Here is a 144,179-nt window from a genome sequence, read left to right on the forward strand (position 1 = left end):
AATTATTAATACTGAGACAGAGAGAGAGGCAGGTGGAGTAATAATACTGCCAAAAATAAGAAAAAGAGACTGGATTGTGTAATTATTAATACTGTGAGAGAGAGAGGCAGCTGCTGTATTAATACTGCCAGAAATAACAAAAAGAGACTGGGTTGTGGGATTATTAATACTTTGACAGGGAGAGAGAGAGAGAGGCAGGTGGGGTAATAATACTGCCAGAAATATGAAAAAGAGACTGAGCTTGCTGTGGGATTATTAATACAGAGGCAGGTGGAGTAATAATACTGCCAGAAATAACAAAAAGAGACTGCACTGTGGGATTATTAATACTGTGAGATAGAGACGCAGGTGGGGTAATAATACTGCCAGAAATAACAAAAAGAGACTGCACAGTGGGATTATTAGTACTTTGACAGGGAGACAGAGAGGCAGGTGGGGTAATAATACTGCCAGAAATAACAAAAAGAGACTGCACTGTGGGATTATTAATACTGTGAGAGAGAGACGCAGGTGGGGTAATAATACTGCCAGAAATAAGAAAAAGAGACAGGGCAGTGGGATTATTAATACTGTGGCAGGTGGGGTAATAATACTGCCAGAAATATGAAAAAGAGACTGAGCTTGCTGTGGGATTATTAATACAGAGGCAGGTGGAGTAATAATACTGCCAGAAATAACAAAAAGAGACTGCACTGTGGGATTATTAATACTGTGAGAGAGAGACGCAGGTGGGGTAATAATACTGCCAGAAATAAGAAAAAGAGACAGGGCAGTGGGATTATTAATACTGTGGCAGGTGGGGTAATAATACTGCCAGAAATAACAAAAAGAGACTGCACAGTGGGATTATTAGTACTTTGACAGGGAGACAGAGAGGCAGGTGGGGTAATAATACTGCCAGAAATAACAAAAAGAGACTGCACTGTGGGATTATTAATACTGTGACAGAGAGAGGCAGGTGGGGTAATAATACTGCCAGAAATAAGAAAAAGAGACTGGGTTGTGGAATTATTAATACTGTGACAGAGAGAGAGGCAGGTGGAGTAATAATACTGCCAGAAATAACCAAAAGAGACTGCACTGTGGGATTATTAGTACTTTGACAGGGAGAGAGAGAGGCAAGTGGAGTAATAATACTGCCAGAAATATGAAAAACAGACTGCACTGTGGGATTATTAATACTGTGAGAGAGAGACGCAGGTGGGGTAATAATATTGCCAGAAATAAGAAAAAGAGACAGGGCAGTGGGATTATTAATACTGTGGCAGGTGGGGTAATAATACTGCCAGGAATAAGAAAAAGAGACTGGGTTGTGGAATTATTAATACTGTGACAGAGAGAGAGGCAGGTGGAATAATAATACTGCCAGAAATAACAAAAAGAGACTGCACTGTGGGATTATTAATACTGTGACAGGAAGAGAGAGAGAGGCAGGTGGGACGATAAGAAAAAGAGACTGGGTTGTGGAATTATTAATACTGTGAGAGAGAGAGGCAGGTGGAGTAATATTACTGCCAGAAATATGAAAAAGAGACTGCACTGTGGGATTATTAGTACTTTGACAGGGAGAGAGAGGCAGGTGGAGTAATAATACTGCCAGAAATAAGAAAAAAGAGACTGGGTTGTGGAATTATTAATACTGTGACAGAGAGAGAGGCAGGTGGAATAATAATACTGCCAGAAAGAACAAAAAGAGACTGCACTGTGGGATTATTAATACTGTGACAGGAAGAGAGAGAGGCAGGTGGGACGATAAGAAAAAGAGACTGGGTTGTGGAATTATTAATACTGTGAGAGAGAGAGGCAGGTGGAGTAATATTACTGCCAGAAATATGAAAAAGAGACTGCACTGTGGGATTATTAGTACTTTGACAGGGAGAGAGAGGCAGGTGGAGTAATAATACTGCCAGAAATAAGAAAAAGAGACTGGATTGTGGAATTATTAATACTTTGACACGGAGAGAGAGGGTCAGGTGGGGTAATAATACTGCCAGAAATATGAAAAAGAGACTGAGCTCGCTGTGGGATTATTAATACAGAGGCAGGTGGGGTATTAGTACCGCCAGAAATAAGAAGAAGACAGGACTGTGGGATTATTAATACTTGGACAGGGAGAGAGAGAGGCAGGTGGGGCAATACTGCCAGAAATATGAAAAAGAGACTGCACTGTGGGATTATTTTTTTATTTTATTTATTTATCATTTTACTTAATTACATTCACATTTATCACATAAATATAAGGAAATACAGAAATTAATAGAAAAAGGAAAACATTTTCTCTTAACAATATATCTACTATAATAAAACTCACCCTCAATGTTCTGAGGACACTGACGTCAGTGAAGCCAAGCCCTGACTTCCTTCAAAAAGGTTCGAAGGTTCGAGGTGGTGAAGCCACCAAAATCGCTCCGGGCCCCGCCCTCAAGGGCGGAGCAATGGCAGAACAACTAAGGGGTTGGCAGGGAGGGAGGTAGGGAAGCGGGGGGGGGAATCGCTCCGGGGCCCGCCCGCGCGTCAAACGTCATGATGTTGGGGGCGGAGCAATGGCAGAACAACGAAGGGGTTGGCCAGGGAGGGAGGGGGGTGTTGGCGACGAAAACCTTGCTAGCGCCCGTTTCATTTGCTCTGAAACGGGCCTCTTTTACTAGTATTTACATAATTGTCCACAATTGGAAGATCCAAGATCAGGAAAACAATCTTAAAGAAAATAAGAAAAACTCAAAATGGTTAATCTTACACTTCACATTTTCTGAGGGAGGAAGGTTAATCGGCTATTGCAGCCGGTACAGTGGTAACTAAAGGAAGTTGCTGCAGAGGATTCTTCATCTGTTTCCACAAACTCTTATAATTTCTTAGGTTCAAACAAATAAGTAATAAGGAAATAAAACACTTACAAGGGAAGCGCGCTAGGAAGGTCCCACCTAGGGCAATGATTCCTGGCTTAAAAGCCAAGATCTCACACCTCCCAGTCTGTGATTCCCTTGATGTGTCAGGAAATATATGCATCTTTGAACCCAAAAAACTATCAACCATGTATCAGAAATACAATTTCAAAATATTGTTCCTATCTAAATCAAAGACGAAAGTCACTAATAATAACTCTTATCTATAACTTCTGAATTTTCCGAAATGTCAGTTAAACTTACATCTCTTTTCTCTGTTAAAGAAGATTTTAAAGGAAATAAAATTTTAGTCACCAAAAGGTGGCTATCAGAAGGTATTAGCAAAGTATCAGAGAAATATTTCTTCAAGAATTCAGTAGCTGATATATAGGATATTATAGGTAAATTTATCATTCTCAAGTTATTTTCCCTTAATTGGTTCTCCAGAAATCCCAATTTTTACAAGAAAGATAACTATTCTTCACTACCAAGTTATCTGATTTTCATAGAGAAGCCATTTCCGTAATCAAAGTCTCTATTTTTATATCTTGGATTTCCACTTTGTTAGATAAGTATTAAATAAAGTATTCACATAGTGAAAAATTTTAAACATCTGAAGAAGAGAGTTATTCACATTCTGCTGCAGTTCCTATAGTACGTCCATTATGACATTATTGGCTTCACCAAGTCCAATTTCTCCACAGAAACCGCTCCAGATATCTTCGGGGGGAAGAGCTCACTCTCCAATCCCCCAGTTGGTTTATTATCCGAGTCGATGCTGCGCCAGGACCTCCTCGGGTCACATGAAAATCCTAACCCACTTCAGGCATTTCCATTATTGACCTCCATAGCGAAGCATTACTATTTCCGGGTCTTGGAGGGGTCATGCCAACAGGGGGACTCAAAGTCACTCCCTCCACTGAGATTTGGCAATAAAGCCTTGCTGTTCCCCGAAGCAAGAACCGATATCCCCAACGTTATGACCCCGAATCTCTCCAAAATAGACTGAGAAGTGGTGGGAACCCCAGCCGTGTTCGAGGAGGACAGCACCACGGCTTTGCCTTTTCTCTTCCCCATTCTCTGGGGAGCGCGCCCTCTTCTTCAGGCATTCTGGTGTAAAACGGGAACTCAACTAGCGTACGTCCTCCCTCAACGCCATCTTGGATCCTCCAGGTTGGGACACTTTGTCTGGTTTCTCCTCAGAGGCCTGTCTGATGTGGGTAACCCTACAGCATAGCCCTCTGAGTCATTGAAACACGGAAGCCCCTCCACCACTTACAAGGTGGTGTCCGTTCGGAGGGGTGCACTGTGGGATTATTAATACTATGACAGGGAGAGAGAAAGGTAGGAGAGGCAGGTGGGGTAATAAGAAAAAGAGATTGGATCGTGGAATTATTAATACTTTGACAGGGAGAGAGAGAGGCAGGTGGGGTAATAATACTGCCATAAATAAGAAAAAGAGACTGCACTGTGGCATTATTAATACTTTTATTAATTATAAACATTAGGAAACTGGCATCTCTGCAAACTATTATATATATATTGTAAACGGGCCCGCTGCTCCAGTATGGGGGAGGAAGCTGCCTCCCATGAATAGCCAGAACTTCACAAAACTGCCACCAGGAAATACTTCAAAACATTCCTTTATTTTCCAGATTCATAAACAAAACTTCACTCCAGTCCAGAGTAGAGACTTGCTTCTCAGGCAGGGCTATTCTGCCTTGCTTAGTACATCAGCCACTTACACAAAGACTTTGCCCCCTTCCCTGAGGGGAAGGCAATAGTCCTTTGGAAATCCCTGCTTTTTTGTCCCAGTCAGTAGCAAACAAATAGTACTTGTCCCACAAGCAGGATTTCCCCTCAAGACAAACCCTTAATCACCCAGCAGCCTTTACTTTCAGGAGGTTCAATACTTTTGGGTCTTCCTCCCACCCAAGGTATTTCAGCCTGCTTCAGTACTTTAGGGACCTGTCTTGCCCAAGGATTTTCAGCCTGCACTGCTCCTCTCCTCTCCTCCTGAACCCCTCTTCCCACCAGGCAGCCCTCCTTCATAAACAAGCCTTCCAATTGCAGAGGTTCTCAAAATAATCAGGTTTCAAAACAGGTTAGTAATTCCCCCACCATTCATGGTTTCCCCAAAACAAACATGTCTCCCAAAAGAAAAACAGGCTTTAAACCAAAATAAATTCCAAAACCATGTAGGTTTCCAAACCTTCAGGGGCTGCCTTCCTCAGCTCTCAAGCTCCCATTCCGTTCTGCTTTTTCCCCTGCTCAGGCTGATTAATTCCCTCTTCCATCCAATCCTCCTCCTGCTTCTCAGCCCACCCCTCCCTATTACAGGTGGGCAGCATGATACTGATTGCGGGTCCAGGGGAACTGGCTCCTTCAGTCACCCTCCCTCTTGTGGTCAGAGACGGTATATGGCCAGCTTGCCTATCCCCTGGGATCTCACTGCTAGGACTGGAAATGCATTCTGGGATATGTAGTTAATGGTTTTGCTGCATCACTCTATACATCGGGGATGTAGCCTTGTCACAATATGTGTGTGTAAATAGGAGGAAAAACCTCAAGAAGCACCTTTCTTCACTTAATCTAGCGAAAGAAAGGGCTAGGGCTTCTTCATCATTGGAAAAAACCTCCTAAATTTCAAAAAGATAATTTCACCTTATTTCTAGAATTATGAATGTTTTGACAAATATATATCTCTTAAAAACTCGAGAAGAAACTTAACTTCTCTCGGGCTCCTCCGTAATTAGAACCGTGGTTGACGTGAGCCTCCGTTTCACCAGAGCTGCTTCAAAACATCCTAATATTATTCCGTTCAGACTGCCGACGGACACATGACGGGCACGGTTCTAATTACGGAGGAGCCCGAGAGAAGTTAAGTTTCTTCTCGAGTTTTTAAGAGATATATATTTGTCAAAACATTCATAATTCTAGAAATAAGGTGAAATTATCTTTTTGAAATTTAGGAGGTTTTTTCCAATGATGAAGAAGCCCTAGCCCTTTCTTTCGCTAGATTAAGTGAAGAAAGGTGCTTCTTGAGGTTTTTCCTCCTATTTACACACACACACATATATATATATATATATATAATAGCTTGCAGAGATGCCAGTTTCCTAATGTTTATAATTAATAGATGTCTCTATGTTTTGGAAACGGCCCCTGATTTCCAATTTAGTTTGTATCTATAAATTATTAATACTTTGACAGGGAGAGAGAGAGGCAGGTGGGGTAATAATACTGCCAGAAATATGAAAAAGAGACTGAGCTCGCTGTGGGATTATTAATATAGAGGCAGATGGGGTAATAATATTGCCAGAAATAAGAAAAAGAGACTTGACTGTGGGATTATTAATGCTGTGACAGGGAGAAAAAGAGGCAGTTGGGTAATAATACTGCCAGAAATAAGAAAAAGAGACTGGACTGTGGGATTATTAATGCTTTGACAGGGAGAGAGAGAGGGGCAGGTGGGGTAATAATACTGCCAGAAATAAGAAAAATAGACTGGATTGTGGGATTATTAATACTTTGACAGGGAGAGAGAGAGGCAGGTGGAGTAATAATACTGCCAGAAATAAGAAAAAGAGACTGGATTGTGGAATTATTAATACTTTGACAGGGAGAGAGAGAGGCAAGTGGAGTAATAATACTGCCAGAAATAAGAAAAAGAGACTGAGCTCACTGTGGGATTATTAATATAGAGGCAGATGGGGTAATAATATTGCCAGAAATAAGAAAAAGAGACTTGACTGTGGGATTATTAATGCTGTGACAGGGAGAAAAAGAGGCAGTTGGGTAATAATACTGCCAGAAATAAGAAAAAGAGACTGGACTGTGGGATTATTAATGCTTTGACAGGGAGAGAGAGAGGGGCAGGTGGGGTAATAATACTGCCAGAAATAAGAAAAATAGACTGGATTGTGGGATTATTAATACTTTGACAGGGAGAGAGAGAGGCAGGTGGAGTAATAATACTGCCAGAAATAAGAAAAAGAGACTGGATTGTGGAATTATTAATACTTTGACAGGGAGAGAGAGAGGCAAGTGGAGTAATAATACTGCCAGAAATAAGAAAAAGAGACTGAGCTCACTGTGGGATTATTAATACAGAGGCAGGTGGGGTAATAATACTGCCAGAAATAAGAAAAAGAGACTTGACTGTGGGATTATTAATGCTGTGACAGGGAGAAAAAGAGGCAGTTGGGTAATAATACTGGCAGAAATAAGAAAAAGAGACTGGACTGTGGGATTATTAATGCTTTGACAGGGAGAGAGAGAGGGGCAGGTGGGGTAATAATACTGCCAGAAATAAGAAAAATAGACTGGATTGTGGGATTATTAATACTTTGGCAGGAAGAGAGAGAGGCAGGTGGGGTAATAATATTTCCTGAAAGAAGAAAAAGAGACTGGAGTAGGATTATTAATACTGTGACTGGGAGAAAAAAGAAGCAGGTGGGGTAATAATGCTGCCAGAAATTTGAAAAAAGGAGACTTGGCAGTGGGATTATTAATACAGAGGCAGGTGGGGTAATAATACTTATAGTTTACTATAAACTTGGATACTCACTTTATCTATCTTTTTTACTTATACCTTTCCATCTCCTATCCTGAGAGTTCCCCCTGGTAGCCTCTTCAGGGAAGGGCAGGTCCTATACCAAGAGCACCCCCTAGCTGTCCCTTCCAGTCACTACACTGGTGTACCCCCTTTGGCTCCCTCTAGTGACCAGATCAGGGCATTTTCCAGACTTTTCGTAGGACGGCGCCCTCTGGCGGCCTTCTCAGAGTAGGGCAGTCCTGTGTTTATCACAACATTAACACATAAGAATCAAAATAAGACTTACTAAATCCTTCCAAATCTCTATCACGAGCTGTCTTCCAGTAGAGACATGTGCTCAAGTGTTGCCATGTTCCACCTTCCCCCTAATGGGAAATGCATCATGGAAGCTCCCCTTCCCTCTGGGGTCCAGCATCTTATTCCTTCCCCAGTCTCTTGGCCAGCATCTTATTCTCCCTTGTGGCCGCTGTCACCCTACTTCTCTTGGTGTGGTATGCCCCAGTGTAGGGCCTTCCAGTAGAAGCTTGCACTCAAGTGCTGCTGCATTCTGCCCTCCTGACAGGAAAGGCATCATGGGAGCTGCTCTGAGGAGGATTTAGAACAACTGGTAAGAGACTTAGAACAACTGGTAAGAGACTGGAAGTTAGGCTGCAGAGGCAACTTGAGGACAAGGAAAGGCTCACTATAGGGACTAGGATTGCTTCCAGTCCAGCAAGCAGGCCTCTGACTACTTGGGTTATGGCGTTAGTTGTTTTAAGAAGTCATAGCCCTTTCATGGGACCCACAAACCGATGGAAGGGGGAGGGTCCACAAGTGTGGGGGCTAGAGACCCGTGGAGGGGCATAATTGAACAGGGACGACCATCTCTAAGGGCACCCATCTCTAAGGACGTCCCGGCGAAGGTGCAGGGAAACCCGTATTATCAAAACAAGATGGGCGTCCATCTTTCGTTTCGATAATACGGTCAGGGACGCCCAAATCTCAACATTTAGGTTGACCTTAGAGATGGTCGACCTGAATGTTGAGATGGTCGTCCCCAGTTTTCAGCCATAATGGAAACCGAAGACGCCCATCTCAAAAATGACCAAATCCAAGCCCTTTGGTCATAGGAGGAGCCAGAATTCATAGTGCACTAGTCCCCCTGACATGCCAGGACACCAACTGGGCACCCTAGGGGGCACTGCAGTGGACTTCACAAATTGCTCCCAGGTGCATAGCTCCCGTACCTTGGGTGCTGAGCCCCCCCCCCCCCCCAAAACCCCACAACTGTACACAACTACCATAGCCCTAAGGGGTGAAGGGGGGCACCTAAATGTGGGTACAGTGGGTTTGTGGTGGGTTTTGAAGGGCTCACATTTACCAGCACAAGTGTAACAGGTAGGGGTGGGATGGGCCTGGGTCCGCATGCCTGAAGTGCACTGCACCCACTAAAATTGCTCCAGGGACCTGCATACTGCTGTCATGGAGCTGGGTATGACATTTGAGGCTGGCATAGAGGCTGGCAAAAAAAAAAAAAAATTTTAGGGTGGGAAGGGGTTGGTGACCACTGGGGGAGTAAGGGGAGGTCATCCCCGATTCCCTCTGGTGGTTAGTTTGGGCACCTTTTTGAGGCTTGGTTGTGACAAAAAAATGGACCAGGTAAAGTCGACCAAATGCTCGTCAGGGACGCCCTTCTTTTTTCCATTATCGGCCGAGGACACCCATCTCTTCAGCACGCCCCAGTCCTGCCTTCGCTACGCCTCCAACACGCCCCTGTGAACTTTGGTTGTCCCCGCGATGGACTGTAGTTGAGGGTGCCCAAAATCAGCTTTCGATTATGCCGATTTGGGCAACCTTGAGAGAAGGACACCCATCTCCCAATTTGTGTCGGAAGATGGGCGCCCTTCTCTTTCGAAAATAAGCCTGATAGAGCCAGTGGACCTGGTCTGAGGAGCCACAGCTGGTCCAGGTGTGCAGTTGCCCAGTGTGGTTTGTCTTAGAATGGCCCAGAGACAAGTGGATTCTTGAGGTAGTGCAGCACAGGTATGCAGTGGAGTTCACAGAGCTCCTTTCAGACACCTTTATGTTTGTTCCCTGTGGCATGGAAATCAAACGGAAGGCTGTGGCCAACATTTTGGCTGGACTACGCAGCTTGGGCATGGTCATGCTGGTTACTGTACTACTACTACTACTACTTATCATTTCTAGAGCGCTACTAGGGTTATGCAGCGCTGTACAAAATAAACAAAGAAGAACGGTCCCTGCTCAAATGAGCTTACAATCTAAAGAACGAAATGTCAAGTTGGGCAAAATGAGCTCTCCCAGTGACCAGAAACTCCCTTATATGGTCAGGAAGCCCCACCCAGTGTATCCCAAGATGCACTAGGCAGGCCTGTAGGCAGCGCTGAAGAGGAGGGAGTGTGATACTCCCTCCTCCAACAAGGAGATACAGGGGGAGGGGTTACTTCACCACCAGGATGGGTGGGAGGTAGAGGAGAAGCCCACTTCAGCCACCAGGGATTTCTTTTGCATTAGGAGTGCTGGAGATCTACCAGACCTCCAGCCCCCTGTGTTCTCATGTCGGGGAGGGCTGTAGATCCACCAGACCTGCAGCCCCCTGTGTTGCTATTTCAGAGGGAGGTTGGGAGGGCACTAGGCCATCAGGGCCTTACTTTTTTGGAGGGGGTTCCGGAGGTCCCACAGACCTCCAGCCCGTTTGATACGTTGGGCTGACAGCCCAGACCTGTCAAACGTGTGCGCTCAGGCACAATCCTCCTGCATTTCCTCCTATGATCAGAGATAATAGCGTGCTTAAATTTGCATGCTATTATCTCATCATAGGGGCGGTACAGCCCCGCACTGTTCCTGCGCTGTTTGTAGAGCACTGTTTGGCACAGCGCAGGGCTTTTGATCATCTGCCTGTCAATGTGTAATTAAACTCTGGAATTCGCTGCCAGAGAATGTAGTGAAAGCAATTAGCTTATCAGGGTTTAAAAAGGTTTTGAATAGTTTCCTAAAAAAAAAAAGTCTATAAGCCATTCCCAAATATGGATTTGGGAAAATCCACTTATTGTTTCTGGGATGAGCAACATGGAATCTGTTTTACCCTTTTAGGATCTTGCCAGGTACTTGGACCTGGATTGGCCACTGTTGAAGACCAGGTACTGGGCTTGATGGACCTTCAGTCTATCCCAGTATAGCAATGCTTATGTTTGTTTATTTATTGGGATTTATTAACCACCTTTATGAAGAGAGTCACCCCCAGGCGGTGTACAGCAGTGTTTATATTACATTGTACCTACAGTGTATGGTAAAATTATGTATAATCATACCTGATAATTTTCTTTCCATTAATCATAGCTGATCAATCCATAGACTGGTGGGTTGTGTCCATCTACCAGCAGGTGGAGATAGAGAGCAAACTTTTGCCTCCCTATATGTGGTCATGTGCTGCCGGAAACTCCTCAGTATGTCGATATCAAAGCTCCATCCGCAGGACTCAGCACTTAGAGAATTACACCCACGAAGGGACACTCTGCCCAGCTCACCACCGCCGAAACGGGGGAGGGGAATTAACTCAGCTCATCCCCACACAAGTGGGGGAGGGGAATCCGTCCAGCTCATCCCCGCGGAGCGGGGGAGGGACACCACACCCGCCGATGCGGGGGGATCTGGCTTATCCTGCAACCGCAACCGCGGGAGGAGCTGACTGACCCTAACACCGCCGAAGCGGGAGGGGTACAAAGCTGCCCTACAGCCGCACGAAGCGGGAGGGAGTGCCGGCAGAATTTTAAGTCTCAATCCAGCCCCGTAAAACGGAGGGGAGAGGAATGCAGCAGCTCACTGTAACACAAACTCGTCTTAACTCTTGAAGAATCCAAGTGAAAAAACTTGAACACGAAGTCTTTCTGAAGTAACTGAAGACTAAACTTGAACCTGAAATGCAACCAGAATAAAAACAGTACAGATATCTGGGAGGGGCTATGGATTGATCAGCTATGATTAATGGAAAGAAAATTATCAGGTATGATTATACATAATTTTACCTTCCATATCATCAAGCTGATCAATCCATAGACTGGTGGGATGTACCGAAGCAGTACTCACCCAGGGCGGGACATTGAAATCCCTGACCTCAACACTGAAGCTCCAAACCGGGCCTCCGCCCGTGCAGCCACAGTCAAACGGTAATGCTTGGAGAATGTATGAGCCGAAGCCCAAGTTGCCGCCTTGCATATCTCTTCCAAGGAGACGGATCCGGCCTCTGCCATCGAGGCCGCCTGAGCTCTCGTGGAGTGAGCCTTCAGCTGGATAGGCGGCACCTTCCCCGCGGCCACATAAGCCGCTGCAATGGCTTCCTTGACCCATCTTGCCACTGTAGGCTTAGCAGCCTGCAGACCCTTACGAGGACCTGCAAACAGGACAAACAGATGATCCGATTTCTGGAAATCATTGGTCACTTCCAAGTATCTGATGATGACTCGTCTCACATCCAGATATTTAAGAGCAGAGTACTCCTCTGGGTAGTCCTCCCTACGAAAGGAAGGGAGACAGAGCTGCTGATTCACATGGAAGCGAGAAACAATCTTGGGCAGGAAGGAAGGCACTGTGCGAATAGTCACTCCTGCCTCAGTGAACTGCAGAAAAGGCTCTCGACATGAGAGCGCCTGGAGCTCGGAAACTCTTCTGGCTGAAGTGATAGCCACCAAAAAGACTGCTTTCAACGTCAGGTCTTTCAGAGATGCCCTCGACAAGGGTTCAAAAGGCGGCTTCTGCAATACTCTTAGTACCAGGTTGAGATTCCACGCAGGCACCACTGAGTGCAGAGGAGGGCGCAGGTGATTAACTCCCTTGAGAAAGCGCACCACATCTGGCTGCGAAGCCAGGGAAGCACCCTTCAGGCGGCCCCTGAAGCAAGCCAGAGCCGCTACCTGGACTTTAAGGGAACTGAGCGACAGGCCTTTCTCCAGACCTTCTTGCAGGAACGCCAACACTGAAGACATTGGAGCAGTGAAGGGAGAAAGTGAGCCTGCTTCACACCACGCTGCAAAGATACGCCAAACCCTGGCGTAAGCAGTAGAAGTAGAGCGCTTCCTCGCTCTCAGCATAGTGGCGATGACCTTGTCTGAGAAGCCCTTCTTCCTCAGACGCTGCCGCTCAATAGCCAGGCCGTAAGACCAAAGGGGGAGGGATCCTCCATCACCACGGGACCCTGATGTAACAGGCCCTGCTCCACTGGCAGCCGCAGAGGATCGTCGACTGAGAGCCTGATCAAGTCCGCATACCAGGGACGCCTGGGCCAATCCGGACCCACCAGGATTACCCTGCCGGGATGCTTTGCCACCCGGTCTAGCACCCTGCCCAACATGGGCCAGGGCGGGAACACATAGAGAAGCTCTTGTGTCGGCCACTGTTGGAGAAGAGCATCTACTCCCAGGGATCGAGGGTCCCGTCCTCTGCTGAAAAAGCACGGCACTTGGCAATTGGCCGATGACGCCATCAGATCTAGGCTCGGCTGGCCCCAGCGCTTCGTGATGTCCAAGAACGCCTGAGCAGATAGCTGCCACTCTCCGGGCTCCAAGGTATGGCGACTGAGAAAGTCCGCCTTGACATTCATGACTCCGGCAATGTGGGCCGCTGAAAGCTGCTCCAGGTTCGCTTCCACCCACTGGCAAAGATTCATAGCCTCCTTGGCTAGAGGGGCGCTCTTGGTACCTCCCTGGCGGTTGACATAGGCCACAGCCGTGGCATTGTCCGACAGGACCCGTACAGGCTTCAACACCAGTACCGGGATGAACTCCAAAAGCGCCAACCGAATGGCTCTGAGTTCCAGGAGGTTGATAGACCACTTTGCCTCTGCAGGAGACCAGAGCCCCTGCGCTGTCCTTCCCAAGCAGTGGGCTCCCCAGCCCGACAACGAGGCGTCCGTCGTGACGACAATCCACTCTGGGGTCACCAGAGGCATTCCCGCAGACAACTTGTCTGTCTGCATCCACCAGCTCAGCGCCTTGCGCACTGCTGGGTCCAAGGGAAGGCGCACAGCATAATCCTCCGACATCGGAGTCCAGCGCTGCAGCAAAGAGTGTTGAAGTGGTCTTATATGAGCCCTGGCCCAGGGCACAACTTCCATCGTGGCCGTCATAGAGCCCAACAGCTGCACATAGTCCCAAGCCCGAAGGGGAGAGGCTACTAGGAACTGGTCCACCTGAGCCTGAAGTTTGACAATCCGATTGTCTGGCAGGAACACTCTGCCCACTTGGGTGTCGAATCGAACTCCCAGGTACTCCAGGGACTGAGTCGGGCGCAGCTGGCTTTTCTCCCAGTTGATGATCCATCCCAGGGAGCTCAAAAGAGCAACTACCCGGTCCACAGCTTTGCCGCACTCTGCATAAGAGGGGGCTCGGATCAACCAGTCGTCCAGATAAGGATGGACTTGTACCCCTTCCTTTCGTAGGAAGGCCGCGATGACCACCATTACTTTGGAAAAGGTCCGCGGAGCAGTAGCCAACCCGAAAGGGAGGGCTCTGAACTGGAAGTGTCGTCCCAGGACTGCAAAACGCAGAAAGCGTTGATGAGGAGGCCAGATGGGAATATGCAGGTACGCTTCCTTGATGTCCAAGGATGCCAGGAACTCTCCTGCCTTCACTGCCGCTATAACAGAGCGGAGAGTCTCCATGCGAAAGTGCCGCACTTTCAAGGCCCGATTGACCCCTTTGAGATCGAGGATAGGCCGGACAGAACCTCCTTTCTTTGGTACCACAAAGTAAATGGAGTAACGTCCCTTGCCAAGCTGACTTTCTGGCACCGGAACGACCGCGCCCAGGCGGATCAGATTGTCCAAGGTCTGCTGCACTGCCACAGCTTTGACCGGAGACTTGCAGGGAGAGAGTACAAACCCGTCTTTTAAGGGTCGGCAGAACTCTAGTTTGTAGCCGTCTCTGATGACTTCCAGCACCCACGCGTCTGAAGTTATTGTGGTCCACTCGCCCAGAAACGAGGACAGCCGTCCTCCAATCTGCACTGGGGCGTGGACCAAGACCCCGTCATTGGGTACGAGACCCTGGGGGAGGACCGGAGGGAGCACCTCCGGGACGGCGGTCTCTGCGAAAGGAATGCTGCTTGGGGGAGAAAATCCTCTTGAAGGAAGAGGGGGCAGAGGAACCCGACTTGCCCGGGCGGTACCGACGGGCTTCCTGCAACCGTCCTCTGGAGGTACCGGGACGAGTACTAGCCCGAGCCCTGACCTCTGGTAATTTCTTGCCCTTAGACGTGCCGAGATCGGTCACGATTTTGTCCAGCTCGACCCCAAAGAGCAGCTTGCCTTTAAAAGGCAACCTAGCCAGGCGGGATTTAGAGGCGTGGTCAGCAGACCAATGTTTCAGCCAAAGCCACCGCCGCGCAGAGATTGTCTGAGCCATGCCTTTCGCTGAGGCCCTCAAGACATCATACAGCAAGTCTGCCAAATAGGCTAAGCCCGATTCCAGGGCCGGCCAATCAGCCCTCAAGGAATGATCCGAGGGGGAAGCCCGCTGCACCATAGTCAGGCACGCCCTGGCCACATAGGAGCCGCAAACTGAGGCCTGCAAACTTAAAGCAGCCGTCTCAAAGGACGACCTTAAGGCCGCCTCCAATCTTCTGTCTTGGGCGTCCTTTAGGGCCGTGCCACCTTCCACCGGCAACGCCGTTTTCTTAGTCACCGCAGTGATTAAAGAATCCACGGTAGGCCACAGATAGGCCTCACGTTCACTCACAGCCAAAGGATAGAGGCGGGACATAGCCCTAGCCACTTTAAGGCTCGCTTCTGGGACATCCCATTGAGCCGAAATTAAGGTGTGCATGGCATCATGCACGTGGAAGGTTCTAGGCGGGCGCTTCGTCCCCAGCATAATGGCAGAGCCAACAGGGGCTGAGGGAGAGACGTCCTCCGGAGAGGAAATCTTCAAAGTGTCCATGGCCTGTAACAACAGGTTGGGCAAATCCTCTGGGCTAAAGAGCCGCGCTGCAGAGGGGTCATCCGCTCCATCCGAGCGGGGATCCATCTCCTCCAAGGAATCCGCAAAGGACCGTTGGGAGACCTCAGACACGCTGCCCTCATCTACATCGGAGGAGACAAATTCCTCCAAGGCCTGGGAATCAACCCGAGGACGTTTACCTCTGGGAACCTCAACCTCTTTACCAGACGAGGGAGCAGGGGCAGCGTTGTGCATGAGGAAGGCCTGATGCAGCAGCAAAACAAACTCGGGGGAGAAACCCCTCAGACTGTGCACTTCCGCAGCCTGGGCAACAGCCCTAGACGCACCCTCAACCGGCGCTCGCAATAGCGGGGGAGAGACATGCTGCGCATCCAAAATGGCGTCCGGCGCGAAACTCCGCGAAGGAGCCGCGCGGGAAGAACGGCTCTTAACTTTAGCCGCTTCTGTGCCGTCGCCCAAATTAAGGGCGTTCATGGCATTAATGTCTCCAACCTCAAGGGCGGCCCAAGAAGAAGCCGTCCGAGCCGCGTGGCCGGCCAAGATGGCGGAGGCGAGGAGCGGGGGATGGGCGTTTATGGCGGGAAAAACCGCCACGCCGGAGGAAGGACCGGGACATTCATCGGTCACGAAACTGTCACCCAACAAGGGCGAATCAGGCTTTAAGACCCCCGCATCCCCTCTAGAAGCGCTCAAGCGACCCGGGGAGCGACCCTTTGCGCCCTCGCCCTCCGACGCCATATGCCACGAGGAGAAGAATCGGGGAACCCTCTGCCCGCTATAAAAAGGTAAAAATTACCTGCTGTCCGCTCCGAGTTGTAACGACCTGGTGTCCCAGTGAGTAGCTGCAATAGACGCTTAAATAAACGTCGAAATAAACGCCTTTAAGGACATTCAAAAATTTTTTTTTTTTTTTTTAACGGAGCCAGCGGGAGGGGGGAGAAAAGGAGGGACCTGGCACCACCAGGTTTGCACTTGCTCAAAAGAGCCCTCAACCCCAGGCACTCAACAAAACCTAAAAATTAGGCTTGGAGGCCTAGCCAGAGCTGCTGCTGTGTGTGACCACCACCTGCTGAGATAGAGAACATACTGGGGTGTTTCCGGCAGCACATGACCACATATAGGGAGGCAAAAGTTTGCTCTCTATCTCCACCTGCTGGTAGATGGACACAACCCACCAGTCTATGGATTGATCAGCTTGATGATATGGAATATAAAATTTACAATTTTATCAGCATAACAATAGTAAAATGATCAAATATACACATAAATACCATAAATGAGGTAAACATGGAAATGGCAAATTTAAACCTAATAAGACTAACATGAAACAGTATCAAAAATATACATATTTAAGAGCACTGCAGAACAATCATATAACAGAAATATTAGATTGTAAGCTCTTTGAGCAGGGACTGTCTTCTATGTTTGTGCAGCGCTGCGTACGCCTTGTAGTGCTATAGAAATGCTAAATAGTAGTAGTACAATACAAACAATACCATCTTTCTTGAGCTATCTGGTGCTTTTGACTCTGTTGGTCACCACCTGATCCTTGATAAACTGTCCTTACATAGATTTCAGGGCTGTGCTCGAATAGCACTTTTAAAGGGAAGGGAAATGGGACTTGATATACTGCCTTTCTGTGGTATTTTGCAACTACATTCAAAGCGGTTTACATATATTCAGGTACTTATTTTATACCAGGGGCAATGGAGGGTTAAGTGACTTGCCCAGAGTCACAAGGAGCTGCAGTGGGAATTGAACCCAGTTCCCCAGGATCAAAGTCCGCTGCACTAGCCACTAGGCTACTGAGGCAAGAGGAGCCGATGGATATTGCTGCTCTGGTGTCATTGTCAACAATTCTGGCTTTCTTGCGTAAGCTGGTTTCAACCCCATTTCATGATAACCAGCAAGTGGGTCTTCTGGCTTTTACTAAAATAGAGAAGGTTGCAGGATACCTTCATGTACCGGATTTGCACAGATGTCTGTTCCATTATCTAGAGGTGACCAACACTTTATGGAAGTTGAGTCAGACTATTTGTCCTACACAGTGGACCAAGGAGATGATTAGTGGCTTCTAAGTCTTCTATAGCTTGTTAGCTTAAGAGGACGTGATTAGTTCAGTGTATCTGTGCAGGAGAAGGTGGTGCTGGCAGTATTGCAGGCCCATTCAACTAGAGTACAAGTGATCTTATGGGCTCAAGCCCAGGCTGTGGCATGGGTGGAAATCTGCAGAGCGGTGACATGGTCATCACTACACTCATTTGTGAAACATTACGGGTGGAATGTACAAACCAAAGGGACAGTGTATAAAGGCAGGAGGTCCTGGAGATGCATTGGCTTACCACTCAGGACAGTAAAGCTTGGGTACATCCTATTGGTCTAGGACAGAGGGTCTCAACACAGTCAGATTTTCAGGAATATGCTTGAGATAAATTTGCATACCATGGAGGTAGGGCATGCAAATCTATCTCATGCATATTCATTGTGGGTATACTGAAAAGCTGATTGGGACGGTGTGTCCCAAAGACTGGGTTGAGAACCCCTGCTCTAGGAGGAAGATGAAATTTGTTTGTACGTTATAATTTCCTTTCCTTGAGTTCTGGTAGACCAGTTATAGCAAGGTTTTCATATTCCTAGATTCAGGTTCCTCATCCAGAGATGTGGACCTCTTGGGCAAAAAAGAAAAAGAGCGAGCGAACAATCAATCATGGCTAACCTGAGGTAGAACTCACTGCATGTCAAATGTTTAGTTAGGCGGTTCTTACTTTCAGTTTCTACGTTCTAGCCATATCTGCCTCGGTAAAAGTATACTGAAGACACACAGGGTTGCACTTGTGGTGGTGGTGTCACTGAACTTCAGTGTACTCTGCCTCCATCTACTGTTTGGGGACTTGTCTAGCAGGACATAGGAAATTATCAGGCACAAACAAATTTCACCTTAAGGATGAAGTAGTGTGGCAGACATGTTATGCCACTTTAAAGGTTAATACAGTTTTCTGAATACATTGTAAACCATTGTGAATGGCATCAGCTAGGAAAATGGTATAAATGCTCTTTTAAATAACTACCATTATACTATCTTGACTTTAGGAAGTAAATTTTGGCCCCTGAAAGCTAGTAAAAAAAATGTATTAAGCCAATCCAATAAATATGTAGACAGTAGCAAATTGTTTCAGATTAAGAGAGCTTGGAAGGAAATGAGTTTTCCAAAATGTGCTTAAATACCTTTACAAACTGGAAAATTCAATAAAACCCAATCCTTTATTCTAAAAGTCTTTTTGGTGAAAGGAAAATGAAGTAGGTAGGGGACAAAAAAAAAAAAGATAAAAGACACCAATTTAAATGTTATCCTTGAGTGGACGCCAGTGTAGCCTTATCAGCAACAGAGTAACTCTATTGAACATTTTTGGATCGTAGTTACCGTTCCACTTAAGTATTAATCTGTGGGGGACAGTAGTTCAAATTAAATATTAAGATCTACAATACTATACTTGGTGAGGTCTCATCTCTGTTCTGCATGTGTGAAAGAGGCTAGGTATTCTGTTACCATTTAATGCTTGTGTCGGATCAATCCGTACTAATCTAGCTTTAGTGCCACTGCAATGTTGTGTAACTCCTCAGAATTAGTGCTGCTATGGTATGATAGAATTGCTGTATAGATCCTGTGTGACTTTTGGAGGGCTCTTTATTCCTTCACAATATGCCTGGCATTAGATTTTGGAATTAGCTCACACTGTTCTCCGTAGTAGCTCAAGACAAGTTATTATTCAGGTAAGGGAGGTATAATTCCTGTCCCTCACAATCTAAGTTTGCACCTGAGGCAATGGATGGTCAAGTGACTGACCAAAATCTCAAGGAATAGCAGTGGGGAATTGAACCCTGCCTTCCCTGGTTCTGAGCCTGCTACTCTAAGCATTAGGCTAATATAGATAAAACATTTATTTTATTTATTTAGAATTTGCTTACACTTTTTCAGTAGTAGCTCAAGGTGATACATTCAGGTACACTGGATATTTCTGTCCCAGGAGGGCTCACAATTTGTACCTGAGGCAAAACATATTTGGTAACTGAACAATAAACTAAAGGACAGCAGATCTAAAGCCTAGTGGCTGTTAGGCAAGCTACAAAAAAAAAAAAAATTATGGTTGCCACTGATCTAATCTCAGGATTTCTACTACTGTGCTGTTGAACACTGCTGTTCACATGACCACATGCTGGACTGAGGACAGACTGGGAGCACAGTGTTAAAAGTACCTGCACATATTTCCAGAATACTTCAAATACTGTTTGGTTAATATATAGAATTATTTTCATAATGATGTTTTGGCACATAGTTCCCCTGAGTATAATCAGGGTGCATATTACTATTAGTAACAAAGGATGGAAGAAATCTAAGAGTTGGAGGTAAGGGTTGGGGGAGTGTGGGCATTACGCTTTTTGAAATTGTACACTGCTTTGATCATTTTGGCAAGTTGTGGTGGTGGTATACACAAATTAATATTGGGGGGCAGTGGAAGTTGCACCAGAGTCACACACTGAATGAAGTGGTCCTTCCCTATGTTACTTTACTGCTGACACAGATGCTGCCCCCTATATCCCAACAATTTTAACTTATTCCACCCCACTTCGGCTTTCACAAACAGCTGAGTCAGCGACAGCTCTTTCTGAGATGATGGCACATGAGTGTCACTGAAGAACCAACACCCTACTTCTTTCCTACTTCTTTAAAATGAAGCTTCCAAACTTTATGCTTAGGAAGCAAGGTTGCAGATGTAATTTATAGAACAAGGTCAGTGTGTGCACAGCTTAATTTAATGACTGGCTGTTAATTAGCATTAACAGCCAATTATTGGCTTAAATTATATTAATTGGCAATTGTGCCTGCAACTGCCCTTCGTCACTATTCGAGAAGCTGCATGCACAATTTCTAGGGGGTGTGGCTATAGGAGGGGCATGCCTATGAGTTACACATCTAATGCCAACAGGCGTGAGCACTTGTGGCTCAGGTGCTCTTGCCTAGGTATAGGGTGCAAAACTGTGGACTTAAGCTGCTATTCTATAACAGCAGTTCCACATAGAACTGCCATTATAGAATTCACGCTTAGTGTGCCTCATCCTGTCACCTGGAGTTTGGTGACCTTTTGAGAATTGACTCCCCCCCCCCCAATAATCTTTATTTAGATTCAGTAATTGGTTAGACTCAATCTCTACTTCATACAGGAAGGGAGAAACATCAAGGGATCTATTCAGCATTTTGCAAAGCCAAGTTTCACATTCTGTAGTTACGTTCCTTCAAGTCCTCTATCCACAAAGCCTAAGCATTTCCCCAAAGAAGAAAGTTATAAAATATCAGATAGACAAGTACATTCTAATCAAAGTTAAGCTCCTAAGTGCACAATAGTAGATGTATTTTGAGACTTGTATGACCAAAGCACACAAACACACAACTTTTTTAAAATCAGCTTTATTCAGCATACTAAAAGATATGTAAACTCTCCTGTAAACACAGGAGCAACTGTTTCATAATTTAATGTAAACCAAATCCTTCCAAAATCGGATCAATATTGCAATCAAAGGCTGTTGTTATCCATACAGTGGAATCAAAGTTGACTTCAATTCATTGCAAAGGTAGTAGATGGTCCATGCCAAAACACTAACAATTAACAAATGATACACCAACTGCAATAACTCAATACACAATTCATTCCAGTACAATGCCTGGCATAATTTCAAGTAGTGTTACAGCACATCAGAACATTTTTTGCTCGGGAAGGAACGAGAACACTAACGTCAAGGTAACTAGAGGGCAAGTTCTCAAATCAGAGCCAGTGTTAATTTTTGCCGTCTTATTTTAACATAGCTTCACATTTGTGGTGTCTGATGTGCCATATTAAAAGGCAGAAACACACTTTGGCCTGAAGAGTTTAAACAGTTTTCAGGATATCCACAATGACTATATGTGAAATAAAGCTGCATAGGTTAGAGACCCCGTGTATGCACATTTATCTCATGCATATTCAGTGTAGATACCCTGAAAACACAACTGTCACCAGACCAGAACAGCTCTGAAATGCCCTGGGAACTGGTGCAGTACAAACAGGCATATGAAGCTTTGGTACCTAGTCACTTCTAGAACTGTGTATTTGTATAAACCCCATCTCTAAGTATCAGCTCCTGTCTTATTTGTAATTAATTATATGCAAATTAATATTTGTACTTTTAAGCACTTAAACTTTGAAATGTCACTGATAAGTAACCCTTTTGAAAGCTTTTTCTGAGTGGTTAACATTATCACCATCATATCAGTCTTAATTTCAAGAGGGATATTCTTGGAACCTATGCAATTTTGATATGTGTTTTACAAAAGTATATGTATCATATATACACACTTATTACATTCCATTTTAAGCATATTAGTACAAAAATCCAAAAGAAACCCCTCCCTCACTCTCCAAAAAATAGGTCAAATTGCTGCTGCTGTCTTCACAAGGGTATTTTTTAATGCACCACCAGGATGTAATTAACATACCCAGGGACTGGGCTGGCAGTATTACACAATGGATAAGGCACAGGGCTCTAACCCTGGAGAACCCAGTTTCATTCCCTTGTTCACTAATCACCATTTAAAGTCACTGACCCTATTACTATATAGCTCAGAGAAATAAACAACCATTCTTAATCCTAAACACCACCCCAAAATAATCTCGGATATGCCCAAGAGTTTAAAATGTTATAATTAGATGTTTAAAGTTCCCTGCCCCAATCTCTCAGAAGTATAATCCTGTTTAGTAGAATCACAACATGGTCTTAGAAATGTTCTCCACAAAACACACGATTTAGTGCTGTTATTAAAAATAAAATAAAAAACCCAACACACATTTTAATAGATGTTTCTACCAAAAGTGTATGATGTGAATACAGGGCCAGTTATACATTAGCTCAGACAACTGAGGAGGTCAGGCTGATATCCCAAAATAATTTTCATTACAAAAACATTTAGTAGCAATTAAAAAAGAAACATACATCAAAACAATTACTCTGCAAAAATAAGTTACTTAAAAAGATAAACAGATTAAAAAGGGCAGTATTAATGCAATTTTATTAAATATATTAGAAAGCAAGGAATAAAATGAAGATTTTTATCCTGTTAGTTTAGTTAGAATTAACTTCATGTATTAAAATGGAAAGGCTGCCCCCACTTGCGATTTGATAAATTTCAGCAGAGGGTAGGAAAATTGATTTGGGGCTTAGTTAGGCGAAACTCTTTACAATGTAACTCCATGGAAAGAATAATACAGATAATGGGATCTGCTAAAAAGTGCCACTTATTAATTCAAAGCAGAGTGGATGGAATGTTTCTCTTACAGAGGAGAAGCCCTGAGCTCCTCTCTGTTGCAAGATTCCCAAGCTGTGTCCAAAAAGGACCCAAGAACTATAATTACAAGCAAATGATGGGGGGAAATAGCTTTTCAGCCTTCCAGAGCCAGCAGCATGTACATAAAATTCAATCTTGCTAAAGTCTGCTATAATCCATTCCATTGGGAAGTAGAGCCTGAACATGAGGGGTAAACATTGTTCCAGAGGCAAAACTTAATTTTAGCAAAGCCTTCTTTCTGTTCCTTCTCACTGCTGATTGTTCCATTTACAGCCTTTAATATATCTACATGCGCTTGACTTGCAGGGTCTCAGACAAATGCAGACATTGTCTTCAGAAAACAAAGGAAGGATGGCACGTGTTGGGCTGATATGAGGAACAGAACAAGCAGAATGGGTGCTGACAGCCAAATTTAGGAGGCGTCAGCAGTTACTGTTGCTGGCAAAGAACTGTTAAGACTGCCAGGCCCAACTGAAGATGTAATTTTAGCCTTTGCACACTGCTGCTGCTATGGCTAGCACCTTGATAAATTTTCTAGTCCAGCTAGTGCTGTTTACACCCTTCCATCGATTTCCACACCATCAGATGGTGTGAAAATAGGAAAAAAAAAAAGTTCTGCCTGTGCTTTGTAAGTCACTAATATGTTTGTTAGTAGCATTTCATTTTTGTTAAAGCTTTCAAAATTTTCAGTATATTAGTAGAAGAACTGTCATCCAGATCAGCACAAATATAACGTAGACCACTAAAAAGCTGATTACTCCCACAGGGATTATGTGGACACCAGCAGGATCCTCCATTGCTGTAGGTGGAGGTGGCCCTGGAAAACAGTTGGGGAAAACACCAGGTGCCCCTGGATTACTCACAAAAAAAAATTATCACGTTAGGAGTGATGTGTGGATGTCTGAAGCTGTTTAGTACTTTGCGCCATCTCTGTACTACAGTACAAACTCACCCTTTGATATTTATCTCATCTCTTATGGCTTTAAAGCAGTATTTCACATCTGCTGTTATTTGCTAAGTCTTTTTTCCATCATTACACTATTTTTAAACATGAATATATTTGGAGACTGTTTCACCTAATACAATTATGTGATGGAAAAATACCTAGTATGTTATAGCTATCAAAAAAATAATACAAAAACAAGGCATTGGTAATTAACACAAAATTCTGCTGCATCTGAGAACTGAACCCAAAATCAATCACCAAATCCCTGCATCACAGATGAAAGTGAGAGAGAAAGAAGTGTGAAGATCTCTAGGGAGATTGATGCTCATAAACAGCATCAGCCCTTGGTCTACTGCTGGTGTTAAACACTTGTTAGGAACAGACCTACTTCTCTCTTTTCAAATGGCTATCGCAGGGAAGTGGCTTGGGTTCGCATTAAAGGTGGTCTGTTTTAAAAGGCCATTAAAATATTAAGAGTAGAAAAAGAGGGATGGATGCATTCTTCTTCATTTGCTGGTAGCCGTAGAAGGCATAATAATGGCAGTAGTGGGTATGCTGGAGCTCCCAATTTCTTCATATTGGGGAGGGGGATCCAGATGGTGTTCTGTTGTTTCACTGTGTCTGAGGCCCATCTCTCCTGTTGCTTCTTCATAGGATGGGGGTGGGTCACAACTGGATAAACGCGTAGACACCGAGTCTGAACGTGTATCCCCATAACTGGCAAATCCTGTCGGCATCCCGCTACTGTCATACAGTTCCTCCATAGGGGAGTGGAGTGTGCTAGACTGCTGGTGGGGATAAGCACTGCTTTCAGATACAGCACCTGCCTCACCCATGGCTGCCTGGGGTCCACTGTGCATGTACACAGACTGGCTGCGGGCTTTCTTCCTGTACACGCACTTACAGATCACTAATATAACCACAAGGATGACAAAGAGGCCCACGATTAATGGGAAGGCAAGGTAAAATGGATACCAGCTGCTTCCGGTGGAATTGTCTCCCTGGAGTCCTTTAGTATATTCTTTCCAGAACTCCCTCTAATGGAAAAAGAAATGAAAAAAACAAAAAGCCTGTTACACAATGAGTTCAATATTCAGCAACACAGCCACAATACAACTTCTTATGTTTAAAGTTCTCTGTATTTTCAAAAGCACCGGCAAATCCAATTCTAACTTTACACAAATCATGATATATTGAGACAGACCTGTTATTTTTAACCATTGTCACTCAAAGTAAAATTTTTTCCCTACCCTGACTCCACCCAAATTCACACCCCTTTTCTCTACATAACACTTTGGACACTATTCACAAAACAGCCAAAGTTATACGTAGAACTGTCAAAGATTTTTAAAGCCATTGTAGTTTGCATCAATGCTTTTTAAATAGCAGTTTCGCCATGTAACTATGAAAAGGACTATACAGTACAATGTTTCATGAGTATTAAAGCAAAATATCCCTCCCCTATCCACTCTTCCTATTCATTCAGGTGTGCAAGAACAGCACACTACACACCAGTTTTGAGTCTTCTGGTACCAAACAGCCTGGATCTCCCACCTTAAATACAGGCAATTATAGTATAAAAGTCATAACTTTTGACCATAAAGCATCCTTTAAAGTGTGTAAAAAAAAAAAAAAAAAAAAAGGACAACTTCAGGTCTGAACAGTTCCATATTTCCCTGTGGACGCCACCCAAGATCAGATCAAAACACGTGTCTTCAGAGGGCTATACCTCCATATTCTTGGAGAGTCCACACCTTCCAGAGTTGAGAGTGCATGCTAGAAGTTGGTGGGGGTGGAGGAGTCTGAGTGGGTCCATCAGAAATATTTGCATTCCCTCCCACACCTCTCCTGAAACACACTGCGCCGTTACCAGCCCTGAGGAGCCCTATAAATCAGAAGTGAATCTCAATTCCATCAAAGCAGCTCAGGCTGCAGTAAATATGACTGTACAACCCAAGATTATGAACAAGGACTCAGTTGTATCTCACCCAGGCAATGATGGGTAAAGCAGGTGGTGAGTTGTTTATAGAGCTTTAGACACAGTTCCTTAGAATCCTGCAGGGATAATTTTAGAACAGCGTTTCCCAAATCGGTCCTGAAGTATCCCCTTGCCAGTCACGTTTTCAGGATCTCCTCAATAAATATGCATGAGATTCCTTTACATATACTGCCTCCATTGTTTGAAAATCTCTTTCATGTATATTCATTGTGGAGATCCTGAAAACCTGACTAGCAAGGGGGTACTCCAGGACCTACTTGGGAAACACAGTTCTAGAATACTTGTTTTGTTTACTTTTTAATTGGCGGCTATGATTTTTAACACCACAATTGGTCCGATTCACTAGTACATGGTGTAATGGGTCTCATACTAAGCTGAAGCAATTATACTACTATGTTCAAGTTTTGCAAGTGCAGAGTGTTGAGTTCTTGGTCCCTGTAAGTCTTGGGTATGATGCACCACTACAAGTACAATAATGGCTGAGAAATATCTGCTTCTGCTAACCTTCTCCAAAGACTGGAGTCAAACTCTTTTTTGATTCTCATACTCTTGGTTTTCAGCTCAATTAAAGTCAGCCACTCTTGTGTTATGCTGCCACAAATCTTCAGTCACAACTCTCTTGGGTTCTCCTCCTGATTTTTAAACACTACTTCCATGTAACCCAGTCATTGCAGGCAACAGTTCTCAGCCAGGGTCTGGAACCTGGTATGAGTGCACCATGGACCTGGCCACTAAGTGATGCTGTTGTGCAATGGCTCACATTCCTTCCTAGCCAGGACTGTGACAGTGAACTTGCTTACCTGTAACCAAGGAGGTTAGATTGAGAACAGGAGACGGTACGAGGCTATCTAGCCCATTATATTGGTTGAAGCCAGAAGGCGGAGCTTACCACCATGCTTGTTCACCCAAAACAGCAAACGTTATTGAAAACAATAGTAAAAAGATTATTAGAAATAACGCACTGCCTATGTGTGATCTGTGAAAAGTCAAAAGCTGTTCGAGTTGGCTTTTGACTTAAAAAGGTGGAAAACAAAAGGGTTTTTTTTAAACTTATTTACAACTTTTTAATTTACTTGAAAGCTTCCCATATGTAGTAGGGAAGGGCTCTTTCTGTGGAGTTCGTGCATCTGGGTCTTAGTCTGTTAGTGTAGTCTCTCTCTCTTGCAGTATATCTAAGCTTAGGGTTTATGATTGAACCCTGTATTTTAATTTGAATGTCCTGGTCACGATTGACTCCTCTCTGTGTTATGTTTGAGCTTTGTCCTTTATATTGTTGCAGTTCCTTTCTGTTTCTGATTAATCCTTTTGGAAATGTGTACACTGCTTAGCTCTGTGCATCAGTTTAGACGGTATTGTCTTTTTCATAGAGAGAAGCATCCTCAGTATTACATTACGATATACTTCTGTACCGCTGATACCTTCAGGTTCTTAGCGGTTTACAATATTTAAAAAACCAAGTCAGTCTCTTGGGGAAACAAAAACAGAGAATTTTATTCCCCAGGTACAAATAAGTACCTGTATAATATGTAAGCCGCACTGAGCCTGCCATGAGTGGGAAAGCGCGGGGTACAAATGTAACAAAAATAAAAAATATAAATATGAAATAAAAACTCAGTATCACTAAAACAGCTTCAAAAATTATTGTAGCTGGTGGAAACAGCACTAATAAAAGCTATATTTTATGCTCATTTTTCTATACTATTCTATACAATATACTAATAGTCAAATTTCAGTGAGGATATCCTGTTTACTGATGAGTTCATCTTAACTGTTGTTGTAATCTGCCTTTGGAAAACTGGTGTCAGAAAGATGGAATATACTGAAATTAAATGGAAGCAAAATTAAATTTAATTGGGGCACATGGAATCACATCTTCACCTCATCTCTTTTGTACAAATGGATTATTCTGTTTTCAGCATTTTTCAGGGAAAAGTGGCTTTCATAAGTCAAAATAATAAAAACAAGTATTTTCTTTCATGCAGATCTATCATTTGTTTAAACGTAACTAAATGGGCTATAAGCCCTAATGCAGTCCATTGGTTTTCTTATATTTTGTCCTTGTGATGACTTAATATTGTGCCAAAACTGGAAATACAGTGAGACAGAATAACAGAATTCAATAGCATCCAGACATGATCTAGAGATGGAATAACTAGCGAGATAATTAAATTTGCTGATGACACAAAGTTATTCAAAGTTGTTAAATCACAAGATGATTGTGAAAAATTACAAGAGGACCTTATGAGACTGGGAGACTAGGCATCCAAATGGCAGATGACTTTTAATATGAGCAAGTGCAAGTGATGAATGTGGGAAAGAAGAACTCAAACTATAGCTACGTGGATGCAAGGTTCCACATTAGGAGTCGCCGACCAGGAAAGGGATCTAGGTGTCATCGATGATATGTTGAAGCCCTCTGCTCAGTGTGCACTGGCGGCGGCTAAGAAAGCGCATAGAATGTTAGGTATTAATAGGAAAGGAATGGAAAAAACAGTGTGCAATTCTGGTCACTGCATCTAAAAAAAAAAAATATATAGTACGGAGCAGAAACAGTGACTAACCTAATTGGTTTCAACTTTTTGACATTATGCCGTCTACTCAATCAAACCTCCTTGCCTGTAACTGGGGTCCTGGTCAAGTGCGGGAAGAAGGGTCCAGACTTCTAAGTAAAGCCATCTGGTAGTTGTGCTGAGCAGCCAAATAGGAACCAAATGCCCCTGGCTCTGCTGTGCTCTACTGGGAATGACAGCTAATCGACTGACAAATTACAGGTACAGAAATATGTACTTTGATAAGGCCTGTATATTTCATATGTTAGAGCATTTAGAAATCAATTTTCATCACTTACTACTGTCTTCCAACCAGATTTAGATTTACATGTACTTCTGTGCATTATTTCTTCAGTATAATGGCTTGACATCTTCTGTGCCATTTACGTATTTGCATTTCTGCTGTGTGAGCATGCGTGTGTCTTCCCACCACTTTCAGGCATTTTTAAGCACAACATTATGCCATTATCAGTTTTCCATTGAAGCGGCCCGTTTTAGACCAGCGAAGTGTGCATCGCAGTGAGTTATTGGTATGTGATTTTTAATTTTAGCAGTGCTGTGCCATTTCAGAAAAGTTAATCGGTAAATACTGCCGAGTTCTGAAGGCACGCTGTATTTATTTTACATTGTCTGGGTCTAGTTAAATCATGGTCTGGGGGGTCTAAAGGAAGTTTCAACAAGTGACTTATCTGCTCTCAGTAATCTGTGACCTCCAGGACCTCAGGAACACTGGATCAAGGCAGGGCAGAAACAAGCAAGTAGGAACACAGAAGTCAGCAAGACACCAGGAAGCCTGTTGCTGAGTGGTTGACCTTAAATATCTAGACAGGATGTGATGCCTGGAAGGGTTATAAAAAGGAAGTGCTTAATTCCAGGAAGCAAAAAAGATTTCTCAGACATAGCAGGCTGCTGGACCATAGGAGACTTCAGAAAACAGGTGAGGGGTATGACAGCACCTCCTCATCTGACTGCCCTCCCACACCTCCTAGGTTTAGGTTTTAGGGGGTAGAAGTGATGAAAGCATCTGATAATTGCAGTGGAATGAACATTATCAGCAGGTTCCCAAGTATTATCTTCATGGCCAAAGCCCATCCAAGCAAGAAGATAATGTAGTTTCCCCTAATCCTCTTAGCGTCCATTATGGAATTCGTTGCCAGAGAATGTGGTAAAGGACATTAGCTTAGCGGGGTTTAAAAAAGGTCTGGATGGCTTCCTAAAGGAAAAGTCCATAGGCCACTATTAAATTGACTTGGGGAAAATCCACTGCTTATTTCTGGAATAAGCAGCATAAAATGTATTGAACTTTTTCGGGATCTTGTCAGGTATTCGTGACCTGGATTGGCCACTGTTGGAAACAGGATGCTAGGCTTGATGGACCTTTGGTCTGTCCCAGTGTGGAAATACTTATGTTCTTATGTACCATTCAGTTTATATCGTTATGCTTGTTTTACTTCTAGTAGGCCGGTAACAGTAGTACTCTGTCAGTTTTTTTTTAATATAGTTGGGCAGTTCTCAATATGTTTTACCATAATTCTTTGTGTGGACTCCTGACCCTCACCCAAAACTTTTACAGATACATTAGGCTCGTGCAGTCACATTTTGGTGGTGGTGTTATTATTCATTATATACCGTGGCTCCCATGTTTTGTAACATTATAGTATATTTATCTGTTTTTTGGTCACACTGCAAACAGCGTTTTCAATAGAGAACTACTATTCGGTATATATATACCAGTTATAATAGCTCACATTTAAACAGTCATCAAAACTCTTGAATATATTGGTAACTATTTTCTAAAGAATAGTGCTCACTGTGTTTCTGTCATTACTTTATAATGCGTGTGCAGTTTACCGATGTCGCACAGTTGGCCCTAATGCCCTCTACATTCGACTGAAACAGCGCTCACTAAAGTCTGTAATGATCTATTCCTCGCCAAATCCAAAGGCCATTACTCCATCCTTATCCTCCTAGATCTATCCGCTGCTTTTGACACAGTCAATCATAGTCTTCTTGCCACACTGTCCTCATTTGGATTTCATGGCTCTGTTCTTTCCTGGTTCTCCTCTTATCTCTCCCACCGTACCTGCAGTGGGAGTACCTCAGGGATCTGTCCTTGGACCTCTCTTTTTTCCATTTACACTTCTTCCCTGGGTTCTCTGATCTCATCTCACGGTTTCCAATACCATCTTTATGCTGACGACACCCAGCTCTACCTCTCCACACCTGACATTACTGCTGAAACACAAGCCAAAGTTTCAGCCTGCTTGACTGACATAGCTGCCTGGATGTCACACCGCCACCTGAAACTGAACATGGCCAAAACTGAGCTTATTGTCTTTCCCTCCAAACCCACCTCGCCTCTCCCCCCATTCTCTATTTCAGTAGATGGCACCCTCATCCTCCCTGTCTCATCTGCTCGCAACCTAGGAGTCCTCTTTGATTCTTCTCCTTCTCCGCTCATATCCAGCAGACAGCCAAAACCTGTCGCTTCTCTCTCTTTAACATCAACAAAATTCGCCCTTTCCTCTTTGAGCACACCACACGCACCCTCATCCACACTCTTATTATCTCTCGCCTAGATTACTGCAACCTGCTCCTCACTGGCCTCCTACTTAGCCATCTATCCCCCCTTCAATCTGTTCAGAATTCCGCGGCACGTCTTATTTTCCGCCAGAGCCAATATGTTCACTTCAGCCCTCTCCTGAACTCACTTCACTGGCTTCCGATCCGTTACCGCATACAATTCAAGCTTCTTCTACTAACCTACAAATGTTCTCACTCTGCTGCCCCTCCTTACCTCTCCACCCTCATCTCCCCCTACATTCCTACCTGGAACCTCCACTCACTGGACAAATCCCTCCTTTCTGGTCCCTTCTCCACCTCCGCTAACTCCAGACTCCGCCCTTTCTGCCTCGCTTCACCCTTTGCCTGGAATAGACTTCCTGAACTGATACGTCAGGCCCCATCCCTACCCATCTTCAAATCCTTGCTCAAAGCCCATCTTTTCGACTCTGCTTTTGGCACTTAACCTACCCATTACTCCTCTATTCAATACCACTACCAATCTGTCTGTATTATGCATTTACATACCTTAATTGTCTTTAGCTGTTTAGATCTATTAGTCTGTCTCTATGAACTATTGTGTAATCAGATGTACTATGCTGCCCTAATTTGATTGTCTCTGTTATGTCCTTCAGATTGTAAGCTCTTTTGAGCAGGGACTGTCTCTCTTCATGTTTGACTGTACAGCGCTGCGTAAGTCTGGTAGCGCTTTAGAAATGTTGCGTAGTAGTAGTAATGCATCCTATTCCTATATTACAGAGCATTATATCAGCTTTATGGTTTTTAACTCACTTTTATAAAAGATCTGTCATTAAAGGTCTTTTTAAAGGTATGTTACTCCAGTAGTAGATTCGTAGTACTCCTTTATCACAGTCCATGTCCACAGCTGCATATCACTTTCCCTATCCCTGTTTGTACATACGTCTTCTCATATAAAATACTTAGATTAAATGTAAAACAGTATCACATAAATAAATTAAACAAATAAAAACATATAAAAACAGATTTTGACTCGGGTTTTCACAATACCGTATTTTATTTTTAAATTCAAATATTTTGCCTGTTTTTTATGTGTTACTTCTGACGTTAAGTGTTATTTAAACGTTTAGTCTGGTTCATGTGCCATATCTGCCTGTTGTAATTTATATATTTAGTCTAGCTTAGTCCTACTGTGGTTGCTCTAGGATCCCACTGTCCTGTCTCTTATGCTATTTTATTAACAGCCAGGTCAGCCCCTCTGTTCTTAGTCTGCCGTCTTTTAGTTTTGACATTTTTCCGGTTTTGCCAGTATTATAATTTTCACAACACTTTATATTTAAAGTGCTCCCTTTACCAGTCTTTTTTACACATTCGGCGTCCGGTTTTACCTTTTGTCTATAGTACGAATCTCATTGAATTATTTGACTGGGTGACAGGAGAATTAAATCAAGGACGTGCTATGGACGTCATCTACTTAGATTTCAGCAAGGCTTTTGACACGGTTCCCCACAGGAGGCTCTTGAATAAACTAGACGGCCTGAAGATAGGACCCGAAGTGGTGAACTGGATTAGGAACTGGTTGACGGACAGACGCCAGAGGGTGGTGGTGAATGGAGTTCGCTCGGAGGAGGGAAAGGTGCCTCAGGGATCGGTGCTGGGGCCGATTCTGTTCAATATATTTGAGTGACATTGCCGAAGGGTTACAAGGTAAAGTTTGCCTTTTTGCGGATGACACCAAGATTTCCAACAGAGTGGACACCCCGGAGGGAGTGGAAAACATGAAAAAAGATCTGAAGAAGCTAGAAGAATGGTCTAAAGTTTGGCAATTAAAATTCAATGCGAAGAAATGCAAAGTGATGCACTTAGGGAGTAGAAATCCAAGGGAGACGCATGTGTTAGGCGGGGAGAGTCTGATAGGCACTGACGGGGAGAGGGATCTTGGGGTGATAGTATCTGAGGACCTGAAGGCGACGACAGTGCGACAAGGCGGTGGCCGTAGCTAGAAGATTGCTAGGCTGTATAGAGAGAGGAGTGACCAGCAGAAGAAAGGCGGTTTTAATGCCCCTGTATAAGACGTTGGTGAGGCCCCACCTGGAGTATTGTGTTCAGTTTTGGAGGCCGTACCTTGCGAAGGATGTTTAAAAAATGGAAGCGGTGCAAAGAAAAGCTACGAGGATGGTATGGGATTTACGTTCCAAGACATATGAAGAGAGGCTTGCTGACCTGAACATGTACACCCTGGAGGAAAGGAGGAACAGGGGTGATATGATACAGACGTTCAAATATTTGAAAGGTATTAATCCGCAAACAAATCTTTTCCAGAGATGGGAAGGCGGTAGAACGATAGGACATGAAATGAGATTGAAGGGGGGCAGACTCAGGAAAGATGTCAGGAAGTATTTTTTCACGGAGAGGGTGGTGGACGCTTGGAATGCCCTCCCGCGGGAGGTGGTGGAGATGAAAACGGTAACGGAGTTCAAACATGCGTGGGATATGCATAGAGGAATCCTGTGCAGAAGGAATGGATCCTCAGAAGCTTAGCTGAAATTGGGTGGCGGAGCAGGTGGGGGGAAGAGGGGGTGGTGATTGGGAGGCGAGGATAGGGGAGGGCAGACTTGTACAGTCTGTACCAGAGCCGGTGATGGGAGGCGGGACTGGTGGTTGGGAGGCAGGAAATACTGCTGGGCAGACTTATATGGTCTGTGCCCTGAAAAGGACAGGTACAAATTCAAGGTAAGGTATACACATATGAGTTTGTCTTGGGCAGACTGGATGGACCATGCAGGTCTTTTTCTGCCGTCATCTACTATGTTACTATGTTTACTATGTTACTGAGATTCTGACTCGGGTTTCACTACGCCGAGACTGTCTCTTTTTTTCTATTTTTCCTTTTTGCTCTCTTTTATAGTTATTTTATTTCCTCTCTTTTATAGTTATTTTATTTCCTCAAGATTACCTATACTATTTTGTTTTTCAATCTGGGCTTTTCTCTTTTGTGTTTCCTTTTTTTTCCCCCACAGTTCTTTATTTGTCTTTCAGTTCTTTGACTCCCTTTCTGTTTGTTCCCTTAGGTACACTGCTCACAGATGCTCTAGTACTTTCAGAAATTGCAATATTTACAAATTACAGGTACAGAAATATGTACTTTTCATAGATTTTCTTCATGAAGGGTACCCTTCCTATCTAGACCACATTTTTGGATTGCAGTTAATCATTTACTCTATGTTAACAATGTGTCCCTCTAGTCTGCTCATTTCATGAGCATGTTCAAATTTGAGTTTTGTTTTTTTAAACTGTACTATATAGATTACCACAAACTATTTGGCTATTACCTTTCTTTTTATACTCAGTTTGGGCTTTATAGTTTGTTTTACAGTAATCCAGTACAAATCCAGTGTCATTCTTGTTTTCATTATGATGCCTTTATTACTATTGTTTTTTTTAAATATATTTTGAGTAAGGTTATTTATATAAGTTGTTATTTATATAATCTGTTTTTATACATTTTTGTTTCATTTATTTATGTGATACTGTTTTACATTTAAGCCAAGTATTTTATGATTGTGTGTCTATTCATTTTGTTTTTATGATAGATAGTTATTTATTTATATATCTTGTATTGTTTAGGGACTCCTGAAGCAGGCATCTGTGGCCGAAACACGATTCGGGTCGTCCAGTATTTTTTGTGAAATAAACTTCTGATGTGAACTCTGAGTCTGTTAGACGTTTTGTCATCATCTTCTTTGTCTCCGCTGTGCTTGCTTGCCTGATTTTACCTGTGCATAGGTTCCTTGTTCTTCTGTGCTTGTCGCTATTACAATTTGGTCACATATAAGCATGTTTTCTTATGTTCACAATTTTTATACGAGTTTATAAGCCCAGATAATTGTCAAATTATTTTGTCAAATCTTTATGTCTCTTTCTCAGTTTCTTTTCCTGTTCTTTTTCCACTCAGACCTCTTGTTTACATTTTTTGGTAGCTGTCAAATGTTCATGTTTGAACCACTTATTGTAAGGTATCACAGACTTTGTTTTTCACACTATGATGTATTATTGACATATTACTTTTATATCTTGTTTTAATCCTTTTAGAAAGCGAAGATACTTACCTGTAGCAGGTATTCTCCAAGGACAGCAGACTGATTTTTCTCACAGATGGGTCGACGTCCGCATCGGCCCAGGAAATGGCAATTTTGCAAGCAAAAATAAAAACAGTTTTTGCCCAGTGAATCACGCACACCGCGCATGCGCTGACGACTTCCTGCTCATCGTGTGAGCATGTCCGTTAGTTAAGTCAAAAAGCAAAAGGAAACCAGTAACAACTCCAAAGGGGAGGTGAGCGGGTTGGTGAGAACAATCAGCCTGCTATCCTCTGAGAATACCTGCTACAGGTAAGTATCTTCGCTTTCTCCGAGGACAAGCAGGCTGCTTGTTCTCACAGATGGGATTTCCCTAGCATCCAGGCTCACTCAAAACTATAAGCATTGGTTAATTGGGCCTCGCAACAGCGAGGATGTAACATAGATTGACCTCAAACAATAAACAGCTGAGAGTGCAGCCTGGAACAGAAGAAAAAAGGGCCTAGGGGGGTGGAGTTGGATTCTAAACCCCGAAGAGATCCTGCAGCACTGACTGCCCAAACCGACTGCCGCGTCGGGAATCCTACTGAAGGCAGTAATGAGAAGTGAATGTGTGGACTGATGACCACGTTGCAACCTTGCAAATCTCTTCAATAGAGGCTGACTTTAAGTGAGCCACTGACGCAGCCACGGCTCTAACATTGTGAGCTGTGACATGGTCCTCTAAAGACAGCCCAGCTTGGGCATAAGTGAAGGAAATGCAGTCTGCTAGCCAACTAGAGATTGTGCGTTTTCCGATGGCAACTCCCCTCCTGTTGGGATCAAAAGAGACAAACAACTGGGCAGACTGTCTGAACGGCTTCGTCCGCTCCACATAAAAGGCCAATGCTCTCTTGCAGTCCAAGGTATGCAAACTGCTTTCGCCAGGGCGGGTATGAGGACAGGGAAAGAATGCTGGCAAGACAATTGACTGGTTCAGATGGAATAGATCACCTTGACCAGCTGTGGGCTTGGACTAGGGGACTGGGTAGGGTAGGAGGGTTTGGTGGGTTGGATGGGTAATTTGAGGGCGAAAAGTCATGAGTCCAGCCTTTTCACAATTTGCCGTGCTTATATTATATATGGGGGTGTAATTTAGTTTCTATTATTATATTTTGGATGGGTTTTAGGCTGGGGGGGGGGGGGGGACATCAAAAATTAATGAGTATGTATCTTTGTAATTTCTCCTTGTTGATGCTTGTGTGGTTGCTTTGTTCAATAAAGAGATATTCTAAATAAAATAACTGGGAGTTTTCTGGGACAAGTCAGGCAAAATAGCTGAGGGAAAATCAAATGGCTCAATGATAAAAAAAAAATCCCAGAAAAAAAACTGACTGGAGAGCGCAAGGCCTAAGGGGGCCCAATGAGCTACAGAAATAAATTAAACTTAAAAATATTGAAACCTAAAAGGAAGGGGAAGAACTGGTCCCATGCAGCACTTACACATGAGAAAACAAATAAGTGGCGGCAAAGGCAACAAAACGCCAAAGTCAGACATGAGCTGAGGGGAGACAAACAAAATCACATCCCCTCTGCTCTGTGGATGGAAAAATGGCCCTGGTCCTACGTGACAGCGGCAGAAAGGAAGACATGCACACAGCTTCCAAAAGCTTCTTGAGAAAGAATGCTGGGGGAATATTTCTGCATCAAGCTCCATCGGAAAACAACATCCATATGTGAAACTGTGATGTCCCACTTGTTTTCGGAGAAACCAAAGGTAATCTGACAAAGTCTAAACCACCTCCACAAAGATAGCTGCTGGTACAAAAAGAACGTTCAGGGTGCAGTTATCATGTCCATGCTCCGTGTTCAAAGTGCACTGTGGTAGGAGCAGGTGATGCTTCACATGGTCCAGTGCTGCCTGTCAGTGACAATTTTAAGCACCACCATTGACCATGCAAGATATATCAACAAACAAAAAGGAACTATTAAAAGTTGAATAGTTAAATGCTTTTAATGACTTTTCTCTCTAATTACAGACCAGTAGCATCCATACCACTAATAACCAAGTTAACCGAAGGGATGGTAACCAAACAACTCACAAACTATCTAAACAAACACTCAATACTGCATGATGCCCAATCCGGATTCCGGTCGAACCATAGCACAGAAACAGTACTAGTCACCCTTATGTCCAAATTTAAACAAATAATAGCAACCGGGAACAATATACTCCTCCTACAATTTGACATGTCAAGCGCCTTCGACATGGTCGACCACGAAATCCTACTACACATACTTGAATACTTCGGCATTGGAGGAAATGTCCTAAGCTGGTTCAAGGGGTTCCTAACCCTGCGCTCGTATCAAGTCACATCACACTCAACCACGTCCAAGGCATGGATACCTGAATGTGGAGTTCCACAAGGATCACCCCTCTCACCAACTATTTTCAACCTAATGATGATCCCTCTAGCAAAACTCCTATCAAACCATAACCTCAATCCACATATATACGCTGATGATGTAACAATATATATCCCTTTCAAACAAGACATCAAAGAAATCTCCAACGAAATCAATCAAAGCCTACACATCATGAACACATGGGCAGACACATTCCGTCTGAAATTAAATGCAGAAAAAACTCAATGCCTGGTACTCACCTCCCAATACAACACCAACGAATTCAACGCGATAAATACACCAAACCTAAACCTTCCAATCTCAGAAACGCTAAACATCCTTGGAGTCACTATCGACCGCCACATAACACTTGAAACCCACGCAAACAACACAACTAAGAAGATGTTCTACTGCATGTGGAAACTGAAAAGGATAAGACCACTCTTCCCAAGATTCGTCTTTCGTAACCTAGTGCAATCCCTCGTCCTCAGCCATCTGGATTACTGCAACTCATTATACGCAGGCTGCAAAGAGCAAACACTGAGGAAACTTCAAACAGCCCAGAACACAGCAGCCAGACTCATCTTCGGAAAACCAAAATATGAAAGGGCAACACCACTACGAGAGAAACTACACTGGCTTTCACTGAAGGAACGCATCACCTTTAAGGTATGCACACTAGTCCACAAGATCATTCACGGCGAAGCCCCAGCCTACATGTCCGAATTGATTGACCTACCACCCAGAAATGCTAGGAGATCTTCCCGAACATACCTCAACCTCCATTTCCCTACTTTCAAGGGCGTGAAATACAAGATGCTACATGCGTCAACCTTTTCTCACACGAGCACGCAGCTTTGGAACTCACTGCCATGCAACTTAAGAGCGATCCACGAACAAGCATCCTTCCGCAGATTACTGAAGACCCATCTGTTTGAGACAATTTACGGAAAAAACCAAAACACAGAGTCCACACTCACTTACATCAATGCATCACACATCCACTTATGATATCTCATCCCCCCTAATTCCACATTACTCATACATATACTTACAGGAATATGTACACCATGTGCCTCTGTGTCTTAACACTGCCCATAAGCTTCCCATTGTCTCCTCCCGAAGTCTCCCTGTTGATGTCCCATTGTGATATTCCTAATGATAATTCGATTATCTCGCATAACTTGTACAATGTAACCTATAACCAATTTGTAACAACTGTATTCTCATTATTCATATCTTATTGTAAGCCACACTGAGCCCACAAAGAGGTGGGAAAATGTGGGATACAAACAATAAATAAATAAATTAGCCCTATCTGAGCTTTCCATAGATTTTATTTCTAAGTAGACCCACATCCAGAATATGGATATTTCCAGCTCTAGTTTTTGTCTGCCTTATGCCACTTGTGAGTAAACCACTTCAAAGTTCTAAGACTCTGGGTTCCAGTTACCTCTGCACTCATGTGTCTCAGCTTAGCAAAGCAACCATGGGTAATATTTATACCCAGTAGCCAAGAGTACAAGAATCATTTTCCATTAAATATCATTGGAGTTTACGTCCCTTAACAAGGAAAGTCAGCACCATTATTTGCCACCAGGGGGCACTGCACATTAAGCAAACTGCAACCCCTTCACTACTACCTAGACATACGCAGTGTTATACAGATTATATGCAGGCACTTTCTCTGTCCTTAGTGGGTTTATAATCTAAGTTTTTTGTACCTGAGGCAATGGAGGGTTAAGTGACTTGCCCAGGGTCACAAGGAGATTCAGTGGGAATTGAACCCAGTTCCCCAAGACCTCACAGGACCCCCTGAAGATCACCTCAATTTCCTGCCGGTCTCCTGCCTTTCTGAGGAAACCACCCACCCTCAAACCCAAATCAATTAGGTTGAGAATCCACTATATGAAGACATACTGCAGACGTCAAAGTAAACACTCAAGAAAGCCACTACAATGACGAGCCCAGACAATCGCAGAAGCCGCTGAAGCCTAAGAGAACAGAAGTAACTTAAGTTGTTTCCCTGACCTATTGAACACTCTGGCTGCTGTTGCTTATGTTTTTCACCCTGCCAGTAATACTGCACTCTTATTCTCTTTTTAAAATTTCCCTTTCCTTTAACCTCTTCCTCCCAAAAGGGCAGAAAGTGTGTCAAACTTTTCCCATCAATTAAAACTAACATAATCCCCCCCCCCCTCAAAACAGCCATTATTTGGAGCTCTTGGCAAGCTGACAGGCTGATTTATACTATTCCAGCAGGAAGAGAGATGGAACAGAGCTGCCCTTCCAAACTTCTTCAAATCAGTCATATAAACTGCACTAAGAGGCGGGGTTAGTGTTGGGCAGACTTATACAGTCTGTGCCCTGAAGAGGACAGGTACAAATCAAAGTAGGGTATACACAAAAAGTACCACATATGAGTTTAGCTTGTTGGGCAGACTGGATGGACCGTGCAGGTCTTTTTCTGCCATCATCTACTATGTTAAAGAAAATTATGCAGTTAAGGCATGAATTAGTGTATGCTAAAACTTACTGCATTTGAATAAAAGCATCTATTAATATCAGCAGATTCCCATTCTTAACAAGATGCTCCACCCAGAACTAATTAAGCATCTTTTCTGGGACGCACATAAGCAAAAAATCTGCCATCCGTCATACGTATGGAGCTCAAAAACACACATTGCTGTCCACGTCCTCAATGGCCCCCCTTGACAAGTCTTGAAAATACAGTGTGGAGAAGACATCAAACAAATGTTATTACAGCAACACCACAAACATAGATCTCAAAAGCTACCTTTTCCTTTGGAAAGTAGACAAAGACCTGAAGATTAAAAATGAGAGATAATTACAGCACAACAATCTATGGACAACTATGATAGGAAAAATAAAACCCTTCAAAGTAAACCAATTCAGATTCTGTAGCACAAACCTGAAAATGGTCACCCATCTCGGCACTGGGTGAGACGTGCTGATGTCGAGCGGCTGTGTACAGAAAGCCACAGAAAGGAAGCACAGCTCATTCACTGTAAACGGTAAACACTAACACTTCACTAGAAATACTGAGCTCAAGATCTTAATGGAACTGTGGAGCATGTAATAGCTTTGATCACCTGGAACATTCCCAGCCCCACTAACTAAAAGCTCAACGCTAGAAAACCAGACATTGTGGTAGAGGAGAAAAGCACAATAGCTGCATCAATGATAGAAGTCAGTGCCAACTGACTATACTGTACTACATGGAGAAAGAAAACCTGGGATAAGGGTACAGCCAATTGTCCTAGTATATTGGGCTGTGTCCTAATGAAAAAGAACTTATAAATCATAAAGGGTTGTATTCAGTAAATGGCAACACTGAGATCCAGAATAAGCAACAAGGGGTATACTCTATAAGTAGCGCCGATAATTTAAAGCGCTGAGCACGATTCTATACAGAGTATGTGTTCTTTATAGAACCACGCTTAGGCATAAACTGTGCTTAAATGAAGGTGCCTACAGTCAGGCGCAATTTGGCCATATTTTATATCAATGCTCATAACATTTGGGAACGCCCTCAGAAATGCCCCATCCATGCCTTCAAATATATATGGGTGTTAGGATTTACGTGTACATCATTATAGAATACGATATGCATTTAAATCCTAATTACTGCCAATCAGTGCTGATAGCGAAGATACTTACCTGTAGCAGGTATTTTCTGAGGACAGCAGGCTGAGTATTCTCACAGTTGGATCGACGATCCACGTCAGCCCAAGAACCGTCATTTTTAATAGCAAAATCTTGCTACAGCCTTCTCAAGCACGCTGTGCGTTTGACCGCGAATGTGCAGAGTGCCTTCCTGCCTGCCACACAACCACGCTCATCAGTTCAGTTAAAAGCAAAAGAAAGAAAGACAACTCCAAGGGGAGGTGGGCAGTTTTGTGAGAAAACTCAGCCTGCTATCCTCCGAGAATACCTGCTACAGGTAAGTATCTTTGCTTTCTCTGAGGACAAACAGGCTGTAGTATTCTCACAGTTGGGGTATCCCTAGCATCCAGGCTAACCCAAAACAACAAACAGTCAACTGGGCCTCGCAACGGCGAGGAAGTAACGTAGATTAACCAGAAACTATATACAAACTAGCTGAGAGTGCAGCCTGGAACAGAACAAAACGGGCCTAGGGGGGTGGAGATGGATTCTAAACCCCAAACAGATTCTACAACACTGACTATCCAAACCGACTGTTGCGTCGGGTATCCTGCTCAAGGCAGTAATGAGATGTGAATATGTGGAATGAAGACCATGTCGCAGCCTTACAAATCTCTTCAATGGAGGCTGACTTTAAGTGACCCACCAACGCAGCCATGGCTCTGACGTTATGAGCCTTCACATGGCCCTGCAGTCAGTTGAATGGCAAAAAGATCCACTCGGAAGATCTTGCGGGCTACGCCTATATTCAGGGACCACTCATGAGGTTACATGACCCTGCTCAGCCTGTTGGCCAGACTGTTGTTTACGCCTGCCAGATAAGTGGCTTGGAGAAACAAGCCGTGACGGCACACCCAAAGCCACATCTGGACGGCTTCCTGACGCAGACAGCAAGATCCGGTGCCCCCCGCTTGTTGGTGTAGTACATCGCAACCTGATTGTCTGCTTGAATTAAGATAATTTGGTTGGATAGCCAATCTCTGAAAGCCTTTAGAGCATTCCAAATCGCTTGGAGCTCCAGGAGGTTGATCTGAAGACCTGTTTCCTGGGGGGTCCAGGCTCCCTGAGTGTGAAGCCCATCTACATGAGCTCCCCACCCCAGGAGAGATGCATCCGTGTAGCCAAGGCACTGGACACACCACGAATGGGTATCGGTGCCTAAGATAGTCCGGTTGCACAGAGTACAATGTTTGAAGCCACTGGGAGTCTTTGATGGCATGGAAGGGAAGACTGCCCTAGCTAAATCAAAAAAATGCAATTGTGCTGGTAAAAAAAGAAGAGCTCAAAAGGAAGGGAGACCCAGTCGAGCAGGCCTAAATGCAACCGTGACTAAAAATAAAAGAAAACAAACACGGCAAAATCTAAGAAGAAAAAAAGGAAAATGTCTTTTTTTTTAAATTTGTTTTTCTTTAAACAACTGAAAAAGAAATACAAAGCAAAACAAAAAAATATGAAGGTACTGACGAAAAGACTCTTCCCGGGCTACCAAGTTGCTGCAGAGAAAACTGCTGCTCCTCATATGGTAAAAGAAGAACTGATGAGCGCGATCGCGCGGCGGGAAGACGATCTGCACACGCACCGTCGGACACGCAGCATGCTTCAGAAGGCTCTAGCAAGATTTTGCTATTAAAAATGCCAGTTCCTGGGCTGACAGATTGTTGACCCAGCTGTGAGAATGCTACAGCCTGCTTGTCCTCGGAGAAAATTGGTTACCACCCAATTATCAGCGCCGATTGGCTCATTACTTAAGTTACATGTGTTAAATTGGGCATGTGTCCAATTTAACGCTTTTAACTCTTACTGCCGTATATAGAATCTGGCCCCAATTGTATAAAGGTTCCTTAGAGATAAGAAACCTTTAGAGAATAGCGCTGGGCTTGAGATCTTATGCCTGCTGACACGTGTGCTGCTCACGTCTAAATGATGGCAGTTGGGCACATAAATCCATGTATTCTATAACATTGCACCTAATTTTCGGGAATGCCCTTGACCTACCATGGCCAAGCCCCATATTGAGTTGCACATTATGAAATTTAGGTGTGCATGTTATATCTCAGTTGATAACACCCTCATCCTCCCCGTCTCATCTGCCCGCAACCTTGGAGTCATCTTTGACTCCGCCCTCTCCTTCTCTGCGCATATCCAGCAGACAGCCAAGACCTGTCGCTGCTTCCTCTTTAACATCAGCAAAATTCGCCCTTTCCTCTCTGAACACACCACCCGAACTCTCGTCCACGCTCTCATTACCTCTCGCCTTGACTACTGCAACTTACTCCTCACCGGCCTCCCACTTAGCCACCTATCCCCTCTCCAATCTGTTCAGAACTCTGCTGCACGTCTTACATTCCGCCAGAACCGATATACTCATATCACCCCTCTCCTCAGGTCACTTCACTGGCTTCCTATCAGATACCGCATTCAGTTCAAGCTTCTCCTTCTTACTTACAAATGCACTCAGTCTGCTGCCCCCCACTACCTCTCTACCCTCATCTCCCCTTACGTTCCAGCCCAAAACCTCCATTCACAGGACAAATTCCTCCTCTCATTACCCTTCTCTACCACCGCCAACTCCAGGCTCCGCTCATTCTGCCTCGCCTCACCCTATGCTTGGAACAACCTACTACTACTTGACATTTCTAAAGCGCTACTAGGGTTACGCAGCGCTGTACAATTTAACATAGGACAGTCCCTGCTCAAAGGAGCTTACAATCTAAAGGACAAATGTACAGTCAGTCAAATAGGGGCAGTCTAGATTTCCCAAGAGGAGGGCGGGCACAGGAAGAAGGACAGACGTCTGAGGAGACAGAAACGATCGAGGAACAGCTGATCCATCCTATGCAGCGCCTTCACACACAGGTGAGAAGCGCTGCACCGACCATTATGGCGGAGGGGGGGTCTGGTGGAGGGAGGGAGCGGCGGCGACGAACTCGGGGGTGCAGGGCACGGAGGTGGAGGATGGCGGGAGGCGGAGCATTGCCAACAGAAGAGACAGGAAGGGATGGGGGGGGGGGGGCCCAGCAACTGCAAAAGTTTGATTTTTAACAGCTTTTATTTCACAAACGGAGCAGCGGGGACCTCGGGGGGGGGGGGGGGGGGGGGGGGGCCAAGGCCGTCCATACAGGACGCTGCTGATGAGCGCCTTTGCCCCCTCCACATCCTTTTTTAACGTTTGTGGAGACATGCAGGGGAAAGCGGGGAGCCATGTGTTTGTGTTTTCTTTTTTTTTTACGTTTCTGGCATGCGCAGAGCAGCCAGCATAACGCTTGGCTGCTCTGCGCATGCTTTAGGAGCCGATTACCGATGGGGATTGGTGCATAGCGAATGCTACATACCTGTAGAAGGTATTCTCCGAGGACAGCAGGCTGATTGTTCTCACTGATGGGTGACGTCCACGGCAGCCCCTCCAATCGGAAACTTCACTAGCAAAGGCCTTTGCTAGTCCTCGCGCGCTCCTGCGCACCGCGCATGCGCGGCCGTCTTCCCGCCCGAACCGGCTCGTGTTCGTCAGTCCCATATGTAGCAAACAAAGCAAGGGAAGACACAACTCCAAAGGGGAGGTGGGCGGGTTTGTGAGAACAATCAGCCTGCTGTCCTCGGAGAATACCTTCTACAGGTATGTAGCATTCGCTTTCTCCGAGGACAAGCAGGCTGCTTGTTCTCACTGATGGGGTATCCCTAGCCCCCAGGCTCACTCAAAACAACAACCATGGTCAATTGGGCCTCGCAACGGCGAGGACATAACTGAGATTGACCTAAAAAATTTACCAACTAACTGAGAGTGCAGCCTGGAACAGAACAAACAGGGCCCTCAGGGGGTGGAGTTGGATCCTAAAGCCCAAACAGGTTCTGAAGAACTGACTGCCCGAACCGACTGTCGCGTCGGGTATCCTGCTGCAGGCAGTAATGAGATGTGAATGTGTGGACAGATGACCACGTCGCAGCTTTGCAAATTTCTTCAATGGAGGCTGACTTCAAGTGGGCTACCGACGCAGCCATGGCTCTAACATTATGAGCCGTGACATGACCCTCAAGAGCCAGCCCCGCCTGGGCGTAAGTGAAGGAAATGCAATCTGCTAGCCAATTGGATATGGTGCGTTTCCCCACAGCCACTCCCCTCCTATTGGGATCAAAAGAAACAAACAATTGGGCGGACTGTCTGTTGGGCTGTGTCCGCTCCAGATAGAAGGCCAATGCTCTCTTGCAGTCCAATGTGTGCAGCTGACGTTCAGCAGGGCAGGAATGAGGACGGGGAAAAAATGTTGGCAAGACAATTGACTGGTTCAGATGGAACTCCGACACAACCTCTGGCAAGAACTTAGGGTGAGTGCGGAGGACTACTCTGTTATGATGAAATTTGGTGTAAGGGGCCTGGGCTACCAGGGCCTGAAGCTCACTGACTCTACGAGCTGAAGTAACTGCCACCAAGAAAATGACCTTCCAGGTCAAGTACTTCAGATGGCAGGAATTCAGTGGCTCAAAAGGAGGTTTCATCAGCTGGGTGAGAACGACATTGAGATCCCATGACACTGTAGGAGGCTTGACAGAGGGCTTTGACAACAGCAAACCTCTCATGAAGCGAACAACTAAAGGCTGTCCTGAGATCGGCTTACCTTCCACACGGTAATGGTATGCACTGATTGCACTAAGGTGAACCCTTACAGAGTTGGTCTTGAGACCAGACTCAGACAAGTGCAGAAGGTATTCAAGCAGGGTCTGTGTAGGACAAGAGCGAGGATCTAGGGCCTTGCTGTCACACCAGACGGCAAACCTCCTCCATAGAAAGAAGTAACTCCTCTTAGTGGAATCTTTCCTGGAAGCAAGCAAGATGCGGGAGACACCCTCTGACAGACCCAAAGAGGCAAAGTCTACGCTCTCAACATCCAGGCCGTGAGAGCCAGGGACCGGAGGTTGGGATGCAGAAGCGCCCCTTTGTCCTGTGTGATGAGGGTCGGAAAACACTCCAATCTCCACGGTTCTTCGGAGGACAACTCCAGAAGAAGAGGGAACCAGATCTGACGCGGCCAAAAAGGAGCAATCAGAATCATGGTGCCTCGATCTTGCTTGAGTTTCAACAAAGTCTTCCCCACCAGAGGTATGGGAGGATAAGCATACAGCAGACCCTCCCCCCAGTCCAGGAGGAAGGCATCCGATGCCAATCTGCCGAAGGGCCTGAAGCCTGGAACAGAACTGAGGGACTTTGTGGTTGGCTCGAGATGCGAAGAGGTCTACCAAGGGGGTGCCCCACACCTGAAAGATCTGTCGCACTACACGGGAATTGAGCGACCACTCGTGAGGTTGCATAATCCTGCTCAACCTGTCGGCCAGACTGTTGTTTACGCCTGCCAGATATGTGGCTTGGAGCACCATGCCATGACGGCGAGCCCAGAGCCACATGCTGACAGCTTCCTGACACAGGAGGCGAGATCCGGTGCCCCCCTGCTTGTTGACGTAGTACATGGCAACCTGGTTGTCTGTCTGAATTTGGATAATTTGGTGGGACAGCCGATCTCTGAAAGCCTTCAGAGCGTTCCAGATCGCTCGCAACTCCAGAAGATTGATCTGCAGATCGCGTTCCTGGAGGGACCAGCTTTCTTGGGTGTGAAGCCCATCGACATGAGCTCCCCACCCCAGGAGAGACGCATCCGTGGTCAGCACTTTTTGTGGCTGAGGAATTTGGAAAGGACGTCCCAGAGTCAAATTGGACCAAATCGTCCACCAATACAGGGATTCGAGAAAACTCGTGGACAGGTGGATTACGTCTTCTAGATCCCCAGCAGCCTGGAACCACTGGGAAGCTAGGGTCCATTGAGCAGATCTCATGTGAAGGCGGGCCATGGGAGTCACATGGACTGTGGAGGCCATGTGGCCTAGCAATCTCAACATCTGCCGAGCTGTGATCTGCTGGGACGCTCGCACCCGGGAGACGAGGGTCAACAAGTTGTTGGCTCTCGTCTCTGGGAGATAGGCGCGAGCCGTCCGAGAATCCAGCAGAGCTCCTATGAATTCGAGTCTCTGCACTGGGAGAAGATGGGACTTTGGGTAGTTTATCACAAACCCCAGTAGCTCCAGGAGGCGAATAGTCATCTGCATGGACTGCAGGGCTCCTGCCTCGGATGTGTTCTTCACCAGCCAATCGTCGAGATATGGGAACACGTGCACCCCCAGCCTGCGAAGTGCCGCTGCTACTACAGCCAAGCACTTTGTGAACACCCTGGGCGCAAAGGCGAGCCCAAAGGGTAGCACACAGTACTGGAAGTGACGTGTGCCCAGCTGAAATCGCAGATACTGTCTGTGAGCTGGCAGTATTGGGATGTGTGTGTAGGCATCCTTCAAGTCCAGAGAGCATAGCCAATCGTTTTCCTGAATCATGGGAAGGAGGGTGCCCAGGGAAAGCATCCTGAACTTTTCTTTGACCAGATATTTGTTCAGGGCCCTTAGGTCTAGGATGGGACACATCCCCCCCTGTTTTCTTTTCCACAAGGAAGTACCTGGAATAGAATCCCAGCCCTTCTTGCCCGGATGGCACGGGCTCGACCGCATTGGCGCTGAGAAGGGCGGAGAGTTCCTCTGCAAGTACCTGCTTGTGCTGGAAGCTGTAAGACTGAGCTCCCGGTGGACAATTTGGAGGTTTTGAGGCCAAATTGAGGGTGTATCCTTGCCGGACTATTTGGAGAACCCACTGATCGAAGGTTATGAGAGGCCACCTTTGGTAAAAAGCTTTCAACCTCCCTCCGACTGGCAGGTCGCCCGGCACTGACAATTGGATGTCGGCTATGCTCTGCTGGAGCCAGTCAAAAGCTCGTCCCTTGCTTTTGCTGGGGAGCCGAGGGGCCTTGCTGAGGCGCACGCTGCTGACGAGAGCGAGCGCGCTGGGGCTTAGCCTGGGCCGCAGGCTGTCAAGAAGGAGGATTGTACCTACGCTTGCCAGAAGAGTAGGGAACAGTCTTCCTTCCCCCGAAAAATCTTCTACCTGTAGAGGTAGAGGCTGAAGGCTGCCGGCGGGAGAACTTGTCGAATGCGGTGTCCCGCTGGTGGAGCTGCTCTACCACCTGTTCGACTTTCTCTCCAAAAATGTTATCCGCACAGCAAGGCGAGTCCGCAATCCGCTGCTGGATTCTATTCTCCAGGTCGGAGGCACGCATCCATGAGAGCCTGCGCATCACCACACCTTGAGCAGCGGCCCTGGACGCAACATCAAAGGTGTCATACACCCCTCTGGCCAGGAATTTTCTGCACGCCTTCAGCTGCCTGACCACCTCCTGAAAAGGCTTGGCTTGCTCAGGGGGGAGAGCATCAACCAAGCCCGCCAACTGCTGCACATTGTTCCGCATGTGTATGCTCGTGTAGAGCTGGTAGGACTGAATTTTGGCCACGAGCATAGAAGAATGGTAGGCCTTCCTCCCAAAGGAGTCTAAGGTTCTAGAGTCCTTGCCCGGGGGCGCCGAAGCATGCTCCCTAGAACTCTTAGCCTTATTTAGGGCCAGATCCACAACTCCAGAATCATGAGGCAACTGAGTGCGCATCAGATCTGGGTCCCCATGGATCCGGTACTGGGACTCGATCTTCTTGGGAATGTGGGGATTAGTTAAAGGCTTGGTCCAGTTCGCCAGCAATGTCTTTTTTAGGACATGGTGCATGGGTACAGTGGACGCTTCCTTAGGTGGAGAAGGTTAGTCCAGGAGCTCAAACATTTCAGCCCTGGGCTCGTCCTCCACAACCACCGGGAAGGGGATGGCCATAGACATCTCCCGGACAAAGGAAGCAAAAGACAGACTCTCGGGAGGAGAAAGCTGTCTCTCAGGAGAGGGAGTGGGATCGGAAGGAAGACCCTCAGACTCCTCGTCAGAGAAATATCTGGGATCTTCTTCCTCTTCCCACGAGGCCTCACCCTCGGTGTCAGACACAAGTTCACGGACCTGTGTCTGCAACCGTGCCCGACTCGACTCTGTGGAGCCACGTCCACGATGGGGTCGTCGAGAGGTAGACTCCCTCGCCCGCATCGGCGAAGCTCCCTCCGCCGACGTAGTCGGGGAGCCTTCCTGGGAGGCGACGGCAGCCGGTAACGCACGCGGCACCGACACCGGAGACCTCACCTCGGGCGATGGGCCAGCCGGCGCCACGCTCGACGGTACCGGTGGCGCAAGCACCGCCGGTACCGGAGGGGTAGGGCGCAACAGCTCTCCCAGAATCTCTGGGAGAACGGCCCGGAGGCTCTCGTTCAGAGCGGCTGCAGAGAAAGGCATGGAGGTCGATGCAGGTGTCGACGTCAGAACCTGTTCCGGGCGTGGAGGCTGTTCCGGGCTGTCCAGAGTGGAGCGCATCGACACCTCCTGAACAGAGGGTGAGCGGTCCTCTCGGTGCCGATGCCTGGTGGGTGCCGACTCCCTCGGCGACCCAGAGCTCTCAGTGCCGACCCGGGAAGGAGACCGATGACGATGCTTCTTCGATTTCTTGGAACGAAGCATGTCACCGGAGCTTCCCGGCACCGACGAGGAGGACATAGAATCCAGTCGTCGCTTCCTCGGGGCCGAGGCCGAAGGAGGTCGGTCTCGGGGGGGCTGTACCGCAGGAGCCCTCAGGGTAGGGGGAGACCCACCCGAAGGCTCACCGCCACCAGCAGGGGAATGGACAGCCCTCACCTGCACTCCAGACGAAGCACCACCGTCCGACGACATCAGCAGACAAGGTCCCGGTACCACCGACGTCGATGCAGCTATCCGATGTCTCGGCGCCGATGCAGAGGGCCGATGCCTCGATGCACTGGCGGCCGAGGATGAAGCTCTGGACGCTGAAGACGTCGATGCACTCGATACCCCCGGTGCCGATGCCAACGAAGAGCCCGAGAACAAAACGTTCCACTGGGTCAATCTCGCTACCTGAGTCCGCTTTTGCAAAAGGGAACACAGACTACAGGCCTGCGGGCGGTGCCCAGCCCCTAAGCACTGAAGACACGACGCGTGCCTGTCAGTGAGCGAGATGACCCGGGCGCACTGGGTGCACTTTTTGAAGCCGCTGGTAGACTTCGATGTCATGGGCGGAAAAATCACGCCGGCGAGATCAAAAGTCGAAATGGCGGAAAAGGCACCGAAAAAACAAGGGGAAGAAAACTTCGACCCGAGGCCTAAAAGCGGCCTACCCCGACGACGAAAGAAAACTTACCGGGGCGAAAGCTGAAAATAGCAGGGGGAGAAAAGACCAAGAGTCTTTTCCCACACAGAAATTGGAATTTTTCTTTTTCGAAAAACACACGACGAACGCGCGAGGTCGACTTTGCGGGGCCCGACACGGCGAAACACGACCGTACCGAGCGCGGACAAAAGAAGACTGACGAACACGAGCCGGTTCGGGCGGGAAGACGGCCGCGCATGCGCGGTGCGCAGGAGCGCGCGAGGACTAGCAAAGGCCTTTGCTAGTGAAGTTTCCGATTGGAGGGGCTGCCGTGGACGTCACCCATCAGTGAGAACAAGCAGCCTGCTTGTCCTCGGAGAACGTTCTTTACAATACTGCACCGAACTTGTGCGCTTGTTTTTTTGGAGCATTGTTCGTTTTTTAAAATTCGGTAATGGCTTTAACTATTTTGCTTTTTTTACGTTTGGTTGATGCATCTGGGCCTCAGACTGTACCAACATACCCTAGTTTAACAGTAAGGAAAACCAAAACATTAGCCTTTATCTACTTTCATCTACTACGTTACTGTATTCGTCAATTCATCTTTGTATTTTTAGAACTGCAAACTTCCAGTCAAACTCCACAGGAACCCTTACACAAAAATTTGTCACCTCTTTGTCTTTCAGTCTAACACTGCCGAAATTTAAAGTAGCTTCTGCTTCCCTTCTAGCCACGTAGACTTTCTGCAGGTTTTGATCAATTCCTGTGTTGCTCCAGTCGAAAGTTATTTAGAGATGCACATGAGCTCTCCAAACTACAGATGCCCATTCCTTAGTACATAAGTGTAAGTACATAAGCACTGCCACGCTGGAAAAGACCAAAGGTCCATCAAGCCCAGCACTCAGTCTCCGACAGCGGCCAATCCAGGCCCCAAGAACCTGGCAAAATCCCAAAATTTAATAACGATCAATGGACTTTTCCTTCAGGAATCTGTCCAGACCCCCTTTAAACTCAGCAAGGCCAGCTGCCGACACTACCTTCTTCGGCAATGAGTTCCAGAGTCTAGCCACGCACTGAGTAAAGAAAAACTTTCTCCAATTTGTTTTAAACCTACCACATTCTAATTTCATCTTGTGTCCCCTAGTTCTATTATTGTTAGAAAGCGTAAACAAACGCTTCACACATCTGTCCGCTCTACCCCACTCTAAATTTTGTAGACCTCTATCATATCACCCCTCAGCCGCCTTTTCTCCAGGCTAAAGAGTCCTAACCTTCTTAACCTCTCCTTAGCTGCCACAACCTGTGTAAAATAAATAAAAAAAAAAATCTCACTCTCTTGTGGACTCACAGAGGTACTGGAAAACCACAAACATAATACAGCAGCTCACCTATCCAGCAAGGCATTAATAGAAATGGCACAAATGTTTATCCAGCAATGAAAAATATGTTATTTTGTGGTTCTTCTAGAGAGCAAATATACAGAATAGGTGCTTGCTGTAACAGGTTCACTGCCCAAATGAATAAATATTTTACAGCCTTAATATACCTCTGTGTCAGATAAAAATGCAAGCACTCCAAATAAACTTAAAATGATTTGCCAGCTTCCAATGCAAGGTACGGGATAATGGCCATTAAATTGATTTCTCCTATCAGTTACTATCAAGGCCCTTTTATTAAAGCTCAGGAGGCTAATAAATCCTCCTAACTCCTGTACTTAAATGCAGGTGGTTTCATCTGCAGACAGCTCAGAAGCCAAGATGTAACGTCTGATCGTGTCTACAGAAGGGAGTGAAAAATAAGAACAAGGCAGCAAGTCCACATGAAGGACAGCAGCAGAATACTCAGAAGGAAACTGAATGATCCAGGAGGTTCTTCTATCCCTGGCAAACGTCTCTTGTTGCCAGTGAGTGCAGCTGCAATTAACAAACAGAAACCACTCATGCTAAACTCTAGTCTGAGAGCCACCACTGGAGGTTGTGAGGGAATCTGCTGAGATATTCAGGTGTCACTGCAAATATTTAATTATACTCTGCTAAAAAAAAAAAAAAAAAAAATACAGAAATTCAAAGTGAATAGACATTTCAAAGAAACAATACAAAGGACTCAATCAATCTGTACCAATGTCTGTAGATCATTCCCACCTTAGTAATTTCCTTATCCCTTATTTGTCCGTCCTGATTAGATTGTAAGCTCTGTCGAGCAGGGACTGTCTCCGTGTTCAAGCTTACGTCTAGTAGTGCTAGAGAAATGATAAGTAGTAGTAGTAAATTGTATGATATGATACCCGCCAGCAAGCCTTCTCAGGAGTAGCTCCCACACTCTGGAATTTATTTCCAGAGGGGCTACGTCTAACTCGAGACTAATTCTACTTCAAGAAGCAGAAGAATCTGGCTCTTCTCCCAAGCCTTCACTATAAAGGGTGGTTGACTATACACCACTCTGCACCTGGACTAGCTTGCTACACACACTATCTGGTCTAACTGCACAAAGAACTTGTCTTGAGTTTAGCCACCCCTTCATTTATCCCAACTGATTTGTACCACCCATCACGTCCCTATCTATATATCTGCACTTGGCCCCTCAGCTACATGGTAATCTGTATTGTAGAAAAGCATTAGAATCATCTCTCTGCTATCTGAAGTTCTAATACATGCTTATTAGATGTTTCACTAGTATTACGCTGACTAGTATTATCTGTTATTTGAATTTTAGAGCTGTTAAATGTGTATATTTTTGATCCTGTTTCATGGTAGTCCTATTATTAAGGTTTTAATTTGCTACTCTCAAGTTTACCTCATTTAGGGGGTCTTTTACTAAAGGTTAGCTTGAGTTATCTGCAGCAGGTTCCATTTTTTTTTCAACAATAACTTTTTTATTGAATTTTGAAATCAGAAAAACAGCATACTGTGCATAATCATAACTGTACAACATGAATCCCACAGAAAACCTCCGCCCCCCAACCCTACCTCCCTTCCCCAGGTACACCGAACCCAGAAATCCCAAGGCTCCATTAACCCCTCCCTTATCCAACTCCACCCTCCCCAGACCCCTACTCCCTACCCCCCCCCCCCCCAATCTGCAGTATCTTTACCCAATAATCAGTCCAAACGTACCCATTCCTCAGCTTTAGAGTCATAACGACCCAGGCGACTTTCAGTCAATTTTTCCATCTCCCCCAACAATTAAAGTTTGGAGCGCCAATTAACTAATGTCAGTCCAATGTTCCGCTTCCAATGGGAAGTCTTTGCCGCTGCTAGACACAGCCTCTTGAGGCGACGCTGCAATTTTAGTTCTCTACGATTGCCCCATTCAAGCAACTACCACTTAGGATCACAAGGGAACAATATGTCCAGGTTTGTAGATAGGCTTCGTGTGACTCCCTGCCAGTACTCCCTCCTGCAGGCGTTCACAAGACCACCAGATATGATAAAAGGTCCCCTTGGCTTTCCCACACCTCCAACATATATCTGTAGTCCCAGGGAACATAACTTAGAGCCTGGCAGGAGTATAATACCATCTACATAGAACTTTGAAAGCATTTTCTTTAATCAAAACACATATGGAAGCTTTCTTCATCTCCAGACATATCCTTTTCCATTCATGCACATTTGGCTCACCCCCCTAGTCCTCCTCCCATGCTTTCATGTAAGGGTATTTGACAAAGTCCATCCCTCTTATGAACCTATAAATATGGGTGATAGTGCCCCTAAGCTTACCTATCGAAACCCACAAATTTTCAAAATGCTCAGTTTCATTGGTATCTTCCCTTAACCAACCCTGACTCGATATATAGTGCTTTACCTGCAAATATGGAAAGATGTCCGATGAGGACAAGTTATGTGTCTCCCGCAATTCCTCAAAGGGATGCATCTCCCCCACGTCAAGAAAGTCACGAAACCTGAGTAGGCCACGAGACCAAGCAACATACGTGGCTCGCCAAAGACCGCCCAGGAATCATGGCTCTTGAGTTACATATGCCAAAGATGAAGAAGACCGAGTGCCTCTCAGCCTATATTTCAAAAAAGCCAATAATGATAATGTATATAGGACACATACGGGTTGATCGTCATCTGCTTGTAGTCTCTTTTGGTAAGGGATGCCCAAAGCGTCTAAAGAATATTTTTGTACAAAATTTTGCTCCAGTACTGCTGTAGGGGACTGCTCCCCTTGGCTCCAACAAGAGATAAGCTTCAGTTGAGCCGCCCAATAGTACCACACTAAGTTGGGCATTCCCCTACCACCACCCTCCACTGGTCCTCACATCACTGTCTTAGCTAATCTCGGAGTGTGCCCTCCCCATACAAATCTAGCCATTTCAGTCTGCAAGCTGGTTAAATCTGCTTGTGGTACCGATATGGGAAGTGTTTGAAACAAGAACAATAACCAGGGCAGAAGGTTCATTTTAAGTGCCGAAATACGACCCCACCAGGACAGCCACCCATCTTTCCAATTACTCATAAAGCTTAGATATATCCCTTTGGATCTGTATGCCTAAGTAACGAAAACTGGACCTCACCCTATGAAAGGTGAAAGATGAGCAGCAGGTTCCATTTTATTACTATGGGCCCTGCTGCAGATAACGAGCTAATCTTTAGTAAAAGTCCTCCTTACTGTATTTATGTTTATATTTGGTCATTTTTACTCTTGTTATGATGGTAACAAAACTACGTTTTATGTTACACTTCACCTGCTGTACACTGCCTTGGGAGAATCCCTTCATAAAGGTGATTAATAAATCCTAATAAATAAATACAAACTACAATTTAACGTAACTCAACCAGGGCCATCCAATATATAAAATAGAATTAAATGGATAAAATTCATCATTTAACATCAATGTATATTCAAAGCATAGGCAAGTATCTCATGAGCGGTCATGGTTTCAAAAGCTAACACACCATATGGTACTTTCCTTCCTAATCTCATTTGGTAATTCATTCCCTACAATGGCCACTCAAACTCAATTTTAATCAAAAATACTCTTAAAATGTTTTTTGTTGTTGCAGAAGATAATGCAAAACAATTATCTACTAGGCAGGGCTGTGGAATTGGTATATCAAACCTTTGACTCCAGCTCCTCTGGTTTTTCTACTGCCCGACCCAAACTCCTACTATGTATAGTAAATCTAAGAGAAATTTGATTAATTACAGAAACATAGGGTATTTCTTTATGTACAAAATCAGGACCACAAAATGTTTATATGAAGTCTAAACAAAGAATCTGAACAAAAAAAATGCTGTCAAATGAGAAAATATGCAATATGCTGTTTTTATTCTGAAGGTGGAGTCAGAGTCGGTACAGTTTTACTGACTCTTGACTACACAGTCCTGCCACTAGATGTATATAAATTCCAGATTTTCACTCATACATGTTAGCACATGGCCAAGATTAATTACAGAAGCGAGATACTGACAGTATTCTAGCTTGTTTGGGCAACTGATGTAATTGTATCAGAAGTGGAGTGGTTGCTCGCTTCCAACTCCAGCCTGCCAGAGTCATTTTGGCAGCTGTGTTCTGCAGGACTTGGAATCTGGCCAACAATTTGCCAGACGTTCTTAAATAGATACCACCATACTAATCTAATTGCATAAAAATCACCATCTGAATTATTTAATTCCATTATTGATGTTTCTGAAATTTTAGGCATGACTTTAGAATCAGCACTTAACTGTGGTATTTCAAGTAACCAACCTTTAAGTTCTTTTTACAAGCTTCATCTCATTTGGCATATTAGCTCTTACTTATTAGTGAATCATCTGAAGTCATGCCTAAAATTTCAGAAACATCAATAATGGAATTGTAATGCCAGCTAGTACAGATTTACCTTCAAAAATGAATTGGCCTTACCGCTTATCCAAAATAGCTTAGTTTTTTTCAGTATTCAATTTAAGGCAAATAGCTGAAATCCAGGTCTTTACCACTGAGAAACAATCTTCCAATCAATCACAGGCACATTGGATTATATCTTCGTAAGGGATTAGCAATACAAAGGCCCATTTTACAAAGAACAGAGAGATCATAACTGAGACTCATCCAATAAGCGGCCAAAAAGTCTAACTGTCCCCTTATCCAAAATTCAATGCAGTTCACTGTCTCTGTACTGTGCAGTGTATGAAAATCTAATAGTGAAGAATGTAAGAGTGCCAAACACACCAAGATTTTATTTATTTATTACATTTATATCCCACATTTTCCCACCTATTTGTAGGCTCAATGTGGCTTACATAGTACCGGAGAGGCGTTACAGACTCCGGTGCAAACAAATACAAAGTGATGTTATGGTAAGATAAAGTTCATGTGGCACAGCCACATTAGGGAATTGTACAACGGAAGAGTTGTGGTATGTCCATTACTTTCTTTAGTTTTGTTGTGTTGCAGAGATCAGGCATTTATGTTGGATCGATAGGGTATGCCTTGTTAAACATGTTAGTTTTTAGTGTTTTCCAGAGGTTTAGGTGGTCGTTCATAGTTTTCAAGGCTTTTGGTAATGCGTTCCACAGTTGTGCTTATGTAGGAAAAACTGGATGCGTAAGTTGATTTGTATTGGAGTCCTTTGCAGCTTGGGTAGTGCAGATTTAGGTACATTAGTGTTGATTCGGATGTGTTTCTAGTTGGTAGGTCAATCAAGTCTGTCATGTATCCCGGAGTTTCACCATAGATAATTTTGTGAACCAGAGTGCAGATTTTGAAAGCAACGCGTTGATTGGAAGCCAGTGTAGTTTTCTGCGAAGGAGTTTTGCACTTTCAAATTGCGTTTTTCCGAAGATAAGCCTAGGTGCCATGTTTTGAGCGGTCTGAAGTTTCTTTAAGGTTTGTTCTTTGCATCCCGCATAAATTCCATTGCAGTAGTCTACATGGCTTAGTACCATTGATCAGGTTGCGAAATGTTCCCCTCGGGAAGAATTGTTTTACGCGTTTGAGTATCCACATTGAGTGGAACATTTTCTTTGTTGTGGATGTCACTTGGCTCTAGTGTTAAGTTGCGGTCTATTGTAACGCCGAGGATTTTCAGGCTGTCTGAGATAGGGAGGGTGTAATCTAGGGTGTCGCTTGCTTTATTCATTATATTTATGTTCATGTTATATTTGTAACAATATTCTTTATTTGTTTTATCATTCAATTTAGGTTGCAAAGACCCCTGAGGCAGGCCTTAGGGCCGAAACACGGCCGTGTCGGGTCCATTTTATGTACAAATTTGTTATTTTTTAATTTTGATTTTTTATGTGAATAAATACATATTTTTTTGGTATCCTCATCCATTCTCCTCACTTTTTGTTTTTTATCTCACGGTTTTGTGAGGGCGTTTACCTCCTCTTTGTTTTTTGCCATACTGTGTGCTGAAACATAGAACCGTGTCGAGTCTTTTAAATGTGGTCATCCAATTTGCCCAATAAGATAACTCAGAGCATGTTTTGCAATATAACATATATTCTTCATCTTGATTTGTCTTTGCCATTTTCAGTACACAAACTGTAGAAGTCTGCCTGGTACTGAACATATTCCACAATTACTAGCTTTGTGTTCGTTAGCCCTCAGAGATTGTATAAGGACGTTCAAACAGAAGCTGTGCTGCTATAACTGAAGTTATATATATACATATACAGAGAGAGAGGGAGAGAGAATATTGATGTTGTTTAAAGAGTGTTGCTTTTTATTTGTACATAGAATAATAGGCCAGACACTATTACTATCAGTACACAGCAAAGTTTCAACTGCTGAAACACACCCTCTGGGTAATACGTACACTTCAAAGGATATCTATTCCAGAATTTTAGCCCTGTCCTAGTTATTATGCCTGACTCCTAGCAGAGGAACTGGACATTCACAGCTGCGGATTCTGCAAAACACAGAATTTGTTGCCAGAGAATGTGGTAAAAGCAGTTAGCATAGAAGGGTTTAAAAACAGTTTGGACAAGTTCCTAAAAGAAAAGTCCATAAGCCATTATTACAAGATGGATTTGGGGAATGTAAAGATATTGGGTGATTGTTTTTCACCTTGGTCTCATTTAGATTCTATTTTTCGCTGTTTAATCACTAGTAGTAACAACTCATGTAGGTTTCTGTGTATACAAAAAAAGGAAGTAAGTCTCAGCATACCTGAATTCTTCATCTAATTAGCAAAAACACGTTGAGGTTAGGAGGAGTAGTTTTACAAATTCATTTAAAACTGTCCATATCTGTTCAAATGAAGCAAATTGCATGAACATGTGAAGCAGCTGTGGCATATGATAGATAGCGTAGGTTCGAACAGTTTATATGGCAAGATTAGATATTTTAATAATATTTTTGACTTGGAAATTTTTGAATTGAGATTGCATTAATTGGTTAATTACAATTCTTTAGGCTATCGTGATCCACTTTGAACCAATTACTTTTTGACTAAGCGGAATGTGTGTTGAAAATTCAAATATAAATTCAATTTATTGTCTTAAACATGCAGAACTTAAATGTTGTTTCATTATTTCTTAGCATATACATCCAGCAAAAATCCACAAATATGATGAACTTACTGCTTGACGCAAGCAAAAGAGTGAAGCAGAAGATGAATCACAACCAGCAAAAGTGCAGTGAACAATTGAAAGGCAGTTATATTCTACAGGGTCAATATTCAACGCAATTTAATCAGTCAGAAATGGCTTCTGGCCAGTTAAAATAGCCTGTTTAGGGCTACCCAGTCATTTTCAGTGGCACTTAACTGGTTAGTGCTGCTGAAAATAATTGGTTAGCACTGAACTCACAACTGGCTACTTTTGGGTGGTGGTGGGGTGTTCCAGGAGTGGGGTCAGCACTTGGATGGTTAAGTGCTGATATTCAGAACTGGCCAAGCTAACCACAAATAGTACACAAAAAAAGTCAGTCCTATCTTTATGCGGTAGCCTATAGTGGGTTAAGTAGTGAATATCACACTTAACCAGCTATGTGTTAGCCAGCTCTGCATACGGAAACTCAATACTTGTACCCGGACATAGCCTGGCATTTAATTTCCGGGTTTAGTACCAGTGAGAGTCAGCAAAACGCTAATTACTGCCAGCTGAATTATCAGGCCCTACAGGTTCAAAACACATTTTGCAGTCAGCTTTGGATAATTTAACCACTGAATAAATCGTGGATATCTGCGCCCACTCTCAATAACACAGTAAACAAACTGATCCTGGGGATACTTCCAAATCGAACAATGATGAGTAAAAAAAACTGACATCAAGAATTCGGGAATTGAAACAAAGAAATGCGGCTGAAGCAAAAAGATGATGCAGCAAATGGCTGCAGTGTTTGCATGCAGGCTTCAAAGGCTCTCACACATATGATATATTTACAGTGGCAATGGAAGGAATGCATGTGGAATATCAGATTATTAAAAAAATAATCAAGACTATAACAATGGCTCAATTTTTTTTTACAAAGCATTTAAACTGTTTTCACATGATGATGCTGACAATGGTGAAGTCAGTAATTACATGAAGTATCACAGTATTGAGAAAACAACACCGTTGTCAAGTGGTGATTTCAATTTATCTCCACATCAACGTTGTGCTTGTCATTCATTGAATTTAGTGGCAACTTGAAATATAGCAGCTGCAGAGGTTGACACGGTTTTTAAAAAGCTGTATCATTCTACAATGGCAAAATGTGTAGCTCTTTGGAATAAGCAGTCACAAAGTGTTATTAAAATTGAAGATCATTAAGAACATCAGAATAGCCACACTGGGTCAGACCAAGGGTCCATCTAGCCCAGTATCCTGCTTCCTTCAGCAGTGGCCAATCCAGGTCACAAGTACCTGGCAGAAACCCAAATAGTGGCAACATTCCATGCTACCAATCCCAGAGCAAGCAGTGACTTCCCTCATGTCTGTCTCTATAGCAGACTATGGACTTTTTCCTCCAGAAACTTGTCTAAGCTAGCATGAGGCTGTGTTATGGGGCTAACAGATTACAGTGGTGCACTGCTAAAGAAGAATGTCAGTCCTTAAGAGCGTCCTTCATTGATGAGCATGCAAATGGAGGATTTTCTCAGTCACACTCTAGTGCTGTGGGATAATTTGACCACTGAAGCTCATTGGCAGTAAAATTTTATCTCCTTTCACAAAAGGACCAAGGTCTTTCTATTTCTAAACACAGCTCACATCAGGTCTCTCATATTATGATTGCTGGCACATCTGTAACTTTACATATGTTTGCAGAGTAGGCTAGTGGCCTGCCTTTTCTTTATATTTATTATGTATTGTCTATATTGTGTTTACTTTGACCAGGAAACAGCATATACATTTTTTTAGAATACACAAAAAAAAGAGAGGAGAGCTTGTATTTCTTTCTGGGGTTTTTTAAAGTCATGCTTTTCCTTTGGCGCCGAAACACGGACAGTGTCGGGTCCTTGATATCGATATGAATATTCTGAATAAACTGTTTTTTTATATTATCTCCCTATTGGTTTGCGTATTTGTCAGCCCCTACTTTTGCTGTTTTGCTTTGACCTTCCGTGGAGGCTCCTCCTGTCTTCTTGGATTTGAACATAACTAACTCATCCAGGAGTGTCAAGCTCTGGTCCTGAAGAGCCACAAAGTAGTTTGGTTTTCAGGATGCCTCTAATGCAGAATTTTCTAAACAGTAGGCCAGGACCTATGATCATGACCTTGATGGGCTCTCTATAGTAACATAGTAGATGACGGCAGAAAAAGACCTGCACAATCTATCCAGTCTGCCCAACAAGATAAACTCATATGTGTATACCTTACCTTGATTTGTACCTGCCTTTTTCAGGGCACAGACCGTACAAGTTTGCCCAGCAGTATTTCCCGCCTCCCATCTCCGGCTCTGGCAGACCGTATAAGTCTGCCCTCCACTATCCTCGCCTCCCAACTACCAACCTCTCTTCCCCCACCTGCTCCGCCACCCAATTTTGGCTAAGCTTCTGAGGATCCATTCCTACTGCACAGGATTCCTTTATGCACATCCCACGCATGTTTGAATTCAGTTACCATTTTCACCTCCACCACCTCCCACGGGAGGGCATTCCAAGCATCCACCACCCTCTCCGTGAAAAAATACTTCCTGACATCTTTTTTGAGTCTGCCCCCCTTCAATCTCATTTCATGTCCTCTCGTTCTACTGCCTTCCCATCTCTGGAAAAGATTTTTTTGCGGATTAATACCTTTCAAGTATTTGAACGTCTGTATCATATCACCCCTGTTCCTCCTTTCCTCCAGGGTATACATGTTCAGGTCAGCAAGTCTCTGCTCATACGTCTTGGAATGCAAATCTCATACCATTCTCGTAGCTTTTCTTTGCACTGCTTCCATTTTTTTTTAACATCCTTCGCGAGGTACGGCCTCCAAAACTGAACACAATACTCCAGGTGGGGCCTCACTAACGACTTGTACAGGGGCATCAACACTTCCTTTCTTCTGCTGATCACACCTCTCTCTGAACAGCCTAGCAACCTTCTCGCTACGGCCACCGCCTTGTCACACTGTTTCGTCGCCTTCAGATCCTCGGATACTATCACCCCAAGATCCCTCTCCCCCTCAGTACCTATCAGACCTCCTAAGTGCATCACTTTGCATTTCTTCGCATTGAATTTTAATTGCCAAACCTTAGACCATTCTTCTAGCTTCCTCAGATCCCTTTTCATGCTTTCCACTCCCTCCCGGGTGTCCACTCTGTTGCAAATCTTAGTATCATCCGCAAATAGGCAAACTTTACCTTCTAACCCTTCGGCAATGTCACTCACAAATATATTGAACAGAATCGGCCCCAGCACCGATCCCTGAGGCACTCCGCTACTCACCTTTCCCTCCTCCGAGCGAACTCCATTCACCACCACCCTCTGTTGTCTGTCCGTCAACCAGTTCCTAATCCAGTTCACCACTTCGGGACCTATCTTCAGCCCATCTAGTTTATTTAAGAGCCTCCTGTGGGGAACCGTGTCAAAAGCTTTGCTAAAATCTAAGTAGATTACGTCTATAGCACGTCGATGATTCAATTCTCCAGTTACCCAATCAAAGAATTCAATGAGATTCGTTTGGCACGATTTCCCTCTGGTAAAACCATGTCTCAGATCTTGCAACTTATTGGCTTCTAGGAAATTCATTATCCTTTCCTTCAGCATGGCTTCCATTACTTTTCCAATAACCGAAGTGAGGCTTACCAGCCTGTAGTTTCCAGCTTCTTCCCTATCACCACTTTTGTGAAGAGGGACCACCTCCGCTGTTCTCCAGTCCCTCAGAACCTCTCCCGTCTCCAAGTATTTATTAAACAAATCTTTAAGAGGACCCGCCAGAACCTCTCTGAGCTCCCTCAATATTCTGGGGTGGATCCCGTCCGGTCCCATGGCTTTGTCCACCTTTAGCTTTCCAAGCTGTTGATACACACTCTCTTCCATGAACGGTGCTATATCCATTCCATTCTCAGGTGTACTTTTGCCAGTCCCTCGCGGTCCTTCTCCAGGATTTTCTTCAGTGAAAACCGAACAAAAGTATCTATTTAGCAAATTGGCTTTTTCTTCATCATTATCTACATAGCGGTTCGCTGTATCTTTTAGTCTCACAATTCCCTTTTTAGTCCTTCTTCTTTCACTAATATATCTGAAGAAATTTTTGTCGCCCCTCCTTACATTTCTAGCCATTTGTTCTTCCGCTTGCGCCTTCGCCAGACGTACCTCTCTCTTGGCTTCTTTCAGTTTCATCCGGTATTCCTCCCCGTGTTCCTCTTCTTCAGATTTTCTATATAGGTGCAACATTACTCTATTCCTCAGGAGGGGAGGGGCACACAATTTTGTTTGGCCACAATCATGGGGCCACAGTCACAAAAAGATTGAGACACACTGCTCTAATGAATATGCACGAGATAGCAGTGCTTAAAACAAACACTCTCTTCCATTATCATTAGGGATATCCTCAAAACTACTACTACTACTTATTTCTATAGCGCGACTAGATGTACGCAGCGCTGTACAGACCAACATGTGGCCCTTGAAGGCTAGGGCGGAATTCCATAAATGATTTCAATATTAGTTTAACTAACAACGGATAAAAGGCTTCAGCACAAGGATATTGTCACGCTTCAGTTAATCCTATTTACCACTTCTACTCAAATGACTCTGCCTTGGACTAGTGACAACAAACCAACCCAGAGAAAGTACAAAGTACAAGACAAAGTCCAAAATAGCAGGAAAAAACACTAAGACCCTTCAAAATAGGGACACAGATCCTTTTAATCATGTAGCTTGAACACCAGTACATTTCTCATGCCAACTTTGCTAGTCTGACAACCTCTACCAACCAGCCAACGGCCTCTGTATCGGACTCCCTAGGGAGAACACACTGGCAAAGCTGTACAACCACCATCTGCCACAGACACTCAAGTCCTGCCTGAGAAACTACCTTCAAGCCAGCCGCCATCCTGGAGTCCCTATTCGACCTTCATAACGTAAGCCTCTAGGTTCCAAGGCTGCTTCCACCTGTATACAACTGCAGAACACAAATGGATCATATATGCCTATCTAGTAATCAAGTTAAACTGTTCTAGGAAGGGAGGGAAAGGGTTTTGTGGTCCATTTTATAGTAGTAGAGAGAGAATGGCTTTCATTATTGCTTATAGTTTGATCAGTGTCTCCTAGGCTAAGGCGACTATTTCCAGGAAGATGAGAGGTTACTAGACCTTCTGTCATTGCTCACAGTACTGGGATCTAGATGGGTTAGTTAAGGGGAGGAGAGGGAAGGGGGATGTTTCCTATGTGTGTGTGTGTGTGTGGGGGGGGGGGGGGTTAGTGTGCTGTAACTGTATTCTTGCTCATTCTTGAAGGCTTTGGTCCTTAAAATTTAATAAAAAAATTGTTGCACCCTAAAAATGCTCACCACACACGGACAGACACACATGTGAATGGACGGACAGATAGATGCAGCCTTCACAATAGGTGCTCATGCTATGGCGAAATGTAACTGTAAAATCAAGTTAATATTTTATTTATGACATTTTTATTCCACATTAGCCCAAGTGTGACTCAGGTTCAATGTGGCTTCCATGACAAACGATTAGTTAAATGAGATTATATATAAATATATAAAATACCCACCCTCAAAAAAAACCCCATTTCTTTTTAAACCAAATGCTGTAATAATCTAACAGCTACAAAATGTACCGAATCTGTAGTCCAAATGTTCAGGCTATTAAGTATCCATGCCTTGCTGGACTACCTGACAGTACCAACCTGTTGGTCCCAACTCAGCTACTCTATCTGCTGCAGTGTTCAATCTTATTTCTTTTAGCCAACCTCTGTTTTTCTGAATCCACCTCCAACAACTGCACTGACCCAGCTGGTTTCCAACCCAGCCACCCCATGACCTGGAGGTATTGTGCTTCCCAGCACCTGTGTTGCAAGATATCCTTCTTGACCCAGTCCTTGGAGCACACTCATCAGGTTGTCAGATATTCACAATGAATATACATGAGATAGATTTATATACCAGGGAAGCAAAGCATGCAAATCTCATGCATACTTACTGTGGAAATCTTGAGAACTCAACTGGGTGTTTTCCTGAGGACTCAGTTGGGAAGTGCTGCCAGAAATGACCAGAAAACAAGCCCTGCTAAATAATAAAGATTGCATATTTTAAACTCATCCCAGACTTGTCTGGATGAGGCACACCCTCAAATATAATAAATGAAAACAGATAGTTTTCCATCCCTCTGCTAATTGCTCAGAGCTCAGTTAATTGAGTACCTGGAGGTCTGTTTTCAACCAGAGTATAAGAGTAGATAATAGTTGTAACCCTGTCTCAATTCCTGCTATAATACTATATTTTATCTCTTGATTTACCACCACCTCCTCACACCTAAAGGATCTTCAATATTCCAAAAAAATGTATTGTTGACAATAAAACATACAAGTAATTCCCACTCCCCTACACATCAATTCAGCTGAGGCGAATATGCAAGGTGAATCAGAAAATGTTGCAGTACGAAGAACGAAGAGGGAAAGGAAGGCAAGCAGGCAGGCATCAGTGGTATCTCCTGGCACATGATGCCTTCCCAGCCTGTGCCATGTGCAGCCAGGTGAGACCATCACAAAGACCCACTGTGTGTATTCAGCCTCTTATTACACAGGTGGAAGGTGAGCCACTTGTGTAAGGAGGTTAAAGACCATCTGATGCTGCTCTTCGGTAACAACCAGGGAAATGTTTTGGACACAACTGTATATTGTGCAGGGTGTGCAGTTTCACCCAGCCACTGTAGCTGCTGGCTGAAGAAACAGGAGCGCGTACCCGTTTTCTGAAGAGTTGACAGTGCAGATGGCATTTACTCAGGACCTATTTCAGTCTAATTGCTACAAACATTCAAACAAATGAAGAAAGAGAGGCACGTGCCAACTGGTTCTGCACCACAAAACTTTAACTCCTAAAATGAATGAAAAAAGAAGTCAGATCATTAACTCACAACACAGTGCTTTTCTGGCTCGTGGCAGCTTGGTATGTTGGAAACATTGTTAGGTTTTTCTTTAATATATGAGCTCCAGATTAGCATGTTAATATCAGGACAGTTGAGTGGGATCTCGAGTCCACAAATACTAAACACGCATGCACATAACAAGTGCCAATCTAAACATAAGCAAATTAAGGCTGGCTCTGAGAAGCCCGATCTTGTTTCAACGCTGAACACAAAGGTTAAAACAGGAAATCAAACTCAACAAATACATAGCCATCATAGAGAAAGTTCAAAAATAATCTTTCTAAAATATAATTCAGAGCGAAATTTCTTTTTTTAATCATCTTTTCTTTCAGCCTCCCCAGCCTTGACGGCAGAGTGACTCAAAGAACCCCCTTGCTGATCCAAGAGCTACTACTTCATCTTAAGTGTATTCTCAGCACCTCCTTGGTAGATAGGGCCCACCACTGTAATGATGGCTGTCTTTCCTCCCTCCCTTCATGCATCACTAGAACATAAGAATCCTGTCTCCGACAGTGGCCAATCCAGGCTTCAAGAACCTGGCAAAACCCATTAAAAAAAAAAAAATTTTTAATAATGTTCAATGGACTTTTCCCTCAGGAATCTGTCCAAACCCCCTTTAAACTCCGTAAGGCCAGCTGCTGTCACTACATTTTCCGGCAACGAGTTCCAGAGTCCAACTACACGCTGAGTAAAGAAAAACTCTCTCCTGTTTGTTTTAAATTTGCCATATTCTAGCTTCATCTCTCGCAGCCTGCCAACCAGCCCTGACAAACAGCGGATCTGTGAAGAAATGCAACCCAAGAAACACCTGAATACTACCAACTGATGGCAACTGTTGGAATTTCTCAGTTTTCAGACTAAGATAGCCTCTCTTTCTGGAGTGCAGAATTGGTAAAGAATGAAACAATGATAGGCCTTTGCCAGTCAACGGGAAATACCAGTGTTCTAAACTTGAAGGTTAGAAAAATGGGACTAGGATTTGGAAGGCTCTCTCAAGATAGGAGCATCTTTGCCACAGACACAGAAAAGACCTTTTACTAAAGTGTGCTAAGCAGTTAATGGATAGCATGTGGTAAATCATGCACTATCATAGGCCTGCGTTGATGGCTACCATGTGCTAAAAACACCAAGTGCGCTAAAAATTCCACACTAACACCATGTTAGAGGGTGGCAACTGGGTGGGTTATGGGTGTGGAATGCACACTGCAGATAGCACATGGTACTTCCTGCGTGCTTACAAGGAGGGGGTAAGTGCATCCGTGCTAACTGCGAATACATTTAATGTGCTGTAAAGAACATTTCTGTGCAGTAATTGCAGGAGACATGCTGGGCACGCCCCCAAACAGTTAGTACACAGCTTTTGTACTTACTGCACATTGGGTTTTGTTGTTATGGCTCACCAAATATTTTTAAAAAAACCATACCATACATTATTCATTCATTTATTTGGGCTTGATATACCGCAAAATAGATCCAAACAGGCAGCTGTTTACAGAGACCAAAACAAAAAAAAAAAGCCACAGTACAATCCAGATGAGGATGCTAGTCAGAATAATAGGAGAAGTCAAGGGAGGCCCTAGGAGGGGAAGGATTCAAAAACCCAGGGAAAAAAGTTGAGTCATAAGGACATGAGGAAAGGGAAAGTGTGGACTTGAAGAAAGGGGGAAGAGAGTTCCAAAGTTTCGGGGCCAAGATAGCCGAAGGCGGTGTCACGGAAGATTGTAAAGTGAAGGACGATAGGTGAGGGGACACACAACAGGTTATTAGAAGCGGAGTGCAGGAGACAGGAAGGGCAGTAAGGAATCAGGAGCTGTTGCAAGTAAGCAGGTGTGGACGGAAGGCGCCCTTTGAAAACTAGCATAAGGAGTTTGAAGCAGATAAGGAATGACAAGGCAAACAGTCTACTACTACTACTACTACTATTTAGCATTTCTATAGCGCTACAAGGCGTATGCAGCGCTGCACAAACATAGAAGAAAGACTGTCCCTGCTCAAAGAGCTTACAATCTAATAGACAAAAAACAAATAAAGTAAGCAAATCAAATCAATTAATGTGTACAGGAAGGAGGAGAGGAGGGTAGGTGGAGGCGAGTGGTTACAAGTGGTTACGAGTCAAAAGCAATGTTAAAGAGGTGGGCTTTCAGTCTAGATTTAAACAGTCTCCTGAATTTTCTCATTATGTGACTGTGAGAATAAAAGGGATTGTACTGAAGATGTTCAAAGCAACACGAGTAATGATCACAACAAAGTAACTGTCTGCTCAAAGTCAAGGAGCTACCTTTTCAAATTGGTGATCTGATATCGACTATTCCTCATCTCTTCAACAAGACATATCACAAAGATCAACACATGTGAAATCCCCTACATGTATCCAGAACTGTCTTATAATGTTTTCTTGTTATACCACTATTATGCTTTATCACTATCATGTAACCCAAAATCCTTCTGTAATACCAAATGTCTATTCTCGAACTTATTTCCACTATTCATGATGTATTGTAAGCCACATTGAGCCTGCAAAGAGGTGGGAAAATGTGGGATACAAATGCAACAAATAAATATCAGATCAATGGTGTGGTGTATAGCTAATCTGATTTGTTATGTATGGAAGAATAATGAGGAGATATCTACAGGAACAAATCACAAGTGCACATAACACACCAACAGAAGCAGTGCCTCCTTTTTTTTCATGTATTTTCACTCACTTTGCTTCTCTGTAGTTTTGCTTCTACTGTCTAGGTGAAGAAAGAACAGGCTCCTTCCCTACCTTATTGTTTCCGTCAATACGTTAATGGTTATTATTGATGTGTAATGGTCTTTCCAACTGTGACTGTCAAACTATTTGACTTTTGTGTCCGTTTTATAATTGTACACCGCCTTACTACTTTTGACTGAAAGGCAATGTGACAAATGATACTAAATAAATATTCTATTTATTCTACAAAGACCATCTGTGTTTCACATCTGAGGAAGAGAAGGGGGTCCTGGCAGATGTTAACACAGATCTGACAACCTCTCTCAGAAGTGAGAACTTCTATGCTCTTTAAAGGACCCAAACCAGATTAGCCTGCACTGTTGGAAAGACAGTAGAAATAAAAGATCAGCAGACGTTTTGAAGGCCTAATTACTACATCTGTGGCTACCTTTTGAGAGTTCTATGCTTTTCATGCATTGCACCAGTGAGGCACGAAGAATGTCTGGATTATACAAAGTACAGGACAGAGAGAGATGCCTGAAGGACCACCTCAGACCTCTTTTCCTTCTTCGTAAGCCTCATGATGTGCTGTTTCTGTGTGAAACTTACCGTCTTTTCATCATTCTCAAAGGCCTCCCTGGCTTCCTCATAGCTGCATATTTCCTCTCGGCATTCTCGCTCAATATTCCCTGGTTTCAACTCCTCCAGGAAATTGTTGGCTCTGGGGTGGCGCTTCAAAACTGTGTTTGCTGCATCCTCTGTTAGGAACACTGAAATAGTAGCAAATGACAGTAGAAATTATGGCTTATACAACACTGTAGAGCTACAACATGACACTCTGGAGATAGATGTACCCTCCTTCAGACAGATGTTTATCGTGATTCTCTTTTTATGGTTAACAGGACCAATACTTTGGAAAGATCTACCACAGTGTATGGGAAAATTAGGTTCTTACCTTGATAATTTTCTTTCCTTTAGTCACAGCAGATGAATCCATTAACTGATGGGTTGTATCCGCCTACCAGCAGGTGGAGATAGAGAACACTGAAAGCACATGGTGTTCCTGGACGCCCAGCCCCCCTCTGCCTTCAGTATATGAAATTTCCAAAGAAAAGTGAATAACAAAGGCAAAATAGCAAACTTTCCTCACAGAGAACAAACGCCCCTGAACTGGAGCAATAACCAAACAAAGGAGGGATGTTACCAACCTCCTGCAATAAAAACAGCATGTAGTAACTCTGATAGTTTGTCTTCAAGTACTCCTGATGAGGCACAATGTATGTATGCAACATCTGTACAAAAACAAGTCAGACAGGGAGGGATCATGGATTCATCTGCTGTGACTAAAGGAAAGAAAATTATCAAGGTAAGAACCTAATTTTCCCTTCCTTGTCAACAACAGCAGATGAATCTATTAACTGATGAGATGTACCAAAGCACTCCCCTAAGTAGGGTGGGAACAGGCAACTCCGCGAGCAAGCACTTGCGCTCCAAAATGCACATACTGCTGCGCTGCCATATCCAGCCTGTAATGCCGCACAAAAGAGAGCTGAGAAGCCCAGGTAGCCGCATGACAGATCTCTTGAAGAGAAAAGCCACCAGTTTCAGCCCACGAAGAGGACATTGCCCTCGTACAGTGCGCTTTAAATGCTTCAGGCAGCGACCGCCCTGAAAGCAGATACGCAAAAAAAATGAGTTCCTTAAGCCAGTGGGCTATAGTGGCCTTAGATGCCGGAAACCCCCATCGGGCACCTGCCAACAGAACAAATTCCTAAGCTCATTTGACATCTGCAGATACTGCCACAGAGCCCTGCGGACATCCAAAAGGCGCAATTGCCCACAGGAGTCCGGAAACTCCTCCTTACAAAAGGAAGGAAGAAAAATGGACTGGTTCAGGAGAAAAGCTGAAACCACCTTAGGCAGAAAGGAAGGCACCGTACGAACAGTTACCCCGGATTCCGAGAACCGTAGAAAAGGATCCCGACAGGAAAGCTTGCCGACATCATTGCCACTAAGAAAACTGTCTTGAGAGTCACGTCCTTCTCAGAAGCCCGTTTAAGAGGCTTAAACGGAGATCGCTGGAGTGCCTTCAACACAAGCCCCAGGTTCCAAGCCGGACAGGGCGACCGCAAAGGAGGATGGAGACGAAGCGCCCCTCTGAGAAATCGGGCAATATCCGGATGAGCAGCAAGTGACAAACCGGAGACTTTTCCCCGGAAGCAGGCCAACGCTGCCACTTGACCTCGAAGGGAATAGTAGGTCAGGCCCTTTTGTAGCCCATCCTGCAAAAAGTCCAACAAAAGCAAGACTGTTGCCAGAGTCAGCGAGATAGGCTTTGTACACAACACCTCAAAAGTGCGCCAGATCCGAGCATAAGTCGCAGAGGTAAACCGCGTGCGAGCCTGCAAGAGCGTGGCAATAACCTTATAAGAATAACCCTTATCCCTCAATTGCACCCTCTCAAGAGCCGCCGTAAGACCAAAGTGGCAATAATCTTCCATAGTCACCGGACCCTGAACTAACAAGTTCGGAACCCGAGGCAAAGGAAGAGGCGCATCCACCAGCATCCGCCGGAGATCAGCGACCCACGGACGCCTTGGCCAATCCGGGGCGATGAGAATCACCAATCCTCGGTGCAGGCGAATCCGAAGTAGTAGTCGCCCTATCAAGGGCCAAGGAGGGAACACATACAGGAGGCCCGAGGGCCAAGGTTGAGCCAGGACATCCAACCCCGCTGAGTGAGGATCTCTCCTTCTGCTGAAAAAGTGAGAGACTTTGGCGTTTACGCTTGATGCCATGAGGTCCAAGCCTGAAGTCCCCCATTTGGCACAAATCTGAAGAAAAACTTCTTCTGCCAGTTCCCATTCCGTCGGGTCGATTTGATGTCTGCTGAGGAAATCGGCTAGCACGTTGCTCTGACCGGCTATGTGAGCCGCGGACAGCAGATCTAGATGGCGCTCGGCCCAGACGCATATCTGAGACGCCTCCGCAGTGGACCACAGACCCTGAGCATAGCGTCCCCGGCAATGAGCTTCCCAGCCTGAAAGGCTGGCATCCATTATCACAAGACACCAAAAAGGAAGAGTCAGTGGCATCCCCTGCCGCAGCATGCTGTCGGAAAGCCACCAATCCATACTGTGCTGGGCCTCAGGAAGCCACCTTAGTCTGCGCAGGGGAAATCAGAGACCATTGCTGAAGCAGAGCAAGCAGCAGCGGCCTCATGTGACCTCTCACCCAAGGAACCACCTCTATGGTGGCCATCATAGATCCCAGGAGCTGAACAAAGTCTCAAGCTCGAGGGCGAGACATCCGCAGGAGCAGGCGGACCTGATTCTGAAGCTTGAGAGGCATGTTGTCGGGAAGAAAAACAAACCCCGAAGCCGTGTCGAACCGGACTCCCCAAAACTCGAGAGACAGAGGGGGTCAGGTAACTTTTGGGCATATTGACTACCCAGTCCAGAGTCTGAAGAACTGTAACTCTCAGCTTTCGTCTGCCGAATCCGTTCTGAGCCAGTCGTCGAGATAAGGGTGAACTCCGATACCCTCTCAGCCACCACTACCATCACCTTGGAAAAGGTTTGAGGGGCAGTTGCCAGGCCGCAAGGCAAGGTGCGAAACTGGAAATGTTGGCTCAATACCGCAAACCGGAGAAAGCGCTGATGTGGCGGCCAGATGGGAATATGCAAATACGCTTCCTTGAGGTCCAGAAACGTGAGACACTCTCCTGGCTATACCGCTGAAATGACCGAGCACAGGGTTTCCATATGGAAGTATCGCACTCCTAAGGCCTCATTGACTCTGCGTAAGTCTATTTTTGAGGCACAACAAAATAGATGGGAGTAGCAGCCGTGTTCGGCGGGAGGAACCGGAACCACCGCTCCGAGATTCAGCAACACCTGCAAGGACTCGTTTACCACCACCCGTTTGACGGCAGTGCCACATCGGGACTCCAAAAATGCGTCTTCCACCGGGGCAGCGAATTCTAGTCGGTAACCTTCTATGATCAGGACCAGAACCCACTGATCCGAAGTAATCTTGGTCCACTTCCTCGAGAAAAGAAGGAGAGACGACCTCCTACTGCGGGAACCGACGAATGGACCAGCGCCCCATCATTGTGGAGGATGCCCCTGAACTCCTGGGCGTTGCCTGGACGCTGGAGCACGTTTGTCCGAACAAAAGGAGTTCCTCTGCTGGAAACGAGTACGTTGGCCAAACCCCGCGGAGCACCCCGGGGCGATACCTGTGAGCTTCGCGAAAACGTGGCCTGGAAGAGGAGGGAAAAGAAGTACTTCTGGAAGAAGGCCTTGGCCTATCCTCAGGCAACCGTTGGGACTAGAGTCCTCAAGGTCCTTAACAATCTTCTCCAAATCCTCCCCAAATAGGAAACAAGGGAAACCTCACCAGCCTTTATTTAGAGGCCATGTCAGCCGCCCAAAGCCGGAGCCAAAGAAGGCGGCGGGCAGCAACCGCCACCGACATCTGCTGAGCCGAAGCTCTGACCAGATCATAAAGGGCATCAGCCAAAAAAAGACAGGGCAGACTCCATACGCGGGCCGACCTCAGCGAGGGAACCCGCTCCATCGGCGGGCTGCTCAACCGCCTGCTGCAACCAGTGTTGCCAGATGGAAAAAATTTTCCATGCCCAAAACCGCACAAGGTCATTTGCATATGAATGGCATCATTAATAAATATTGATAATGTCAATTTGCATATGAATGACATCATTAATAAATATTGAGGTCATCTGCATACAAATGATGTCATTAAGCCCGCCTCCATGGGGCTTCTATTGGCCGCGGCTGCATGAAAACCAGTCAACCTGTGACCGTGCAAAAAAAAACACAGCTGGCGAAAAAATCCGCCCAAAATCCTGCAACCCACATGCGGTGTGAAAAAGCCGCAGCGGGTCACGGAAAGGAGCCCAATTGGGCAAGAAACATGCAGCCCTGGCAACTTTGGGGCTGGGCGTCCAGGAACACCATGTGCTTTCAGTGTTCTCTATCTCCACCTGCTGGTAGGTGGATACAACCCATCAGTTAATGGGATTCATCTGCTATTGATGACAAGGAAACATTCTATTTCAGTTCTTACCTTTAAGAAACACCTGAAAGCAGATCTTCTTTGGCAAACGTTCTAAAACAATCATGCACTGTCTCTCATGTTTTCCTGGAGAGTATTTTTGCTTAGTATCAATGTTGTTAATGTATAAATATCATTGGGAGTGGCATAGTCGCCTAATTGTTAGTGCGGTGACCTGGGAACCAGGGGAACAGGATTCAATTCCCAGTGCAGCTCCTTGCAACTCTGGGCAATTCACCAACCCTTCACTGCCCCAGGTACAAAATAAGTACCTGTATATAATATCAATATTGCTTTGACTGTAACCACAAGGCAGTATATCAAATCCCATCCTCTTTCCATAAGTACTGCCATACTGGGACAGACCAAAGGTCCATCAAGCCCAGCATCCTGTTTCCAACAATAGTCAATCCAGGTCACAAATACTTGGCAAGATCCCAAAAAAGTACAAAATATTATATAGTGCTTTTCCCAGAAATAGTGGATTTTCCTCAAGTCCATGTTAATAATGGTCTATGGACTTTTCCTTTAGGAAGCCGTCCAAACCTTTTTTAAACTCTGCTAAGCTAACCGCCTTTACCACATTCTCTGGCAACAAATTCCAGAGTTTATTTTATATCGTTTTGTTGTGAATCACCGAGAATTGGAAAAAGTACAGGATATAAGAACTTTTAAATAAATAGCCATGCTTCTAGGGGAGAGAGTAGATGTAAGGGGGAGGGAATTACTGGTTATAAGAAAATATGGATGACTGTTCTGCAATGTTTATCTGTAATTTCTTGAGAGCTTGTCATCAGTAAACAAGATTTAAACATAAATAGCCATGCTTGAGGGTCAAGTTCACTTCCTATTTGAGGATCTTGCTCCACACTATACATTCTGGAGTTAGCTTTATAAAGGCTTTTTCAAACATAAAAAGGAATTTTATAAAATTACCACAGGGGTTACATGGCTTAAAGCACAGAGTAAAGAAGGTGTGTACTTTTACACAACCCATTTGTAGGCATGTTTAGGGGCAGAGTGCAAACTGTTGCAATTTATACACTATCCTCCAGATTCTATATATAGTGCCCAGATTAATGTGCGTACGCCCGAGATGTGCGTGCAAATTGTTTAAAAAGCTCAAGGACAATAATTGGGTGCTAACAACCCATTACTGATGTTAACTGGCACTCAATATTTGCTCATGTACATCTGGGCTATGCGCTATTCTACAAGACAGGGTGCCTAACTCCCATTGCGAATATCTTGAAAGGGGGGAATGGTTATGGGAGGAGCACAGGCATGTCACGGGCGTTCTGAAAATCTGCATGCATAGTTACAGAATACTGGGTTAAGCGTGCCTAACTTGGGTGCCAGCATTTAAACCATTTCTCCGCAAAAGTTGTCTGACGCCCAAAGTTAGGAATGAGATCTATGTGTCATCTATAGAATGCAGCTCATTATTTATAAATTATGCAAACATTTAGGCCTGTTCCTGAGCAGGCAAAGAAATGTCCACAGCCTCTGCTGTTCTGTCCCTAGTGCTTTTATAAAGATACACAGAGGCACCTATGTGTCTTTACAAAATAGACCTGAATGGCCTTCACACAAAGGAAATCTATTATTAGGCTCCACGTTTAAAGATTTTACTTGTAGCGCACAATTGATCTGCACAGAAAAAAAAATAATCTCATGAAATTCAATAGCAATTAAGAGTAAGGTAAAGGATCTAAGCCCCAAAACATAGTGTAGCACCATCTTTCCTCAGTATATTCCTCAGAAACTGGCAGAAATCCAGCAAGTGAGAGACGAACTCCACAACACTGTTCTAGTCGTAACACAAATACATTCACGCTACCTGCTTCTATTATACTCCTCGATCATGTGGTACATTCCAGCCCCACAAAGATTAATACTACAATTCTGACACTTAAAACTAATGGGAGCTCAGTACCTACTCCTTTTACTAAAGCTGTGCCAGTCGCTGGATAAAAGCACACACAGACTATAATTAATACATACTCACCATTTTTTTTTGTGGTTTTTCCCTGCCCTAAGGTGCATCCTGCTCTATCCTGGAAGTTCCCACGGCCTATATATGGACATGACCAAACCCAGAAGCTGCCTTCACACAGGTTTGCTCATATTGTATGAAAGGGCAATAAGTGCCTGTCTCCTGAACTAAAAACCACTGAGGTAACCATGTTCAAAATAGAATTATTATTATTTTTTAATAAGACTGTTTAGAGATGTAGAGGAATAGCCTAACGGTTAGTGAAGTGGGCTTTGATCCTGGCAACCTGGGTTCGATTCCCACTGCAACTCCTTGTCACCTTGGCCAAGTCACTTAACCCTCCATTGTCCCAGGTACAAAAAACAGATTGCAAGCCCTCTATGGACAGAGAACATAGCGCTATACAAATGATAGTAGTAGTAGATGTATTACTAATTGTAATGGAATGGTAGATAAGAGTATTTAAAGGATATCAATTGCTAAACACTAGAATAATTATGTCTTACATATACACAAAACACACTTGCATCAAGTATCTGTTTTTCCATTCAGTAAAGTGACTCCAGTTCCAGAGGATTTTTTTTTTTTTTTACTGAATGGTTAACCATTCCTAACCAGCTGCTACTGCTTTTCATCTGCTTCTGTCCTGAGTGAAACTCAGCTACAGTGAAAAACTGCAGCGTATCAAGTTAAGATCACTCTTCGTGCTTGTAGTGAGGTGATATACTGAGGTTACCTGGAATTCAGTACACACCTTCCTAAAGGTTTTTACCAGTGGGAGAACACCTTGATTGATTTGTTCCAAGAACCTGCACAGCTAGAACAATATAAAATTATTGCAGGTTATGGGCCCTTTTGGGATACAAGGCAAGACAGAAAGCTAGCCAATTAAGTGCTGGTATTCTGCCACTGATGGCCAGTCCCAGGACCACCCCTCATACAGTCTCATCATAGGCATCCCATATAAGAGGTTTAGCTTCCCCAGCCTGACCTGTGGCTTTCTTCTCTCTCCTGCTGCCTTATAGGGTTGGGGACAATGGCACAAACAATGTGAAGACACACAGTACTAATTCTTGCACGTGCTGCTGCTAGTACTACCCATCATGCCCTCCTCACCCTGATGTAACTTCCTGCGTCGGAGTGACATGACTGGAAAAGCTGGCAGGGAAATGGTCCCACGCATCTTCACATTGATTTAACTGCTGATACCACCGTCAGCCTGACACAGACCTGGGAAGGCTGCAATACAGTGGGTGGGGGGAGGAAAAGAGAAATGAGTTGATGCTGGCTGCATGGCACAGAGAGACAGCGATGACTACATGATGGAGAGAGAGAGAGAAGCTGGATCATGAGGGATGGATGGAAGAGAAAGGGAGAGATTTTGGACTGGGGGAGGGGAACACAAAGAAGGGAGATGGATGATGGATATGGAGACAGAAGAAATATCAAATGGACAGGAGACCCTATCAAGAGAGGTGAGCGAAGATAGAGGAAAGCAGCAGTCGGATTCTGGAACCAACATGATTGGAAAAATAAAATAACATGATACAAAAGGTAGAAAAAGTAATTACAAGTACATAAGTGTTGCCATACTGGGACAGACCAAAGGTCCATCGAGCCCAGCATCCTGTTTCCAACAGTGGCCAATCCAGGTCACAAATACCTGGCAAGATCCCCAAAAAGTACAAAACATTTTATGCTGCTTATCCCAGAAATAGTGGATTTTCCCCAAGTCCAATTTAATAATGGTCGATGAACATTTCCTTTAGGAAGCTGTCCAAACTTTTTAAAAACTCTGCTAAGCTAACCGCCTTTACCACATTCTCTGGCAACAAATTCCAGAGTTTAATTACAAGTTGAGTGAAGAAACATTTTCTCCGATTCGTTTTAAATTTACTACTTTGTAGCTTCATTGCACGCCCCCTAGTCCTTGTATTTTTGGAAAATGTAAAGCTTCACATCGACAATTTTATTTTCTATTTTGTGATTAGAATATGTCAGTTTTTGGAATGTACATCTGCCAGAGCTGATTGGAGCTCGGAGGTACTCGGTTGAAATTGGTTTGACGAAGTTGAGAAACACTGCACTTGGAGCACTAGCAACTCGTACTTTTTTTTTTTTAAGCAGAGAATGTGGGTAAGGGTAAAGGTAATGGAATTTGATATACTGCTTTTCTGTGGTAGAACTGCAGGTGTCAGGGAATTTAAGGAAAACTGTTGCTTTGTTCAGATCGCTATGGTCTTTGTATGTTATAAAGAGGATTATACAATAAAACCCAGATTTGTAACTATTAATGAATGTCTTATTCTTTTAACCCATTTTCAACATTTGCACAGAAAGACAGGATAGAAAATTTAAAAGTAATGAAATTTCTAGAGCTGGTGAACTGTTCATTTAGGAAAGGAAATCTCACTGGTTGGTTTGTATTTTTCATTGGCTTCTGTCCATCTCACATCACCTTACAATTCTTTCAAGGCTCAACTCAATATAGATTATTTCCCCATATAGACACAGGATGTTTCTTCAAGGGTTTTGCATATTTTGGATTCTGAGCAGACTATGGAAAATCAGGTTAATAATTTGAGCACGATGGTTCTTTACAAAATATATCAAGAACAGTGAGGTCATTATTTTTTTCAGGAGAATTTTCGGCATTGATTTTGACCCATCTTGATTATTGTAGTGTTCTATATGCTGGATTACAGCGTAAATTGTTATATAAACTTCAGCTTCTTCAGAACACAGCGGCTAAATTAATCTACAGATGTAAGAACTTTGATCGGGCATCCCCTTTGCTGTGTAAATTACATTGGTTGTCCATTGAGGCCCGGGTGGAGTTTAAGGTAGCATGTTGGGTATATAAAATTATTTTGGGAAACTGTCCATTATCTCTTATTGAATTGTTAACTTTCTCCTCCTCAAGACTTAGCTTTCCATTTAATTCTATACTTATAGTTTCCGTTGGTTAAGAATTAAAACGATTTCATGCAAGCTCCTTTATCTATCTGTCCAGCAAGATTTGGAATATGATAACTTTGCAGATTGGGTCTCTATTTAATTATTTTCAATTTCGTAAAAGTTTAAAGACCTTTCTTTTTAGTAAAATTTATTATCTTAAATTAGTGAATTTTAATTTCGGTTTCTGTTTCTCTCTTAAGGGCAAATTAGTTGTTCCTTAAGGATTTGTTTTACGTTACCTGATTTGATTCCTGAGTAGATATAACCGGGATATAAATACCAGAATAGAATATATAACATGGATTTTGACTTACCTTTTCAAGTAATCTGTAGACCCAATATAATGCTGATTCACAATGCAGTTAAAATAACTTGGAGCCCAATGGTCAGCATTATATGGTGTCTACAGTGGAAGGGTGAAGACAAGTTGCAACTTTATAAGTAATTCAAGTACAATAAGGCCCTGCCCCAGAGAGCTTTCAATCTAAGAGCCTTTTGTTTCCCTACTAAAGTGTAATAAGGTTTTGCAGTTAACATGCATTATTTGCCCAAATTAATACATGGTAATAGCAAAAATCTCCATTAACTGAGAGATTTCCTTTACCAAATTTAAGGATGTACTAAAGACCTTCCTATTTCAAGACACCTCTGAGTTTGAGCAGCCCGTTGCATCATGTGGTTGCACCCTGTAGGGATGGGACTTTTTGCCATCTCCTTTTCTCTCCTTCTCTATCCTTTGAGTTGTGTAGTTCCTTTCTTTTTTCTACACACATATTGTAGACATGTGAACTGTTCTGAGAGTCATTCTAAGGGGTGTTATATCAAACTATAATAAGAACAAATAAGAACATAAGGTGTTGCCATACTGGGACAGAACGAAGGTCCATCAAGCCCAATATCCTGTTTTCAACAGTGGTCAATCCAGGTCACAAGTACTTGGCAAGATCCCAAAACAGTACAACACATTTCATGCTACTTATCCTAGAAATGAGCAGTGGGTTTTCCCAAGTCCATCTTAATAATGGCTTATGGACTTTTCTTTTAGGAAATTATCCAAACCTTTTTAAAACCCTGCTAAGCTAACTGCTTTTACCACATTCTCTGGCAACAAATTCCAGTGTTTAATTACACGTTGAGTGAATAGAAAACAAGGTTGCGTATCTTTGAAAAACAAGCATGTATCCACTCCTAAGCAGCAAAACTACGTTAAGAAAGGCCAAAAAATGAGGTAGCCATAAAGAAACACAAGAAAAATGTTTATTAAAATTAGTTCTTGAATGAAATTCTCTGTTTTTGTTTCCCCAAGAGACTGTCTTGGTTTTTTAAATATTGTAAACCGCTAAGAACCTGAAGGTATCAGAGGTACAGAAGTATATCGTAATGCAATGTAATACTGAGGATGCCTCTCTCTATGAAAAAGACAAGTCATGAAGCTACGCATCACAATCAGCTCAGAAACAACTCTGAAAAAACATGTTTGACCTTATGTAGAAAAGCATTTGAAGGGCATCTTTTCAGGCTTATCTGAACCACAAAAACAAAAGGTTAACCACAAACATCCCATACCAGCCTACAAAGCACACTCCACAAACACTTCCTTCATACAGATAAGTAAATATACATGGGACTATTAGACTAAAGGGCATACACAATGCAATCACAAACTCTACAGCCTAAAGGTTGTAAGTTAATCTGAAAACTCATATCTCAAAACAATTATTGAATGTATGCTTCAAAAAAAAAAAAAAAAAAAAACAGTACCATACAGTCCCTTTGTGACCATTAACATGCCATTAACAAAAAATAATAATTCAAATGCTTAGTTCTGTGTTACAGTTTAATACCGTCTAAACTGATGCACAGAGCTAAGCAGTGTACACATTTCCAAAAGGATTAATCAGAAACAGAAAGGAACTGCAACAATATAAAGGACAAAGCTCAAACATAACACAGAGAGGAGTCCATCGTGACCAGGACATTCAAATTAAAATACAGGGTTCAATCATAAACCTGGTAAAAAATTAAGCTTAGATATACTGCAAGAGAGAGAGAGAGAAAGACTACACTAACAGACTAAGACCCAGATGCACGAACTCCACAGAAAGAGCCCTTCCCTTACCGATCCCGTAGCGAATCGGTAAAAAACGGGCATGATTATGTCTCAAGCGGTGATATACCATTAGAATAGGGAGGAGGGAGGGGAAAAAGGTTTTGATGATGATTATCATTATTATGCTCATATGAAACATGTTCTGATATTTAACTTTTGCAATATTGAACTTGTTGGAAATGTTTAATATGCTGAATTATCAATAAAAAATAGTTGAAACATAAAAATGGGCAGGAATGAAGGAAATCGCATGCAAATGAGCTGCTCGCTGTTAGTTCATTTGCATGCGATTTCCTTCCTAAGGAGGGGAAGTCAGTCGGCCAGCTGAGTATGCGCAGAGCAGCCAAGCGTTATTCTGGCTGCTCTGCGCATGCCAAAGACGGCTTCATACACGCAGACAAGCTGCGTGTATAATAGCCATCAATAAATTGCTGGGCATTTTGTGCAGCACAGGGAGAGAGCGGGACCCTAGAAAGTGAGAATTGGGGATTGGAACGTGCGAGGACGCCCAAATCAAGACTATTTGGACGTCCCTTTCGACTATGCCCCTCCAGATCTCTCTCAGCCAATCACAGCACGTTCAGCTGATACCAGTGAAAGCTAAATGCGCTATGATTGGCTAAGAGAGACCTGGAGGGACGTCCAAATAGTTTTGATTTGGACGTCCTCACACATTCCAATCCCCGATTCTCTCTGGCGGTGGTCAAGAGAAGGACGCCAATCACAAAATCTAAAGAAAAAAAACATCCAAGTGCTTGTCAGGGACGTCCTTTTTTTTCCCCAATATTTGCGATGGGCGTCCTCCTCTGCATGGGTCCCGCTCACAGCAGCTCCAAGGAGAGGTGCAGACCTCCCGTTAGGTTTTCCACGGTGCATGGTGTCTGTGGAGAAAATCTGCTAATTATGATCTGCACTTACTTTTGGGGGAAAGGGGGAGATAGGGTTTTTGTGGATGCAGAACATGTTTCTACATTTACCCCCGGATTCTATGTATTTGAGCTGAGATTTCCATGCGGAAATGGAAGCATATTCCATAACAATGTGCATAATTTAATTAGTTAACAAGCTAATCAGCATTGATAACTGGATGCTAACAAGCAATTATCAGCACTGACATTAATTAGAATGTACACGTTACCCGCAAAGCAAATTCTGCAAAGTGGTGTGCATAAATTCTTTTGCACGCTGCTAAAAAGGGAGCATGGCTATGGGCATGGAAAGAGTGGGAAATGGGCATTCTGGAAACCTACGCGCAGAGTTACAGAATATACCTGCTCTGTGCCTAAATCAGGCGCCTGTATTTACAACAAGTTTTACTTGGCGTAAATGGCCATGCCTAGAGTTAGGTACTGTTATGGCTGCTTTTTTCTACATACTGCATGGAAATTTAGGTTTATTCTATAAAGTACGCCTAAATTATGGTGTATTTTACAGAATGTGCTTAGGTGAATTTCATTTCGGCGCTGAATTTTTACATGTCATATATACAATGTACTCCTTAATTCATAAGAACTGCCATACTGTATCAGTCCAAAGGACTATGAAGATCATGTATGCAGTGTGTCACATATGCGAGCATCATCCATCAGGTGTCTCCTGACTGAAAAAAAAAAGTTGATGAACCACTTGCCTTGGAGAAAACATATTTGACAATGCACTTACTTCATTTCTTTGTTAACTTTATTCTTGGTATGTAATGCATTTGTTTCCTTTAAACCAATTTTAAGACTAACAAATGACCAATTGTGACAAAACAGTGGGGTTTTAAGCCTGTAAAACTGTATTATTTCTTAAAGTGTATTTCTCTAGTTTGGCTGGCAGGTGGTGCATGTTATGTTTAAAGCTGTTACAGAGAAATGACTGTTCCTTCTTTAGTTAAACAGATAAGAGGTAACCTGCAGTGATCTGGCATGCTACTTTTAAAACTTGTTCTGGGCTTTGATTGGCCCAGGAGCTCAATTTCATCTAGGATGTACTGGCTTTTACCCCAGTCTTAGCCAGGGAGAAAAGAGAAAGATCTCTTTGCTGAGGTCCAGTGAACAGTTATATTTGATAACCTGTGAGCAGCTATATGTCCTGATCTCCCCAGGTACTAATTAGATAGTATACTAATGTTTAGATAGTGTTATAATTGATCCATATTTCAGTTATCTGTTATTATTTTGCTGACTGCACCTTTTCTGCTTATTGTTCTAATTTTTCATGATAATAAACATTTTTAGTTTATTGCCTCTGCTTGTCTGGACCGACCAATGTCCTGGTGGTTTGTGTGTTGGGTCTGTCAGTGCTTCCTAGGAGCTGTAGGACCACTGGGACTGTGGCCCCAGTAACCTAGAAATCACTGGGGAAAATTTGGGAGCAGGAGACTCGAGAAGAGCCGGTTGAGACCCAGTCGGAGGGTGCTAGTGTAGAGCACAAGCAGCAGGTGGAGGACCTGAGCTGTGCTGGGGATAGACCCTCTAAGTAGTCATGGGGTAACCCCAGGCGGGGGCTAAGCATTTTGTTACACTTTAGTTTAGGAAATACTGTACCTTCTATTTAGTTAACAGCTCAGCTAGTTAATAAGTAAACGCACCAGATAAACAGTCTGCTACTTATGATCTTCGTTGCTTTAAACTTTGCACCTTTGAAAAGCAAGGGCTGTGCTAAAAGACAGGTTAAAGGCACAGGTCCATTACTCAATCAGAATGGGAAACCATATTAATTTGTAATTTGACAGTCACATTATATCACAATGATAAGAGTGGATCAAACTGGGGGGGGGGGGGGGGGGGGGGTTGAGCTATATGTTAAAGAGGAAATTGAGTCAGACAAAATAAACAGTCTACATGGAACAGACAGCAGCATGGAATCTTTATGGATAGAAATTCCAGGTGTGAAGGAAAGGAGCATACTGGTAGGGCTGTACTATCATCCATCAGGACAGAACAAAAAGATAGATTAAAATATGTTTACAGAAATTAGGAAAGCTGGCAAATTGGGCAGCATTATAATGGTGATTTCAATTATCTTAATATTGACAGGATAAATTTTACAAAAGGGAGTGCTAGGGAGGTAAAATTTCTAGATGTAATAAATGACTACTTCTTGGAGCAACTGGTCCAGGAACCAATGAGAGGGGAGCTATTTTGGATCTAATCCTTAGTGGAATGCAGGTCATAGTACTAGAGGTAGTCGTGTTGGATCCACTGGGAAACAGTGATCATAACATGATCAAATCTGAACTGATACCTGGAGTGAAGACACTAAGGAAATCTAGGAGTTTTTAATTTTCAAAAGGGCGACCATGACAAAATGAGGAAAATGGTTAAAAAGATGATGAAATGATCAGCTGCAAAAGGTGTGGATGTTGTTTAAAAATACCACTGTGGAAGCCCATACTAGATGTATTCCACATATTAACAAAGGTGGAAAAAAAGAGCAAACAACACGACAGCCAGCATGGTTAAAAGGTGAGGTGAAAGGGGCTATTAAAACCAAAAGAACATCCTTCAAAAAATGGAAAAAAAAGATCCAAATGAAGAAAATAAGTAACATAAGCACTGTCATGCCAGATGCAAAGCACTGATAAAGAAGGCTAAGCGATACAAAGAAAAACATGCCACAAAGACAAAAACTGATAGTAACACTTTTTTTGCAGGTATATCAGAAGTAGGAAGCCTGCAAGGGAATCTGTGTGACCATTAAATCAGGAAGGAGCAAAAGGAGCACAAGGCCATAGCAGAGAGACTGAATGAATTCTTTTCTTCGGTGATTATGGAAGAAGATGTCAGAGATCTACCTTTACTACTACTACTTAACATTTCTAGAGCGCTACCAGGGTCACGCAGCGCTGCACAATTTAACAAAGAGAGACAGTCCCTGCTCAAAGACCTTACAATCTAATAGACAAGTGAACGGTCGGTACCTTTACCGGATATGGTTTTCTGGGGTGATAATGCAGAGGAACTGAAAGAAATCTCGGTGAACTCAGAAGATGTACTGAGCCAAACTGACAAGTTAGAGTGATAAATCACCTGGCCTTGATGATATACACCCCAGGGTATTGACAGAACTCAAAAATGAAATTGCTGACCAGCTGCTAGTGATCTGTAACCTGTCTTAAAATCGTTAGTGGAGGATGGCCAATGTGAAGCCAATTTAAAAAAAAAAAAAAAAAAAGGGTTCCAGGGGTGATCTTGGAAATTATAGACTGGTAAGACTGACTTCAGTGCCGGGCAAAATGGTGGAAGCTATTACATTTTTTTTTTGTTACATTTGTACCCCGCACTTTCCCACTCATGGCAGGCTCAATGCGGCTTACATGGGGCAATGGAGGGTTAAGTGACTTGCCCAGAGTCACAAGGAGCTGCCTGTGCCTGAAGTGGGAATCGAACTCAGTTCCTCAGTTCCCCAGGACCAAAGTCCACCACCCTAACCACTAGGCCACTGTTATCCTATATAATAATTCTCACCTCCAACGTTCTGAGGCTGCCTGGAACCGTGGCTTCCAGCCAGAGGTGGTCTACTTCCAATGGAGTAGATAAAAGTGACATCATGAATGAAGTGCCACTGACTGGCTGCGCCTCCGAGTCCAGCACGACGCCCAGCAACAAACCGCCACACAGGAAAACCGCGACCCCGCCAGCCAACAGCGACCCAGGCAGGGGGAGGAGTAGGGAAACACATGGAGCGTATTTCCCTACTTCTCCCCCTGCCTAGGAATCGCTGCACACTGCCTGCGAAACTCCCGAACCACCCGCGCACACTAACCGCCCTCAATCGGAGAGGACGAAGAGGGAGGGGGGCGACACGGCGAGCGAGTGCCTGCGGCGAGTCTCGAATCTGCAGGAGGCGGGTAAGGGCTCAGGATGGGGGTCGGGGTCCACTAGCGACTCGCCAGACGGTGGAGGCAAAGAGCAGCGGGTCCTACTCCAGCGCAGCCGTCATCCCCGTTCACTCAAAACAAAGGTAGCAAACCTATGCGATGGTGCAGCAAGTTCAATAGACAGGAGTGGAAGTGAGCAAAGCAAGTCTAGGTAAGCAATGAAGCACATTGGTTAATCTCTGTCTCCACTCTCCTACGCAGCCGTCATTGGTATACACTGAAAAACAAGCAAAAACTTGCAGCTGCTTCACATTGTCGTTTTTAAAATGTTGTTCCATCTGAAACAAGTCTAAAGTTCTTTCAACTGGATAGACAGTGCCTTAAAACTTGCAGGACAAAAGGAGGGGGAGACAAACACACCATCCAACTGGGAAGGAGGGAGGGGGGATCCTGCAACTGGAAGGAAGAGAGGGAGGGGGAACCTTCAACTGGGGGGGGGGGGGGGAAAGGGGGGGAAAACCCCTGCAACTGCGAGACAGACCCGGGGGGGGGGGGGCGACCCTGCAATTGGGAGGGAGGGGGGACCCTGGCACATACTCTCATTCTCACACACACAATCGCACACAGTCTCACTCTCTCTGTGTCACACACATTCACTCTCTCTGACACAGTCCCTCTCACACACACACTCCCAGGAAAACCTTGCTAGTGCCCGTTTCCTTTAAAACAGAAATGGGCCTTTTTTACTAATTTATAAATTTCAAACAATATCACAAGCTAAACACTTGAATCAGAAACACAGATGTATACAAGAAAAATGCAAATAAGAAGCAAATTAATACAATCTAATACTTATCTTCCTTAGACTACAGCTCTAAGGGGGAGTGAAACCTTTCTTCCCGAGGGAAATATTCCGTAACTTGGTACAATCCATGGTACTAAGCCATTTGGACTACTGCAATGGAATCTATGCAGGATGCAAAGAAAAATCATAAAGAAACTCCAGACAGCACAAAACATAGCAGCCAGGCTTAAATTTGGAAAAACAAGACTCGAAAGCACCAAACCACTACGAGAAAAACTACACTGGCTCCCAATCAAAGAACGTATTGCGTTCAAAATCTGCACCCTAGTTCACAAAATCATCTACGGAGAAGCCCTGGGATACATGACAGACCTCATAGACCTACCAATCAGAAACACACTTAGATCGACAAGAACATAACTAAATCTCCATCACCCAAGCTGCAAAGGACTCAAATACAAATCCACCTATGCGTCCAGCTTCTCCTACACAACTATGGAGTGCACTACCAAACGCCTTGAAAACAACATATGACCACCTAAACTTCTGGAAACTACTAAAAACTAACTTGTTCAAAAAGGCATACCCTAGTGATCCAACCTAGATGCCTTAACCCAGCAGCATAACGAAACCAAAGCTAGAACTGGACATAATTTAACTCTTCCTCCCAATGTGTCTATCACACACTGACCTTTGTTCTATCACTACCTCACTCTGTATTCGTTCAAACCGGTATTGGCGATCGCCTCTACAGTACTATGTAAGCCACACTGAGCCTGCAAATAAGTGGGAAAATGTGTAACAAATAAAAATAAATAAATGTGAGGAACAGTTAAAGAAGTTAAGGCTCTTCTGCTTGGAAAAGAGACGCTTAAGTGCAGATATGACTATGGTCTACAAAATCCTGAGTGCTGTGAAGTGGGTGGAGGTTAATCGATTTTTTTTCACTCTTTCAAAAAGCACAAAGACTAGGGGATGCTCAATGAAATTACATGGAAATACTTTTAAATCAAATAGAAGGAAATATTTTTTCCACTTAAAAATAGTTAAGCTCTCAAATTCGTTGCCAGAGGAAAAGTCCATAGTCTGTTACTGAGAAGGACATGGGGGAAGCCACTCTTTGCCCTGGGATTGGTACAATGGAATGGTACTACTAATTGGGTTTCTGCCAGGTACTTGTGACCTGGATTGGTCACTGTTGGATTCAAGATACTGGGTTAGATGGACCATTGGTCTGACCCAGTATGGCTATTCTTATATTCTTAGATGGTACTTATTGGGAGGTGGCTAAGAGCATAGACTGAAGTATAACCATTCACAGTCTATGGTGAGAGCAGGGCTTTGATCAAATACACACACTGAATGGAACCACTACATTTCAAAATTATTCCAACAGATGTTTGTTTGTTTTTTAACTTATAAATGTTTATTAAAACAACATCTCAGGTATAACATCGAGCCTCTGGCTCTAAACACATCACAACTTGTCATTTTCTGAACATTTTCTTTCTAATCCTTTATCCCCCCTTCCCTCCCCACCCTCCTCCCCCTGCCCTGCACCCCCTCTATTCCCTCGCTACCTCTCTCCCCAACAGCCCGAATACCCCCTACTCTTTGTTACCCCCATCCTTTGTCCCCTCAATGTCTGCTAGATGTGTCCATTCTGGCGCCTCAGGATTATATCTCCCCCTGCGTTTGTCTGTCACTTTTTCCAGTTCTACGATGGTTCTAAATTTCTCCGACCAATTGTATATTGTTGGTCCTGTAGTCTTCTTCCAATGCATCGCTATAGTGGTTTTTGCTGCTGCTAACCCCATTCTTTGAATCTCTGTTGCTCTCTCTTTCCTCTCTGGTTCCTCCCCCACCCCAGGAGACACCCATTTAGGATCACATGGGAATATACCTTCTAAAACCTCTGACAACCTGTCCGTTATGTCTTTCCAATAAGGTTGAATCACACTGCACTCCCACCAGATACGAAAAAATGTTCCCGTCTCCCTTCCACATCTCCAGCATCCATCAGAAGCCCCGGGGAACATTTTTTTTTATTCTATCAGGTGTATAGTACCATCTGCTCAATACTTTATATGCATTCTGCCTCAGTTACTCCCTGATTCAAGTCCTTTTCCCATGCCTCCATATAGGACAGTTTCATAAATCTCCGACCCCTTAGATGGCCATATATCCTTGAGATTCCTTTCCCCCACTGATCTATTGCCCCCCAAACATTTTCAAATGCCTCATGTTCCTTAGTTTCCTCCCTGGCCCATTTTTCTGTTATAATGAAATATTTGACCTGCATGTATGCATAGGAGTCAGACTCTGGTATCCCATACATTGACCATAGTTCCCCGAATGTCCTAATTCTTCCCTCATCCAGGAGCTCATGAAACTGTATTAACCCTTTTTGAAACCATGTTTGAAACACTTTACTCTCCCTCCTGTATGAGCCATGCGTATGTGGATCTATTCCCTGTCCCTCTCACCTTCCTTTTCAGCATTCCCCACACAGTTAGGAGATGTGATACGAAAGGATTCAACGTTAAGCCCTTGTATGTCTGCTCTGGTATTGAGGCCCACAGCAGACCATCCAGCCGTCCTTCCCTAACAAAAATTTGCTCCAGCCTGGTTATTGGAGATAAGTCTACCTTACTCCACTCTGCTATCTGCTTTAGATGTGCTGCCCAAAAATTACCATTGCACATTTGGCATTCCTCTCCCCCACATGATTTTTTTTTACAACCTAGCTGGTCTGCCCACCCACACAAAGATCCCTATGTCTGACTGTAACTTTAATATTTCCCTTCTAGGGACTAGTATTGGTAGTGTCTGGAGAGTAGTCTGGGCAGGATATTCATTTTTACTACTGCTATTCTCCCCCACCATGATAACCAATTATTCTTCCATTTATTCAAGTCCCGTTTCACATCTCTGAGGAGAGGTGTATATCCAACAGATGTTTTATTCACACAGACAGCAGAACCACCTGCATTCCTAGCTATTAGAGTCAATACTTCACTTTTCCCAGTTCAAGATCAAAAGGAGTTACTTTTGTGTACAACAAATATCTCCCCTTCCCGAAGGAGCTTACATACAATCAAAGACTGTACCTGAGGCGACAGAGTGGGAAATGACTTGCCCAAGGTCACATGGAGTGCCGGTTAATGGGAAAAGTGGGATTTGAACTCTCGCATCCCTGGTTCTTAACCTGTTATTCTAATCAGTCAGCCACATGTCCAAAAGATCAAAAGGGTCACCTGGTCTGTTTTAGCTCCACTCTTCTCTCTACTGGTCTTATTTCTGGGCCTTTTTAATTCAGCAAGTTCTCTCCTAGGAAGAATATTCAGCTAAAATCTATTGGAGGAAAATCTGTTGTGTATCAAAGCACGAAAATTTGGAATAAGATTCCCTCTCAAATTAGACAACTATCATCTTATTTGCATTTTAGAAAGGCTCTAAAAAAGTTTTTCTTTTCAAGGATTAATCACGGAATATGAACAACTTTTGAGGAAATTGTTAATTTCCTCTTTAATTTGGATAATTGCCATCTATTTTATATAGAAAAACAATTCTAAAAATGCTTTGTTTTTAGGACCAAATTGAAGTATTTTAAGTGATTTTTGGAATACTGTTTTGTAATTCTCTTCATTGAGGTTTTCTTACTGTAATTTGCTTTGAATTTCTTTAGAGTAAAAGAGGAATAGACTTGATATAAAATAGAAATAAATTTTAGATTTGTAAAAGAAGGTGGTGCGAAGATATCTGGTCAGCAAGAAATCATGTGGCAATATTGGCTCTAGCATATCTTTGGACTTATAAAGTAGGTTGAAGAAAAGCTAAGAAGGCGGAACAGAATGTTGAGTATTATTAGAAAATGGATGGAAAACAAGCATGACGATGTTATAATGCCGTTATATCGCTCCATGGTGCGACCGCACCTGGAGTATGTGTTCAGTTCTGGTCGCCTCATCTCAAAAAAGATATTAAGGGAATTGGAGAAGGTGCAGAGAAGGGCGACGAAAATGATTAAAAGGGATGGGACGACTACCTTATGAGGAGAGGTTTAAGACGGCTAGGACTCTTTAGCCTGGAGAACAGGTGGCTGAGGGGTGATATGATAGAGGTCTACAAATAATGAGTGGGGTAGAGCGGACAGATGTGAAGACGTTTGTTTACGCTTTCTAACAATATAATAGAACTAGGGGACACAAGATGAAATTAGAATGTGGTAGGTTTAAAACATATTGGAGAAAGTTTTTCTTTACTCAGCGTGTGGTTAGACTCTGGAACTCCTTGCCGGGAGAAGGTAGTGACGGCAGCTGGCCTTGCTGAGTTTTAAAGGGGTGTCTGGACAAATTCCTGAAGGAAAAGTCCATTGATTGTATTTAAATTTGGGTTTTTGCCAGGTTCTTGGGGCCTAGATTGGCCGCTGTCGGAGACAGAGTGCTGGGCTTGATGGACCTTTGGTCTTTTCCCAGCGTGGCAGTGCTTATGTACTTATGACTCTTATAGAAGCTATACAATGCTACAATGTCAATTGAAGAAAAAAAAAAAGGCATTATGTGACCCCCAAAGGGAAATCATTTAAAAGAGGTCATTACACTTACCATCGCCCATTTTTCTGTCTTGTTGCACAGTACAGGTAAACCAAAAATCTACAGATCAGAAGAAAGATAATTGATTAGAACAGGTCACCCCAAAAATTAAGAAAGAAAAGTTCTGATATCTGTTGTTGCATTAACAGAGTTATAAACTAAGAGCTTTACCAAGCTCTGCAGTGCACCATTAGAGAAAAAATATTCAATATTTAACTTCAGAAGTCATATAGGGAAGGGAAAAGGGTTATAACTTTAGAGTCTCATGGACTAGGGAGTAAACACCACTTATATTCAGAAATGTAACCGAATAAAGAAGTGTGGTTACTACATTAATCCACTTCAAAGGATATAAAATAAAACAAAAAAAAAATATAATACCATTTTATTGGATCAACAATACATTTTCTGACTAGCTTTTAAAGGTTTTAAACTCCCTTCCTTGTGTAAGAACTATATAAGCAAAAGATTAACAATATCTCCCCCCCCCCCCCCCCCGTTTACACTAGCAGCTGCCGTGCGCTAATGCCGATACAGCCCATTCACTTTGAATGGGCTGTGTCTGCATTGCCATGTGGCTTAGTAGAAGGGGGGGTTAGTGTATATAAGTGAAACCAAGGCGAAAGGCTGGGGTGGAGGAAAAACAGGCTGGTGGATTGAGTGATCAGAGAGTAACAAAGCAGTAGAATTTTACAGTTTATATATGTGATAGTACTTTCATTGAGCTGAAGATGGCCTTTTGGAGAGACTACTCCTGAGACAAACCAAGGTCACATTTTTGTGGGTGACCAGACACTAAGAGGAAACTTTAAAACAATCCAGGAACGTAAGACCCTTTGAAGTTAAAATAAGATGCTCTGAAACAAGAAACAAACCACGAAATGTTACATCCTGTCGAAATATGAGCCAAGAACTTTTTACTGGTATATATTCCGGTAGAGTGAAGATACTTACCTGTAGAAGGTATTCTCGAGGGCAGTGGATAACGCAGAGCGCGCGTTGCTTGTCCAGAGCGTGTAACAAGCTTAAAATAGGTCTTTGAGCGTGGGAGATTTGCTCCAACCGCGCATGAGTGTGCCTTCACGCCCACCACAAAAGCATGGGACCAGCACTACAATATAAAGCATAAGAAAAAAAAAGGCGACAACTCCAAGGGGAAGTGGGAGGGTATGTGAGAATTATAAGGCCTGCTGTCCTTGGAGAATATTTATTTTATTTGTAGCATTTATTCCCCGCTCTTTCCCGCTCGATAGCATGTTCAGTGCGGCTTACAAAGTGTGGTACAAAGTATCACGGAGATAATACAGGTATGGAAACAATGTATCACAGAGATGACATAATTACATAGAGTGAGTTCAGTGCGCTTACGAAGTATGGTACAAAGTATCACAGAGATGATACAAAGTATGGAACAAAGTGTCAAAGAGATGACATAATACCTAATACAGTTAAGTATCTTCAAGAGATGCAATAAACCACACACGAGCAAATGTGCCCTCCTGCCTACCACAAGAGAACAGAACCAGCAGTACAATATAGAGCATAAAAATAAAAGGAGACAAATCCAAGGGGAGGTGGGAGGGTATGTGAAAATATAAGGCCTGCTGTCCTTGGAGAATACCTGCTGTAGGTAAGTACCTTTGCTTTTTCTCCAAGGACAAGCAGGCCTATAATTCTCAAATTTGGAAATCCCTAGCTACCAGGCTCACCGAAAACAAAAACCAGTGGTCAACTGGATGCAACAGCGAGGGCAAAAAAGTAATTAACCTGAAACTATATACAATCTGAGTGAGAGTGCAGCCTGGAACATAACAAAATGGGCCTAGGAGGGTGGAGTTGGACTCTAGATCCCAAACAAATTTTGCAGAACTGTCTGTCCAAACCGACTGTTGCTTATCCTGCTCAAGGCAGTAATGAGATGTGAATGTGGGATACAAATGCAACAAATAAACAAATAAATAAATGTGTGGACTGAAGACCACATCACAGCCTTGCAAATTTCTTCAATGGAGGCTGACCTCAAGTGGGCTACCGACGCAGCCATGGTTCTGACATTGTAAGCCCTGACATAACCCTCAAGGGTCAGCCAGCCTGGGCATAAATGAAAGAAATGCAATCTGACAACCAACTGGAAATGATGCGTTTCCCGATTGCGACCCCCATCCTATTTGGGTCAAAAGAAACAAGTAAAAGACCAATGCTCGCTTGCAGTCCAAGATGTGCAGTGCACTTTTGCCAGGATGGGCATGAGTCGGGGGAAGAATGTTGGCAAGACGATCAACGGTTTTGATAGAACTCCGACACAACTTTAGATAGGAACTTAGGGTGCATGCGGAGGACTACTCTGTTGTGATTAAACTTTGTATAAGGTGCATCCGCCACCAAGGCCTGAAGCTCACTGATCCTGTGAGATGAAGTAACAGCCAGTGACTCAGTGTGCATTATGTTTAAGATATGGTTTACGCATGTTTAGATTTATGCCTTCTAGTTCATGTAACATGTCTGTAGAGTACTATTGCTCAATTTTGCAGTCACTTTTTTTTAGACAATCTGTAAAATATTGCACACATTCTTTATAAATTTCACTCTCACTGCGTGGGTTTTGTTTTTCATTCTGTTTTGCTCACAAAAAGCAGATTGTTTCTGGTGACATATTTGTTTACTGCCATAGCAAAGCTGGAATGCACTTCCAAGAGCAATAACCAGTCTGAGTGACTACCTTCTCTTTCGCAAGGCACTAAAAACGCATCTGTTTGCAAAAGCATTTTCTACAAGACTATAACCATTGCAAGCATGCACACATGGATCTGGTTGAACCCATTCTTTTGTACTGTTCTATGTAAAGTATCTTTTCTTTCTTGCACTTTTGCTCTTCATTTCTAATTTGTCTCTGATATCACCCAGAGATCTCTCTCTCTCTCTCTAGTTTTGTAAGCCACATTGAGCCTGCATGCTTGTGGGGATAATGTGGGGTATAAATACATTGATAAATAAATAAGTTTTGCTTGTAATATCTCTATATATTGTCTCTTGATTTAAAGCATTTAGAGCTGTTGTGCATTCTCATTTTTCACTTAGTCTTCTGCACGCGTCTCCCAGTGTATGTTTATAGCTGTCAGAGCTGTTTTCTGAATTATCATAATTTATGCTGACATCATCGCATGATGTCACTGCTCAGTACTATTCAAAATAGTGGCTGGCTACACCAGTTGAACTTTTTCTCAATTTGTGTGGATGCAGATATTCTGGTTTGGATTGCTAGTATGCAGTAGGTTAATGTAAATGCAGTAAAGTAACAAACTGTGGCCTGAGTGATTAGAGTTTTAAGAGTCTTTTAAAATTAGTTTTGTTGTTGTTTTTTTTTTTAAACACTATTAATGTTAGGGATGAAATCAGATTTTGAAGTATAGGCTCTGTAGGTAATATATAGGCAAAAATTAGCCTTTTTGAGCTGGTTTGCTTTGGACTCTGTATATTGTATTCACCGCTGTGTTCACTTTATACCATGAGTGGGATTATAGATAGTTTATTTTATGCTAATTTGTGGCCGGGTGGTCAACTTATATAATTAAGTATGGTATTTTAAAGTCAGCTATGTCTACAATAATTGCAGTTTTACGTTGTAAATAGTGGAATCTACTACTACTAAACATTTCTCAAACTTGTATCTTCTGAAGGGTTATTCCATTGCAGATTAAACATTTTATGTTGATCATATGCATCCTAGCTGGATTCTCTATCGGTATATTCATATTTTACGCTTAAGGTTCGCTACTTTTATCTCCTATAGACAGTTTAATTAGTGCAGTATTTGACATTTTCAGTCAGATTAAATTCTGTTTTGTGGAGTCTCAACAGGTAATTAGATATTTTGTTCAAGTTTCTATATACTTCACATCGCTTTCATTTCAACTTTGGTGTGGTTATCTATAACTTCTTGGCCTTACATATGAACAATGGACATTCGCCACATGGTGAGATATGATTATTCACATACCTTTTTAAAATTTGGCAATTAGTCATGTCTTTTCACAACTATGTGTTTTCATATAATCACAGTGATCTGTCCACGAAGTATTTTGAGCTTTGGTTCATATTTTTTTGTTTTCAGGTTCACATTTTCTTCTCCTTTTCCAATGCAAATATTTGGGGTTTTTTTTTTTGTTGTTCAATGCAAATACTTAAATAGTTAACATATATTTATCATTATATCTTTTGGCTTTTCTGTTATGTACCAAGATTCTCCTGATGAAGGCTGTCCAGCTACTGCTTTCGACTCCTAACCATGACTCTCTTACTCAACAACCTCACTTACATAGTAACATAGTAGATGACGGCAGAAAAAGACCTGCACGGTCAATCCAGTCTGCCCAACAAGACAACTCATGTGTGCTACTTTTTGTGTATTCCCTACTTTGATTTGTATGCTCTTTACTTATCACCCCTACCACTGCAATTTCCCCACCCCTAGCTGTCTGTTCGTCTGTCCAATTTAGATTGTAAGCTCTGTTGAGCAGGGACTGTCTTTTCATGTTCATTTGTACAGCGCTGTGTAAGTCTAGTAGCGCTATAGAAATGTTTAATAGTAGTAGTAGTAGTATGAGCCAAGTATAGGACAGTCAAGCCATTGTGACATCACTGATGAGGTTGGCTCTTAGGCATTGGTGGACTGAGGCATTATGACATCACAATGTCAGCTCTGGTTAAATCACTGCAGGTCCTCAGTACCTTTCCGCTCTCATCTCTCCCTACACTCCTTCCCGTGAACTCCGTTCGCTGGGTAAATGTCTCCTGTCGTCCCCCTTCTCCCCCACTGCTAACTCCCGGCTCCGTTCCTTCTATCTCGCTGCTCCCTATGCCTGGAATAGACTCCCTGAGCCAGTACGTCAGGCTCACAGTCTCTGGCTGTCTTCTAGGCTTAAAGCCCACCTCTTTGCTACTGCTTTCGACTCCTAACCGTGACTCTCTTACTCAACACCCTCACTTATCCCCTACCACTGCAATTTCCCCACCCCTAGCTTTCTGTTTGTCTGTCCAATTTAGATTGTAAGCTCTGTTGAGCAGGGACTGTCTTTTTCATTGATTTGTACAGCGCTGCGTAAGTCTAGTAGCGCTATAGAAATGTTTAATAGTAGTAGTGTTGAGTTTCTCTGTCTGGGACTTGATCTATATGTTTTTCACCCATTAAAGGAACTTTTTTTGCGACATTTGGCCATCTTGACATATGTCATCTTCCACTTTTGGTTTGCTTTGTTTACATTTGTGTGTGGAAGTTTTTTGGTTTTCTCTTGTCTTTGGACTAATGGGTTATAGCAACAGGATGTGAACCAGGAAAACTACGGTTGAAATCTTGCTTTTCCGATGACACAATTTGCGACCTGGAGCAATTGCTCTACCCTTCTGTGCCTTTAGTTCAGCTTAGAGTAAGCCATCTGGGGGGGGGGGGGGGGGGGGAGGGGGCAGGGACTACACTGCCCTTACATTTGGATTTACAAAGGCTAATAATTAAACCTAAACTTTAATTATTTCTTCTCGGATAGAGTGGTGGAAAAGTAACTAGGCCTCTCAACGGAGGGTGTTGAGACCAGAGCAGTAACAGAATTCATCCTGGGATACATGTAGAAGACCATAGCAGTGAGAAGATGATGCGCAGATGGGGAAGGGGGGTGGGGGGAATATCAGTTAAGGTCTGTGACTTTCCTCCAGGAGTAATGTGGGAGCAGACTGGATAGGTCTAATGGTCCTTGTCCACTATCATACTTTACAACAGTAGTAAAACAAGATTGGGAGAGGCTGCAATACTGCAAATAACCCATCCTTCATGCACTCTAGAAGCATTCCATTCTTTTTGGCAGCCAAAACCCCATTAACAGGGAGCTGAGGCTGCCATTTTGAATCAGGGAGCTATCAAGCAGGTTTATCTGGGATTGCTCATGCCCTTGGAGGTGGGGAATATTTAGAAATGGGTCAAGGGAGGGATATCAGGCCACGTGTTAGCAGCCTAATACTCCTCAGGAGTTGGTAATTATCCATATATAATGCATCTTATGAAGATTATGAAAGCTGAATTATCCAGTCTGCATAATAATCAGTTGCTTTGCATGCTTTATTTGCATAATAATTTATATAAAGAATATCTGTGTAAAGAAAAGTATCCATAGTGTAAAACAAAAAAATTACAATCATCCAGTAAAATACAGAAAACTCATATCCTCAAGAAAAGAACACAAGAAAATAAATCATAGGAAGCTGGAAATCATAAGGAAAAACAACAAAGTAACCTATCCATCAATATCAATTAGAACTTATAGCCAAACTAACCAGGGTGGAGGGCACAGAACCCCATGAACCCACCCAAGAGGGCTGCAGGTGGCTTCAACAATTATTGTAGCTGGTAGAAACAGCACTAATAAAGGCTGTATTTTGGGCACATTTTTCCACCTGCTACAATAATTTTTGAAGCTGTTTTAGTGGTATTCAGTTTTGATTTCATGATATTTATATCTACATATGGGACGCTTTCAAATAAATTAAAAAGCTGTCAAATAAGTAAAAATAACAAAATCTTTTCCATCTTTTAAGTCACTGCCTATCCAACTAGAAAAACTTTTGACTTTTTACAGATGGACCACACATAGGCAGCCCTCTCCTCAAGTCACTTCAATGGCTTCCTATCCGTTTCCGCATACAGTTCAAACTCCTCTTACTGACCTACTAGTAAAAGAGGCCCGTTTCTGGACCAAATGAAACGGGCGCTAGCAAGGTTTTCCTCCCCAACACCCCCCCCCCTTCTCCCTCCCTACGTACCTACCGACCCTTGGTCGTTCAGACGCCATTGCTCCACCCTCGGTGTGTGATGCCATTGCTCCGACCTCGACGTCATCACATTTGACGCAAGGGCGGGGCCCGGTGACTTGGCGATTTCGGTGGCTTCACCACAACGAACTCTTCAAACCTGTCTTGAAGGAAGTGACGTCAGTGGCTTGGCTTCACTGACATCAGTGTCTTCAGAATGTTGAGGGTGAGTTTTATTATATAACTCTCCAGAGTTACTCAGGGAAGGGTTCTGAGGTTGTGGGGGGTATGGGATCCAACCCAAGGGGGGGGGGGGGGGGGTTCCTGGGTAAGTTACAGAAGGAAATGCTCCTGGTTATTGAATGACAGTAGGGGGAGGAGTTAGGAGTTAATAAAAGTTCGCTTTGGGGTCTACATGAAGTCTTTGGTTGCCTCTACCCCTGTGGAGAGGGGGTGTCCTGAAAAGGTCATAATAACCTAAGGCTGATCTGAGGAGGAGTCATTGTCAGCCAAAAGCAGTAACTGAAGAGTGGAGTGCTTTGGGTGGGTAAAGGGGAACCCAGCCCAGGAGCAGGAACAGAGAAGAGCATCTCTGAAAGTAAGGACAGACAGAGAGACTGCCTGTTACAAGCATAGCCTTCGATTATGCAGCCTGAAGGGTATGGGCGATGGACAGGAGGCGCTGTAAATATGTACATAAGTGTAGGATTATAATTGCAGTTAAGAAGATACACCATATCCCTCAATTGGCTTTGAATTTATAGTTTACATCTGATATCAAGTCTGGATTACAAAGTGACTGTCAGAGATAAAAGCATTAAACTGCCTGTTGCAGAAGTAAAGTGCTCTTGCATGGTGTGAAGAGTATCTTGGAAGTGAGCGTGAAGTGCTTCCTCCCAGACTGATTGAAAGCACTCAGGTGAAGCCCAACTTAACAGTCTACAGCCTACCGGAATAAGTCCGCTCCAGTCTAAGCCCAAGCTCATATATGACAGTTTGAAATGTATGTGTGAAAGAGAGAGATTTGGTTTGGAAAGAGAGAAGAGAGATTTTTTTGTGGCCCAGGTCAGTGACCCAGAATACTGTGCTGGTGTCAGTGAGACCCGGGTTACATTAGGAATACTGATCTTTCAGAATTCCATGTAAGTATTAAAACATTCTTTTTCAGCCTTAGACTATTTTTTTTGGATTTGTACAGGTACATTTTGCTTGGAATTCATTTATATATCATATGTATCTATGTTTGAGATTTTGTTCTACATATTTGTCTGTATTGTTATTTCTAGTAATCTTTTCTGTAACCCGTTCTGGGCGTTAATTGACAGCACAGTCTAAATAAAGGAAGAAATCAAATCAATATCCCTGCTTCACTTCTTTCCCTTGCTGTTAAAAGAAGACAGAAGTTGCAGGTTATACATGGCATGTAACATGAATGCATAATCCCTCACTAATATAAAGATGCCTCCTGTCCATGGTTCCTGTAATCACTTAACCAGAGAAAGCTATGATTTTTTAAATATTGGAAACACAGCACTGTGATAATGGGAATGTTTTTAACATTACTGCAAAGGCCAGAAAACTTCTGCCTTCACTGTATTGCTATGAATCAAAATATATTCCTGTTATGACATCAAATGCCCAGCTTCGACTGCTGCTTTGCTACTAGATATATAAGAACCACATTAACTCTGAATGCTCCACTGAGACTCTCACGGACCCTGAATGACCATTCTTTGCGCATTCATCTGTCTTCCGGGGTAGAATCAGAGCAACGCAATTAGAAGGCCGTGCTCCGAGTCATCCCTTTTGGAATGCCTTGCTCTCCGAGCTTTCACTTGGAGTTGTCGTATACTAAATTTAGATTGGCCCTGAAAATCCACCTCTTTTAGAGAGTTTTTGGTGGTGGAATCAGCTGTAGCACGTCATTTTACCCAAGGGAGGACCTGACCTTTGAAGTGTGGTTTATTTTTATGATATTCTTTACTTAGTGACCTTTGAAGTGTGGTTTATTTTTATTATATTTTTACTTAGAATGCCTGCGTTTCTTGTCTTACTCCTCCTTTAGGAGTAGCCTAATGGTTAATGCAGAGGGCTTTGATCCTGGTGATCTGATTTCAATTCTCATTGCAGCTCCTTGTCACCTTGGGCAAGTCACTTAACCCTCCTTTGCCCCAAGGTACAAAAACTTAGATTGTGAACCGTAGGGACAGAGAAAGCACCTGCATGATGTGTAAAGCGTTGCGTACATCTAGTAGTGCTACAAAAAAGATTAGTAGTAGATCTTTTCAAGTTGTACTTTTTAAATGTAAACAGCTTTGCTTTACCTGTGGAAAAGTGGTATAAATATATAATATTGTTTATTGCTTTACTGTTTTATTTTTCGATTGGATGGTTCTCTGTGTGCTTGTATCTTTCCTGTCATATTGTTGGAATTTCCTCTTTCTGTTTATTACTATTACTTTGAACTGTGTAAATGATTAGACTTGTTCTCAACTTAGGCAGTATATAAAGTTGCATAATAAGCATAAATATAACCATAAATGAAGAAGGAGAGAACATTGAGTTTTAAAGCACCACAGTCTTCCCAAATCCCAGTCTCCTCTGAAAAGTGACTGAAATTTCCAGTAGCACATTCAACCCCCCCAAAACGAACACGAGCTCCCCTCTAAAAATCAACTTCTTACTCTGATCGATCCAGATGAAAATAATTAAAGTCGATGTTACTCCAGAAGCACAGCGTCCTATGTCGACTTACTGTGCTTGCTGCCAGCAACGTTCCCGTTTCTCTACATAAACTGCAGTATGTATGCAGTTGGCATACTAGTGGCTTGTTTCGCCTTTGGACGTGCACATTTCCTGTCTTTCTTAGCCAGACTTGGGAGTCCTGATTTCCAGTAAATTTGCTTAGTTTAGATAAACTCTAAATTCCTTTCCACGTAGTTTGTTTTGCTTCTTGTCATGGCCATATTGGATTTTAATCTGCTGACTTTTTAAGTCCCCTATCAGGAGGGTTTCAACAAGTTTTTTAATCTTATTAGAACAAAGAGTGCATCAGTAGCAAAAAAAAAAAAAGGCTGAAGAAATTGTTTCTGATTAAGAAAAAAAAAAAGCCCCAGGAGACTTTCATTAATGGGAAGCTTTTGTTTCTGAAAGCCATAATACCTTTTAATCAGCACAATCTCAGCACTTTCTCACGGTGGAGCCCAGTGATGACTGGTTAACAGTGTGTGTCTTAGATTTTAAATGCACATATAACCCCCCTGCATAGGAGCCGGCTCTGTGGGTGGTTGTGTGGGTGCCCCCAATATTGAGAAACTTAACTGTATGTGTCCAGAGAGGGGGGGGGGGTTATTTCCACTAGGCTTAGCACTCCCCCACCCACAATTTTGAAACATGGCTCCTATGGACCCCCCCCCCCCCCCCACCCCCGGACTCTGAAATCTCCCCAAGCATAGGAGCCGACTCTGTGGGTGCTGAGCACCCCCAATATAGAGAATATTCATTGAATTTGTCCAGGGAGGGGTTATTTCCACTGGGCTTAGCACCCCCCATAATTTTGAAACGTTGGCTCCCTTGTCCCCAAGAACACGAACTTTAAAACAGGACTTGTGAAGATCAAACTGTTCCTTGCCTAAGTTGAGAGAACCTTATGGAACCATTAAGAGAAAACTTTCCCGTTGTGAAACTGGGATTTTGTTTGTTTGTTTTGGAAGGTGGAAAACAAAAGCTCCGGCCATTGTTACTCTCGCGCTCAACGGGCGTGAAATGCGCCTCCTCCCTCAGTGTGGGGGGGGGGGGGGAACCAAACGCAGCTGCGTCCCGGTCCAAAAGGGCGTGACAGGGCCCCGAGAGGAGGGAGGAGGGGGGGGGGAGGGGAGGCATCACCAGCCAAAGCCATCCTGAGTGACGACATTCCTGACTTTCACCAGGGGCTTAAGGAAGCGTCGCGCGCAAAGTTTGCGCCGCAAACGGACAAGGAAGAAGAGTCACGCGCAGCGGGCTGCCTCAACCCCTCCCCGTCCGCGAGCATTACAGGACCCACCACCACACACAATCCCCCCCTGTCCGCGAGCCCCCACTCCACACCCCCCCCCCCCCCAAGTCACACACAGACAGGACAATTGAGGCGCATTGCTTGGCTCTTCTTCTCCCTGAGGTCTGAAATGTCCGTCGTCCTACCTTCAAAGTGGTCTTGGAGGAGGTCGATGGCAGCCACCACAGCAATTCATTCTCGTCCCCTGCCTGTGTGACCGACCCTGACTGACTCTCTCTCGGTCCGGAGCTGCTGCTCAGCTCTGTCTGTCTCCTACTCCCGCCCAGCAGCAAACAGGAAATTGCGTCAGAGAGGGGCGGGAGGGAGGCGGCGGCTCTGGGGATTGGTCGGTCGTGTGTGGGCGACGACGAGTACGAAATTGCTGCTGCTGCTGCCGACAATTCCAGGTTGGGAGCAAAGGGGGCTGAAAGAGAGAAAAATAAAATGCTCAGAAGGGAGGGGGTATGGATGACCGACTGGGGGTGGGGGGGGGGGGGGGGGCTAGACAGCCAATTTTGGGTGGGCACAACCTTTTTTTTCCTTTCCAACACCTCATAAATCCAAATATATACTTTGGCTCATGATGATGAGGATCTACTACTACTATACTATTTAGCATTTCTATAGCGCTACAAGGCGTACGCAGCGCTGCACAAACATAGAAGAAAGACAGTCCCTGCTCAAAGAGCTATGTAAGAAAAGTGAGCCAAGTATAGGACAATCAAGCCATTGTGACATCACTGATGAGGTTGGCTCTTATTGGTGGCCTGAGGCATTATGACATCACAATATCACCTCTGATGACAGACTACTACTACTACTACTACTATTTAGCATTTCTATAGCGCTACAAGGCGTACGCAGCGCTGCACAAACATAGAAGAGCTATGTAATAAAAGTGAGCCAAGTATAGGACAATCAAGCCATTGTGACATCACAATATTAGCTCTGGTTACAAGAGACTACTACTACTACTATTTAGCATTTCTATAGCGCTACAAGGCGTACGCAGCGCTGCACAAACATAGAAGAAAGACAGTCCCTGCTCAAAGAGCTATGTAAGAAAAGTGAGCCAAGTATAGGACAATCAAGCCATTGTGACATCACTGATGAGGTTGGCTCTTATTGGTGGCCTGAGGCATTATGACATCACAATATCACCTCTGATGACAAGAGACTACTACTACTACTACTACTATTTAGCATTTCTATAGCGCTACAAGGCGTACGCAGCGCTGCACAAACATAGAAGAAAGACAGTCCCTGCTCAAAGAGCTATGTAATAAAAGTGAGCCAAGTATAGGACAATCAAGCCATTGTGACATCACTGATGAGGTTGGCTCTTATTGGTGGCCTGAGGCATTATGACATCACAATATTAGCTCTGGTTACAAGAGACTACTACTACTACTATTTAGCATTTCTATAGCGCTACAAGGCGTACGCAGCGCTGCACAAACATAGAAGAAAGACAGTCCCTGCTCAAAGAGCTATGTAAGAAAAGTGAGCCAAGTATAGGACAATCAAGCCATTGTGACATCACTGATGAGGTTGGCTCTTATTGGTGGACTGAGGCATTATGACATCACAATATTAGCTCTGGTTAAAAGAGACTATACTACTACTACTATACTATTTAACATTTCTATAGCGCTACAAGGCGTACGCAGCGCTGCACAAACATAGAAGAAAGACAGTCCCTGCTCAAAGAGCTTACAATCTATAGACAAAAATAAAGTAAGCAAATCAAATCAATTAATGTGAACAGGAAGGAAGAGAGGAGGGTAGGATCTATTACCAATAGGGGAAATGAGTTAACTAGGAGGAGTACAAGTTTCATACAAACAATCCAAAGTACTCCACTTTCAAATCAATGAACAATAACTGCGCAATATTATTATTATTTATGCATTTGTATCCCACATTTTCCCACCTTTTTGCGGGCTCAGTGTGGCTTACAATACGATATGAATGATGGAAACACAATTTGTTACAACTTGGTTATGGATTACATTGCGAAGAGTTATACAAGACAATCAAAGTGTGTTAAGGAATATAAACACTGGAACCAAACCTTGAAACATTGGAAGGAGACAGCGGGAGGTTAAAAGGGCATTATGGATGGTATACATATTTCTGTGAGTAAAGGTATGAGTGAGGCGAGGTTACGGGGGATGAGAGTTCAGAAGTGGATGTATTGATGCATTAGTGAACAGTGAGTGTGGGCTTTATGTGTTTTGCTTCTTTCCGTAGATTTTTTTCCAAAAGATGGGTCTTCAATAGTTTGCGGAAGGAGGTTTGCTCGTGGATCGTTCTCAGGTTGCGCGGCACTGCATTCCAGAACTGCGTGCCCACGTGAGAAAAGGTTGACGCGTTTGTAGCGTCTTGTATTTTACGCCCTTGCAATTAGGGAAGTTTATATCATCCATAAACATCAAATGGTCCAAAAGAACTCTGCATATCAACCTCTCACACCATCAACCATACACAACCATCAAACCACATTTCACATATAATCATTAAATCATCTGTAATTATATAGCTTCATATTCTGCAATTAATACATATCAGGTAAACTTACTCTCTACATATATCATTCACTGCATTACACTAAATTCACTAGAGTCAATATGTAAAAGTTCATATCTCCAGCCCATAACAGACAAACAACCAAATTCCCACTGACAGGGATTCAAGCTATTACAGTCCATATATTGAATGGGTGCAGTGCCAGGCTTGAGAACAGCTTCCCGTGGAACCACTTTACGTAATCATTCCAATCATGTTAACTTCCTCGTTCCTCTATGCAAGACCGCATTTCGTTGTTCTCTTCATCAGGAGGAACACAATAAAACTTCCGGACCACAGCCCGAATCCTGATGATGAGGATCCCCAAGCACTGTGGACAGAAGACTTCCTCTGAAGGTGGCCAAAATTCCTATTTTACCAAGTTGCCCTCTCTGAGCCACCGCAAGGGCACAGTTGTCCATGATTCAAGGATGGTGCTGCACTATTCATGATGTATTGTAAGCCACATTGAGCCTGCAAAGAGGTGGGAAAATGTGGGATACAAATGCAATAAATAAATAAATGCTTGGGGAGCCCTGCTAGTTATAGCAAGGGTCAGATGGTGTTAGACATGCTGGGGCCAAGGTCAGAAAATAAAGGAGGGGGGCCCTCCCGATCCCTGCCTCCCCTCCAGTCTCCCCACCTGACATTACCATCATACCAACAGACCCTCACCAAATACAAAACAAGGGATCACAAAAATAGAACTGGGAACCCCAAGAAGTTCAACTTGTACTGCAACACTAGAGAAACGAAAACACATATGGCACTATGCACATTTCTCAAAGCTAACATATTCCATTTAATACATTCAAAATAAATGCGTTTTTTTTGTACCTTTATCTGGATATTTCACTTTTCCCATCATGCTGGTTCCAGTTTCTCTTTTCCTGTCTGTCTACTGCTAATTCTTCAAGTGGCTGCTGTCCATTTGTCTTTTCTCCTGTCTTATTTCATTCCTTCACTACACCTACCTTTGATACATTGACATTTCCTTTTTAACTCTTTCCCTTCTTTTGTTTCTTCACTGACTTCTCTGTTCACTCAAATTTCACCCACTTTGTGTTTCCCAAAGTTTCCACCATTTGCAACATCTTCCTCCCTCCAACCTTCTAGCCCAGTGCCTGCTCCCTCTTTCTCCCCTCCCCACCCTTGTAGCCTGATAACTCCCTGTCCCTTCCACCCCGCCCCCAGCATCTTCTGCCCCCCCCCCCTTTCCCTGTGGTCCAGCATTTCTTCCTCTCTCTTCCCTCCCTCCAATTGTCCAGCATCTCTCCTTCCATCCCTTCTGTCCTTGGATCCACAATCTCCCTTTTTTTCTCTTCCCCTTTTAGTCCCTCTCCTCCACCCCCATGTCCAACCTTTCTTCCCTCCGTCCTCGCTCCCATTCTCCACATCACCACGCTGTCTCCCTTGTGGCCTGGGTCCAACATCTCTCTCTCTCTTTTCCTCCTCCTTCCCCCATACAGCATCTCTCTCTCCCTGTCCAACATTTCTCCCTCTCTCTTCCTGTACATCTTTCCCTCCTCCTCCACATCCAGTATCTTCCCTCCCTCCCTCCCCCCATCCAACATTTCTCCCTCTCTCACTGTAATATCCTTCCATAGATGTGCTGCTTGAACGCCAACAATCTATCAAAAATTTACAATCTCTTTATCCCTCTGGTTGATGGAAAAGTAAAAATGTCATTGATATCATATCTCCTGGCTCTTTGAGGTGAAATAAAACAGAAATGCATAAGTAACCAAGTGCGTTTGGTGCGTTAGTGTTTTTAACATGCCTACAATTAGCGTGCACACTAACCGTGTACGCACCTATAGGGAGAGATATTGTAGGTGCATACACAACGTGTGTACATCTTTAACACGCTAAAAATGTTAACGTACCTATAAAGCGGCTTAATAAACAGGGCCCTTAGAAAGCTCATATATCAATCTAACTGCTGTATTCTGCACCATCTGAAGTCTTTTAATTGAACGCTTTGTACAGCCCAAGTATATCACATTACAGTAATCAAGTGATGAAGTATCAGTGAATGAACCAACTGCTCAAACTGAGCGAGTTCAAACATTTTCCATAAAAAAATGCTATTTTTTTCATCATAAAGAAGCATTTTGAGATTCTAAAGAAAAGGAGAAATCCAAATAAACACTCAGGATTTTAATAATTGAGGAAAGAGTGAAATCTACTTTGTTGATAGCAATCATCCCAGGATTTAAATCTGCATGAAAACTAAAACACAAAACTTTAGTTTTTTCTGAGTTAAGTTGTAGCTTGCATCCATGGATCTTGCATCCATTCTTCCGTGCATCCATGTGGAAAACTTTGGATCTCTTTCTATTACCTATGGCTTAGCTGTTGACCAATGTTTGTACACAGCTTAATGTATACCACTGTATTGTAGTATAGTACACATTTTCTTTTTCTGATTGATGTATTATTGAAAATTCAATAAAAACATTTGAAACATTCTTCCATCAATTTCATACATAAATGAATGTTTGTAGTATCATTGTATAGGAATTAGTACTGAAATATCGTCAGCATGGATATAATGAAGGAAGCTATGTTTCTCAAATAATAGGCTTAGAGATCGCATAATGTGGTTTATTGTTTACTTACCGACAGGTATTCCTTTGTTTTAAACCTCTGCACTGTAGTGAACAATAAGAACTTTAAACCGTAAATTTGCACACCACTTTCCATAGCAGAATTACCGTTTCACAAATCCTCTTAAGGGCTTTGTTACAGGAGGAGCAGTTGAAATCAACATTAAAAAAAAGCCTCTGTTTCGTTGCCAGAATTTTTTAGTATAGCTTGAGGCTCATCTTCAAATCTTTTCCCATTACAACTTAGAGAAATATGGCATTGGCAGCATCTAATGCATCTTTCTGAACCCATGTTTTATAGGTGCAAGTCTTGCCATAGACAACTTGGCTGTTGTTCCTTCAGCTCTGAATAAAAATGGGGCCAGTGCTTGCCTCTGACCCTAATGTTTGGGCTTTGTGATAAGTAAATTAATGGAAACACTTTTTAAAATGGAAAGAGTGAAGTAAGTTTGGGCACAAGATGGGAAGAGTGAAGGGATGAGTCGAGTCATGAAAGACTGCAGAGGAAATTGGAGAGTCATGGGATAGGAGGTAGTGTTCTATTGTGGATTACAAACTAGTAAAACATAGAAAACAGGAGAGTAGGGTTAAATGGTCAGTATTCTCAATGGGAGAAGGGTAGTTAGTGGGGTTCCCCAGGGGTCTGTGCTAGGACCACTGCTTTTAACCTATTTATAAATGACCTAGAGATGGGAGTAACTAGTCGTAAATCGTGGGACAATTGTGAAAAATTACAAGAGGACCTTACGAGACTGGGAGACTGGGCATCTAATGGCAGATGACGTTTAATGTGAGCAAGTGCAAAGTGATGCATTTGGGGAAAGAGGAACCCGAATTATAGCTATGTCATGCAAGGTTCCACGTTAGGAATCACGGACCAAGAAAGGGATCTAGGTGTCATCGTTGATGATACGTTGAAACCTTCTGCTCAGTGTGCTGCTGTGGCTAAGAAAGCAAATAGAATGTAGGTATTATTAGGAAAGGAATGGAAAACAAAATGAGGATGTTATAATGCCTTTGTATCGCTCCATGGTACGACCGCACCTCGAATATTGTGTTCACTGCATCTCATAAAAGATATAGTGGAATTAGAAAAGGTGCAGAAAAGGGCGACGGAAAATGATAAAGGGGATGGGATGACTTCTCTATGAGGAAAGGCTAAAGCGGCTAGGGCTCTTCAGCTTGGAGGAAAAGACGGATGAAGGGAGATGTGATAGAGGTGTATAAAATAATGAGTGGAGTTGAACGGGTAGATGTGAACCATCTGTTCATGCTTTCCAAAAATACTAGGACTAGGGGGCATGCGATGAAGCTACAATGTAGTAAATTTAAAACGAATCTGAGAAAATGTTTCTTCACTCAACGTGTAATTAAACTCTGGAATTTGTTGCCAGAGAATGTGGTAAAGGCGGTTATACTCATATCACCCCTCTCCTCAAATCATTTCACTGGCTTCCGATCAGGTACCGCATACAGTTCAAGCTTCTCCTACTAACCTACAAATGCACTCAATCTGAAGCCCCTCCCCTTACGTTCCTACCCGAAACCTCCGCTCACAGGACAAATCTCTCCTTTCGGTACCCTTCACCACCGCCAACTCCAGGCTCCACCCTTTCTGCCTCGCTTCTCCCTGTGCTTGGAATAAACTCCCTGAACCCATATGCCAAGCCCCTCCCTATCCTTCTTCAAATCCCTACTCAAAACCCACCTCTTCAATGTCGCATTCGGCACCTAACCATTATACCTCTATTCAAGAAATCTAGACTGCCCCCAATTTGACATTTTGTCCTTTAGATTGTAAGCTCCTTTGAGCAGGGACTATCCTTATTTGTAAAACTGTACAGCACTGCGTAAGCCTAGTAGCGCTTTAGAAATGTTAAGTAGTAGTAGTAGTAGCTTAGCGGAGTTTAAAAAGGTCCATAGACCGCTATTAAATGAACTTGGGGAAATCCACTATTTCTGGGATAAGCAGTATAAAATGTTTTGTACATTTTTGGGATCTTGCTGGGTATTTGTGACCTGGATTGGCCACTGTTGGAAACAGGATGCTGGGCTTGATGGACCTTTGGTATTTCCCAGTATGGCAATACTTATGTACAACAAGATAGGAAAAATGGGGAGGGTTTGGCAACAGGAGAGGAAGAGGTGGGAGATCAAGAGAGGAGGTAAAGAGGACATCAGGTTAAGAGACAAGATAGTGTGGGGGGGGGGGGACAGGTTCAGAAACCAGAGTGGTGGGACATACAAGGGGTAAGAAAGGGAAAGGAAGAAGTTGTTGGGTACAGTTTGCATGAAGAAAGAGGTGTGGAAAGGGATAACAGTGGTGCTTTTGTGGGGGGGGGGGGGGGGGGCTGGAAGGTAATTTTGCCGATATGGTGACCCCAACATCCACCTCCTGAGCCCCTCCTATTTTCGTTGGAGTGGGTGGCGGTGTGTTGTAGCTGCTGCATTTTGTGGAGATGAAAGGTGCTATGTTAGTGATGCTGAGCACCTCTTGTTGTTAGGCCACGTAAACGCCAGTGCACACCACTGAAAAGCTGTTTAAATACAAATAAATGGGAAGGGATAGTCTGGCAATTTTTATAGTAATACATGAATGTTTTAATCCCCATGTTTCTTCCCCTAAAATAAATCAGGAGCATATAAAAAAAAGTGTACGGTAATATCGCTTTAAGAGGAGAGGTAGCATAGTTCAAAGCTTGGCCAATAAATCCCAGGGTGAGTTTTGAAAGGCCGCTGTGTGCCATTGCAGGCAGCTGGAATACTTTTAAGTGGTATAGGCATAGGCCCACCTTTATTGGAGTGGAGGAGTAGCCTAGTGGTTAGTGCAGTGGACTTTGATCCTGGGGAACTGAGTTCAATTCCCCACTGCAGCTCCCTGTGACTCTGGACAAGTCACTTAACCCTCCATTGCCCCTGGTACAAATAAGTACCTGAATATATGTCAACCGCTTTGAACATAGTTGCAAAAAAACCTCAGAAAGGCAGTATATTAACTCCCATTTCCTTTTCCCTATTTGAGATTCTACATGGAATGTTGAAACTATTTGTAGATTCTACATGGAATGTTGCTACTATTGGAGATTCTAGATGGAATGTTGCTACTATTTGAGATTCTGTTGCTACTATATGAGATTCTACATGGAATGTTGCTATTCCACTAGCAACATTCCATGTAGAAGCCTGCCCTTGCAGATTAGCAACGCAGCCGCGTAGGCTTCTCTTTCTGTGAGTCTGACATCCTGCACGTACACGTTGGTGATCTGCAAGGGCAGGCTTCTACATGGAATGTTGCTAGTGGAGGAGTAGCCTAGTGGTTAGTGCAGCGGACTTTGATCCTGGGGAACTGAGTTCAATTCCCACTGCAGCTCCTTGTGACTCTGGGCAAGTCACTTAACCCTCCATTGCCCCAGATACAAATAAGTACCTGAATATATGTAAACCGCTTTGAATGTAGTTGCAGAAACCTCAGAAAGGCGGTATATCAAGTCCCATTTCCCTTTGTTGTGGTGGGCAGGGATCTCCAAGTTTCACCAGCAGAAGATTCATGGCTTCTCTCCTAGTCTCCTTATCATCCTTTCACTGCCAAATTGATGTACCTTTCAAAAAATCTCTTAATTTCTGGAGGTTGCTGGCAGCAACACACATGCTTGTTCATGTTGACCCCAGCGCCTTCCCTCTGAAATGGAAACAGGAAGTTCATTGTTTTAGAGGGAAGGCGCTGGGGCCAACATGAATCAGTTGCTGGTAATGACCACCAGCAGTGAAGACAAATTTTTAAAAGTTACAGGGGGAGGGGGACGGGACACCAGAACCAGGAGGCAGAGGGATAAGTTTGTACTTACCCCCTCTGGTTCACCCAAATTGGCCATCTGTTTATGCTACTCTTTGGAAGGTGTACAGCAAAAATAAGTCAGACATAAGCAATAGACAATTACAGCAGTAAAATATTCAAACAACAATACAAAGCATGGCATAGTATGCTACATTACAATGAGAGGCATTTTGATAATGATGTCTAAGTTAAACGAAGAGAGTTTATTTATGGAAAATAGTCCGCTTATCATTTTCTTTCACTGAAGAGCGTCTAGGAATATAGGCTAGCCAGGGAATGAAATGAGGATTGATACTATTTGAGAGAAAGACAAAGATCTGACCCATAACTTGCTGGGAGACCAGTACAAGTCAGAATAATAGAAACTTACAAGCTGACTGGCCACTTGCCAAGTGCTAGAGGAAGCTGTTAAATTAGATAAAAGACTCAGATCTAGGTTTACTCAGTTACAGTGTTTGCACACATTAATGCTGTTTAGACTGGGACCTGCAGTAAATGCATTAATGCATGTTAGTGTGAGGTAATGTCTTTAAGGTAGCTTCAAAGGTTTTTCAGCATGCACCCTTAACACCAAGCTGGAGCATACATAAGAGATCACCTTGTTGGAAAACAGTAAACAAACTAGTAAAAAAGGCCCGTTTCTGACACAAATGAAACGGGCGCTAGCAAGGTTTTTTCTCGGAGTGTGTATATTTGAGAGAGTGTATATGAGAGTGACTGTGTATGAGAGAGTGAATGTGCGAGTGTTGTGTGTGTGTGTGAGAGAGAGAGAGAGAGAGAGAGAGTGAGTCTGGGTGCGAGTGTGTCTGTGTGAGAGAGTATGTGTGTGTGTGAGAATGAGAGTGTGTGCAAGTGCGTATGTGAGACAGTGTGAGAGAGAGGGAGAGAGTATGTTTCACACAGATACAGTGTGTGCGAGAGAGAGTGTGTGAGACACAGACTCTCTGTGAGACTGAGTGTATGAGACCAAGAGAGTGTGTGACTGTGTGACAAATAGAGAGTGAATGTGATACAGTGTGAGACATGGAGGTGTATTTTCAAAGCACTTAGCCTCCCAAAGTTCCATAGAAACCTATGGAACTTAGCCTCCCAAAGTGCTTTGAAAATAAGCCTGATAGTGTGTGAGAGAGTGTGTGAGAGTGAAAGACATTGATTGTGTGAGAGAGAGAGTGTGTGTGTGTGACAGAGATACCTCCCTCCCTCTCTGGTGTCAGGCCCCCTCCCTCCCTCTCTCTGGTGTCAGGCCCCCCCCTCTCTCTCTGGTGTCTGAGCGTTACTGTGCAGGACGCTGAGCTCTGGCTATGCTTTAAGGAACTGACCAATCCTATTTAATAGAATGCACCGCCAACATTCTGAAGCCGAGAAACCTCGTGTGGTGGTCACTTCTGCTTGTGACGAACCCGGAAGTACGTGATGTCAATTCAGGAGATGGATACAGAGAGCAGGAATGCCTCAGCCATGCAGTCAGCTTCAGAATGTTGGAGGTCCCTTTTATTATACAGGATAACAAACAAGCTCATATAAATCAGAGGGAATGTACTGACCTTGTCTTAACTGTTCTAATTTATCTAAATCTTTGCTTTCTGACTGGTATTGCTACTAATAGCTAAGCCCAGAACAAAAACTCAGCCTCTTTTAGAAATCACAGTCTGTAGATAAGTGGAGCGATAATTCAGGAATGTTTTCATCATGACTGGAACTCACCAAATACCAATCAATAAGACAGCAAATGTGTTGGCAGAGCACAAGATAAAAGCAGAATCATTAAAGCTAATTAAAAAAAAAAAGCAGGCCAGCACTATGGAACTGAGATTTAAAAAAAAAAAAAAAAAAAGAAAACCCTGAATCAACTAGATGAAGGCCAGGGGAGGAAAGAACATAAACTTCTCCACTCCCACAGATATGCCTGTTGACTTTGGGGTTAGCCGCTTTGGTAAGTGTTAGATATCTTGCATACTTGTGGTAAGGTAATGCATCACAAATTTAAAAAGGTGAGCTTTATTTATATGACTGTGCAGACACAGAAAACAAACGCGGCAAAGATTGCATTTTAATAATAAGAGCAAAGATTCCTGGTGTCAGTCAGGCACTGACATGGTATAAAATACAGGGTTAAAACTGACAAGTTTGAGATACAAAATTCTTGATCTGTTTTCCCTTATTGTCTGAGTGGCACAGATGTGCTTCTTGTTTCTCAATAACACTGATCAACCAATTTTTCAGAAACTTGGCTGGCTGGAAACATTGCAAGCTTTTTCATTTTTTTTTTGCATAAAAAATACAGGTTTGATTCTGTGTAGACATTTGCATGAGGATTTTCTGACCCTAGCCACAACATCTTGGCAAAGGACATTGTTGACTCTTATGCTTCCCAATTTCTTGCCTTAACATCCTCATTCAATCTTCAGCTGTGCTCCTCTGCACCTACCCACCAAAATGGTCACTGTCTCGACCTTATCCTCTTCTCTAACTGCTTCCCCTCCAACTTCTGTTCCTCAGCTCTCCCCCTTTCTGACCATCACCTATTAACCTTCACACTTAAGCACCCTCCTCCCCAGTCCCACCCAATCCCAACCCCCACATCTAGGAATCTTCAAGCTATTAACCCCCTTACTCTGTCCTCTTGTGTCTCTAACCTTTTCTCTTCCACCACTCTATCTAAGTCTGTCAATTAAGCCGTTTCTTCCTATGATACTATTCTCTCCTCTGCTCTGCACACTCTTGCCCCTCCCATGCCCCGTCCTACTAGGTGTACCAAACCCCAGCCTTGGCTGACCTCTAAAATCCGCTACTTCGTTCCTGTGCCCGCTCTGCTGAACGTTCTTGGCTTAATCCCGCACCCTTGCCGACTTCATTCATTTCAAATTCATGCTTAATTCCTTCCAGTCTGCCCTTTCATGGGCCAAACAGGATTACTTCACCCAATTGACAAATTCCCTTGGCTCTAACCCTCAACTTCTCTTCGACACACTGAACTCTCTCTCAAAGTGCCTCTGTCCCCAATTCCCCCTTCTTTTCTCCTTAGACCCTAGCTGAGCACTTCCATGAAACAATCCACAAGATTAACCTTGAATTTTCATCCAAACCCTCCCCACCTCTCTCTCCTTAGTCCACACCCCCTACTCTCCTTCTTTTTCCTCCTTCTCTTAAGTTTCTACTGAGGAAACTGCCCTTCTTCTTTCCTCCTCCAAATGTACTACCTGTTCATCTGATCCCATCCCCCCTTATCTACTTAACACTATCTCTCCTACTATCATCCCTGTCATCGGTCACATCCTTAATCTCTCATTCTCCACTGCAACTGTTCCTACGGCCTTCAAACATGCTGTTGTCACTCCACTCCTTAAAAAAACCCTCACTAGACCCTACCTGTCCCTCCAACTATTGCCCCATCTCCTGTCTTCCTTTCCTCTCCAAATTACTTGAACGCGTCGTGCACCATCGTTGTCTTGACTTCCTTTCTTCTCAACCTATTCTTGACCCACTCCAATCTGGTTTCCGCCCTCTTCACTCTACTGAAACTGCACTTACCAAAGTCTCTAATGACCTGCTGCTGGCTAAATCCAGAGGTCTCTATTCTATCCTTATCCTTCTTGACCTATCTGCTGCTTTCGACACTGTTGGACCACACCATACTCCTAGATACGCTATCCTCGATTGGATTGCAGGGCTCTGTTCTTTCCTGTTTCTCCTCCTACCTCTCATTTCGCACTTTCAGTGTTCACTCTGGCGGTTCCTCTTCAACTTCCATCCCGCTTTCAGTTGGTGTCCCCCAGGGTTCTGTCCTTGGACCCCTCCTTTTCTCCATTTAAACCTCTTCTCTTGGTACCCCTGATTTCATCCCATGGCTTTTCAATACCATCTTTATGCAGATGACTCTTAGATCTAAATCGCCACCCCTGAAATCTCAACCGTAATCCAGGATAAAATTTCATCCTGCTTTTCTGACATTGCTGCTTGGATGTCTCAACGCCATATGAAGCTAAACATAACTAAAACTGAACTTCTGATTTTTCCCCCTAAACCCACTTCCCCCTCTTCCCCCATTCTCTATCTCCGTTAATGGCTCTGACATCCTCCCTATCTCCTCGGCTCATAAACCTTGGAGTCATCTTTGATTCCTCTCTCTTCTTCTCTGCGCATATTCAACAGATCGCCAAAACCTGTGTTTCTTTATCTACAACATTAGCAAAATTCACCCCTTCCTTTCTGAATATGCTACCAGAACCCTTATCCAAACCCTTGTCACCTCTCGCTTGGATTATTGCAATTTGCTTCTCACTGGTCTTCTACTCAGCCATCTCTCTCCTCTCCAGTCTGTCCAAAGTTCTGCAGCACGACTTATTTTCCACCAATATCATTAAACCCACACTAGCCCACTCCTCAAGTCACTTCACTGGCTCCCTGCTTCCGCATACAGTTCAAACTTCTCTTACTGACCTTTAAATGCATCCATTCTGCAGCCCCCCATTACCTCTCCACTCTCCCTACATTCCTCCCCGTGAACTCCGCTCACTGGATACATTTCTCTTGTCGTCCCCCTTCTCCTCCACTGTTAACTCCAGACTTCGTTCCTTTTCCCTCGCGGCTGGAATAGACTTCCTGAGCCTGTACGTCTAGCTCCATCTCTACCTGTTTTCAAATCTATGCTGAAAACCCCACCTTTTCACCACTGCTTTTGGCTCCTAGCCACTACTCAATTGCCCTCCCCTTGTTCCTTCTCACCCAGTACTTCCCTCGCCCTTAATTGTCTTGTCTGTCTGTATTTTGAGATTGTAAGCTCTATTGAGCAGGGACTGTCTCTCTGTGGCAGGTGTTCAGCGCTGCGTGCGTCTGGTAGCGCTATACAAATGCTAATAATAATAAAATGAGGCTCAAAGCGATAGATTCAGAAACATCAGAAAATATTTATTTTTGGAGAAGGTGAAAACAAAATGTATGGAGCAGCCTTCCTAGGGATCTGTGGCACCCTGCATTGTTCAAATATCACCTGTTTGAACCACATGGGGCCTATGTGCTTCAAACCGATGTCTGAACCTTGCAGAACTCAACAGCTACAAAGCCTCATCATTCAAAGACGTTCAATCATGGGGTGGCAGTATGGAGGAGATGCCTGCAACTGAAACAGCTGGAGCTCTAGCCAGCCTGGGTTAGAGATGCTGGGCCTTTGGGACCAAGGGCGTTAGATTTGTGAGGAGGGAGAATGAGGACAAGGGAATGGTGGAAAGGAAGGGAAGAATGAGGACAGTGATTGGGAGAGAAAATATCGTTTGGGGGGGGGGTATAATGGATTAAATTACTATTTTTGTTATTAAAGGCAATGCATTAATTTTGCCATTAGCATGTGGCCATTAAAACAGATTACCATTTGAGCCCTGACCGCTGCCATTATGTAAGCAGTAAGGGTTCACGCACTAAGCATGTGCTGAACGGTTAATGCATGGAAATGTAGCTGTGCTAACAAATTAAAAACAGAATACGCCCACCCTCCACCTGCAGTAAGCACCTGTTAATGCTTACTGCACCTTTATATAAGGGCTTGTCAGATTGGGCAGGCAATTAGATACACTGGAAACTTGTTAACTGGTTGGGTATCAATGGGGTTGCATTACATAGGGTCATGGAACTGAATATGGTGACCTTTCGGGTTTTAAACTAAATCAGAAACTACGTCCAGGGAAGAGGCACAAAGATTGGGCTGGCAGGGGCCTTTCCCATTTCCCTAGAAAAACAAAATGACACCAACACCAGAACCCTAATGAATTTCATAAACCAATGGAACTTTTAAAACAGCACAAGACACCTCTGCTCACACTAAAGGACACCTATTAGACATACTAGCTCACAGATTCTCAGCAAATAACTATCACATATTAGAAATCAGTGGCTTCTTAAGGACCAGATCTTACATTGTAAAGATTTATAACAAGGTATCAGCCTCTTGGATCTCTGAGTGTGGGGTACCACAGGGTTCTCCAATATCACCAATACTATTCAATGTAATGGTGTAATGGGCTTTCATTCATATATGCAGATGACGTCACGATCCACATAACGTTTCACAACAGCATCACAGAGGTACAGAACAAAATTCAAAAAGGCCTGAACCTCATGGAAAACTGGGCAACAACCTTCAAACTCAAGACAAAAAAACAATTTCCTGGTCCTATTCAGCCCACACAACTCCACATCCTACCAAAATTGCACAATCAATCATCAAACATACCAAATCGAAACACAACTAAAAATATTAGGTATATTCTCAACAAACATCTATCACCGGACAGTCAAATATCAGCAGTAACATCAAAATGCGTCAAAACACTTTGGAAACTGAGAAGAATACAAGACTACTTTCCTAGACAATCATTCCGGCTAATGATAAACTTGACAATACTATCACAACTAGACTACCTGTAATGCAGCATACGTTGGATGCAAGGAAAACACACTAAAATTGTTGCAAACCATCCAAACACGGCAGCAAGACTGATATTCAATAAGTTGAAATACAAACGAGCAACTCCACTGCTCGAAACACTACACTGGGTTCCAATCAAGGGCAAAACTACTCTTAAGTACATACGTACTGCCATAGTGGACAGACCGAAGATCCATCAAGCCCAGATCACGAGTACCTGGCAAGATCCCAAAGCAGTACAATACATTTTATGCTGCTTATCCTAAAAAATAAGCAGTGAATTTTCCTCAAGTCCATTTTAATAATGGCTTATGGACTTTTCTTTAGGAAGCTATCCAAACCTTTTTTAAATCTCCCTAACTGCTTTTAATATATTCTCTGGCAACGATTCCAGAGTTTAATTACACATTGAATTAATATTTTCTCTGATTAATTTTTACTACATTGTAGCTTCATTGTGTGTCCCCTTACCTAGTCCTAGTATTTTTGGAAACAGTAAACAATCGATTCACGTCTACCCATTCCATTCATTATTTTATAGACCTCTATCATATCTCAGCCATCTCTTCTCCAAGCTGAAGAGCCCTAGCCGCTTTAGCCTTTCCTAATAGGGAAGTCATCCCATCCCCTTTATCATTTTCATCTCCCTTCTCTGTACCTTTTCCAAATCCACCATATCTTTTTTGAGATGCAGTGACCAGAACTGCACACAGTATTCGAGGTGCGGTCGCACCATGAAGTGATACAAAGGCATTATAATGTCCTAATTTTGTTTTCCATTCCTTTCCTAATACCTAACATTCTATTTGCTTTCTTAGCCGCCGCTGCACACTGAGCAGAGGGTTTAAACATATCATCAACGATGATGTCTAGATCCCTTTCCTGGTTGGTGACTCCTAATATGGAACCTTGCATTACGTAGCTCTAGTTCGGGTTCCTCTTTCCCACATGCATCACTTTGCACTTGCTCACATTAAATGTTATCTGCCATTTGGACGCCCAGTCTCTCAGGTTCTCTTGTAATTTTTCACAATCCTCTTGCGATTTAAGAACTTTGAATAACTTTGTGTTGTCAACAAATTTAACTACATCTCTAATTAATTTATAAATATGTTAAAAAGCAACAGTCCCAGAACAGACCCCTGGGGAACACCACTATTCTACCCTTCTCCATTGAGCATACTGACCATTTAACCCTACTCTCTGTTTTATTTATCATATTTGTACCTGCACTTTCCCACTAAAAGCAGGCTCAATGCGGCTTACATAGTAATAGGTAACACAGAATTTTGTTATGTAAAGTAGGAAATTAAGTAAACATAATAGAAGGATGGATGGTAGAATGGATGGATGGGTAGGTAGGTAGGGAGACAGGTGATAGAGAGAGGAGGGTAAGGTGGGAAATAATTCTGGGTCAATGTCGTTTTCTCTTCAGTATATGTAAGGTAGATGGGTTCATGAGATTAATCTGGGTCTTTTGGGTAGGCTTGTTTGAATAGATGGGTTTTTAGTGCTTTTCTGAATGGTAGGTGGTCATGGATTGCTCGGATAGGTCTAGGGAGAGCGTTCCATAGACGGCTGCCCAGGAAGGAGAAATTGGATCCATAATAAGTTTTGTACTTGAGACCTTTACAGCTGGGGTAGTGCAGGTTGAGGTACTTTCGTGAGGATACAGTTTTTAATCCACAATAGGACACTACTCCTTTTTTTTTTTTAAATATTTATTAAGGTACAGGACATTGACATTCAATACAGTACAAGCCGCTTCCTTCCAACTCCAAGTGAGGACTACAAATATACATTACTAGCAGTTGAGCCCGTAAAAACGGGCTGGTATTGGGGTTTTCCTTCCTCCCTCCCCGCGAGGTCGCCACCGCTACCGTTCCCCTCCCCCCGGAGTCGCCGCCGCCGCCGCCATCCCTCCACCCGGCCCGGGCCCTCTCTCTCTCCGCTACTAAACTTACACATCCATTCGCCGGAACGCAGCACGCACATCAGCTGAGCTGCCATCGGCCTTCCTTCTCTGCCTGTGTCCCGCCCTCCTGTGACGTAACGTCAGCTAGGGCGGGACACAGGCAGGGAAGGAAGGCCGATGGCAGCTCAGCTGATGTGCGTGCTGCGTTCCGGCGAATGGATGTGTAAGTTTAGTAGCGGAGAGAGGGCCCGAGGGGGGTGTGTGTGTGTGGGGGGGGGTAATGGTAGCGGTGACCTCGGTGGGCGGGTGCGGTATCAACCTCGGCGGCGCAGTTTCCCTCTCTGTCCCGCGCTCGTCATCACGTATTGACGCGGGGGCGGGACAGAGAGGGAAGTCTCTACTGCGCATTTGCGAGTGAGTCGGTCACTCGCCGTTTATAGTTTGATAGTCTGTACTGCATAATGATAAAACATCATGACCAAATACATAAACAGTCTTGAATACCTTCCACAAGTGCCCAGTTAACAATACATATGTCCTCCTATCCCACGACTCTCCAATTTCCTCTGGAGTCTTCCATGAGGTACTTTGTCAAATGCCCTTTGAAAATCCAGATACACAAGATCGTCAGCAGTTTTCTGTATTGTTTGATCCTGAATAAAAACCGTTAAAACGTAAATAGTGTCAGGGAACAAGGGAGGGTGTGATATGGTTGTAAGAGAAGGGGGATGAGAAGTGGTATGAAAGACAGGATTGGGAGAGGTATAAGGCTTCCCAAGGGTATGACACCCCCAGGGGCAACAGACCCCCATCTAGGTGTCCAGCAGCTCCCCTATTACCAGGTGCCCGGTATCATTCATTTCCTCCCCCTCCCCACAAAAGGCATCCACCATTGCCCCTTTCCTACCTGGAGCTGCACCTGCTGTTGCTGCTGCCACTGCTCTCCACCAGGCCAGCCCTTACGCAAAAGGCGAGCAGCTAGGGCCTTGAGCAGATATATATAAGTACATAAGTAATGCCACACTGGGAAAAGACCAAGGGTCCATCGAGCCCAGCATCCTGTCCACGACAGCGGCCAATCCAGGCCAAGGGCACCTGGTGAGCTTCCCAAACGTACAAACATTCTATACATGTTATTCCTGGAATTTTGGATTTTCCCAAGTCCGTTAGTAGCGGTTTATGGACTTGTCCTTTAGGAAACGTTCAACCCCTTTTTAAACTCTGCTAAGCTAACCGCCTTCACCACTTTCTCCGGCAATGAATTCCAGAGTTTAATTACGCGTTGGGTGAAGAAACATTTTCTCCGATTTGTTTTAAATTTACTACACTGTAGTTTCATCGCATGCCCCCTAGTCCTAGTATTTTTGGAAAGCGTGAACAGACGCTTCACATCCACCTGTTCCACTCCACTCATTATTTATATACCTCTATCAGTCTCCCCTCAGCCGTCTCTTCTCCAAGCTGTATAGCCCTAGCCTCCTTAGTCTTTCTTCATAGGGAAGTCGTCCCATCCCCGCTATCATTTTAGTCGCCCTTCGCTGCACCTTTTCCAATTCTACTATATCTTTCTTGAGATGCGGCGACCAGAATTGAACATTCAGAATATGCACATTCAGGGTCCTGTAGGGCAATTTGATGATTAGCTAATAATGGCTCTGGTTAGTTTGTCACTTGTCTCATCTGTTTGGAGTATGATTTTGCCCTTATGTGGTCCCAAACAAAAATATGGTTCTTAAGAAGGTTTGCTGACAATAGAAGGGAAGAATTCCTCATTTGGAAATATTACATTTTATTGATAATATAAAAAAAATACCTATATTGGTATGCAGTGCTTTTTTTTTTGTAGAAAAAAGGTGCCGGTTACTCATTGGGTGGGGTCACCTCATATGACTCCCCCCATATTATAGCCACACCCACATTAGCCACACCCCTTATACCAGCCATGCCGCATATAAACAAACATCATTGAAATATTATACTAGTATTATACTAGTATACCAACCAGCACGAAGGGAAGGGAGACGTCGGCAGTGCTTTCATGACGCTGCTGCGACCAGAGGTAAAAGATTTAAAGGCCCCAGGGCGCAGAGTTGAGGTAAGGGAAGGGCAGAGAGGCATGGATGGGAGGGCAGAGAGGCATGGATGGGAGGGCAGGGCCCAGGGAGAGGACAAATTGCTGGAAATCGAGGGGAGGGGAAGAGGATTGCTGGCTATGGATGGAGGAGGGAAGGGCAAGAGACAAGGATGGACTGGATGGGAGGGCAGGCCCAGGGAGAGGACAAATTGCTGGAAATGGAGGGGAGAGAGAGGATTGCTGCTATGGATGGAGGAGGAAGGGCAGAGAGGGACAAGGATGGACATGGATGGGAGGGCAGAGCCCAGGGAGAGGATAAATTGCTGAAAATGGAGGGGAGGGGAGAGAGGATTGCTGGCTATGGATGGAGGAGGCAGGGCAAAGAGAGACAAGGATGGACATGGATGGGAGGACGAGCCCAGGGAGAGAGGAGAAATTGCTGGAAATGGATATAGAGCAAGAAATGAAGAAGAAAGGAAGAAAGTAAAGAAATAAATGGAAAGGAAGCCCTGGAAACGGAGTTAAGAGGACAGATAGCAGCAGAATCAGAATGATCGGAAAAAGAGAGTCACCAGACAACAAAGGTAGAAAAAATCATTTTATTTCATTTTAGCGTTTCGAATATGTCCACTTTGAGAATTTACATCTGCTATCTTATTTTGCAATGTATAGCAAGTTTCTAAGAATATTGCTGACAATTCCTTTCAGTGTGGCAAGTGTGAGCGATCATTTTCACGGGGGGGGGGGGGGGGGGGGGGGTGCCACAGACCCTAGGCATGGCCCTGTGGATGGCTTCCTAAAGGAAAAGTCCATAAACCATTATTAAAATGGACTTGTGGAAAATCCACTGCTTATTTCTGGGATAAGTAACATAAAATGTATTGTACTGTTCTGGTATTTTGCCATGTATTTGACCTGGATTGGCCACTGTTGGAAACAGGATGCTGGGCTTGATGGACCTTCGGTCTGTCCCAGTATGGTAACACTTATGTACTTGGGATTCTGAATGAAATGTTGCTACTCTTTTGGGTTTCTGCCAGGTACTTGCGACCTGGATGGTCACTGTTGGAAACAGGATGCTGGGCTTGATGGACATTTGGTCTGTCCCAGTATGGCAATACTTATGTACTTATGTCTCAGAATCTTGTACTCTTCTGTCCGACTCCTCCATGCACAGTAATACTTTTGAGGTGTCCTAAATTTGGCTGCTTAGCTATGCCAGCACCTGCATAACCCTAGGTTCCTCTCTAACACCCTCCCGTACCGCCCCTGCTCCTTGTTTTAGTAGGGCGGTCAGAAGTGATATTCAGCGACACTGAAAATCTGGGGGGGGGGGGGGTAGATGGGTGAGAGAAGAAAAAGGTCAGTAAAAAAAAAAAAGGGGGGGAGGAGGAGAAGTAAAGTCTAAAGGGCCCTTTTACAAAGGTGAGACAAAACGTGGCCTTAGCATGCCCTTACTTGGGTCTTTCCCGCAGTTTAAGGCTGCATTTTGCCATGGCCGATTTTCTATTTTTGGTATTAATGGCCACATGCTTATGCCTAATCAGTGTGCAGCAATGTGGCTGCACTAACCGACTAGTGTGGACAGGCCCCCCCCCCCCCCCGGCCAAAAAATACCAAGAATGAGCAATGATTTTGATGCTTTTTCTGGATACAAAGTTACCATATTTTACACATAAAAAACTCCAGACCGCCCAAAATACAGCAGCCAGTGATATTCAGCAAAACACACTTCGAAAGTGCCAAACCCCTCCGAGAAAAGTTGTGTTGGCTCCCAATCAAAGAACGGATCATCTTCAAAATCTGCACCTTAGTCCACAAAATCATGTACGGCGTAGTCCCAGGATACAAGACAGACCTTATAGACTTACCAATAAGAAACAAAGTCAGATCGTCAAGATCCTACCTAAACCTACACTACCCAAATTGCAAAGGACAGAAATACAAAACACCTTACGCAGCCGGCTTCTCCTACATAAGCGCACAACTATGGAATGGGCTCCCAAAAGCTGAGAAAACAATCCATGACCACTTGAACTTCAGGAAATCACTAAAAACCAACCTCTTCAAAAAGGCTTTACCCCAACGACCCCACGTAACCCTCTTCATCTACCAACACAGCATGACTATGATCGAACAAGACATCACGCAATCTTCATCCATTCGACCCTCCACTTATACCTCATACGATCACTATACAACTTTGTATTTGTTATCCACCGACTGGCAAACGCCTTTGACGGTACTATGTAAGCCACATTGAGCCTGCAAATAGGTGGGAAAATGTGGGGTACAAATGCACAAATAAATACGAGTGCAAATTGTGTGTGTGTGTAAAAATGAACTGGTATATGTGCCCACGCATATAACACACACTACACCAGTTTATTTTTCTAAGATGCGCTAGTTGGCCATACACATCTGTTTAAGGGCTTTTTCTTTTAGGTTCTTGCAGGTATTACTACAAAAAAAAAAAAAACATTCTAAAAACAAAATGTGCCAATTTTGCAATTTATGTGACATATTTCCTGATATATATATTTTTTTCTGTATTTATAATTTCAGTTGTTTTGATTAGTGTTAGTATTATATGTTTTAATATTTCGTAGACTCCTGACGCAGGCGCTTTTTCGACGAAACACGGCAGCTGCATCGAGTCATTTGAATGTTCCTCAATAAAGGTTTTGAAATCTACACGTCTCCCTTGTGGTTGGATAGAGCCAACTTGTGTCCTACCCCCGTCTCCTTGACCTAATTTTGCAATTAACACATCTTAGTAAAATGCACTTGTATAGTGTACCCATGCATAGAATGCACAGGAGGTCTGTGCACGATTTATATATATGCGTAAAAAGATAGTAATTGGACTAAATCTGAGCTAATGCGTGTTCATTGTATCCTATTATCTTTCTAACAGCAAACTAAAGGATTAAAATATCTTGGGATCCAGTTATTCTTAGATATTGCCGACACCAGATCTTTGAATGAGAAGCATGCGATTCAACTGGTTGCAGATCTTTGTTCATGTTGGTCCCTGCTAAACTTAAGCTGGTGGGGCAGGCCAGAGACTATCAAAAGTATTTTTGCTCCTGTTCTGATGTATATGTGTATGCTTCCTCCTAGGTTTTATAAAACTACTAGGAATAAATGCCCGTTTCTGAGGGCAATGAACGGGCGCTAGCAAGGGGGCCCCGTCCCATCCGAGCTACTTGCCTTGTTCGGTGTTCGCGTCGCTGTGTGTGGGTAGGGTTTTTGTTTTTTTTTTGTTTGCTGCGCCTCCGTGGCCGTGCCTGTTTTGGGCGTCAAGTGTTATAGCTCCGTCCTCGACGTCATGACGTTTTGACGCGAGGCGGTGCAGACACTCCAGGGCACAACCGGATATCTCGGGCGCCTCAACTTCCGTGGAGGCTTCAGAACTTTGGGGTTGCCTTTTATATAGAGAGATAAAGATCGACCTGTATACCCATTTGGTTGCTTCTGGAACCCCAAGTTAAATTTGTCAGGGTTATATTGTGGGCAGGCCGTTTTGGCAGTGGCTGTTAGGGTCAGGAGCTATTAAGTCAGAAACTTTTTTGTTTGGGGCTATTTTGACCGGGTACCCTTTAAATCATGTCATAAAGTGGACTGCTTAATTAATATTTTTGTTCTGGGTTCAAAATGAAGGGCAAGGAGCAGGAACACAGAAGACAAACCCTATTAGGAATGAGTGTAGAAGACCCTGACCAATTTGCAGAAGACTGCTGGTGAGCAGCTAGCTAAACTAAGTTAGACAAAGAGATGGGCTGAATGGGAGGTCCGGAGAAAGGCAGAGTAGTTCTTCTCCATAAAAGCAGAAGTTAAGAAGAGTGTTAGGAACTACATGCTAGTTAGCCCGACCTCTGTAGTAAGTAAATTAAAATGCTTCTTAAACAAAGGTTTTTGGAATCAAATGGATTGCAAGACCCAAGGCAGTATGGTTTTTACTAGAGGTAGTCTCGTCTAGATGACTCTGATTAATTTCTTTTACCTCCTGGAATGCACAGTGATCCCACAGCAAGCAGCACTTCCAATTTGTCATTTGACTGGAGAATTGTGCAAGCCGTGGATCTGATGCCTGGGCTACCACAGCTGTAGGGGAGAAATGTGCTCTGCAGTAATGGAGCAATGGCCAGAGTCCCATTACTGCCCACCATTTTAGCTTCACTGATCTTGCTTCACACCGGTGGGATTTCCTCTCCATGCCTGGCGAAATTTGTCCATACAGCAAGCAACTGAAGGCTGGCATATTTATAAATATGTTAAATAGAATTGGTCCCAGTACAATCCCTGCAGCACCTCCACTATTCACCCTCCTCCACCAAGAAAAATGGCCATTTAACCCTACCCTTTGTTTTCTGTCCAGTAAACTTATAATCCACAAAACATTGCCTCCTATCCCGTGTCTTTTGAATTTTCTCAAGAGTCCTTAAGAGGAACTTTGTCTACAACTGGCTCACCATTACCCACATGTTTATTCACGCCTTCAAAGAAATTAAGCAAAATTGGTGAGGAAAAATTTCCCTTGCTGACTGTTCCATTAAACCATGTTTTGTCTCTGTGTCCGGTAATTGTAATCTTTATAATAGTTTCCTCTGTTTTCCCTGGCACTGAAATCAGGCTTATAGGTCTGTAATTTCCCAATTCAGCCCTGGAACCCATTAAAAAAAAATGGGGTGCAGAGGTTTGTTTGTTTCTCTGACTCATCAGCACGGACTACCATTTGTGGCAGTGGTATCTCTCCCACATCTTCCTTGATGAAAACCAAAACAGAGAATTTATGTAATCTCTCCACTATGGGCCTTGTCTTATCTTGTATGTATCTTTACCCTTCAGACCATCTAGCAGTTCAACTGATTCTTTAACTGGCCTACTGCTTCTAACAAGTGGAGGAGTAGCCTAGTGGTTAGTGCAGTGGACTTTGATCCTGGGGAACTGAGTTCCATTCCCACTGCAGCTCCTTGTGACTGTGGGCAAGTCACTTAACCCTCATTGCTCTGGTACAAAATAAGTACCTGAATATATGTAAACCGCTTTGAATATAGTTGCAAACCTCAGAAAGGCAGTATATCAAGTCCCATGTACTACTACTATTTGACATTTTATAGAGCGCTACTAGAGTTACGCAGTGCTGTACAATAAACAAAGAATGACGGTCCCTGCTCCAAAGGAGCTTACAATCTAGAGGACAAGACGGACAAGCAGAGCAGACAAGCAATAATTGGAGTAGACAATCAATAGTTGAACAGTCCTAGGTTACTAGGTACAATGTAGGTTCCGAAAGGTTTCCCTTAATATACCTAAAATTTATACAGTACACATTTCATTTTCAGAGTCTCTTTGCCTTCCTTATCAGCCTGGCTTGCATTTGACTTGCCATTCTTTATGCTGTTTTCCTGTTATTTTCAGTCAGATCCTCTTCTGTTTTCTGAAGGATATGCCCTCTCCCCACACAGCTGAAAATCAAAGTTACCTGTAACTGGGATTCTCCAAAGTCAGTAGGGGAATACATGCACACTCCAGGTGAAACCACTGATGAAACCCATGCACCTGGAGCACTTACATTATTCTGAGCATATGTGGGGGTTATTGCAGTGCCTTGGCCTGCTCCCTCCCCCTCAGTCTATAACATAGCTAAAGATAGTTGCATTCTTTTTAGGGACTGGAGAGTGTGACCTAATGTTTGAAGATGGGTGGAGGACAGCAAATCTGTAGCAGGCAACAAGGTTGTGTCCAAAGGCCGCATCTTGAGCTCACGTGAGGTTTGCAAATGAGGTTGCTTTTGCCCAAAGTTGATATGGGCCAGTGTGAGTTGCAGGAGGGAGGTTTGAAAAAGTACAACACTGTAGCGCAGTCCAGAATCCAATTAGGGTTTGCTTGGAAGTGGAACTGCCTGCATTTCTTGGTTTGAAAGTGACAAAAAGCTGGGAAGATTTTCCGATATCTTTGATGCAATGAAGGTAGTAAAGCATAGTTTATCTGCAACCTAAGGTATGTAAAGAAAATTCTGCCAGAGTCAGGAGGAAAAAATGTAGATAGAACCATACATTAATTTAGATAGAACTCCGATACTGCTTATGGAAGTACTCTGTTGTTGTCATGTCTGTGGCCGTGACCACCCTCAGACCTACCTTGTTCCTGGGGGTCAGCTTCCTAGCTGGCTCCTGTTTCTTCTGTCTGTCCTTTCTGAGCTAGCTCTGGCTGCATCCAGCAGCATGACACTTCACTATACTGCTCCTGTGGGTGTTGCCTGGGTTAGCTCTCTCTCTCTGTGTGCTGGCTGCTTCCAGCATGACTCTAATTGCTTCACTACACTGCACCTGGGTGTGGGAAGCCTCTTTGTGTTTCACTGTGCTTTCTGCCTGCTCTGTGGTTTGTGCCTGAGCAGCCTCCATAGTTACTTAGAGATTGCTGCAGCTGTGCCTCTGGTGTTGAAGGGCTTTATTAAGCACTTAGAGACTGCAGCCTTTGCATCATATAAGGTCCCTGGTATGCTAGAGTGCTCTGTGCACTGCTACATTGTCCAGTTCTGTGTGATTGTCTAGTGTTGACTAGTTAGCTTGGGCACAGCCTTGCTTGGTAGCCTGTGTACAGCTTACTAGTTCTTCTGTGTTTGCTCTGTGTGAGTTGCTAGTGTTTGCCTAGTTAGCTTGGGCACTGCTCTGCTTGTTAACTTGTGTACAGCTTCTAGGTCTCCTGAGTTTAGCCTCTGGTTTTCCCCGGTGGGGTTTCCTTGGTTTCTGGAGCTTCAGCCCTAGTCTTGTCCTTTGCCAGTTCTCCTTGTTACTGGAGCTCCAGCCCTAGTCTTGCTATTGGTTCTGACCCTTGCCTGTACCTATCTACTGCTCTGCTAGCCACCTGCCCAGAGACTCCTGCTTTGAACCTGACCACGCCTGTCTCTGCCTATTGCCTATACTCAGTTATTCTCTGCCAGCCACCTGTCTCGGACTTTTGGCTAGGGTTACCATCTGGCTCCAGAAAAAGGAGGACGGATTGAGCCAGCCGGGTTTTACTTCCATTGCTTTCAATGGAAGTAAAACCCGGCTGGCTCAATCCGTCCTCCTTTTCTGGAAGTAAAACCCGGCTGGCTCAATCCGTCCTCCTTTTTCTGGAGCCAGATGGTAACCCTACTTTTGCCAGAACCCGGACATTCCCTGCCTGCCTGTCTCACGTTAGCCTAGGTACCTGGGAGCACTGCTGGATCCTGACTACGGTTGTTCCTGTTGCTGGTTCCAGTTCTGGTTTTCCTGTAAGCCCTACCGGCTGCTCGAACCTGAGGGCTCAACCCTCGGGGAAAGGCAGCTTAGGTGAAGCCTACTCCAGTGAGGTTCTGGTCCGGTGCATTCCAGTTCAGAGTGTTCCAGTGCAGGACTCCTGTCCGGGGTTCCAGTCCAGCCTTGTCTCTTCTCTGCTCCGAAGGTGATCTTGCCTGCCACTGCTGCTCCTTGGCCGTGGTCCAAGGACTCACGTACCCAGGGTTCCCGGGGAAGAAGCCTGACAGAATGCCAAGGTCCTCGAGAACACGACAGTTGTGGAAGAATTGAATATGTGGAAGATAATGAACTAGTGCTTGAATTCACTAATTTTAAGTTATCAGAAAGTTATTAGCATTTGTATAGCGCTACCAGATGCACACAGCACTGAACACCTGACACAGAGAGACAGTCCCTGCTCAATAGAGCTTACAATCAGTAGTATATCTGTTCTTGATTTGACAGCTATTATACTGTGGGGCTCTCGGTAATAAAAAAGCTATCTAAAAAATAAAAGATATATACCTAGGCTACTTTTGATTGTATTTTCAACCTTACTCAAAATCACTGGCATAGCCACAAGTGGGCAAGGGCCACCCACTTTGGGTTTGGGCCTATCCAGCAGCAGTGCACATCATTGGTATTGCTGGTGGGGATTTCTCCATGCCACACCCAGTGGAGTAGCCAAGGGTGGGCCTGGGTGGGTAGCAGCACACCTATGATGTGGCTGGCAGGGATCCCCAAGCCCCACCAGCTGAAAACTCCCAACAGCTGTCCCTCCTGCGTACCTTGTAAACAGCAGCGAGAAGCAACTGATACATACTGCTCGCAACGGACCCACAGCCTTCTCTCATGTATTTCCACCTATGTGGAAACAGGAAGTTGCATCAAGGAAGGCTGTGGGGCCAACATGAGAAGTGTGTATTAGTTGCTTCTCACTGCCAGTGAAAATCTATTTAAAAGGTATGCGGGGGAGGGGGGATGTTTGAGAGACCATATGGCATGCAAGCGAGAGAGAGCGAGAGAGACCAAATCACTTGTAGGACAGGGCAGAGTTCTTCTGCCCACCCATCTTGGGCGTCTGGCTACGGCCCTGGCCACACCAGCTGATATCCTCTACCACTGCCCTCAGGTCATCTAAGCAGCAGTCCCCATGCATGCTTGATTTGTGTACCCCAGTTAAGGTGGCTCCCATCTTTCCTACAATGTTGCCCAGCTCCTAACAAATCTAAATCCCTTCTCTGTGTAACATTATGTCATTCACACATTTATGAAGCTCAGTCTGCTTCTTGGGTTCTGTGCATGAAACTGGGAGCACTTGTGAAAATGTTGCCATGGAAGTTTGATTTCATTCCTTTTAGAAGCCAATGTAAATAGCAAGAATGGGCGTAATAAGATCAAATTTCTTGCTTCCAGTAATTAAACAAGCAGCAAAGTTTTGTATTTGAAGAGGCTTAAGTACCTTTTGGCAGGCCCTCATATATAGAATTACAAAAGCTTACAGATTTAAGAATGAGCTATTGAACCATGCTCCAAAATCAGTAGTATGAACTAGGGCTTGACTATGAGCTTTTAAAGGTCAAACCAGACTTTTCCTGCTTTGTTCTACAAGTATATTTTGCTAGCTGTATTGTGTAAATTCATGGGATCATAATTCCTATGTTTATCTCATGCTTTCTTTCCATCGGAAGCCCAGCTAGACTACATCCTGATCTGCACCCATTGCTTCTCGGCTGTCAGAACATCTGAGATTGGTCTGGGGGAAAATTTCAGATCACTCTCTGATTTTGGATCCTTTTATCAGCAAACTCACTTGTGGCGGTTCCCCTCCTATCTTTTTCAGGACCCTGACTTTAAGGGCAAGGGGGTACTTCTTGTCAACATCCCTTTCAGGTTGTTCTAGCAGTTGCTCCAAAGAAAGCCTGACACGCAGGCTCCTGGGAGGCTGCAGGAAAAACCATGATCCACCTTGCCAGCCACTAGTACCTGCACCAGTTCCAAGGAAAAATGTTTTCCAAACATTTGGACATTTTCCTGTCCATGTGTGTAGCTGTGGAAACTGAATAGGCAAAAGCTCTGTGTGAGACCCCAGCCTGATCAGCAGGGGTCACATCTGGCCTGGGTTGATTACTTTATTTTTTGTCTATTAGATTGTAAGCTCTTTGAGCAGGGACTGTCTTTCTTCTATGTCTGTGCAGTGCTGCGTACGCCTTGTAGCGCTATAGAAATGCTAAATAGTAGTAGTAGAAGTAGTACTCATCCATCTACCCCCCTAGGGAACATTTTTTTGGCTACTCAAGTTACTCTAAATTCTCAAGCGGGTCCAACGTCTTTGCTACATAGGAACTACAAGTTTCACAGATTTGGAAACAAGCCTATGCTTTTGGTTCAAGTCGCCAAGGTTTGGCAAAAAAGGCATCAAAATGAAAGCAAGTGATGGGACAACTCATGTTCCTATTACTGAGATAGTAGAGGTATAGCGGGACTATTTTCAGAGGCCCTAGAATTCTTTAACAGCCCTCTCCAGGCTAAGGAGCTCTTCAGCAGGCAATTAATGTGGTGGGTTACTGGGGCTGAGTTTCCTTGATAAGCTAATGAGGCCTTGGAGACCTTGCTATTGAAACTGGGCAAGGCTAGTGATGCTGTCAGATTGCAAAAAACTTTCCAGCCCAATCTGTGGCCAAAAGGAGCCCAAAGTTAATATTCCTGAGGAATCGTGCATATTCATTAAAAATCGTGCATATTCATGAGAAAATCATGTATATTCATGAGGAACTCGAGAATATATGTATATACTTTTCAAATTACATTTTTGAGTGGATTAATTTAAGTAAGAACTTAGCTTAAGTATCAAGAAGATCCTGACAGGAAATGCTGAGGCAACAGGAACAGGATGCCGACTGAGGCAGGAACAGAGCACCTGAAAAAAAAAAAAAAATAGAAGCAGAGCACCTGTAAACACAAGCCGCAATGCTGACTGAGGCAGGCCCAGGAACAGAATACACACTGAGGCAGGCCCAGGAACAGAGTACACACTGAGGCCTGCCCCAATCTTCCTGTTCCTGGAACTGCCCTGATGTTCCTGCTGATGGCCAGGAATAGGAACAGAAACAGTAGCAGGAACACAAAGGCAGGCCCAGAGGGACAGGAACAGGACCATCACTGTCCATCACCAAGGCAGGAACAGGCACAGGAACACTGAAACTGAAAGTAGGATGGAACAGTTAGAACTACACTGAAAACAGATGAAAATGGAACTGTCTCACCCAATGGTCAGTCAGGCTACCCACACCCACCCCCTCCAAGCACAGTACTCACCGGGCTCTTACAGCCTGGAAACTCCGCTGCAGGAAGGTGCACAATCGTCATCGTCGGGTATCAATATTGGGTCATCCTCCTCCCCCTCATCTGCATTCCGTTTTCGTTAGCTGCTACCGTGACAGGACAATGCCCTTTTGTGCATGTCCTGGTCTACTACTTGCACGTTAAACTGGCTAGAACCAGTTTAAAAACCACGTTGCTGGCTCGTTAACTTTAGTGCATCTAGCCCTACGTTCTATATTGGCCAAAAATGGTATGTTATAGAAGCTATCCATAAATCTTCTGATGTAACAAAATAATTAAAAAAAAAAAAGGAGAAAAAGCCTCACATTATAAGGGAACACTCAACAGTGTCGTGTGTCATATGATCCGTTGATTAAAAATATAGACGGTTCATTCGTTTAAGTATATTGAGCAGTAGCCATACTTTAGAAATAATGAAAGGAGGAAGGAGGTTTTTGCCCATGATGATTTAAGGGACCTTCCTAATGCTGGTTTACCAACGACGGAGTGTTCCCTTATCATGTGAGGCTTTTTCTCCTCCTTTTTATAAATTATTTTGTTACATCAGAAGATTTATGGATATTATATAGAGCTATATGAGGTATCATTTGTTGAAAAATATCCCATAGAGCTATTTTTTGGAGATTTAGATTTAGTTATAGAAGCTCCAGGACTAAGACAAGCAAGTTAAATTATGGAGGATTCACTCACCAAAGAGACTAGCAATGGGGGAAAAAAATAGTTAGTAACATAGTAGATGACGGCAGAAAAAGACCTGCAGGGTCCATCCAGTCTGCCCAAGAAGAAACTAATGTGGTACTTTTTGTGTATACCTTACCTTGATTTGTATCTGCCATTTTCACAGCATGTAATGTCTCCCTGTCTCTCACCCACTCAGCTCTCACCAAACCCACCCCTAATCAAAAATAAAATAAAGTTAGTCCAATAAAAGGGAAATGATGAAAGCAACCAGGCGTTTCATTTACACTGGGTTTAGCCAGTCTAAATGTGTGTGGCCAATGTGGCTTTCAGCCAGGAAGGCCTACTCCCTCCTGCCTCTGTGCCCACCGGGTGAATTGTGTGTGTGTGTGTGGGGGGGGTATGCTGGACCATTGGCGCTTTAGTTGCGGGGGGGGGGGGGCACGACGACTAATCATCATTACTATACATATACATACAAGAGCTGAACCAGGCACATTCAGACCCCTTTACCAACCAATGCTCAAAACTAATAATTTGCATGCTGTTAGTGTGGAGCATTGGTCTAATTCCGACGGTGTTTTTCGAGTTCTGTGCATTGGGCTCCGCTGGGAGCTAAAGTGTAGCTTAATCTTTACAGCAGCAGGCTCAGAGGCAAGGAAGCCAAGGCTCCAAGCTAAATTTGCAGACCGTGATAGATCAGCTTTCTGGAGCTGCATCTACTACTACTACTACTACTTAGCATTTCTATAGCGCTGCCAGGGTTACGCAGCGCTGTACAAGTTTAAACATGGGGAAGGACAGTCCCTGCTCAAGAGAGCTTACAATCTAAAGGTAAAAACTATGTAGTCAGTGTAGGTATCATGAATGGGGAAGGTGGTTAGGCGCCAGGGGCGTATCTGCGTGGGGCCACAGGGGCCTGGGCCCCCGCAGATTTCGCCCTGGACCCCCCTACCACAGACCCTCTCCACCTCCCCCTCCCTCCCGCCCGCCACCAACCTGTCGCCGATCTTTGCTGGCGGGGGACCCCAAGCCCCCGCCAGCCGAAGTCCTCTCGTCCGTGCAGGATGCAAGTTTCAACGCTTCCTGTTCTTCTGAGTCTGACGTCCTGCACGTACAACGTGCAGAACGTCAGACTCAGAATTTGGAATTCAGTCTGACGTCCTGCGCGTTGTACGTGCAGGACGTCAGACTCAGAAGACCAGGAAGCGTTGAAACTTGCAGCGGCGCAGCCTGCATGGAAGAGAGGACCTCGGCTGGCGGGGGGTTGGGGTCCCCCGCCAGAAAAGGTAAGTGACAGCAGCGGGGGAGGGTGTCATTGGTGGCGAGGGGGGGTCCGGAAATGGCGGGGGGGGGGGGATCGGTAGTGCCGGGGGGGGGGGGGCTAAAATGTGCCCCCTCCCTCTGGCTCTGGCCCCCCCTACCGCCCGAGTCCAGATACGCCCCTGTTAGGCGCCAAAAGCAAGGGAGAAGAGATGGGCTTTGAGTAAGGACTTAAAGATGGGCAGGGAGGGCGCATGACGTATGGGCTCGGGAAGTCGGTTCCAGGTATAAGGTGATGTGAGGCAGAAAGGGCGGAGTCTAGAGTTAGCGGTGGTAGAGAAGGGTACAGATAGTAGTGATTTGTCCTGAGAGCGGAGGTTACGGGTAGGAACGTACGGGGAGAGGAGGGTAGAGAGGTAAAGGGGGGCTGCAGATTGAGTGCACTTGAAGGTCAATAGGAGAAGCTTGAACTGTATACGGTAGCGGATCGGGAGCCAGTGAAGCGACTTGAGGAGAGGGGTGATATGAGAGTATCGGTTCACACGGTAGATGAGACCTGCGGCGGAATTTTGGACAGATTGAAGGGGGATCTATCTATCTCTAATAGCGGTCTGACGTTGAAAGCACAGTGACCACCCCCCCCCCCTATCAAGATTAGAAAGTCAACAGAGCCACGCTGAACCTGCTGCAGAAATCGCCTTGATCACATGGGTGACTGACGTCTTCTCCGCCCCCTACCAATCACGTGTCTGTGCGCTACACCAATCAGCTTTCCGCATCTCGGTCAGCTTTTCCGCTTCAGCAGTTGCTGGGCAACCGCTACCCACGCGCTGCCGCCACCGCCGAAGCGAAGCGCCCGGGACTCCTCAGTCAAGACGGAGCGGCCGGGCAGGAGCTATGGAGCAGATGGACCTGGCCGGGGTCAGGGTCTCGCCCCCGGTCCTGCACTTCGATGACGCGGAGGTGGGCTCCATGTACCGACAGAACTTCACCGTCAAGAACACGAGCAACTACGGTAGGAAGATTGCCATTTTCGGGCCCCCTTGCAAGCAGGTGAGTAACGGGGTCAGGAGGACCCAGCTTTCCTCAGTGCCTAAAATTAAAATAATAATAAAAAAAATGCCCTCTCAATAGCCCCTCTTCATTGAAAGGTCGTCCGTCCGGTCTCCTCTCAGGTACTTCCGTTGGTGCCGATGCCTCCACCAGCCTGTTTGCCGCCCTAACTGAAAAGCAGCTACGAAGGACGGTCCAGGGCTTTATATAGCTGCGGCCGCCTGACGTGTCCAGCAGTATTATGGCGTCACCGGTATTGTGATGTCATCTGCGACGTCATCATCGGGCTCCTGCTGCCCCTGGATGTAGCGCAGCTGACTACCTTTCTTGGAAGAGGTGGCTTAGTTGGATTCTTTAGCTATATGTTTTCACAGTCTTTCAGTTCAAAATTGTTGTTGCTGTCGAGTAGTAATAGCGCTGCCTGACAATCTAATGGTTCTTCTGATCTGCTCCTAGAACAGGTAGGGTGTCTGCACCTTCAATAGCCCAGTGGACTTTGATCCTGGGGAACTGGGTGGTTTGATTCCCACTGCAGCTCCTTGTGACTCTGAGCAAGTCACTTAACCCTCCATTGCCCCTGGTACAAAATAAGTACCTGAATATATGTAAACCGCTTTCAATGTAGTAGTTTCAAAAACCTCAGAAAGGCTATATATCAAGTCCCCCCTTTTTTTTTGTTGTTACATTTGTACCCCGCGCTTTCCCACTCATGGCAGGCTCAATGCGGCTTACATGGGGCAATGGAGGGTTAAGTGACTTGCCCAGAGTCACAAGGAGCTGCCTGTGCCTGAAGTGGGAATCCAACTCAGTTCCTCAGGACCAAAGTCCACCACCCTAACCACTAGGCCACTCCTCCACTCCATCTTCACCTTTGGGATCAGAAATTACTGGATCACCTTTCTGTGAATCTTTTTTAAGGGGGTAATTTTATTAGTATATGTGCAGGTCATAAGAACATAACATAAGAGTAGCCATACTGGGTCAGACCAACGGTCCATCTAGCACAGTATCCTGTTTCCAACAGTGGCCAAGCCAGGTCACAAGTACCTGGTAGAAACCCAAATCATGGCAACATGCCATGTTACCAATCCCAGGGCAAGCAGGTGATTCCCCGTGTCTGTCTCAATAGCAGACTATGGACTTTCCCTCAAGGACCTTGTCCAAACAATCAAAGCGCGTTCCATCATAAAATAACAAAATTTAACATATCACACACAAATATCCCATAAAACATCATCCTACCTCATTCTTCAAGATTTTCCACATTGTCTAAAACTCTCTATTAACCCCCTTTTCCATATGAAAATCTGTGGCACTCTCCAGTTATATGTCTTTATTTATTTGTTACATTTGTATCCCACATTTTCCCACCTAATTGCAGGCTCATTGTGGCTTACATGGTACCGTAAAGGCAATTGCCAATTCCGGTATGAACAAATACAAAGTGATGTAGTGGTAGAATAAAGTTCATGTGTGACAGACACATTAGGGAATCGTAGAGGGGAAGTGTTAATTTATGTCCAGTACTAGCTTTGGTTTCATTGTGCTGCAGTTTTTCAAGCATTTAAGTTGGGTCGGTGGGGTATACCTTTTTGAACAGGTTGGTTTTTAGTAATTTCTGGAAGTTTAGGTGGCCATATGTTGTTTTCACAGCCTTAGGTAATGTGTTCCATAGTTGTGTGCTTATGTAGGAGAAGCTGGATGCATTTTGATTTGTATTTGAGTCCTTTGCAGCTTGGGTAGTGGAGATTTAGGTATGTTCGTGTTGATCCTATTGTGTTTCTAGGTGGTAGGGCTATGAGGTCTGTCATGTATCCCGGGGCTGCGCCATAGATAATTTTATGAACCATAGTGCAGATTTTGAATGTGATTCATTCTTTGATTGGGAGCCAGTGCAGTTGTTCTCAGAGGGGTTTGGTGCTTTCAAACCGCGTTTTTCCAAATATAAGCCTAGCTGCCGTATTTTGGGTGGTTTGAAGTTTCGTTATGATTTGTTCTTTGCATCCCGCATAGATTCCATTGCGGTAGTCTACATGGCTTAGTATCATAGTTCGTACCAGGTTATGAAATGTTTCCCTCGGGAAGAAAGGTTTCACGCGTTTGAGTTTCCACATTGAGTGGAACATTTTCTTTGTTGTAGATTTCACTTGGCTGTCTAGTGTGAGGTTTCGGTCAATTGTAACTTCGAGAATTTTCAAGCTGTCTGGGATATTTTTTCTGTGTTGAGTTTTAGTTGAAATGCATTCGCCCATGAGTTCATGATGTTCAAGCCGAGTTTGATTTCCTTGGTGATTTCTGTTAGATCATGTTTGAACGGGATGTATATTGTGACATCGTCCGCGTAAATGAATGGGTCATAGAATATCACTACTAGTACTACTTTTACTTATTTCTATAGTGCCACTAGATGTATGCAGTGCTGTACACTTGAACATGAAGAGACAGTCCCTGCTCGATAGAGCTTACAATCCAACCAGGACAAATAAGTGATAAGGGAATTACTAAGGGGGGAATGATAAAACATAGGTACTGAACAAGTGAATAGGGGTTAGGAGTTAAAAGCAGCCTAAAAAGATGGGCGTTTAGCCTAGATTTGAAGATGGTCAGAACTGGAGCTTGACGTACTGACTCGGAAAGTCTGTTCCAGGCATATGATGCAGCAAGATAAAAGGAACAGAGTCTGGAGTTGGCAGTGGAAGAGAAGGGTACAGATAAGAGAGATTTACCCAGGCCCTGGCCAGGTAGTATCTTCCTGATTATTGACCCCAGTGCCACTTATAAATGGCAGGACCTCATCCCTGATTTTCTCAGCGAAGTCCAAACATGGTGCAGCTTTTCTTGTTGTGTCTTATTTCTTTTACTTGACATTCAAGGTATGTGAAGTAGCTGAGTAGGCAGAATTTCATAGCTTAAAACAGATAGATGTATTTTCCATGGTAGTATGATAGTTTTTGCTATATGTTATCAGAAACAATCACTATTTAAGTTGTATATAAAAACTTTAGAAGATAAAATGAATTATAACAGACTGGGCGGTATTTCCATTTTTGATGCATGTCCAAAATACGGGGTAGAAAATATTTTCTACCACGTGGCGTTTACCCGGTGGTAATCGGCAGTTTACTCACCCTGATGATTACCACCCGGTTAGCGCGTGAGACCTTACTGCTAAGTCAATGGGTGGCGGGTAAGGTCTCAGGCCAAAAATGGATGCACACTGGTTTTAAGTTTGCTGCATGTCCCTTTTCGGCCACATTAAAAAAAAAAGGCCTTTTTTCCAGGCGCACTGAAAAATGGACCTGCGTGCATCCAAAACACACGCCTACACCAGCGCAGGCCATTTTTTGGCGTGCCTTAGTAAAAGGGCTCCTGTGTGCACCAGGGCCGCCGAGAGGGGGAGGCAGGGGGGACAAAATTCCCCGTGCCCGGGCCTCCAAGGGGGGCCTGGCACCGCAGTCCCCTCCACCCGCCCCCTCAGTCCACCACCGGGCCGGGCCGGGCCCCCCTGAGGGCGGGACACAGGGAGGGAAGGCCCGAAAGGAGGCGATCTGCAGACTGCCACTGCTGCGCTTCTTTCACACGGAGCGAGGTCGAGGTGAGATGCTATGATTTGAATTCAGGGGGGCCCAGCCAGATGGTGGATGGAGGGTGGCGGCGACGACGACAAACTGGGGGCGGGGCGGGACCACGGGGGCGGCCTTGCCCCAGGCCCAGCCCAGTCTCTCGGCAGCCCTGATGTGCACTATTATAGAACACACTCGATCTGCACCTGACTTAGGTGCTGTTATTTAGGCCTGGTTTTAGGTGGCTTCAACAGGTGTGCCTAAATTTTAGTTGCAAGAACAGCTGCGAAACATATTCTATAAACTATGCCTAACTTTAGGTGTAGTTTATAGAATCGTGGTAAGCGCGTGGCTTTTCGGCGATATTTTTAAGGCGTAATTTATAGAATCTGGCCTAGTATGTGGAGTAAAGTAATTCATATGGTAGTTTATAGCATATACATATGAAAGAGAGATCTGATCTCTAGTACAAGTTGTAAGATTTTTTTTTCCAAACAGTGGGCTCCTTTTACAATGCGGTGGTATCGATTAGTTTGGGAATTGAATGGGCTTCTTTACATTCAGTTCACTCTAATCGGTGCCACTGCTTTTTAAAAGGAGGGCTATGTATTCTTCTTTTTGCAAGCAAATAGTGACACCTGCTGGCTATTGTTATGCACATCTGTGAGCTAGAAACAAACATTGTTTAAATAATTTTGTTTTCACTTGCAGTTCAAAGTAATTGTGACAAATCCGGAGAAACCCATTGCTCCAGGGCTTCAGTTGACAGCTACGGTGGAATATTATCCTTCAAGTAATGAGGATGTTGAAAATAAATTGATCATTTTTGTGGATGACAACATTTTTCCTATTCCTCTAATAGGGTAATGCAATTGAAAGTATATTATTTGTGCTACCAGGGGGCTGACACTTCATTGTTGACACATGTATACTGCCAGGCTCTTAGGCTGCAGAGTGAACAGAGTCTATTTTCTATTTTTGTACAGGTTTGGGGTTCCATTATTTAAATTATTAATGTAGATAGTCCTGGTTTGAAAGGGAATGTTATGTTTTATTTATGTTATCACTAGCCGTTGATCCCGTTAAAATGGGCTACTATTGGAATGGGGGTTTTCCAAGGTCTCCCCCGAGGTCGCCGCTACCGGTACCCCCCACCGGAGTCGTCGCCGCCGCCACCCCTCCACCTGGCCCGGGCCCTCTGTTCGCTATTAATTCAACTTACATCGCCGCAGCACGCAGATCAGCTGAGCTCCCGTCGGCCTGGCTTTCCTTCTCTGCCTGTGTCCCGCCCTCGTGTGACGTGCCTTCGGCGAGGGCGGGACACAGGCAGGGAAGGAAGGCCGACCGGAGCTCAGCTGATCTGCGTGCTGCGGCGATGTAAGTTGAATTAATTGCGATCAGAGGGCCTGGGCCGGGTGGAGGGGTGGCGGCAGCGGCGACCTCGGGGGGGGGGGGGGCGCGCAGTTTCCCTCTGTCCCGCCCCCCGTCATCACGTATTGACGCGGGGTTGGGACAGAGAGGGAAGTCTGTACTGTGCATTTGTGAGTGAGTTCGGTCACTCGCCGTTTATATGTTTGATGGGCCTGATATTCTGCCGGAGGCGGGCAGCCTTATTGCTGTCCGCCGCTGGCATTAAACCCGGATATTCAATGTGTTTTCAATCAAAATAATTTTGGTTTGTTAATAAAAAGATAAGCACATACATAATCTCTACAATCATCATCATCTCTACTATTTACTACTACTACTATTTATAATTTCTGTAGCGCTACAAGGCATACGCAGCGCTGTACACCATACACAAAAAGAGACAGTCCCTGCTCAAAGAGCTTACAATCTAGGTAAGACAGGTAAACAGACAGAACTTAAGGGTAAGGGAATAAATAAGAGAGGTTAAAGGACAGGGCAAGTGAGTAGTGGTTAGGAGTCAAAAGCAGTGGTAAAAAATTGCTCTGAAAAGGGAAAAGTTAGTGGTAAGTGCTTTCATTATGTTGGAACATAAGAGTAGCCATACTGGGTCAGACCAATGGTTCATCTAGCCCAGTATCCTGTTTCCAAACAGTGGCCAAGCCAGATCACAAGTGCCTGGCAGAAACCCAAATTGTGGCAACACTCTGTACTACAAGTCCCAGGACAAGCAGTTGCTTCCCGTGTCTATCTCAATAGCAGAATATGGACTTTTCCTCCAGGAATTTGTCCAAACCTATTTTAAACCCAGATACACTAACCGCTGTTACCACATCATCCGGCTTAACTATTTGAGTGAAAAAGTATTTCCTCCTATTTATTTTAAAAGTATTTCCATGTAACTTCAAGTGTCCCCTAGTCACTGTACTTTTGGAACAAGTAAAAAATCAATTTACTTCTACTCGTTCTACACCACTCAGGATTTTGTAGACCTCAATCATACTTCCTCTCAGCTCTCTTTTCCAAGCTGAAGAGCCCTGACCTCTTTAGCTTTTCCTCATACAAGAGGAGTTCCATTTGCTTTATCATTTTGGTCGCTTTTCTTTGAACATTTTCTAATTCCGCTATATCTTTTTTGAGATACGGAGACCAGAACTAAATGCATTACTGAAGTGCAGATGCACAATGGAGCAATACAAAGGCATATTTTCAGTCTTATTCACCATCCCTTTCCTAATAATTCCTAGCATCCTGTTTGCTTTTTTGACTGCTGCCGAACACTGAGCAGATTTCAGTGTGCTATCTACAAAGACACCCAGATCTTTTTCCTGAGTGCTGACCCTCAAGGTGGACCCTAGCATCAGGTAACTATGATTCAGATTATTCTTTGCAATGTGCATCACCTGGACTTGGGGAAAATCCACTATTTCTGGGATAAGCAGTATAAAATGTTTTGTACATTTTTGGGATCTTGCCAGGTATTTGTGACCTGGATTGGCCACAGTTGGAAACAGGATGCTGGGCTTGATGGACCTTCGGTCTGTCCTAGTATGGCAACACTTATGTACTTGGGATTCTGAATGGAATCTTGCCACTCTTTGGGGTTCTACATGGAATGTTGCTACTCTTTGGGATCTTGCCAGGTATTTGTGACCTGGATTGGCCACAGTTGGAAACAGGATGCTGGGCTTGATGGACCTTCGGTCTGTCCTAGTATGGCAACACTTATGTACTTGGGATTCTGAATGGAATCTTGCTAGTCTTTGGGGTTCTACATGGAATGTTGCTACACTTTGAAACTCTGCATGGAACCTTGTTATTCTTTAGAATTCTAGAATCTTGCCACTCTTTGGGGTTCTACATGGAATGTTGCTACTCTTTGGGATCTTGCCAGGTATTTGTGACCTGGATTGGCCACAGTTGGAAACAGGATGCTGGGCTTGATGGACCTTTGATCTTTCCCAGTATGACAATACTTATGTACTTATGTAAAAGCACAGACAATTCTAGCACTCAATGGGCAGCTTGCTTAATCCCAGGTCAGATAAACCTCCATATTTCTATTATCTTGCTTGAATTTTACTGAAATTTTTAAAATTTTTAATTAATTTTGCATTTAAAAGAACAAGACTTCTCATTTCAGGCACTTAACATCAGACACTTAGTTAATACAGCGCTCCCATTGGGGACCCGTTTCACCCTCCGGCTTTTTCAAGGGAACCGCAGTGCTTCCTTCTTGTGCCCGTGTGCCATCTGAAAAACAAAATACATTGTGAGTCCACAAAAGTAAAAAAAATATGGACAGAACCTGGCGTATATCGTACCTGTCATATTAGATCGGCATTATCTCGGCGTAACAGTTTCAAAATCATGCCTGGAATTTACAAGGATGCCAATTCTGCAACAGCCAATCAAAATCTGCTATAGCTTGTTAAAGCAATTTAAAGAAACTTTATTAAGACAAAAAAAAACAAACAAAAAACATCTGCGCAACAGTTTATATATGAAGCATACTTAAAATATGCCATAATGGCACATTTCTCTTTCCTCTCCTGGTAGATTAATCTCTGTGAATGACTCGGTAGGGAGGCTTGCGGTGAAGGGTGTCTCAGTAAGGCGGTAAGGGTGTGTGGGTGTGTTTGTATGTGGGGTGATATATATCAGGTGTGTCTGCTGCTGGCATATCTGGGGGGGGAATAGGACATTTATATGCATGTGTGAGTGTGTGTGCAGTTGGTAGGGAGTTTATGGAATTGTGGAAGGTGTGTGGGGATGTGGAGTTTGAGTATGTAAGGGTTTGTGTGGGGGACTGTGGGTGTATGTGCGATTGAGGGGGTGCGGGTGTGTTGGGAGTATGGGAGGGGGTATGAGAGGGCTGCAAGAGGGATGTGGGGAGTATTGAGTAGAATGATTTAATACTGTATATTGTTTGAATTGTTTATTTTTCTTTTGTAATCCTCCCTGAACTGACTGGCTGAGCGGAATATAAATGTGTGCTGAATTAAATTAAATTATGGGGGTATAAGGAAGTGTATGTGTGTAAACGTGTTGTAGGAGCAATGAGGAAGGTTTGTGTATTATGGAGTATTGAGGTGTATTTGTTTAGTCTAGGGGCAGGTGTGTGCCTGGGGTTGAGTGCAAGGGGCACCCTTTTCTTCTTTTCTCTACCCCGTGCTTCCTCCTCTCTCCTTACCCCCCAATATCGCCTATGTAGTCTACTACTACTTACTACTACTTATCATTTCTAAAGCGCTACTAGACGTATGCAGCGCTGTACACTTGAACATGAAGAGACAGTCCCTGCTTGACAGAGCTTACAATCTAATTAGGACAGACAAACAGGACAAACAAGAGATAAGGGAATATTAAAGTGAGGATGATAAAATAAGGGTTCTGAACAAGTGAATAAGGGTTAGGACTTAAAAGCAGCATCAAAAAGGTGGGCTTTTAGCTTAGATTTGAAGATGGCCAGAGATGGAGCTTGACGTACCGGCTCAGGAAGTCTATTCCAGGCATGTGGTGCAGCAAGAAAAGGAATGGAGTCTGGAGTTAGCGGTGGAGGAGAAGGGTGCAGATAAGAGAGATTTACCTAGTTAATGGAGTTCCCGGGGAGGAGTGTAGGGAGAGATGAGAGTGGAGAGATACTGAGGAGCTGCAGAGTGAATGCACTTATAGGTCAATAAGAGGAGTTTGAACTGTATGCGGAAACGGATAGGGAGCCAGTGAAGTGACTTGAGGAGAGGGCTAATATGAGCATAACGACACTGGTGGAATATTAGTCGTGCAGCAGAATTTTGAACAGATTGAAGAGGAGAGAGATGGCTAAGTGGGAGACCTGTGAGAAGCAAGTTGCAATAGTCTAAGCGAGAGGTGATAAGAGTGTGGATGAGGGTTCTGGTAGTGTGCTCAGAAAGGAAAGGGCGAATTTTGCTGATATTATAGAGAAAGAAATGACAGGTTTTAGCAGTCTGCTGAATATGTGTAGTCTCTGCTCCTGGCCATGTCAATGCTGTAGGCAAAGATCCAGGGTCCACTCTGAATAGTGACCAGTTTCAAAAATGACTGAGCAGTGGTGTATCTGCTGACATTGGGAGATCAGAAAGAGGTGGTGGGTTCTACATTCCTTAGGTTTCTCTTCCACTTCTGCATCCATCTCACTCTCCACATCTCTCTGTTTTCTATTGTTACCATCTCCATGATTCATTCCGCTGTTTCCAAGGTGCCCAGAAGACCTATTCATTAGGTTGGGGGGGGGGGGGGGGTGAAAATACAACGGACTGCTGGAAAATGCTTTATCTCACAAAACTAAAGTGGTAAGAAATGGCTTTGGAGTTTAAATAATTGAAATATTCTTTTTTTTGTTTTAGATTTGCTCCATGCTGTCTTTTGGAGATTGACTGTGAAGTTGATTTTGGCATAGTTACTGCAAGCAATACAGTTATCTCTAGAGAGATTCGTGTTTCCAATCATGGATCTTGTCCAGGTAGGCGCTTATTGTGCGTTATCCCAATCAGACATTGCAAGCAGTGTGGAATTTAGATTTTGAGTGACAGAGACAAGTGAACAGAGATCTTATATTTACGTCATGGCTTAATGCCAGAAAAGAAAGTTGATGTTAACCATTTGTTGTCTTGCACAATAGTTGCCAAAATCTTGGCGAGTCAGGGACTGGTTGGACACTCTAGATACCCTTAGTGTTATCTTTTCCATCAGTTTTAAAAATTAGATCACAGAAAACTTTTTATATTCTATTTTGTTTCAGTGCATCAAAACTTGGAATTCTTTGCCAGCTACCATAAGGCTA

The 144,179-nt window shown here is 44.0% G+C and overlaps 2 protein-coding genes across 2 annotated transcripts in view; one reads left to right on the forward strand and one right to left on the reverse strand.

Moving 5' to 3' along the window:
• Positions 1-22,451: 22,451 nt before the first annotated feature.
• Positions 22,452-101,652, reverse strand: PRRG1 (proline rich and Gla domain 1). The gene is made up of 4 exons (XM_030202356.1): positions 101,523-101,652; positions 90,561-90,608; positions 68,808-68,968; positions 22,452-24,750 (listed from the first exon to the last, which is right to left on the reverse strand). The coding sequence occupies exons 2-4, from the start codon at positions 90,568-90,570 to the stop codon at positions 24,220-24,222; spliced, it is 702 nt and encodes a 233-aa protein (XP_030058216.1). The 5' UTR covers positions 90,571-90,608; positions 101,523-101,652; the 3' UTR covers positions 22,452-24,219.
• Positions 101,653-134,249: 32,597 nt separating this feature from the next.
• Positions 134,250-144,179, forward strand: part of CFAP47 (cilia and flagella associated protein 47) — a 1,083,264-nt gene continuing 1,073,334 nt past the window's right edge. The window contains 3 exon segments of the mRNA XM_030202357.1: positions 134,250-134,405; positions 138,680-138,831; positions 143,743-143,858. Coding sequence (XP_030058217.1) covers positions 134,250-134,405; positions 138,680-138,831; positions 143,743-143,858 — 424 coding nt within the window.

This window comes from Microcaecilia unicolor, chromosome 4 (assembly GCF_901765095.1).
Source record: "Microcaecilia unicolor chromosome 4, aMicUni1.1, whole genome shotgun sequence".
NCBI classification, from domain to species: Eukaryota; Metazoa; Chordata; class Amphibia; order Gymnophiona; family Siphonopidae; genus Microcaecilia; species Microcaecilia unicolor.

What these genes read in the sequence shown, in the direction of transcription:
- PRRG1 (XM_030202356.1), bottom strand. An exon ending in TTGAGAATGATGAAAAGACG is followed by an intron (nt 24,751 to 68,807) that starts GTAAGTTTCACA and finishes TTTTTCCATTAG; the next exon opens with AGGGAGTTCTGGAAAGAATA.